Source organism: Alligator mississippiensis, chromosome 1 (genome assembly GCF_030867095.1).
Source record: "Alligator mississippiensis isolate rAllMis1 chromosome 1, rAllMis1, whole genome shotgun sequence".
Taxonomy (NCBI): domain Eukaryota; kingdom Metazoa; phylum Chordata; order Crocodylia; family Alligatoridae; genus Alligator; species Alligator mississippiensis.
The window spans coordinates 477,991,189-478,130,794 of NC_081824.1; the positions used below are offsets into that span (position 1 = coordinate 477,991,189).

At 58.5% G+C, this 139,606-nt stretch overlaps 1 protein-coding gene across 5 annotated transcripts; it reads left to right on the top strand.

Moving 5' to 3' along the window:
• Positions 1-440: 440 nt before the first annotated feature.
• On the top strand, positions 441-71,283 carry ARAP1 (ArfGAP with RhoGAP domain, ankyrin repeat and PH domain 1). Of its 5 annotated transcripts, none has more exons than XM_059723063.1 (35): positions 441-455; positions 22,257-23,044; positions 35,425-35,561; positions 37,105-37,172; positions 38,560-38,663; positions 40,641-40,808; positions 44,213-44,282; positions 44,752-44,872; positions 45,355-45,545; positions 46,040-46,146; positions 46,229-46,428; positions 46,894-46,979; positions 48,860-49,042; positions 51,378-51,552; positions 53,348-53,482; positions 53,650-53,785; positions 54,019-54,121; positions 54,424-54,619; positions 54,891-54,936; positions 55,543-55,706; positions 56,486-56,698; positions 57,008-57,113; positions 57,336-57,483; positions 57,748-57,834; positions 58,319-58,387; positions 58,759-58,876; positions 60,661-60,774; positions 61,975-62,117; positions 62,673-62,705; positions 65,481-65,563; positions 67,345-67,395; positions 68,232-68,295; positions 68,718-68,873; positions 69,895-69,933; positions 70,389-71,283. In XM_059723063.1, the coding sequence occupies exons 2-34, from the start codon at positions 22,338-22,340 to the stop codon at positions 69,910-69,912; spliced, it is 4,500 nt and encodes a 1,499-aa protein (XP_059579046.1). In that variant the 5' UTR covers positions 441-455; positions 22,257-22,337; the 3' UTR covers positions 69,913-69,933; positions 70,389-71,283. The 5 variants fall into 5 exon arrangements, with proteins under 5 accessions (XP_059579046.1, XP_019337431.1, XP_019337471.1 ...); XM_019481886.2 differs by lacking the exon at positions 441-455 and adding an exon at positions 3,065-3,292; XM_019481926.2 differs by lacking the exons at positions 441-455; positions 62,673-62,705 and adding an exon at positions 3,065-3,292.
• The last annotated feature ends 68,323 nt before the right edge of the window (positions 71,284-139,606 follow it).

Below are 139,606 nucleotides of genomic sequence, written 5' to 3' on the forward strand. Positions count from 1 at the left end.
CCTAGTGCAATGCATGCGCACGGGGAGGCGCGGAGGGCAGGGTCTTGCCACCCACCCTGAGCGCGTGCGGCTGGGGCTTTGCCATTCAGCTTCCCCTCTGTCTTTGCCGCCATCTCTTTCTCCAACCCCGACAGCTCTTGCAGACAGGATCGAGGTGCTTTTCCCACCCCCACCCTTCCCTCTCTAAAGCAATCTAGGTCTTGCTCATGGCGGAGGGCGCCTGCAGACGCCCGCCTGCTTCCGAGCGCAACGCATTGCAACACGCTGTCATCTGAATACCAGATATCAATTTTTTTTCCCCCCCCTGTAAGTTCTCAGTTGCTAAAGCAGCATTTGAGGAAGTTCTTGGGCAGGCAGAAACCCCCCCCCGGCAAACAGCAGATAATGCTACAGGAGGGGGATGGACGGTGAGGCTCCAGAACGCCACGCCGGATTCAGGCAGCCCAGCTGAAAAGGTACCGTATTTGTTGGCATTTACTTTGCCGCCCACCTGCCTCGGGTTCTTTGAAGCCCACTGGGTGGAGAAAGGGGCAGAGTTGGGGGGGTTGGTTGCTCGGTTTCGTGAGAGCCAGGGTGGTTGCCGGAGGCAGAGAGCAAAGATCGCTGCTTTATCAGCGGGAAGGAGCCCTGATGAGATGGGTGGATTGTGCGGGGACGGACTGTGACACCCCTGTGTAGCGCCTTTTCCCTCCCGGTCGTTTTCTGTAGCTCCCTTCGGCCCTGGAGAAGAATAAGAGCATGAGGCTCAGAGGTGGAAAGCAGGGGGTGGGGGTCACCCCAGGTTCCCATTTGAGAGATGCATTGTGGGTGGACAGCACCCTCGTTCGATAGAAGCAGCAAGGCCCCAGGGACAGACCCAATCCAGGCAGGTCGGAAAGACTCGGGGTCCGGATAGGGCCATGTCTGCCTTGAGCAGGGGGCTGGATGAGATGGGACAACCTGTGGGCCCTGCCCCTTTGAGGCTGTATGATTCTGCCACTGACTTTCCGAGTGATCTTGGTCGAGTCACTTTGCTTCGCTGCGTGCCTCAGTTTCCCTGCCTGAACCACGGGGATGGTACTGGTTTATGATCCAGGGCTGGCGCCACGAGGGTCCTGACTCTCACTTTCTTTGGGGGAGTGGCTGGAGGCCCCGGGGGGGAGAAAGCTGAGTCGCACCGCTCCCACGCGGAGGGGTGCTGGCTGTTTTCTGCTTCGCCTTTGCTTCTTTCAAAGCTGGAAATGGCACAAAGTTGGAAGAGTTCCTGTCTCACGGGGTTCTCCTTTCGTGCTGGTCTCCAGAGAGCTATCTTCAGGCACATTTCGGTTCCTGCTTTCTTTTTGTGGCTCACGCACGTGAGGGGAATTGGTGCATTTTTCCCAGGGGGGGCGGTGTCCAGTGCTTCCGTGGCCGGGTGACTGCTGACGGCCCGAGGATGCTTGAGTTAGATGGGCTGTGATTGGCACTGCACAGCGTGGCTCCTGTCCCTGCCTGCATCCATCTGGCTCCCCCTGAAGCCACATCGTTAGCAGAACATCGTTAGCAGAACCCCTGTCACTTCATCCTGGGTGGGGGAGAAGTGTCAGGCCAGGCGAGGGTTAATCCAGCTCCTTTAGGTCTTGTCTGTAGCAGCCCAGATGTTATCAGCTCATGGCAGCTGCCCACCTAGTAATTCTTGTTGGTTAACTAATTATAGGCACCCAGTTTGGCAGCCAGACAGTTGGTTTCCCTGGTGACGCGTGTGCGTGCGTGCGTGCGTGCGTGTGCACGTGTGGGTGTGAAGGGGCTATGAGTTACCCACAAGAAGTAAGTCTCAGTGCCAGTTCCTACTTAGCGGACCCATCTACATGTTCATTAATGCACGTTAGTTACTGCGCATTTGGTTTAGTACTTACTTAGTGAAGTACTAACTATAAATGCGCATATCTGGAGTTACTGTGCAGTAGTGCCGGCGCACGGTTATTTAGTGACGTTTACTGTGCATTAGCCTAATAACACTGGGCAATAGGCTATTAGCTTGGTTTTTAACTGCCACGCTACTGCGCAGTGTTATTAGGCTAATGCGCAGTAAGTGTCTCGTGTGGAAGCGCCCAAACTATAGCAACGTGAAGTGGTGTCACCAAAGGGATCCAATATAGGAGCTCTTTTGGACTGGCTCGTGGCTTGTCTAACCAGGCAAACCCAGCTCAAATAAATCGGGGCTGCATTTACAGAGGAACAGCTCCTCTAGATGAACTCCAGGAGGGAGCACTTTCAAGCCCGAAGCGTGCCCTTTCCTGGTTCAACTCAATCCACTTTTCGAAGTAGCAGCGGATGGCAAAGTGGAGTCAGTGGTGAATTAGTCTCTCAGCACACCCACACGGGGTGGTAACTCGGCTCCATCCACTTGCAGTCGGGTAAGGCAGGATCGCATTCAGCTCTGTCATGTCCTGCGGCCCGTGACAAAAGCCGGATGGGCTCTTACTGTGCAATCTGTCATGTGGGATTTGGAGAGCCCGTCATGCCCCCGCGTCCGGGGGAAAAGCACGCGGCTGTCTTTGGGAAGGGATGGCTTGAAGCAGGTCTCGGGGCTGACTGCCTTGAGGTCAGAGCAGGAAGGCAGCAGACTCGACGGTGCCAGGAACTGGTGACATCTTCTTCACTGGAAGGTTTGCCGAGGAGGCTGGATGAGCACCGGGCAGGGAGGGGTCTCATCCTACATGGTGCTGGCCACGGCCCCCGAGGAGACACAGCAAGGCAGAACCCCCAGCCGCCACGGGCGGCATCATGGAGCAGAAGCGAGCTCTGGTTGTCACCCAGCAAAGGGGATGACCGACCCAACACCAACCACGAGCCTGTTGCATGGCCAGAGTTGGACCTCTTGCCAGGTGCAAGGCAGGGGAGGGAACAGAAGTGTCGAGAAGCCCCGTAGAGCCTGCCCGAGGCCGCCGGGTGGGCTGGTGCAGAGCCCACGCCTCTCCCCAGACCACGCCAGGCCTGCAGTGCCTCACGTGGCTGACCGTGACTCAGGGCCCAAAGTCCTTCTCCGGCCCATGCATGCCTTGGGGGTGAAAGCAGGATGTCAGCACCCGGCTGGTGGGTCGTTTCCGCAGCTCGGCCTCTGCGGCAAGCTCCTTTCCTCCGGTTCACTGCCAAGGCGCTCTTGCTGCTTCTCTGAGTCGCTTACAAAACCCTCTGCTAGGGGTTGCTTAATCCGGGGGAAGAATGCGTGTGGCAAGCGAGGGCAGCAGGCCAGCGACCGATAGGGCACAGGGAGGACAGGCCTTTCCTCCCTGCTCAGTCGGAGCCCGGAAGTGGAGCAGAGCGGACTAAGGTGAAATAACCCTTTACTGCTGGGCAGTGGGAAGAGCTGCCCCGGGACGGGGAAGTCTCCGTGGGGCTGCAGGCAGAGGCTGGGCCACATCTGGCTGAGCCACATCTGGCTAAGCCGGACCGGGAGCCTCTTGAGATAACTCCTGGAGGGGTTTGGCTAAGGGGGTCTTGCCCCTTTGCTCAGGGTCAGACTGATGCTGCATTTGGGGTCAGGAAGGCATTTTCCACCCCTCCCCACCCCCAACCGGTCAGACTGGTGCAAACTGGGGGTGGTTTGCTTTCCTCTGTAGCAGGGCATGGTCTTTCCTGGGATCTCTTGAGTGTATGTGAATGACCATTGGCAGAAGCAGGGTGGTGCTATGCCTGCTTTGCTTTACCTGGGGCATTGGGCCTGTGTGGAAGGGAGGCTGGGGCACTTTTTAAGAGCAGGGTAGATAGACACCATAATGTGGAATTAATGCTATTGTCTCGCAGTCCCATGGTTGAGGCAGGGCTGGTCCTGCCCAGCTGAGACCTCCTGAGGTCAGCCTGACTTTTCTTTGATTGCATGGGGTCTCTTCTGAGCCAGAGGCTCTCTGCTTTTCATGCAAGCGGTGCCCTGAGATGTGCTCTTATCTCCCCTCTGGGGAGGGTGAATTCGTAAAATCGCCTTGCACTTCCACACTGCCATCCCAGGGCTTCCCAGACACGAATGGGTCAAACCTCACCGGGAGGTGGCCTCTGGGGAAACTGAGGCAGGGGTTAATACACATCTTTTCACATCTTGAGGCAGAGTTTACTCAGGAAATAACTTCCCCTTCCTCAACCCGACCTCTGTGGTTTCTGCCATTGGCAGAGGTTAGTGATGAAAAACCCCACTCAGCAGTTAAGATGGCCCCTGAGGATGGAAAACGCCTGTGCATGTATGGGGTGAGATGCCCTGGGCTGACTATACCCCTTGCTTCTTTATCACTTCGGTTACAAGTTTCTTCGGGTACAGCTTTACTTTCCAGACTTCCCTTTGGCTTTTCTAGGGTGATGGCTGCTAAGGGGTTAATGTTTTAAGAAAGAAACCGGCTGGACTCAGATTTTTTTTTTTCTCTTGTAAAAATTTAATTTTTTAATTTGTATCCGCGACCAAATTAGCCAAAACTAAATCCAAAGCCAAGAGTCCAGAGCCACAAGTGGCCCTACTACCGGCAAACATCCTCCACCTGCATCTGGGGCGTCAGATGTTTCCAAATCCTTTGGCGGGCATCCTACGTGCAGGCTGGATTCGGATAACTGATTTACGCCCCCAATGCCCTCTGTGTTTGGGGCTGGGAGCTCCTTCTCTCACCACCCATCTCTTACCAGGGTGAAGGACCCGGTCCCCAGGAGCCCGGGGAGGGGTTGCGTTGCATGTGTCCCAAAATGCTTTGCTCACCCCAGCTTGCCAGGCTGACAAGCAAGATGCCCCCAGACCCATTGCCGTGCCCATGGGACCCAGGTCCAAAGCGGAGCAGAGAGCTACGGGAGCCCAAGCAGCAAAGGAGCAGAGCAGTGTTTCTCCCAGGGCAGACAGCTGTTTACCTCAACCCCTGTTGGCCATAGAAGGGCTTATTAATGCTAATTAGAAATGCTCCTTGTTCAGGAACCACCGCCCGTCAGGAGGTGATTCGTGGGTATGGGCTCAGAAGTCTGGCCTGCTCGCCTTGGTTTTGGCAAACCACTTATAGATTCATAGATGTTAGGGTCGGAAAGGACCTCAATAGATCATCGAGTCCGACCCCTGCATAAGCAGGAAAGAGTGCTGGGTCTAGATGACCCCAGCTAGATACTTATCTAACCTCCTCTTGAAGACCCCCAGGGTAGGGGAGAGCACTACCTCCCTTGGGAGCCCGTTCCACTTGTCCCAGGCTAGGTTAGGTGGTCCAGCTGGCTTCTAGATGGATTCCTAGACAGAAAAAAAAGGCAGACAAAACTCTTTGGGTAGAGACAATATCTTTAATTAGACCCAATAGATGCAAAACAGTTTTTTTATTTGCAAGCTTTTGGGCCCAAATGCCCTTCGTCAGGCGAAGGAGCATTCAAAGATTGTAAAATTTCTCCCAGGTAGAAACAAAACTTCATATTGCAGGGAAGAGCACGCCGGGAATTCAGAAACCAAACCGTGCTTCTCTTGACAGCAAAACCGAGTAACCGATCCAACCCAGCGCTATATGCGAGTACGACGAGACCAGAACAAATCCTCGGTCCCTATGAAATAACTATCAAGGCATGTGTCTAACATGGCTAATAGGCAGACTAGGAGCAGAAACAGGTTATTTGAGGTTATCCTTGGAGGTTTTGAAGACCTCGGCTGGGATGATGTAGTTGGGGCTGGTCCTGCTTGGAGCAGGGGGTTGGACTAGATGTGAGGTCCCTTCCCACCCTCATTGTCTGTGATCCATGGTCAAAGGTATAGTGATGCTGTACCCAATCCAGCCTTGTTGGACTCACTTGATCCCTCCAAGGGTGTCTACAAATCCTCCACCTTTGCAGGCTGGGTTGAAGCTTGCACAGACTTAAAATTTCCATCCCTCTCTCTCTCAGGGACTGAGTCCCTCGGGACTCTTGCTCAGAGAGCCGGCTCCCGCCAAACTGAGCAGAACCACTTCCCACTCAGATGGCCTTATATAGGCCAGTATTGCCCATTATTGCTTAATCCGAACCCATTCACACCTCGCTCGCAACGGTCACCCCCTTGTTCTGCACCGCTTCTTTCACACCCGCCAACTGCCTGCACGTCGTTCACAAATCGAGACACTCTCTTTCCCCTCAAATAGCCACTTGCTCTACCAAGGTCCTGGCGGTTTCACTTTTGCAAGCCTGTGTGTATCTGCAACTCATGATGTCCTTGAGGGGTTGAAGAGTTCTCCCTTCCTCAACTTAGATTATTGTGCATGCCTTAAATGACGCACATGTGACATGACAAAGTTGGGATGATGCAGTTGGGGCTGGTCCTGCTTGGAGCAAGGGGTTGGATTAGACGTGACCTCGTGAGGTCCCTTCCACCCTCGTTGTTTGTGATTCTATGATTTTATGTCTTAAAAGCTGAATTAAACGCATGGAAATGGAATCAGTTCTGCATAACAAGTCTTCGCCGCCGCCGCCGGCAGCGGAGAGGCCCTGCTTGTTCTCCTGGAGGGACCCAATGGGCACCATGCCCCCATAGCTGGACTCAGACCTCTCTTCTTCTTGCTGCACAGCTCTGTCCAGCTCGGAAAGGGCAACTCGAACTGGCATGTGATTCTGGTCCCTCCGCCCACCCCATGATGTGCACGGGCTGGTTTCATATTCAAATGTTAAGGAAAAGGAAATGCTCCTTTGCAGGAAGCTAGCGGTCAAAGGTTCGCCCCCAAAGCCTCTTGATTTTGGGCAGGCTTGCCGTGATCACACCGGGCCCTTTACAGACAATATGGACCGGATGGTGTCAGGGTCCCATCTGCACGCAGTCCACCTGCTAGGCTTAGGGTGTGCCCCTATTGCACCCTGCAGAAGGCAGCTTACTCCTTGCTGCTTTAGTCTTAAAGCTCAGGTGATGGTGTGTTACAAAAGCAAGACCCACCTACACCAACTGGGGGGCCTAAGAGGTGGATTTGGCCCCTGGGGGGGGGATAGAAAGTGGCATGCAGAAAGGCTGGAAGGAAGTGGAAGGGCTGTTGCTCCATCTCTCACCCCAGAAGTGGCTGCATTTCAGCGAGGTTTGAAATGAACCCCGTCTAACCAGGATGTGACTCAGTAATGTGTGTGAACTGGGCCAGGCTGGAGGGCACCTCTCTCTTGACGGGGAATTAATGCAATTGTCTCCAGTCCCATTGTGGCCCTGGACTCTGCAGTGGTGAAGGGGGTCACGTGCAGACGGCTCTGGAGAAGGGGTGCTCAAGCCCCGGCCCAACAGCCAGATGCAGCTGTCGGAGCTGTGCCATCCAGCCCGCTGGGCTCCCCACGGGCCTGGAAATTTGGTGGTGGGGGGAGCAGGGGCAGCGCTCATTGCCGCTGCCCTGATGCCAAATTTCTGCCCCTGTAGGGACTGCTGCAGGCAGGATAATGTGGCCGTGTGTGCTAGATTGGGATCCAGCCCTCATACAACTTGTCTGGTCCACAGAGGATGGACACTGCTGTTCTAGAGTAGTGGCTGGCAACCTTTTTGGGTTGGGCACAGGCAGGAAAGACCCAGCTCCAGTCAGGGACAGGTGAGTGCCTGGATCTCCCCTCTGCAGCATGTGTCCGCAGACCAGATCCAATGGCTCCTTAGGTCAAGCCATCAGGTGCCACCCTCTATTCCTGAATAGCGCTAGGATGAAGGAAAAATTCCCGCATGTCCCGGCTTCCCCTTGGCTGGGGTCCCTCGGCGTAGGCGCAGCAAAGCAGCACGCGGGATGCATCAGTGAGAGCTGATGGACTGAGCCTTTTGCATGATGCCGTTTCACAGAATCACAGGCCATGAAGGTGGGAAGGGAGCTCAGGGGGTCACATCTAGTCCAACCCCCTGCTCCAAGCTGGACCAGCCCCAACTACATCATCCCAGCCAAGGCTTTGTCTAGCCAGGCCTTCAAAACCTCCAAGGATGGAGATCCCACCACCTCTCTGGGTAGTCCATTCCAGTGTTTCACCACTCTCCTAGTGAGAAAGTTTTTCCTAATATCCAGATATAGGTTTTTGTCCCTGTTCCTCTGTTCGGAGCCTGCTTGGCCCGAGAGTGACCCGGCTGTGGAGCCCCGAAGTGAGACAACACTCCTTCTCCTCTCCCAGCCCCTGTGCTCTGCCTACCCAATGCATCCAGTCTGAAGTTCACTTTTGTAATGCTATGTCCTAGGCCTGGCCTGCCTCCAGCTGATGCCTAGGGGCGGGGGTTGCAGAGGAGGTTGTTAACTTCTATATAATGTGCAAACTAGTCACCCCAAGTTCTTGTAGTGGGTCAAATTAATAAGCCTGTGTTTCCCACGGGCACAGGTCTAGGATCAGTCCAGACTCTGGGTGGTGGCGGTGTTACCCCTAGGCTTGTGGGTGTGCTCCAGGAAGGGGGTTGGCTGGACACGAGGAGCTCCCAGAGAGGCACTCGGAGCCTGGAAAGTGGTCGGGTGCAGTGAGCTGGGTGGCTCAACACAGGAGCACCCTCCCCGGCCCGCCACATGTGTCCCTTTGGGGGGAATTTTCTTCCCACCTGTAGGATGCCCTGTAGCACAAGGCAGAGTTGCCAGAGGCACCATAGCTCACCATTTATCCTCCATTGCATAGAGAGCTCATATTCTGTAGCTATGCCATGCAGGTATTTGCTTCTGATTGTTGCAGGAAGCTCTGCTAGTTAATCACCTAAAACCCTGCGGCTGTAAATTGGCTACCATCATCTCCTCGCAGTTGTCTTTTGGGTCCCAGTGAATAAAAGACCCCGGTGGCTGTAACTGTGGGAGGTCAGGTTGGGACGAAGATGGCACATTGCACCTTGGTGCCATCTGGGCTGGCCGGAGGGACGTTGGTGGAGAGCTTTGGACAAGAGAGGGCTCCCTGAAGGGGCTGCATGCTCTGGGGTCTGGGAGAGCAGAGCCTGCTTGTATGAAGAAAGAGGGAGAGCAGACATTGGGGGTAGGTGGAGGGACACCCATAGTTCATTTCAGAGCTGCCGTGACTGAAAAGAGGGCTGAACCGGGCTTCCAAAATGAAATAGGTACCTTATGTGTCTGCTGGTGTGCATGAGAGACGGAGCTGCCACACCTTGGTGTGTGTCCTATGGGGCATGCAGATATGTCAGCAGTGCTGCATCACGGCATGGTCCCCTTTGCAACTCGGGGGCCTGTGAACGGCTCTGGATAAAACAAAGGGTGGTCTGAGTCTCCTCACCATGGCTCCTTTCCAAGGAGGACTGGTTCATGGTCTTTTTCCTTTGGCCCACCACCCTGCTTGCGTCCCAGGAGAAGCGCCAGGGCAATGACGGTAGCTGTGGGGCTCCAACTTGGGGACACGTGTGGCATCACCTCGTCTTGGAGGTGGGCTGCCTTCTCAGTGGCCGCATCCACACGAGATGCTTACTGTGCAGTAACTTGTTACTATTGTGCAGTAGCTCATTGGGTACTGCGCAGTAGCCGTGCAGGGCACAAACCGTGATATGACACTACTGCACAGCAGTAACGGGCTAACGCTCAGTCAGCATCACCAGGAAGGCATGCGGGGACGCTGGTTACTGCGCAGTCATTTGGTACTCGGGTATGTACGTACTAAATGACTGCACAATAACGACTGTGCAGTCGGTGGCGCTGAGCTGTAAGACTGAAGCCTGGGGCACCTGTGGCTGGGAAAACTCTCCTGGTGCCGGGATCTTCACCTGGGACCTGACTCAACTCCCCCGGTGGTAGCAACTTCTCACGGACTCTGAAATTCAGACTGTGTTGCAACAGTGCTCATCACGGTAGGGATGGAGGTGAGGGCTGTGGGGCCTGCCGTCCGGTCGGATATAACGAAAGGCTGCTGCATCTCATCCCAGAGGCCGGCAAGCAGCTTCTTCTGGCCCGCGGGAAGCACTTTGGGATCTGAGATGGGAGAGGTGGGTGAGGCCTGTTGGACAGTCCAGGCCACATCTGGATGGCTCCCTGCCCCAATTGGGGTCTGCTCTTAGGAGAATGAGCCCTTTGCTTGCCCCTGAGTGTCTTGGAGAGGGTCTGAGCGCGGCCTCGGGACCCTTCCCGTGCCGTGTACTCTAGTGTGCCTGCGTGGGAACCGGCGTGTGCAGTGTACTCAGTCAGTAGTGATTATGAGGGTGGGGACACCAGCCCCTCGGCTCCCTCCCGGGGGCTGGCTGCCAATGGCCCCCTTCGAGACATCTTGTAACCTCATCCCAAAATGAGACAAACGGGTTGAACTTCCACCCATTCAGTGGGTCCAGGTGCAAGTGCCATCTGCCGCCTGCCAGTGTGATGGCCATGGAAATTGCTGACGATGGCTCCTTCCGTTCCCCAATCCAAGGGGCTGAAAAGCTGCCGATAAAAGACACTGCCGTAAAGCAAGCCCCCTGTCTAGCTCCGAGGCCAGGGGCTGACCCCCAGCATGGGTTTCCAAAACACATGGGCTGATGACAAAGGCATGAGTTGGGGCTTTTTGAGGAAGAAACTGGCTGGAAGAGTGCTGGTTCATGCAAAGGGCTCCAACGCATGAGTTCAATGTGAAGGTCAAGGGCATCCATTGGTTTGGGATGCCACGTGTGTGCAAGAGTCAGTGCCTGGGTTTTGCTTCTTACACCAAGTGGGAGTGGCTCTGGTTACTCAAGGGAGTTAGGAGCCAGGCCTCTTGGGCGCTGGTACTTGCTGGCGGTCTGACGTTGGCCCGGTTATGTAACCCTTATGATTTTTTCTCATGAAAGCACCTCTTGGGCAAACACGCCTCTGGCCACAGGGCCGGCAGTACTCAGGACATCTCGTCGCAGGCGCCTTCCCAGGAAAAAGCAATCTGTTGGTGTGTAAGACGTGAGCTCGGGGCGGCTCCCCGGCCACTTCTGCTTTTTGCAATTAGCAGCAGGGAGAGAAACCCCTCGGGGAGCTTTCATGCAAACTCGGACGGTGCTGACTCCTCTGGGCAAAATCTGCTTGCGTAAGGCGCCCGGCTTCCGGCCCGACCTTTTACCAAGTAGCCACGGCTGGGAAAGGGGCAGCGGGGTTTTCTTTTCCTTTTGTCAACTAAACTGGACATCCTGCAGAAGTAAGCAGATGAGGAGGGTGTTGTCCCAGGAGCTATTTTTATGTTTTGGTTTTTTTTGAAGTCCCAACATGAAGCGAGTGCATGTGCGTGTGGCTGTGCATGCAGGCAGAAGCTGCTAACTCCGCCGAACGCAGCTGTTTTTCATGTAGCTGCAGCAATGAACTGGAGGAAACCCCGGTGGTAGGTCAGGCATCGTCACTTTGATTTATCATTCGAACGCCCTCTCGCATGGTGGAGCCTAGTAAACTAACCGCTGACTTTCTTTGGGCTCTTTAAACCTCCTCCCCCACCCCATCTCTGTGCACTCTGTCTCTCTTTCCTTCCTCCCACGCGCCTTTGCATTCAAAGCTCGCTCTCTTCTGTGGTCAGGGGGCTGGACTAGCGTCCTTGCAGCGACGCTGGCAGCAAAGGGCCTGCACACACAGCGTGTTTACATGGGTGCAACCTGCTTCCAGGGTGTAGAAAAGGAGCCAGGGGGCCATGTGGAGCTGGACCACAGCAGAAATGATTAGGCTGTGCTATACGATCGCCCTTGGGAAAAATATCAGGGGTGAAACTACACTAGTGCAAGTCTCATGTGTCTGCTTCTATCCGGGGGTAGCTATTTCCTTAATGCAATGAGCTCTTACTGGCTCCCCTGCCACCAGGTTGGGGGGTGGTGGGACACTTACGTTACCTGCAGTGGCAGCGACCCTATGAGAGGTATTGTCTGTCCAGTCTGGACACCTGGGTTATCCAGGTATAAACCGGTGTAAGGTATGGTGGGGTTAGCATGTGTCCATGCCCAAATTAAGGTATCTGAGCAGCACATCCAGCCTGTGAGGACCGGGCAGAGCTGCAGATGGCAGATTTAAGGATGCAGCGATCATGACCTACCTGACTGCCTTCTAGGACAAGATGACTGGCTCTGTGGATGCGGGAAGAGCAGTGGACATGATATACTTTGAATTTAGCGGGGCTTTTGATACCGTCTCCCACAGCATTTTTGCAGGCAAGCTAAGGAAGTATGGGCTGGATGAATGGGCTGTAAGGTAGATAGAAAACTGGCTGAATCATCTGTTTTAAAGCGTAGTAATCAATGGCTCAATGTCTAGTTGGCAGCTGGAGTGCCCTGGGGGTCAGTCCTGGGGCCAGCTTTGTTCAGTGTCTTCATCAATGATAGAAGATGGGATGCAGTGCATCCTCAGCACGTCTGAAGATGACACCAAGCTGGGGGAGTAGTAGATACACTGGAGGGTAGGGCTAGGATTCAGAGTGACCTGGACAGATTGCAGGATTGGGTCAAAAGAAATCTCATGAGGTTCAACAAGGGCAAGTGCAAAGTCCTGCACTTAGGACAAAGCAATCCCCTGCACCAGAACAGGCTGGGGGTGATGGGCTGGGCAGCAGCTCTGCAGAAAAGCACCTGGGGGGACAGGGGACAAGAGGATGAACAGGAGCCAGCAATGTGCCCTTGGTGCCAAGAAGGCGAACGGCATCCTGGGCTGCATTGGTAGCGGTGCCGTACCTAGTCTCCTGGTGGCTCCGGGCAAACTTTTAGTACTGGGCCCCTTTTCACCAGAGATAGTGATAATAATAATCGGACAATGGGAAAAATTACCATGCTTATACATTTTAATAGACGATGAATAGAAAATGTAATGTAAAAAAAAAAAAAAAAGAAAATCAAATGTTCAAATCACGTTTTTATTATAAAATATTTGCATAAACTCCACTCTGCTGCATTTTTTGTTGCAAAAATCTTTATCACATCTGTGGTATCGATGTCTTTAAATAGTTCATTCTCAATTGATAACATTGCCAGTCCATTCAATCTCTCCCTACTTATGGAGGAACAAAAGTAATTTTTAATTATTCTTTTTTTTTGCAATTGTAATTTTTGTTTTCATTTTTGGGTCCCCTTTCTGGTGGCTGCCCGGTTCACCAGTCTGATTGGTAGAAGCGGTGCCAGCAGATGGAGGGCAGTGATTCTTCCCCTCTGTTCAGCACTGGGGAGGCCACATCTGGTGTCCTGTGTCCGGTTTTGGGCCCCCACTACAGAAAGGATGTGGACACAGTGGAGAGAGTCCAGTGGAGGGCAACGAAAATAGTTGTGGGGCTGGAGGACATGACTGGTGAGGAGAGGCTGAGGGAACTGGGTTTAGTTAATTTGGAGAAAAGAAGACCGAGGGGATTGAATAGCAGCCTTCACCTCCCTGCAGGGGGTTGCAAAGAGGATGGAGCTGGACTGTTCTCAGTGGGGGCAGATGACAGGACAAGGAGCAATGGGCTCAAGCTGCAGCAAGGGAAGTTGAGGTTGGATATAAGGAAAAACTTTCTCACTAGGAGGGTAAAGCACTGGAGCAGGCTACCCAGACAGGTGGTGGCATCTCCATCCTTGGAGGTTTTGAAGACCCGGCTAGACAAAGCCTTGGCTGGGATGATGTAGTTGGAGCTGGTTGTGCTTGGAGCAGGGGGTTGGACTAGATGTGACCTCCTGAGGTCCCTTCCACCCTCATTTTCTATGATTGGATGGCTGTGTTGCCCCTTACACTTGGGCAGCATTCACTGCGCTTAAAACACAAGTGCCTGCCCGTTCAAGCAGTAAAGCACATAGTAAGTGCAATGCTATCATCACAAAGTTAGGGCTGTTTGCGGGAAGAGTATCTCCAGATCATATTAAGTAGCACGTGTTCGGCTATCATCAGAGAGCAGAGCTCCTGCCTTTCTTTTCTATGATCCTATGACAAGTTTGCTGCCCAGAGGGACCATGGCATCATCGGCTACTCCGAGGTGGCCGTGTGGGGAAATCATCCTGTTTATTCCCACCTTGCCATTTTGGGCTTGGCCTGGAGGTGGTTCCCCTGGAAGCTTGTCTGCCCCAACATTTTTTGCACCTTTGGGTTGGACTTTTTGCAATGGGGCTCCTCTTAGATATCACTTGGAGACAGCGTTGACTTGAACCTAACACTGGGCCAGTGTGAACTGGTCCCGGGAATGGGACCGGCTCATGGAGAGACAAATAGGGCAAGGGTGAGTAGAAAGCATAGGAGCATCGCCTCTGGTCTGGCCCAAAGGCTTTCTTACCTCCGTGGCCTGCCACAACCGCAGCATGTAGCAGAAGTGTTAGAGGAGGGGTATTGCAGACAGGGTGTGAGAAATGACCCATCCCCGGTGAAGCCCTCCCAGGCACCAGCGCTCGCAGGATTGGGGATGTCCCGAGCCCGAGGCAACATCCTAGACTGGGACAGGGACTAGCCCTGTCCCTCCATCACTCCCTAATCCCTTAGATGAACCCAGCTTTGCTCTTGGGAGCCTGGGACGCCAGGTAACAGCGTGTAGGGCAGCCTCCCATTTGCTTTCCACCGGGTCTCTGCTGCTGGCAGTCTTGAACCAGTTCCAGTGCCATGCTGGGACCAACAAACAGCTGATTGTCCATCCTGGCCCCTGCACGGCGCTGCGGTCTTGGGCTCACGTGATCTCCGTGGAGCTCTCCAACGATACCTGAACACGTGTTTCCCCCAAAGAGTCCTAACTGTGCAATGATACCATTGCCCTGACCGCTTGGATGTGCAGGTGCTTGTGTTTTAAGCACAGGTAACGTGGCCGAAGTGTGAGGGGTAGCATAGCCCTGAGGTCGCAGGGCACAGGAAGCCGGAGGATGTGATTGCTGCTTTCCTGTCCTCCCAGGCTGGATGCACTGCTCAGATGCCTTGGTTTGGGCTTGGGCGCATGCTAACCCCAGCAGGGGATGCAGAAAAAGCCTGCTTGCATTCAGCACTTCATCCCATCGGGTGCCCCTTGCTCTTGCACTGGGGAATAATAGTTACCCCTTCATTTTTCCCCATGCCCTTCAGTGATGTTGTAGACCCTGCTCCTATCCTCCTTCGGTCAGCTCTTCTTCCGGCCCCCAACCGCTTGGTCCCCCTTCTCTGCTCCTTTCCTAGGGTTAAAGTCCTCCTCCCGGCGGGTTGGTGGGGGGCAGCCAGAACCACAGGCCGTGTCCAGGATGTGGGCGCGCTGTGCTGTGCTGTGACGATGTTTTCTGTTTTGCTTGCCATCCCCTTCCCTTAACTTTCTATGTGCCGGCCAGGGCCTGCATACTACCTCTCTGCAAGTGCTGGCCTCGAGGCCTGGAAATGCTTTTGCCTGCATGTGTCTGTCAGCAGGGGCTTGTGCCTCAGTTTCCCCTTCTCCTGCTTGGAGCTGTGCTGTACCTGGGCTCTCAGGGGTTCAGGGGGTCCTGAGCTGAACAGGTTCACGGGAGGTGAAGTGAGAGCCGATGGCTGGGCTGCTTTTACAGGACATTGTGCACCGAAGTGAAGCCCCACTTGCTGAGATAAGCGGAGGGGTCTTCCTCTATAATCCCTTGGACTTTACAGCATCCTGCTTTGGTCTTCACCCCAAGCTTCCTCCTTGCCCTGACGTGTCTGGAGACCCGCAGTCATCTCGGATCTGAGTTCAGTTTGAGGAGGTGGAAGGGGGACCTACAGATTCCCAAGCACCCGCTGCACAGATCCCTGGGCTTCTCCGTGCCTCAGTTTCCCTGTCTGTAAAAACCAGGCCTTGGTGTCATGGGAGCCAAGCGCAAGGTGCAGATTCTCTCCTGCTGGGTGCTTTCAATGGTGTTTCCTTGCACCCTCTGCTTGTGTGTGACCGGCAGCGTCTTGTCCACACAGCCCGTCAGCAAGGGCTGCAGGCAAACTGTAGCTGGGTCTGGCGGGCATGAGTCACAGAAATGTGATGGTGATTGGCAGGGGGCCTATTTATAGCAGCACAAACCTCCTCTGGCTTTTATTTTGGAGGCCTGTGCTGGGAGAGGGAGAGAAAAGAAAGGGGGGTGAGGGTCAGAGGCTTGGAAAGAGTGATCCAGGGGCTGGCTGGAAGCCCTGGCACTGCCCGGGGAGCGGGGAGGGAGTGAAGACAGGATTGGGAAGGGCTGTGGGGGGCTGCAGGGAGGAAGCACGGTCCATTTGATAGGGAAAGCCAGTCTCTTTTGGCTTTCATTTCTCAGGAAGAGCCGTGGTTCATCTGAAGGGGCTCAGACCAGGACCCGCCAGCAGAGCATGGCAGCGGGCAAGCCTCCACCATGGATGGGTGCCATGGAGAAATCACCCCGTGCACGGCCGGCTTTGCTGGACGTCCGGTCTGGCGAGGGGTCTGCCCCCGGCTTTGGCTGGCGTGCTCAACATTGCGGACCCTGGCCCTTGTCAGATAAGCCTGAGTATCACCACCCTTGGCTATGTGTGGCTCCTTGCGGTCACACAGCAAGTGCAGAAGCCACAGTGGTTTTTAACCCCGATGGCCTGGCATGGTTCCAGATCTTCCCCCTCGAGTGACCTGTATCACACGTGGCTCTGGGTCTCCTCTGGCCGTAGCATTCGGCTCTTGCATCGTACCCTGGCATGGTGGAGCCCCTGCCGTGGCCTGGCGTGGTCGGCACCCTTCGCTCCCTCTGGGTGCGTCTCACCTCTGGGACCATCCACGGTGCTTGCTCACAGTCCCGTTCCCTGCCCTGGGGTCTGGAGTATCAGCTCTTTGCACAGCATTGCCATCGTGGGGGGAGCATGAAGAGCTGGGGGGGTCTGTGAGGGGTCTCTGGTCCTCCTTGCACAGCCTGCCTCCATGCATGCAATGAAGCAGGCTTCCCCAGGCTCCCAGCATCCAGGTCCCAGGCCTGCCCATTCTCCCTTTATAGGTTTGGGTTTTGTTTGTGCCCCAGGGAGCCTGTTGCCTCCCTGAGCCCATCTTCTCCATATGGGGGGGGACTCTGGTCCCTTTAGAGGATGCTGGGACCAGCGTTCGAGGCAGTCAGGGGGGTGCCATGCACTGTGTGAGCGATGTGCATCCTAAAACCACCCTGTTAGCAAGCCTATAAGGAGTCGTGGGCCTGGGAGCCCACTTGCCACCTGGCCTGTGTGTGTATGTGTGTCCCTTCATCTCCCCGTGTCTCAGACCATGCACTTTCTGGGCTGGGTCTGCGTCTTGTTCTGCAGGTTGGGTCTGAAGGAGACTAAGCCAGTCTCGTTCCTGCATGACGTGGCCCGTGGCCAGCACGCTGCTTGCAAGACTTTCCAGGTTTGCTGGCAGCAGCTGGGGCTGCAGCTCTCTGCAGCCCTGTGATCCCTTAGCTTGGCATGGGGAGCGGAGGCAGATACTGCCGGTAGCATGGTGCTGGCTCAGGCAGGTTGGGGAGCCCCGGCTGGGCCTTGCAGCTGCCACCGATTGCATGCGGCACATCTGCCGAATGCCCCCTCTGCTCTGGGATGAGCCCCCATCTCCTCTCCTCTCCTCCCCACCTGGTCCCCCTTTGCAGGAGGACCTGGGCTGGCTGCAGCACACCTGAAGGAGGACCTGGGTTGGCTCAGCATCGCTGTCTGTGGGGCTGGGCTGCCCTTATACTGCTATTCTCCATGTAGGGAACTGGAAACCAGTTGAGCCTCCTGCAGTGAGTTGGGGACCAAGGGATCCTGTCTCTGAAGTCTGTGGCTTGCCTTCAGGGCAGGGCAGGAAGGTGATGCAGGTGAAAAGAGCCCCCCAAGGTCCTGGGATCTGGTAGCAGAAGGATCCCAGAACAGCTGCCTGGAGTTGGGTTGTTTCCAGGAATATCTGTAGGCTGGAGAGGACTCGGGCTGGGCCGTACTCTTCTGCTGCTGCCGGTCAGCTCGTGCTTTGCAGAGGGGGGTGAAGGTGCGGAAGGGGAAATGGTTTTTGTCTGCGATCACTACTGGCTTTGTTATCGCACTGCGATGGTGTCCGTGCAGCGTCGCTGCCATTGCAACATGCTGCCATGGCCCCCTCTCAGCAGGGCTTGCTCACCCTGGACTGCCTCTGTGACCCTGCAGGTCCTGGGAGGGGACACCCCCCTGCAGATGTTGGCATTGCTGTGGGAGGGGAGACCACAGAGGCTGCAGGCGATAGGGCAAGTGTGGACAAACCCCACGATCCAGTGGCGGGTGTCTGGGGTGTCGCCAAGTCAATGGAAGCAGGAAGATGCAGAGAGAAAGGATGTCGCTTCTCCAAGGGAGAGGAAAAAAGGATGTTGCATCTTGACGGGACTTTTCAAACTTTCCCAGAGGTGGGTTTCTTCATCCAACGTCAGCGGGTGCAGGAGCCTTTGATCCACAGATTTGCCCCCAGCGCGGGACTCGGGAAGGTGATTTCTTAGGAGAACTGGCAAGGTCACGCTGGACCTGAGGATGAGCAGGACCAGAGGCAGGAAAGCCCAGGTTGGTGCTCATGCTCCAGGCAGGAGGTTTTGCTCAGTCCCCGTCACAGACCAGAGGTTTAGATCTTGGTGTATCGGCATTCATCCCTTGGCAGCAGCCTTTTTGAGCCGGGGTGCTCCAGGGATGACTTGCTCATCCTGCCCCGAGTCCCGCTGGCTGTCTCGGTGCTTCCTGCCAGGGGCTGGGGCTTTGCCGGCAGGTTGGACAAATATGGGATGGGGATGACCAGCTCCACACCGCTGCATTTTCACATCTGGATCTATCCTTCTCCTCCCTCCTCCTTCTCTGTCTCCGCACAGCGGGAGGATTATTCTGTCTCCGGCCCCATCGCGTGGTAACACTCATACAAGCCGCTATCTGTGCAGGACGCCTCGAACACGGCTCATTGGCGTGTGGGACTGGCGAATTATCCCTGCCTGGAGAGCTCCTGTGATACCGTGATATCCCAACAAAGGGGACAGGTTGTCATTGCCTGTCCCAGGGCTGGGATGCTGCCCTTGAAGTCTTGGAGGCTGTGGCTTTGTTTGAGTTACATTTGAATCAGTAATTAGGCTGTAAAGACCAGAGGACCTCCCAGGGCTGCTCATCCCAACAGGCCAGTGACGTGTGGTCTGCTCAAGGCAGGGACCCCAGGGCCCTGCTATGGTTTGGATGCCGGGCACTAGCTACCTCTGCCTTTATCCTGCCAACACCCAATGAAACCCCCTTTTCCCTCAGTACGTTGGCCACTGCCACGTCTTGGCTTGCTCCATCCCTGCTGCAGGGTACGCCGGGGACACGAGCACCTGGGCTGCTTGCATCCCTATTCCCGTGCACCGGGTGTCAGCCCTCGGCACACATGCATGCAGGGAACCCGGGCGTATGTGCGTGCCCATGCGATAGTCTCCGAGACGCTGTGCAGCGTGGACCTAGGACCTGCGGTTTGTCTTGCCTGGATTGCTCCGTGCTCTGCTTGGCTTCCTGCCCCATCTACTGGCATGGCCTGATACAGCCTTTTGGCAGGGCACCCTGGGCTGTGCTCGGTGCCACCTTGTTTTAAGCCAGAGGCGAAAAACACTGAGCTGGAGCTGAGCCTGGAGGCTGGGGCTGATATCAAAGCAGCCTGGCTGGGATAAGAGACCCCCGGGGAGTCCAGACCCAGCCAGGGAAGAGCTGCTGGGCTGAAAGGGCTGGCCGAGGAAAGCCAGGGAGGGGTGGCAGGTGGCACGGGCCACGAGACAAGGCTGGCACCCAAGTGCCAGTGGATCCGTGCAGAATCCCATAAGCCCAGGTTCGAAGTTGTGCATGCCGTCTACATGCTAGCATGCGCCTGCTCTAATGCCATTGCAAGGGCACGGCATCTCTTGGCCCCGCAGCTCACAGTGCAACGTGGTTAAAGTGCCTGCAGCACCGCAGAGGGGATGCATGTGCCAGAGAGCTGCAGTTAGCAGGGTGGAGAACAATGGGAACTAGGCAGGGTGGTGCGGACAGTGCCGTGTGCTTGCTCGGGTTGCTTAGGTGATGTTTGCCTGCATGCATGTTCCAGCCAAGGGCACAGCTTCTTCCAGTCCCAAGGAAGGGCACCGAAGCAGGGTATTTCCAAGTGTTTCTTTGCCAACATCCTTCCCAGCAATGCTTCTCTGTTTTAAATACAAGCCGGACTTCTCCTCTCATCACATGGCTCGGGAACTGGGATCTGGAGGAAAACACCAATGGAGATGCATGATGCAATGGCAAGACTGAGGCTGCGAAAGCAGAGGCAAGTGCTGACAGCCCCTGTCCAGCCAGGCACGGCCGAGGGAAGCAGGCGAAACAGCAGAGATCAGCTCACCTGCTCCATGTCCCTGGACTTTTAATATGGAGCATGATTAAGCTTTGGGATGAGCTACCCAGAGCCAAGGGGCTTCTGCAGAGCTCAGGGTCTCTGAGGGAAGCACTTGGAGGATGTTTTAGCCAAACCCCAGATGCTGGCAGGGAAACTGAGGGAACACAAGGTCCCAAGATAGGATGGTTGAACGGTTCCTCCCGGCCTCCTGTGCAATGAGTTTCTGCACCAGCTGCTGGTAGATAAGTCACGCCTCTGGGAAGCAACTTGCCTGGAGCCGGTGGGACCGGAGAAGGAAACCCCAGCCCCTTCGGTGTCGGTGGATCCAGGATTTCTCCACCTTGGTCGGTGCCCCCGGTTCCTGCCGCCGCCTCTGCTGGGAGGAGAGCACACCCGAAGCCTTGCGTGACCCCAGATGTCACATAGATGCCAGCTCGTGGTTTTCTGCTTAGGGGAAGCGGCAGCTGTTAAGTCTCTTCACCCGTCCGTTGCCGCTTTCCGGTGTCGGGAGCAGGCGGGTTGACCCCGGCTACCTGGGTGGGCCTGCTGGCTAGCGTCTTAGCTACCTGCTCTGGCCACAGCTACCTGCACGGGCAAGTCCCAGGGACATCAGGGCTTTCGCTTCCCACTTGCTTCAGGTTTGCAAGGCCTGGCAGCGCGGTTCTTTCCCATGCTGGCTGGTGACGGCAGGGTCCGAGCTGCTCCATCCCCTCCCGCGTTCACTTGCATCCTCGTTCAGCCCGATGGAGGCTGTCTCTCAACCTCCCAGTTACCCCCCGGGGTGGTAATTGCATGCTCTGGGGAGCCAGGTGCAGGCCCGCAAGGGAGTCTCAGCAGAGCGGCTCTGTGCCACGCAGCTGGGTAGGGGCGCGTGGGCTCAGTGCCAGGCGTGCGTGGAGCAATGACCCCGCACGGGGTGGCAGACAGGCGGTCTCTTCCTCTTGCACCTCCTGCTGATTTCTCTCTGGATCATCTCTGCTGCCTGGCATGGGAGGGACTGGGCCAGATCCGGGAGCCTCTTCGCAGGGGGCTGGGAGGGGTGTCACTTTGCTCCGGGCTCTGTGCAATGCCGCGCTGGGTCCCCTCTCTAGGACCCCGTCTCTCAGCTCTTCGTGTGGCCCCTGCCTCTGAAACACCCCAGCTGCGTCTCACACCCCGCTGTCCCCATGGTGCAGGCAGGCACAGGGATGCTGGCACGCTTGGAAGGTGGTGACGCATCCGGGTCTGTTGTGCCAGGGGCTTTCTAGCTGGGACAGTCCCAGGGGCCAAGCAGGAGCAAGGAGCATCTGCACAGGGGCCTGTGGTGCTCACCCTCTGAACCCATCCAGCAAGGGCTCTGGACCAGCACAGTCCGCTCTTGCCTTCCCAGATGTAGGGGGTCGGTGTCTGCCGTGGGTGGAGAGGGCAGCTAGGGCATACCCCAGCCAGCCTGTCCTCTGCCCCCTCCTCCTTTCCTCCGCTACCCACATACCCCCCCCCGTCAGCGTGGAGGTGCCGTTTCACAACACGTTCTCTGCGCCGAGGTGAAGCATGATGAGGGGAAGTTCTTCCTTCCCTAATCTGCTCTGTGGCCTCTTGTGTGGCCTGGGGTCAATCAATTAATGCTTTTTGGAGGTTAAGGTTGGAGTGGCTTTATGGCCAAGGCTGAGGTTTGCTTGCCGTACACGCCGGTGTCTGCGTGCAGGTACCTAAACCCGCGTGGTTGGGGAGTATGGGGACGAGGGCAGCAGAAGAACCTGGGACCACAGGAACCTGGACCTTTTTGATCTAGGCTCATCTTGGCAATACTAGCCGTGAGCATGATACGGAGGGAGCAGAGAAGACAGAGGGCGTGAGCTCCTAAATCAGGGTAACTTTGCCCAAGCAGGGGGAGAAACCCTCAGAAAAATCAAGTGGAAAACTTCACCCATGCCAGTTACACCGGTTTAAGTGTAAAACCGGTGCACACCTGCTGTGCACACCTGCTGTGTGCACGACCCCGGGATAGCTGCCCATCTGTTCATCCTTGATCCCAGGGCGGTGCACACCAGTGCATAAAACCCACATGAAGCAGGCTGTGCTCCTCTGCCCGCGTTGTTGGTGTCGTTGTGCCTCAGTTTACCTGTCTGTAAAATGGGGGTCACCATCTCATGGGAGTTCAGTGGGACTAAGCATGGCCTCTTCCCGGTTTGGTGGCACCGTGCAGTGCTGGGGAGGGCAGGGATGCAGCAGGCTTCACCCCTGGCATGTGCTGACATGAGCTTTTGGGTCTCTCTCCCCTGCAGGCCCGGGAGCCGTTCTGAATCCAGCCCGGCCGAGGGGGAATGAACTGAGGTGGAGCAGGCCCCGGGCGGCCCCACGACACCATGGCAGACGGGGACTCGCTGCTGGTGGCCGAGTGGCTGATGGCCCTGCACCTGGAGCAGTACACGGACAACTTTGAGAAGAGCGAGCTCTGGAAGGTGTCCGACTGCCGGGGCCTGACGGACGCGGCGCTGACCCGCCTGGGCATCGTGCTGCCCGGACACCGCAAGCGCATCCTCTCTGGGCTGCACAAAGCCTTCGCCGAGGCGCCGCCGGCCGGGGAAGCCCCCGTGCTGCCCGCCCGGAGGCCGGTGCCCATGAAACGCCACATCTTCCGGGCCAGCGCGGGTCAGGCGGAGCAGGACGTCAAGGGGGACCCTACGGCACCAGCCTGCAGGAAGCCGGTGCCCATGGAGCCGGAGCTCCCCTCCGGTCCCGGCTTGGTGCCCCCACCCATCCCGCCCCGGGTGGGCTGTCGCCCTCCGGTCAAGTTCTCCCCTCCGGCACCGCCCGTCTTAGCTGAGGTCCACTCCGCGGTCCAAGCCGAGCCGCCCGACCTCAGCCCTCCGCCCCCGTCCCCCCTGCCCGCCATGGACAGCTCGATGCCGGCGCCAGCATTTGCTGAAGGGAAGGGAAAGCCGCCTTTGCCCCCTCTGCCAGTGAAGCGGCACCAGCTGGGGGCCAAGGCCATGTCCCAGAAGCTGCCTGAGTTGCTCAGCCGCCCGCCCGTGCTGCCTCCCCGGGCCGTGTCCCAGAAGGTGCCCTCCAGGTAAGGCTGTGCTTGAGGGGGTTGGTGTCTGGGTCCGAGGCCAGGGCTGAAGGGCGGCGTTGCTCAGAGCCAGGTGGTGAAGCCCCCTCGCCGTGATCATGGGCTATGAGGAGCCCTGGCATAGCCCCTTCCTCTCTGCGATGGAGAGCTTCTGTCTTTGAGCTGAGCTCAGGATCCCTAAGGTCCCTGCTGTGGGCAGCTCCTACATCCCCTGTGAGCTGGCATGGGGAGGAAATTAGCTTCCCTTGGGTACCACAGCATGGCACTGACTTGGGCATCCCAGCTGGAGCTGCTTGTGCTTCCCTCTCCATCCCAGTGCAAGCTTTGCCAGCCCTAGGACACCTGGCTTCTCTTCCTGATCCCTGCTCTGTCTGCTTGGCAAGGTGGGGGGATGCAGACCCCTGTTTGTCAAAAGCGTGCCCTACCTGAGACCCCTACGACCTGGTGTCCATGCCCCCGGCTGGCTGCTATCGGCCAGGGGGGCAAGTGCCTTCCCGTTCTGCAATGCAGGTGGCAGAAGGGCTCCAGCAAGGCACCCCCAGCCCAGAGGCTGCCCCAGCCCCTCTCCTCCTTCTCCCCCATTGCAGGTGGGATTAGCAGAAGCCTCCATGACCCTCAGCAGCAGAAGGTGACGTGTAGTGTAGCTCAGGTAGCAGAGAAAGGCTTGGCTTATGGGGCTGGTACGGTGCCTATTGCAGGAGAGGCTGGCACCCCTGCGGCCCTCCAGGAGGCAGGGTAGTTTTGCACCTTCTAGCCCAACTAGACCAACCCAAGGCACAGCTCTGATGCCTGGCTGCTGGGTTTTCTGTGGTGCGACAGGTCCCTCTAGTGCCGAATCAGGCAAGTGCAACCTGGAGGAAAGCCAGGAGCATGCGGCAGACATCCGCTTGCTTCATCTCACACCCTGGCTGAGAGCGGGTGCTGCAGGAGGGTGAGCAGGGCATGTCCAGGAGGACTCCCACCCCCCTGCTCCTCTCTGGCTGCAAAAGACCCCTTTGCTTGCAGGCAGTGTTGGCACCCAGCGGGATCTACTCTGAAACGCTGTGAGCTTTCCCTTGCTGTTACCCGGGGGAAAGGTCAAGCACGCTTAGCGTGGCACGCACCTCTGGAAACATGTGGCTGGGCACAGGCTGTCCGCTTGGGGCTGGCAGGGCACGGGGCACGCACGAGGCACTGCCGTGTGGAGTACTGGAGCCTCGTCAGTCACAGAGCACGGGGCACAGCCTGCAGTTGTGGGGCTAGGAGGGTGCTCAGGGCTCGTGCAGCATGCAGCTGGAATAGCCTGGAGCATGGGGTGGATAATAGGGCTCTGCAAAGCTTCGGATCATGATTTGGATTTGGAGATGATTCGGATGCCGAATCTACGAATCCAAATCGAATTGCAGGAAGCTTTAGGCTTTCTGTATCGATTCACAAAAGATTTGGAGATTTGGCCATAGGGTATAATTGGGGAATCAGTGAAATATCTATAACTTTGTTGTCTTTTGGCTGATTCAGAAGATAGTAGCCTCTGCTGAGAGCATGAAGCCTGCCAAGTTTCAAGGTGATAGGTGCAGGGGTTTCTGGGAAACTGCACCTCAAAGTCCTGAAAGCAAAACTCATGTTGTGTGTGTGTGTTAAGTCACAGTGGGGTGAAAACTGCAGGGGTGGTGGCCCTTGCAGAGGCCACAAAACCTGCCAAGTTTCAAGGAGATAAGTGCAGGGGTTTTGGGGGAAAGTCTTGAAAGCAAAAAACTCATGTCATGTGTGTTAAGCCACAGCGAGGTGACAGCTGCAGGGATGGTGGCCCCTGCTGAGGCCACGACACCTGCCAGGTGTCAAGGAGATGGGTGCAGGGCTTCTGGGTTCAGGGGCCTTGCACCTCTAGCTGCTGACAGGAAAAACTCGTGACATGGGTGCTTGTGCAACTATATCTGTGTTGGGGCATGTGGAGTTGGGGGGGGGGAGAACTACTGCAGGCCTGGCTGGTAGGCTACTGTGTTACCTACCAATCAATCATGATTCACTCAGGGACCAGCTCAATACACAGCAGCTAGCTACTAGATAACGAGTTAAGGAGCAAGGATTAACACCTACAAAACCACAGACTAAGGAGAGGAAAGAATCAATACAGAGCCGAACTGCTTCTGCCTCAAGACAGACACAGTTGCACGAGCACCCATGTCACGAGTTTTGCCTGTCGGCAGCTAGGGGTGCAAGGCCCCAGAGCCCAGAAGCCCTGCACCGATCTCCTCGACAGCTGGCAGGTGTCGTGGCTGCAGCAGGGGCCACCACCATCCCTGCAGCTGTCACCCCGCTGCGCCTTCACACACGCAGTGTCACCCATGTCACGAGTTTTGCTTGTCCGCAGCTTGAGGTGCAGTTTCCCCAAAACCTCTGCACCGATCTTGAAACTTGGCAGGCTTCGTTGCCTCAGCAGGGGCTAGCAGGCCTGCAGTTTTCATCCTGCTGTGGCTTAACACATACACGTGATGTGAGTTTTTTGCTTTCAAGACTTTGAGGTGCCGTTTCCCCCAAACCCCTGCACCGATCTCCTTGAAACATGGCAGGCTTTGTGGCCTCAGCAGGGGCCACCATCCCTGCTGTTTGACCCCGCTGTGGCTTAACATATACATGTGACATGAGTTTTGCTTTCAAGAATTTGGGGTGCAGTTTCCCCCAAACCCCTGCACCTACCTCCTTGAAACACGGCAGCAGCTATCTCCTTCATGCCTATCTCCTTCATGCTCTCAGCAGCAGCTACCACCCCTGCAAGTTTTACCTGAATCAGACAAAAAACAACAAAGTTATAGATATTTCATTGATTCCCCATTATACCCTATTGCCAAATCTCCGAATCGGCTCCAAGGCTTTGGAGCTGATTCAGCCGAATCAAAGCGGAAACCGATTCGGAGCTCAGAATCGAATCGCTGGCATCCAAATTGGCCGAATCTGAACCCGAATTGAATAGTTCCCTATTGGCATAGGCCTAGTGGATACTATTATAGCCCAGGAAATGCAGTGGGTGCTTGGTGCTCAAATGGCTGGGGGTGGCGTGGGGCCCGGGGCTGGCTGCATGCTGCAGGGGCATTACTTGCTCCTGCCTGGACATCGGGTGCAAGGGGCTGCCCAAGTCTGTGGGTCACGGGCACAGTCACCTCTGCTGGCTTGGGCAGAGGGGGCTTGCCCAGACCACGGCCCTGTAGGGCACTGATTGCAGGAGACTGATGGGTCTGGCTGGCAAGGAGGGAGCTGGGGTCAAAAGCCATGTGGCTTTTGGGAGTCCAAGGGCTGCGTTGCATGGGACACTTCAAATGCACTTAAAAGCACCGGTGCCCGCCTGTCCAAGCAGGATGGCATGTGCTACGTGTGCTCGCATCGTTGCAAAGCCATGCCTTGTTGGGTGAGGAGGATCGTGGAGCAATGTCAGACAGCTCCACAGAGATAACACCCTCACTGGCAGCCCCGGAGCTGGGACCTGCACCCCGCTGAGGGGGCCATGGCCCCAGCACCGCATGGGAGTCTCAAACCAATGCAAGTGGGGTTCATGGGGTGAGGCTGATAGCAGCTGATCTTCTGTCTCCTCCCTGAGGCCTCACTGGAGCCAGCTGGGGGCTCTGGTGCTCTCGGCTGATGGTCAGTCCCAGCTCCGGTTCTGGACTCCAGTGCGGAGACCAGTGATCCTCGACCGGAGCCAGCATTGCGGTGTGACCGCTTGGGCTGCGTTCGATCTCTTGGTACAGCACGGCGATGCTTGCTGTCAGCTCAGAGCCGGGCTTTACCCCAGCCCCATAGGAACTGGAAGCGCATGGGGACTTTCCTGGCCTGGCCCCCTGCGGGGTGGATGCAAAGACATGTTATCCATTAACAAGGCAGGGGGACCGGGGCTGGGTGACTCACCGCAGGTCCGACCAGGAGCACGGTGCAGGGCAGTGAGGGCTGAGGTCAGCGGCAGCTGCGGGCACTCAGCATCTCCCTCAATCTAGCCCCTTAACAGCTTGCAAAGCTGGGGCATTGGCTCATTCCCAGGGCTTTGTCCCCCAGACAGATGTTAGCATCTGGGCAGAGCTTTGTTGGGCAAATCACAGGGGGCTGCATCTGGGGAAGGTGTCCCCACCGCCGTGAGGCAGGAGCAAACAGGGCGCAGCACGTCCAGGGCCCTGGGCCAGAGCGGGGCAGAGCTCAGGGACCTGCGGGCTGGCTGCAGCACCTCACAGCAGCACTGGGGACCCAAGGCCTGGCTCCCAAGGTTATGATGGATTTAATGGAGCTTTTTGCTGACTTGAGGGTCAGTGGCAGTCTCCAGGTCCCCCCGCTCAGGGGATGGTGCTCTGTGTATGAGTCCCCTCCGGCAGTCTCGGATGAACCAGGTGCTCTTCTTCCTCTTCGTCCCAAACTGGGGCATGCCTTGCTATCCTGCAGCCCGTGCCCTAAGCGTGAAAATTCCCCGTGCTCACTCAACTATGGGTGCAAGGGAAATGCTCCCTGGGGCTGCGGTGGGCAGGGCCGAGCATTGCACCGTGCACCTCTGCAAGATCTTCCATCTCCTTTCCAGCCCAGCTTCGGTTCCTAGTCCCTATAGGCTTCCAGTCATAACAACGCCCCCGGGTACCGGTCCGGCTACCAGCCCTTTCAATGTCTTTATTTTTGTTCAGTGTCAGCCCCTTTTGGCTCTGCCCCTCGCTCTCCATGGTAGCTACCCTGTGTTGCCAGACAGCCGCTGAGCAGCTCGGGGCATGGGGCACGCAAAAGCCTGGGGACCGGGAAGGATGCCTCGGCCCCGGTGGATGCTGGGTGGCTTGGGGTTTTTTCTGTGCTATCGTGGGTCGGCTCTCGGAGGAAGTCTTTCTGCGCAGAACGAGCAGGAAGTCCTCGGAGAGAAAAACCAACAGAGAGGTTTGTGTGCGCTGAGGGGGACTTTCAGGACAGCCCATTCCTTGTGCGGTGTCGACTGCCGGGAGGGGGCAGGTTCCCATCCAGCCTCCCGAAGCCAAGCATAAAAGGCTTATTGTGCGAGGCCCTCAACTGAGCCGAGGCGCCAGGGCTGGAGATCACACCGCTGCTTTCCCAGGTAAGCCAGCAGCGCAGAGCCCCAGGTCTCCCAGGCCCTTTTCGCAGAGCTGGCAGGGACCCCCAAGGCTTCCCTTGCACCCCCTTTCCCACCCTAAATGCTCCCCCCTCTGCTTCCACTTGCCTTTGGGGTGCTCTGAGCCTCGGTGGCTTTGCCCATCTCCTCTGCAGCTGAGCCGCCGGACGGTAGAGCGAGGAGGTGGGCTGCTCCGGTCCCTCGGGGGCAGCCGGGCACGGCGGGTCCCCAGTGTGATTCTGCATTGGTCCCATATGGTGCAAGTTTTGCTCCCGCCTGTGGCAAGGTTTGATTCCTGATTGCGTCAAGCTGAGAGGGAGATCATTCGTGTTTATTGCCCCCCGTGGCGGTGGCCGTATCCTGGATGCTGCAAGGTCCCCGCTCGTGCCTGGGGGAAGCAGGACTGGTAGGACTGCGAGGCACCAGGGCTGACTTTCCTCCTGCCATGCAAAAGCTGCAGCTAACCCCCAAGCATCCTGGGGACGTGCAGCCGGTCCTTGGCTTGCCCGGGGTCTCTACTGAGACCCCCAGCCCTGTCCAGAAAGGGCCTCTGGGAGTGCTGGCGGCGTCCCACCCTGCTGCTCTGTGCACTCGCTCTCTTTGCAGACCGCCCCGGGGTGGCTTTCCTCCTTCCGGGTTCAGCCTGTTCCTTGTGTCCCCTGGCCCGTTGCGGGGGGCTGATGGTGAGCGGAGGGGGCTGAGCAATGGGTGTGAGAGCACAAAGGGAGCTCTGTTCAGGGCCGCATACCACAGACAGCGTCTCGTCAGGCGGCTCGCTCCGGCCCCCTGTGCTGTCTGCCTCTGTCTCGCTGCATCCCTCCAGGGCTCGGCTGAGCTGAAGCTTGCAGAGCAGGCAGGGGGGGTCTCCGATGGGCCAACAGACAACATTTCAGCTCCCTTTGCTCAGGCCTGCTAGAAATGACTCCAGCGCCCCATAGGCCAGCAGCAGCACCGAGCCCTGGCTCTTGCAGGGGTGCGATGTCCCAGGGATGCAAGGCCCAGGGAGCCCAGCGGGCAGCATATCCACTGCCTCCATCCTTGCCCTTGAGCCCCCTTCTGCAGCAGCCCTGGGGGACTGAGCTCAGCCCTCTGCTTCCTCCCCTCCACTCCCAGGTGCATCCTCCCACCCCATGCCAGGGACTGTGCTGCTGGCAGCTGTGACCAGCCCAGGACTTTTGGGTCAGGCCGGTCTTGGGGTCAGTCAAAGCTTTGACCGTCCGGGTAGCCAGGGAGTCGGGGTTTCTGTCCTCCCTCCCCGCCTTGTCCCCGCGGGGTGTTACAGCCAGCAGGATGCTTGCCTGTCTTCCCGAACCCGTGCGCCCCTTATACGTGGGAGATAGACAACCCCAGAGCAGCGTGTACATGGACCCAGAACCTCTGAGGGCAGGATCAGGCCCATCGTGTGCCCATCTCTGCCACAGACTCCCTCCAGCCTTGGTCAAGTCCCCCAACCCTGCACCCACCTCTGCAGCGGGTTGGATGGGCCTCTGACTTTGTTGCTAGCAGGGAAGCAGCTCTCCCAGGGCAGTGGCAATTGCTGTCCCGTCCACGGTGCAGATGGGGAGATGGAGGAGTGATGTGCCCAGGGTGAAGTAGGGAGCCTGTGGCAGAGCCCACTGTTAGCCACGGCCCCTGGGTAATGCTTCGAAAGGGAGAGGCCTGGCGGGAGAGGGTAGCTGGAAGCTTAATTTATTTGTGCTCTGAGGGGTTTGGCCAGGGGATGGCAAAGCACCCTGGGTTGTTCATGTGCAGCGAGACCGCACCACTCCCCCGGGGCCTGGCGTGGGAGCCGGTGTCACCAACATCTCCCATCCTCACTCACATCCTCCTCGTGACTCTCCGCCCCTCCGACTGCTGAGCCTTTCCTCTGGCAGCGAGGCAGATGGTTAGCAAGGGCTTCTGGCTGGCTGGGCTCTTCCCTGTTCGGGGGCTGGTCTGTCTCGTGTATCCGTGCTAAAAGGCAGAGGTGCTTAGTAGGGGGTGTAGCCCTGGCAGGGTGGGGAGACCCTCTCTCAGCACCTGCCCTGCAGATAACAAGAGTGAAGATGGTTTTTGGGGCTCCCCAGAGGCCTATGGGGCACGGTGCCTGCTGATCCGGAGGGTTGCAGTCCCAGCGACGGGGCTCCCGAAGCAAACCCCAGCAGCGTCTGCAAAGCCAGGGGGTGAAGGCAGCATGCAAGGAGGGGCTGCACCTGGGCTGCATCTTGGCCGCGGCTGTGGGTGACTGCCGCTGTCAGTCTGAGCCGTGTGGTCCCTCCAGAGGAAGCCCAGGCGCTCAGCTCGCAGGCGAGGATGTGCTCGCGCGAGGGGTTATGGGTGCTGCGGGGAAGCCGAGCTCTTTCCCCCTCCTCTGCAGCCACAAGCAGGGCTGTTGTGTGCCTCGACTGCCCTGCAGAGACCAGCAGGCTGCATCCTGAGCTCATCATGTGCTGGCCTGCCTGGAGAGCCCAAGGCTCACGGGGCTGATCCCGGGAGGTGGTATGAACACCTAAGCAAGGCACCGCACCCAGCACCGCGGCCAGCCTGGACAGGATGGGGCCGGGTGCTGGGCCTGCTGACCAAAGCATGCAGCAGCCTGTGTTCATGGCCCAGAGTGCTCTCCTGGTCGCCCCCTTCCCCCTGGACATGCAGCCCCGAGGCCTCCTGGCCATGCATGCACCACTTTTCTCTACCCACTGAGGTGACTGGGTCCAGTCCTGGGGCCACACTGGGGCTAGGATCCCTGCTGCTGTCCACGGTGCCTCTGGACAGCATCCTCTGGGGATGCTGAGGACAGCCCCAATGCAGCGGCTGCATCTCTAGCCCAGGACTTGGCCGGCTCCTGGAGATCCTTTCGGGTCTCTCTTTCTTTCCTGCTAATCTCAGTTCTCCTTCAGCTCTGCCCAGGGCCGGAAAAGGTGTTTCTTCTTTCCCCTTTTCTCCTTGTCACCCTATCCTAAGCGTGCCTCTGTCCCAGCTGACTGGCCCCAGGTGGATGTGAAACACCTGAGAGCTAGATGGGGCTGTGCACACCCATTACATTGCCTAGGGTTGGAGAAGGGGAAGGCTGGCATGGGGAACTGCTGTGCCCTGCGAAGCCTGGAGCCCGAAAGCTGCTTTAGAAATAGCCGCCTGTCCAGCCTGGCTTTGCTGGAGACTGTCGGCTTTCTCTGCCTAAGGGAAGGGCGGGTGGACCGAGGCTCTCACAAAGAGCTGCCTTCTCCCAAGGGCTTCAGGCGCCTGAGTTATGTGGAGCCAGTTGGAACAGCAAACAAAAAGCCTCAAGAGTTTTAAGTGACACTCCTCAACCCTCTCACTATGTACCCATGTCTCTGCCGTCAGCCCCCAGTCTCAGAGATGCCCATCCAGGATGCCTGGTGTGTGCATCCCCTGCCATCAGGATGCCCAGGGCTGCAGAATAGGCAGGGGAAAGTGATAGGAAAGAGCCCCTTTCCAGTAGAAAGAGGGCAGGAAACCCCACTTCTCCCCTGCGGCTTGCCGGTGCTTGAGGGCTGGATGGGAAGCGGTCTCTGTAGGTGGCAGGATGCTGGGCTGACCCTCCGCACATCATCACGTGCTGATGAAGCAGACACGTCATCTTGCCGAGCACGCCTGGGCCTCAAACACGTTTCCACCACTCATTTCTGGTGAGCTTCAGGCGCCTCCCTCACTCACGCCCAGGCCTGGGGAAGGACAGCTGCTGTGTGAGCATCTCTCTCCGGGGCAAACATGACTTTTGGTCCAGGCTGCGTTCCCAAGGTTGCGGGAACTACCCCAAGCCCCCTAGGACCTCTGAGCCACCCATGAGCTTGGGGGAGCCCCCGTCTGCATCTGAAATGCTGCCATCGTGCAGTGCCCGTGAGATGCTGTGGATCCGGATTCCTGCAGTGCCCCTCACCGTGGCATTCGGGCACGTCATGATGCCTGAGGGCAGTGCTGAGTAGGCTAAGGGGCTTGGCCAAGGCCACCCAGGGAGCATGTGGCAGAGCAAGAGAGGGAATCCATAGCTCCTGAGTCCCAGACTTGCACCCCGATGGGGCCAAGCTTCACCTGAGCCCGTGCCAGCTGTTGCAGACTCAGCCACCTCTGTCCGAGGCTGGGTGCCTGGTGGGGGGGGCACAACATGGCAGGACAGATGCACCCCCACCTAGCTCAGCTCTTCCCCCTGACACCAGGCCCAGGCTTGGCCCACAGCTGCAGGGAACTGGGTCCTGATGCTGGGATCTGGGACCGTTCTTGCTGGGCTCGGGCTGCAGGGGCAGGACAAGGCTGAGGCAACCCTGCCTGCGTGGGGCTAGCCAGCTGCTGTGTCAGCGCGCTCGTTCTCAAGGAATCGGATAGTTTCTGTTTTCCTTCCCCCGGTGCCACCTCCTCTTCTCCTTCCTCCTTTTCTTCTCTTCTTTACTTTCCTGGGTCCTTCCTGCCTGCCCTCTGGGCAATGGCAGGGCAATGGCCCAGTGGGTAGCATGCCAGCACGGTCCCCATGGATGCACCCGAGTAGGCAGAGTCGGAGCCAGGCTGGGTCTCTAGCAGTGCTGATGCCTCGTGCTGCCTTTCCCCCCTCCGGCCCCAAGTGAGCGTGGCTTTGTCTCTCTCTGGGGCCTGCTCCCACGAGCCACGGCTTCCTCTCTGCCTCTGCTAACGTGGCGCCAGCCGTCACAAGCCCGCAGCTCGGCCCCAGAAGCCACCGCTTCCTGGGCTCAGACGTGGACTTCGGGAAGCCGACGCGCTAGCAGCCATGATGTGTCACACGGGGGTTTGCACGGCCCCAGCGGTTTCCACGAACTGCTCTCCCCACCCCCGCCCGGCCAGCTCCTTCCCCCCTGCACCCCACAATGAGGAGGAGAGAGACCTGGGGCATGGGGCAGGGCAGGAAGCCCACTATAGGGTGCTGGTCCCCAAGCAGGGACCCAGGCAGGGCAAGGGCATCATGCCCAAGCTTGGTCTCAAAGGCCCCCAGCATCCTGCAGCCCAGGAGGCAGCATGGTCCAGTGGGAGCAATGAGACTTGGGGTACGTTCGGGGCTCAGGGGCTGCTTTGCCTTACGCTGTCTGGAGCTGGTCCGTCCTGGCCAGAGCTCCCTGCACCCTATGATGGAGGCACCAAAAGCATGTGGGCAGGGTGTTATGGTAGCCCAGCCAGCAGGGTGCCCTCTGGGTGCAGGGTGGGTGCTGGCTGCCCCTTGCTGCCCCCCCGGGGCAGGGTGGCTTGGGGTCTCGTTTTGGTGATGGCTGTAAAGGAACCAGCCCAGGGAGGGGAGCGGCTGCCGGGGCCAGCAGAGTCCCCCCTTGCCCCAGAGCCTGGATGCACCTTGTGCAGAGTTCAAGATGGGGACAGCAAATCCCCCTCCGCCCGGTCCCGCTGTACTCCAGCCCCCGGACCAGAGCCAGGAGCGGGCACTCGGCATGGGGGCAGCTGCAGCTGGCTTATGTGCTTCAGGCTCAGTGAAAAGCTCCTGATGCCCCTTCTCATGGCTGCTGTAGCAGACCCCCAGCTTCCCTCCACCCCCGGCCTCCCAGGAGCTCCTTATGTCCTGGCCCTTTGCAAATACCCTTGAGCAGCCAGCCCAGAGGCTGTGGTGAACCCCCTCCCTTCATGGAGGGGCTGGTGATTTGGGATCCCACCTTGGGCTTTTGATTCTTGCTCCATCCAAACTTTAAAACTGGCAGTGTTAGCAGCGTTTCTATCCAGGCAGCACATTGCCGTCTCGCTGATTCCTGCTAATCTCGCTCCACTCCACAGGTGTTAACTACCATCTCTCATCCTTTTTAATGGCCTTGATGTGCCACCATTCAAACTTCCTTTCCTTCTGCAGTGTTGCTCTCCTTTTGCCATTCCTGGCCACTTGTACAGGCCACGGCCTCAGTTTCCCCTATTGCAGGATGAAGCTGTTCCTGCTCCCTGCCGCCACAGAGAAAAGCCCGTCTCCATCCTCTGTGCCATCGCCCTTCAGGGATTTGAAGACTGTGATCAAATCCCTCCCCGCTCTTCTCTTCTCCAGACCCAATTACCCAAGTGCTTTCAGCCTTTCCTCCTCAATCTTGTCTCCCAGGGCCCTGATCATTGTTGTTGCTTTGTATTGGGCTCTTTCCAACCTGCCCACCTCCCCCTTGAAGCGCAGGGCCCAAAACCGGATGCAGGACTCTGGGGGAGGCCTCCCGGGTACCGAACAGAGAAGAAGAATAGCTGCCTTGATTTGCTAGTGAAGGGTGACAAGGGTTTTCATGGCAGCCGCCCAAATCTGAGCCCATGAGTACAAAGATCTTGGCAGCCAGGTCCTTCAATGGCTCCAGTTGCACCAAGCATGCTCCAGCTGCAGGGATAGGACTGGGGCAGCGACATCTTTACACATCCTGCGTCTTTGAGGCTGCGAGAGCTTTGCCTTGCACCCGGGCAGAGGGGGTGGAAGGAGGGAACAGTCGGGCTGGCGTAGGAGGGTGAATGGGGAGAGGTGGAGGGCCCAGGAATAGGGGCATTTGTGTCTCCTCGGGGCCAGGTTTCTAGACGGCTGAGAACCCATGGCTCTGCTCTCCGCTCCTTCCTGGCAGAGAAGAGGATCGAGTCATGCAGGGTTTTAAGGCCGGATGTCTCCTTCCAGGCCCTCGATATGGGTGAGCTGTTGTTCAGGGGTGCTGAGCACCCGCATCCTATTGCATCACATTTTGGAGAGACTGGCCCTTGCTGCAGCACCGAGATAGATGTAGACACCTGCCGGAGGATGGAAACGCAAGCTTTGGTGGCTTCTCCTGTGTCCCGCCATCAGGGACAGGACCCATGAGTCCTGATGCAGCCCCTGCCTCTGTGTGTGCACCAAACAGGTCACCGAAAGGCACGGCGAGGGTCCCTTTGATCCTGTGCCATGGTGGGCTGGCCAGGCCATGCAGGGCTCTCTGTAGTTTCATAGTCTGTAGGGTCGGAAGGGACCTGAGCAGATCTTCACGTCCAACCCCCCGCCGTGGCAGGAAAGAGTACTGGGGTCAAACGACTACAGGGTTTCTTCTGCTGGGCTTATGCCAGGGGAGGGGGACTTGCCTGTCCCAGTAAAGGACTGTGGGAGGTGAAACCAAGGCTGGACCGGCTGGTGACAACAAGTCATAGCGGAAGAGGCAGGGGTCGATCCCTGGTCCTGGCAGCTCATTCCCATCCGTGCCGTGGCATGTGCATGGAGCCTGATGCTCAGATTCAGGGTCCTGCCCTCTGGGTGCAAGCCTGCACTCCTTTCTTTTCACTCTGGCGGTCTGGGTAGACACAGCTCCCAGCCCTGGGTTTTTAAGGGAGGGAAAGGAGGGGGATGCATGGGGCCAGTGTGACATGGGCTTGGTTTTTCTCCATGCAGCTTTCTGGCAATAGAAGAGCCAGCATCCCCCAAGACGGTGCCCAGTGCCCCACCTGCCCTGCTGCCCCGGGTGAAACCACCGCAGCTCCCACCCGAGCTGCCTGCCAAGCCGCCCTTGCTCTTTCTGCCCGAGTTCGGTGAGTGTGCGCGCACCTGGCTTTACCCTGCCCCAGGTAATGGGGTTCTCTAACATGACCCTCCAAGGCCTCTTCCCCCTTTGCAGAGGTGCTGCAGTCACATCTGGGCGATAGGCTGGGGGTTTTCCCTGCACGGCAGAGAGGATGACTGTGGTGTGGGACATGGCAATGGCTCTTGCTCTCTGCAGTGAGGGCCTGGGCATTCCTGCCCCACGTGGTGATGTAGCACATCTGCCCCACGCGGTGATGTAGCACATCTGCATGCAGCAGCATCCTTTCCTTAGCAGAGCATCCCGGGGAGGGTCTCAGCCAAGACATTGCCCAGGCCAGGGGATGGGAACCAGTGCCAAGAGGGGGCTGTATTATTCACGGACAGGTTGGAAGCCAGGACGCCTGGGGTCTGGTCATAGTGAGGCCACTGCCTGGCTTTCTGCACTTCCTTCTCTGAGGCCCCTCATTGAAATGCAGCTGAAGGGGCCTCATTAATGAACCTCCTCCTAGAAGCCCAAAGACGACATGGAGAAGCAAATGGGTCTAGTTCCCTCCCAAAAGGCAGCTGTCAAACAAGCTCCTTCCCCCTTCCCACGAGCGTCCAGCCAGCCCTTTGTGCACGGAGGGAAGGAGAGCGCTCCCCATCCGCAGCACCTTTCCTCCCAGCCCGCTCCTCTCCTCCCTCCGTGTCTCTCACCTGGTGCTGAAATGCAGCCACCTCTGGGGTGGGAAGCGCTGGCTGCTCTGCGGTAGCTGAGCTGTCCCGTGGCTTACAGAAGGCAGTGCCAAACTGGCCGCGGGATGTGTTGGGGTGGCAGGTGGCCGGGGCCTTGATTTTGCCTTGGGGATGGCTTGGTCAGGGCAGATCAGGGGGCTAGCTAGGGGTAGATTGGGTTCAGTACCCCAAGATAGTGCCTGAAGGGGCAGCTCTGACACGGAGAGTGGTTCCCCTTGGCTGGATGTGCCTTGGGCTTCGTGCCCAGGAGCCAGTGAACATCCTGCTTTGCTCTCTCTGGACTCTCCTCTCCCTGGGGTTTCTGAATGCAGCCTTTGAAGAAGGAGCTTGCAGGGGGTTGGAGACACCTGATCCTTCTCCCTCTCTTATCAAGCATCAGCTCAGGCCCTGAACAAAGGAGAAACTTCCTTAAACTTCTCTGTAAACTCAGGAGAACAATGGCCTTCCTCTTTGCCTCTCCCTGCCAGTCCCTCCCAGCCCCTGCAGAGCCTGATTTTAATGCTAATGGGGCTGGAGAGTGGAAAAGGCACCCAGGAAGGGCAGGCCAAGGCAGCATTAGCATTCAGTGGTGCTCGGCTAGGCTGGGAGATCGGTGCCAAGACCCCAGGGTGAAGCTGGCAGCTGGCACCAAGGTCAGGGGAAGCTGGGAGAAGGCTCAGCCCCTCCCAAGCATTGCGGAGCCACCTCTAAGGGAAGGGACATGGGCAGGGTCATACAGACAGCAAGTGGCAGAGCCACGTCCCACGAGGTGTGTGGCCAGCTCAGGTCTTCCCGAGCCAGCGGCATTCCTCATGCTCCCTTTGCCTCTCCTTGCAGACGACTCGGACTATGAGGAGCCATGGGAGGACGAAGTAGTGGCTCCGGTTGGAGACATGGCTGACAAGGTGAGTCTGCCCTTCTGACTCGGGCTGGGGGTTTGGGCCGGCTTGCAGTCCTTTCCTGCTTCAGTTCCTTCCAGGAAGGGAGAGAGATCAGCCCCTGGGCTGGGTAGGGGTTGTAGGAGGTGATCCCACTGCAAGCATCTCCTGTGCAGTGAAGCTTTCCTTGGAGACATCCTTGAGGTCCCGGCCTCCGGTCCCTGCTGGAATACCCTCTGTTTCTATCTCTCTCTGGTCCTGGGGTGAAAGCACAAACAGGGGTTTCCCTTTCAGTCCAAATCTGGCTAGAAAAAGCCCTAGGGAGCCCTCACGGGACAGGAATGGAGCTCTCCGGGCAGCCTTAGTGGTGCCATCGCCTTTCCAAAGAAAGGGTGGCAGGGGCTGGTTGTCCCCACAGAAATGCAGCCACCTCTGGGTCCACAGCACCAAGGCAGGGCAGGAAATGGGGGTGTACATAGCAGCAGGATGAAACCACAGGCCACGGGGCATCGTGCGCCAGCTTCTCTCTGTGGGCCTGGCGTGGGGGCAGTGGTGGGTGGCAGCAAGTAGTGCATAGAAGAGCCGGCTTTCCGTGGGCTGCCAATAGCTTCGGCCATGGCAGGGCACCGGTTGCCCCAAGCTGCATGGGCCACAGCTAGCTCCCCTGCTTCCCACTGCAGGCCCACAGGCCGGGGCATGTGGGACCTGTTTGGCTACATGCGGTTGGCGCCGGGCTGCCAGCGGAGGGGAAGTGCAGCACTTCTTGGCAAACCCCAGCACAGCGATGGTGTGGCTATAAATAAATGTGTCCGTCCCGGCTCGGCCCCGCCTCGGCCCGAGCTTCCTCATGCTCCGAGCTCTGTGCATCCTGTGGCTGGTTTGGGCAGAAGGACTGGGACATGCCCTCCGCCCTCGGTGCCATATACTGGCCCTGTTTGCCGGGGCCTGGCTGCTAAGGGTGAGGACCATGTGTGGCAAGCTGGCTCTCAGCCCTGCCCCAGGGCTTCCTGGACCTGCAAGGTGGGCACAGCTGGCACCCTCTGTCAAAGCAATGCCCGGGGCTGGCTGGGAGGAGTGGGGTGCATGGCAGGGTGGGTGAGTAAGGGGCAGGTGAAGGGTGGGGGGGCACTAGCAAAGCAGCGGGCATGGGCCTGGGACCAGGTTGGTGTGGGCTGCAGGCCAGAGGTGAGGGGCACCATTGTGAGCCCCTTTTCCTGCTGCCTGTCCTGCTTCCAGAGCCCTGCCCATCCAGGTGCCCCTGGTGCTCTCTTGCACCCTTATCCAGGCAGAGCTCCCCCTTGTCCAGGCAGGCCAGGTGGGTCCCTGTGATGCACGGACCCTGCAGTGCCCGCTCCATGCCCTGGGGGAACGGGGCCAGCCCTGAGCACCTCACTCCTTGCGGCTCTCTCCACAGGGGGAGGCTGAGACCATGAGGGAGTTGCCGCGCACTGAGAGACCCAGCAGCCTCTTCAGCGATGATGAGTTCATCGAGGAACACTACGAGCCTCCTCCTGCCAAGTACGGACCTCCCTGCACACCTGTGTGCATGCATGCGTGTGCTGGCGGGGGACGAGTGCGTGTGTGAGCATGTGTGCACAGGGGATACAAGCGTGTGTGTGCGCAGGCAGGGAATACATGTGTGTGTGAGTGTGTGTGTGTGTGTGCAGGTGGGGGACAAATGCATGTGTGAGCATGTGCACAAAGTGGATACAAGCATGTGTGAGCATGTGTGTGCAGGCAGGGAATGCATGTATGTGCGTATGTGTGCAGGCAGGGGACGAGTGCCTGTGTGAGCACGTGTGTGATGTGGATACAAGCCGAAGTGGATGCAAGCATGCGTGAGTGTATGTGTGCAGGCAGGGACAAGTGCATGTATGATCATATGTGCAAAGGGGATACAAACGTGTGTGAATGTGTGTGTGCAGACAGGGAATACATGTGTGAATGTGTGTGTGTGTGCAGACAGGGGATACATCTGTGGGTGTGGGTGCAGGTGTGTGTGCTCAGGAGCTAGACGTGTTTGTGTGCATGTGTGTTGATGTGTGTGGGCAGGGGATATAAGTGGACATGTGGACACTCAGGGGCTATTTGTGTGTGTGTTCCTGTGTGTGTGGGCAGGGGGTGCAAGCATGTGTGAGCGGGCGGAGAATATGTGTATGTGTGCATGTGCACACAGTCAGGGGCTAGAAGTGTTTGCTTGCATGTGTGTCCACGTGTGTGGGCAGGGGGTACAAGTGTGCATGCATGTGTGCATGTTCCCGGGTGTGTGGGCAGGGGATACAAGTGTGCGTGAGTACATTCAGGGACTATTTGTGTGTGTACGTTCCTACATGTGTGGGCAGTGTGTGCAAGTCTGTATGTGTGTGACCTGTGCCCATGTGCGCAGGCAGGGGATGCGTGTGTGTGTCTGAGTGTGCACACACATCTGCCCCCCAGGCTGCCTGCGGCCCCAGGGTGGTAAGCTGAGCTGGCACAGGCCCATCCTGGCGCGGCGAGGCCTGACTGGGCCCCAGCGTCTTGCATGAGCTCGTTCCCGACACACGCCCTCCGGGCTAGGCACCACTCAGAGCAACCCTGGCTTTGCCCCGAGAGTAGGATTTGGCCCTTTCCCCACCAGCCCCAGCCCCGCTGTGGCTCTGAGCTGTGCCCATCATGGCAGCCAAGTGTCAGGCATTTCCTCTCAGCCGCTCTGCCCAAAGGGGAAGCGGAGAACAGCGTGGCTTTGAGGGAGCCCGCAGGTGGCATCCCCAGGCTCTAGCAGCCTGATCCCATTCTTGCCCCTGTGCCAGGGCTATCCTGGGCACCCAGAAGCTCCCATTCACTTCCCAGTCAGCATCATTGTCCCTTGGTGACAGATGGGGAAACTGAGGCAGCCGGCTGGGGAAGCACTTGTCTCCCCCGAGTCCTTTAGGGGTTTAGTCCTGTAATAAACCTGGCATGTGCTGAGCCCCCTGAGAGCCACAGCTGCTGCCCTCCGCCTGCCCGGGCTCCCATTTCATGAATGTACAGTGCCTTGCACCGCAGGAGGCCCACCTGGCTGCCTGAGCTGCCGTCAGACAAGTGAGAAATAAGCAGCATCCCTACGTGTTGCAAGGCAGTGCAGCGGGGCGCTTTACCCCAGAGGCCGCTGGTGCCCAGAGCTTCTGGCATCCTGCCTCTGTTTGGGTTTTTTAGGCTGGGTCCTTGGCAGAGGCAAGGAGGTCGATGCCAGGTGCTGCCCTTCCCGCTGTCACCTTGCCCGCTCCCTCCCCCAGATTTAGAAATGGCCTCCTGTCTCCTGGTCAAACATTACCCCAACGAGCAGGACCTCGGGCAAAGTCTGTGCCGGATAGCAGGCATTTGCATTTCTGCGAAGGGCTCTGTGTGTGTGCACGCAGTGTTAGCCCACTGGGGAGGAAGGGGCTGCCCTGGGCCCGGGGATGGGGGGTAAATGCAAGCTGGGGACCCCTTTTGTGAGCCCACCGGCTGGCTGACCCCGTCCGCGTCTCCCCGCAGTGGAGGCAGCTGTTGGAGTGACTACGGTCTGAGCACCCTCCAGCCCAGTCCCCGCCTGTCCTTGGGCAGCTCCAGCTGGAACAGCGGCAGCATGGACGTCTCGGACCCCCTGGCCCAGCTCACGCCCATCATCAAAGCTGGCTGGCTGGACAAGAACCCTCCCCAGGGGTGAGTAGGGGTCCCCAGGGCCCAGGCGGGCTGGGCTGGGGGGCGATCCTCCCTCTGGAGCTGGGGGGGAGGTTGGCATAAACCCCCCAACCCGTGACTCCATCCTACCCAGTGCCCTGGGGCTCTGGGCTGGCTGTGACTGGCGTCTCGGCTTCCACCACTTCCTCCTCCCTGGGCTTAATTTTTGCTTCCAAAGAAGCTGCTGTTACCCAACCTAGCTGGTTTGCATATTAACTCTGCACCCCCTGCTGGGAAATAGCCTGGAGACTGTAAATCAGCTGTTCCCAGCAGTGCAGGGAAGGGAGGGCTGAGCCAGCTGCTGATTAAAGGGGCCATTGCTTCAAAACGGCTGGATCCAGAGCGGATCTTGTCTGAGCCGGCCTATTTTTTGGCTGGCTTCCTATTGCATTTCCTCAGTAGCCAGGCAGGGGGGGATCGGTCTTTCCCCGAGGAAAGACCTGTCTGGGAATGTGTCTGTAGGAATTTCCAGGCCTGATCAGCCGGCCCCGGAGTTGGTTACATATCGGATATATTAGGAGGGAAAACCCAGCGTGGCTGATATTTGGCAGCACGTCAAGGACTCAGGGGTGCTGGGTTGGATCAGGGCCCATCTGGCCGTGGCACTTATCTTGGACGCTAGCAGCTGCTTTGGAGGAAGGTGCAGCCCCCGCCAGAGAGTCTGGTCCTGGCAGAAAGGCTCGGATGGCTTGGACAGATGCTACTAGGGTCCCTGAAATTTTGACTTGAATGCTCTGAAATCCTGAGGCTCATTAGGGAGCCCAGCAGTGTGCATGAGTGTGAGTTATCCCTGCGGTGAGTGGTACCTGGACTCGATGCTTTCAAGCAGCCCAAGTCCCTCAACCCCCCTCAGCTGCAAGATGAAAATGGAAACCGTCATGCAAGGCAGAATGGGGAATTGCTTAAGTCCAGATACCCGCAACCCCTCCACCTCTTGTGACGGACAGACATAGCTAGGGAAGGAGGCTGGTGGTAGCAGAAGTGAAAGCACTAATTCAAAAAAGGGGAGAGTTGATGGCAAAAAATCCAAGTGAGAAGATGGGGCCTGCGGGAAGCGTATCAGGGGATCCAAAAGAGGACTCGGTGCCCAGAGAAGTTGAGGATAGCAAGAAGGCTGTTTAAGGATGTGGGGGAAAAAAGGAATCGGAGCAATGGCTTTATCCAAATGGTAGAAACATCGACGATATTGCAGAAAAGGCAGAACCGCTCCAGAAATGCACGGAGTTTGCATTTCGGATAAAGACAGATGGTTAAGTCCCATCCTATGACGGGGAGGAAATACTGTCCATTCCCAAGTTAGCTGAAGAGGATGTGAAACAACACCAACTGGAAGTCAGCCAGTTGTAAATCCATGGGTCCGGGTAGCAAGAGTTTCAAAAGAACCGGCTGAGGAGCCCTGGGGCTCTTTGCAGAGCTGCAGGACACAGGGGATGCTACAAACGACTCAAGAAAAACCAGTAGTGCAGTGGGGTTTAATAAGGATGAGTGGGCTGATCTAGGTCGTATTCAGAGCCTGACAGCGATCCCATGCAACATAAAGGAGCAGCTGACACCGGATGCTCCTCATAAAGAATTGCACATGGATAGCATCATTAAAGATGGTCCTGGTGACTGGAAAACAGACCTTAGCAGCATACTGGGGTGTCTTGTTTGGATGATGGTGATAGGGCTAGAGGCAGTAACAGACTCTCAAAGGCCCTTGACCTAGTAGCGTGTGGCATTTGGGTTGAACTAGACTGATACAAATCAAAGTGGCACCGGTCAAACTGGTCCAACAGCTGGATGTGAAGTGGAGTGTGGAGGAGCAGCCTGTCTGCTCTTGGCTCCAGGCCTTTTAATTGCTAATCAACAAGCTGGAAACATGCACCCCGTCCTCACGGAGAAAGCCTGCTAGTGACATGGGGCTTGGGGGAGCAGGGGGCTCCAATGGGAGCTATGCAAACCAGCTGCAAGGCAGGCCACTAGCAGGGGGAAAGGAGCCCCGGGAGTGGGTAGATGTCCTGGCATTTCACCGGCTGCACGTGACCTCCCCGAGGGCCAGAAGGGCTGAGCCGTGCCTGCCCCAGACCCAGAGGGCTGTGAAATAAGAGGAAGGGGTGTACATCACCAAGGCACCTGCTCCTGAAGTGCTGCTCAGATGTCAGGGAAAGATGTGAGACCCTGCGGCAGGGGTCAAAAAAACGCCAGGACACGCAGCTGACCCAGGGCTGAGGGGCAATGTCGGTCTGGTGGCCGAGCAGTCTTCAGTCCAGCAGACACTGGCACAGCGGGGCCTGGTAGCTGGGCGCTGGCGTGGGTTCGGTCCCCGTGGCCCCTTGCTCACAGCACAGGTTTGACCAGTGAGGGCATTTGTGCAACGGAGTTTGTCCAGGCCTGGATGGACTCTCCATCCCTGAGGATCTTTAAAACAAGGTCCGGTGTTTGTCTGCAGGAGATGCTCCTGGAGGAAGCAGGCATGGTTTCCCATGCCCTGGATTAGCCTGCAGGTGAGCTGGGTGCTTTGGTCCCAGCTTTATGGCCCAGGGTCCTTCCAGGGGGATTTATGATCCCCAGCATGGGGATCTGTTGCATCTAGGCCGTCTCCTGGCTGAGCTCTTTGTAGGAAACCACTGTTGATTGTGCTGTGTTGTGCTTGAGCCCTGCAAATGCCACGGAGCAGCAAGGCACCGGGGCGTCAGACCAGCTTGGAGCTCCAGGCCTTAAGGGCTGAGATACAGCCAGGCAGAGCCAAGCCACGAGCTGGCCGTGCTGATATGACACAGCTGGGCTAGCCACAGGGGAAGGGGCATTTCTATGGGCACGTGGTCGAGATAGGACCTCCTTTCCTGGCCTGGGATGGGGCAGGGGTGGGCACGGGAGCTCTGCAGGTGGCACTGATGGGCAGTACATGGATTCTGGCTGAGCCAGCAGGAAGCACTGGTTAATCAAAGCAATAAAAGGGAGATAAAGGGATGGGGAGGGATGGTGGGAACATGCCTTGCCTGTCTGCCAGCCTTTCCCATGCTTGCCTGCCTCCAGGGGAACCCCCACCCTGGCTATTGGGGCTTCTGCTCTGCTCATCGCTCCTCCCATCCCTTCCCTGTGCACCCGATGCTGGTGGAAAACCAGTCCCATTGGATCAGCTGGGCTGGGGGAGAGGGCCCTAGCACGCTAGCAGCAAGGAGCAGCGGTGCAGGGGTCTGCTTGCCTGGGCAGAAGCACGGAGATCTCCTCCATCGCCTCGTGCTGCCGAGTCTGCCCGGATCTGCTTCTGCTTCTCGCCCCCTCCTCGCACCCGCTGCTGACACTGCAAGCTCTTTGGCACAGAGAGCCCCAGGCACGCTGTCCTTCCTCTTCTCGGTGTGGCTGCGGGGAGCTGCTCACAAGCCTCTCTGACCCTTTTGTAGGTCCTACATCTACCAGAAGCGCTGGGTGAAGCTGGAAGCCGACTACCTCCGCTATTTTGACAGCGAAAAGGTGAGGGTTTGAGGCAGCTCCAGGGGCTGGGGCACACAGTGAGAGCTGGGAGACTCCAATTCAAGCCCCTGCTCTGCCACATATGCCCCGTGTGGCCACGGGCAAGTCACTTAGCTGCTCCCTGCCTCAGTTTCCCATCTACACAGTGGTTGGAGCACTCTGAGGCCAGGAGATAAGTTCTCTTGGAAGTTGCCCCTGGAAAGATGGGGTCCTCAGCATGAAGGCTGTGCCAAGCTGTCTCCGGTCCTGACCTTGCTCTGCTTTCCGTGGCGAGGACAGGAGGGGCTGAGGCCAGCAGAAAAGATGTCTCTGGGGTTGGCGGGGCTGCTCCTTGGAGCTACGGTGGGCTGTGATCTCTCCAGGAGCAGCAGGGCTTGCTGGTGCTCCCCTCCCAGAAATGCCAGCCCCGAGTACCGCTGCGGGCCCAGGCTGCCCTGGGCTGCCATGACCTGCTCCGTTCTGCCCCCAGGATGCCTACTCCAAGCGCTTCATCCCGGTGACCTCCATCACCCGCGTGACCGCCATCGGGGACCAGAAGTTCGAGGTGATCACGACCAACAGGAACTTTGCCTTCCGGGCGGAGAGCGACGGTGAGCCGGGGCCCCGATCCTGGCGCGAGGGGGGAGGGAAACTGCTCCCCAGCACCCTGCTGGGGGCTGTGCCCTTCCCTTGATAAAGGAGCCAGTTGCAGGTGGCACTGGGGGCTTGGTGCTATGGCTTGCAAGGTGGTGACTGGGTTGGGGAGCCCCATCCCTGGAGCACTCCCAGCCCACGGATCTTACTGCCAGGCTCCATACTCACTGCCATCCCCGCTGTCCTGGTCCTGCCTGCTCCTGAGAGCAGATCCCTCCCACCCCCTCGCCGGGGTAATGACAGGTTTTCCCTTTTCCCCCCCAACCCCATGCTCTGGGGACCCCTGGAGATGCTCCCCCTGCCCTTAGGAGGTTGCATTGACCCGAGAAGCAAAGGACCAGCCTCAACGCCCTGCTCCAGCCTGGATCCGTGGGCTCTGTCCCCAGCCTTTTCTGCCCTGGGGCAAGGCCCGGCTCTGAGCCTTCTCCTTGCCTTGCAGGGGAGAGGAGCGAGTGGATAAGGACCCTGCAACAGATAGTGGACGAGCGCAAGGTGAAGGGCACGGAGAAGATGTCCACGTTGCAGCTGGACGCCGCGGACAAGTTCGGCTTCCTGGAGCTGCGGGGCTTTAAAAACAAGCTCTTCGTGGTGGTGGTGGGAGACAAGGTCTTTCTCTACAAGAACATGGAGGTGAGGCTCCGTGGCATCGTCCCCTCCTGGCTTTCTTCCCTCTTCCAGCTCCCACCCTCTGGCCTGGTGCTTACCCCGCAGGCAGGGTCACAGCTAGCCCTAGGGGCCTCCAAGCCGAGGCCTGGTCCCTGGAGTGCACGGTGCTGCACATGCACGCAGAGGGAAAGGCAGCCTGTGACCAGGCAGGGCATGCAAAGACTCGGGGGTAATCTAAGTGGCCCCTGACCTTACATGGGGAGCCTGTGGAAGAGCCTGGATGAACCCGGGTGTCTGGAGTCTGGTGCAGCAGCGTAACCTTGAGCCCTGCCAGCCACGCTGGGTGGTCTGGGATCGGCACACAGGGACCATGGAGGCCACGGGTTGGCATGCCCATGTGTCCCTGCCTGCTCTTTTCTCCATCGTCCACCCCGCCGCCCCAATAACCAGCCCCTGGCTGCTTTCCTCCCCACCCCAATCCTTCCTTCACCTCTCCCTGGCCGCTCTCACCCCGCCAGGATTGCCGGCTGGGGATCGGGATCACTTACATCGAGATGAACGTGGGGAATGTGAAGGACGTGGACCGGAGGGGCTTCGATCTGACAACCCCCTACAGGGTCTTTAGGTGAGTTGGGGGGTGGGGGCTGCATGCAGCATCCCGGAGGCGCTGGGCCCTGCAAGCAGAGCTCAGCATCCTCCCTCCCCAGCTTCTCGGCGGACTCGGACCAGGAGAAGGAGGAGTGGGTGGAGGCCATGCAGCATGCCATTGCCGAGGCCCTCTCCAACTCGGAGGTGGCCGAGAGGATCTGGGCCACGGAGTCGAACCGGTTCTGTGCCGACTGTGAGGCGCCGCAGCCCGACTGGGCCTCCATCAACCTCTGCGTCGTCATCTGCAAGAGATGTGCAGGTAGCACTTGCCGTTCGGGGATGGGGACTGGCACGGGTAGGGGAAGGGGGTCCCCTGGATGCCCGCTGCGGGGCTGGGATCCCCCCAGGGCAGCTGAGATCCCGCTCACCCTCTGTGCAACCTGTTGGCCTAGGTGAGGGGTCATTTGGGTGGGTGGTACATGAGGGTACCGTTGCGGCTGGCTCAGTGAGTGGCTTTGACCCTGATCCTGGTGGAGAGGACCAGCCTCTCGGCAGCACTGAAATGTGTCACAGCATCAGCTGCATTTGCAGTCTTGGGGAGAAGCACCCAGGCTGCAGGCTGATATCAACAGATGGGGAAACTGAGGCAGGGAAGCAAAGGAACTAGCCAGATGCCCCGGGGGCGAGGTGGGAGCAGGGTTACCCAGCCTTCCTGGCTCCTAGGATGATGCCCAATGCCTTGCGCCATGAACACCCACTTACAGACCTCTTGCGTGACCCACAGGAGAGCACCGGGCGCTGGGCCCCGGCATTACCAAAGTGCGGAGCCTGAAGATGGACAGAAAGGTGTGGACGGAGGAGCTGATCGAGGTAGGGGGCAGATTCCCACTGCAGGGCCGGCTTTGGCGGGAGTGGGTTCGCCAGCCCTGGCAGCTTCCCCACCACCTCTCGGGTAAAACCCTGCCGCGGGCAGGAGACACGGCTTACGGCTCTGGAAGGACTTAGGCCTGGGCATGTAGCTGCTTCGTCTGCTCGCTCTTACTCCAGCAGCAGTGGGGCCAAACCCATGTGAAAGTGCTGCCTGCTGCTGCAGGGATCTGCAAATAAACCCGTCCCGACGTCTCCTTTCGGTGCCTCTTGGAGAAGCAGATAACAGCTGTCTGGGAGCGAGGGGGGCCTGAGGCTGGAGCAGGGGGGCCCTGCCGGGAAAGAAAGCATCGGCAGCCCCACCTTCCCCCTGATTATATTTGGAAGGAGGAAGATGGTGTCCTTAGCCTTGCTGAGCTTTCTGGGTGGGGAGCAGCTACACCCGGAGTACGGCACAGCGCTGCTGTGCATCCAGATGTTGCAGCAGGCACAGGAGGGACCCGGGGTGCTGGGCTGGGCTTTGTGGATGCAGGGAGTGGGGAGGGTATGAAGGAAGGAAAGCCAGGCCTCGCGGGGAGAGTGGTGCGCGCGTGCCTCTCCGCCCGTGGTCTGTGTGGAGCCGGACGCCGCGAGGCCGAGGGCAGGGAGAGCTGCAGAGGGGCGGCGGGGAGAGGTCAGGCATGAATCAGGCATGTGCTCCCTGCAGCAATGACCCCAAAGCAGGGACCCCAAGCCCCCACCCCAGGCGGGCTGCATGGAGTCCAGCTCTGGACCCCGTGCCAAGCAGCAAGACCCCCCCCCCCCCCCCCTGCATCCCAAAACCAGGCTGCTGGAAGCCAGCGCCCAGGGTGGCCCGAGCTGTGTCCGGCCTCTGCATTCCAGCCGCCGCGGCCCCACCCCGGAGCCGGCTCCCACCTCCCGGCACCGCCTGCTCCCCGGGGCGCCCGAAAGCGCTTCCAGCTGCTTTCTCTGGCTGCACGTTGCACTCCCTTCTTCTTCCACCTCCTCCTCCTCCTTCCCCTTTCCTGTCAGGCTGCACCAAAACCCACTTAACCCCTGCGGGGTCGTGGCAGGCGAGTGGGGGGGGTTGGCAGTGCTGCTACTCTGTCATAACAAGTCAGCGACTGTAGCCCAGCGTGCAACCCTGCATGGGCACCGAGGAGGGGGCAGAAAGGAGTGCCGGGTGGATGCAGATCGCTTTAAGGTGACGTGAGGGCCTGGTGTCCTCTCTGTAACCTGCAGCTGGAGCCGGGGCTGCTCTCCAGATGTTTTTCTGTGGCAGGAAGGGTGGGGGGGTGCGGCGTTGGCTCTGGTGGCCAAATAATAGGAACGGAGGCCAGAAGCGAGAGTGGTGCAAGGAGCGCCGTGCTGCCCTGGGTGTGGGGTGGGGAAGGCTGCACACCTCAAAAGGCTATCAGTCCAGAGAAGGGCAGCAAGGATGATCCGTGGCCTAGAGGAGAGACTGAAGAGGCCAAGCCTGGGCAGCCTAGAAAAGGGTTGACACCCCGTGCCCTGCCTCCATGCAACACGCAAGATGGACCTAGGGTTCGATCCAGCCCATGGCAGTCGTTATCTGTGTGATGCCCATGTGCCCCTTTGCCTGCATCCTGGATGGTGCCACCCTGGTCACTGCCAGAGCACCCAGAGACCCGATCTCTCTCCCCTTGCCCTGGGGAGCCCATCCCCGTAGCGTCTGATCTCCATGCACACACTCCTGTCTCTGCTCAGCCCTGCTTGCCCTGCTCAGCCCAGCCCTTGGGGGCAGCTGCAATGAATCTGGAGGCCTGGAAAGGGGGAGCACGGGGTGGCAGGAAGGGCCACGGCAGGGCGTGGGGAGGCCACGCCGCACCCTGCTCAGTGCCCCTGCCCTTGTGTCTCTGCAGCTCTTCCAGCAGATCAGCAACGCCGTGTCCAACCAGTTCTGGGCAGCCAATGTGCCCCCCAGCGAGGCCATCAATGCCACCAGCGGGACCCACGAGAGGCGGCACTTCCTTAACGCCAAGTACCGGGAGGGCAAGTACCGGCGCTACCACCCGCTCTTCGGGAACCAAGAGGAGCTCAACAAGGTGGGTGGCCCCTGGAGACTCCCCCACCCTTGCCTGAGCTTGGCGATGCCACGGGTTCGCCGCCACGTGATCACAGCCCGGGCTGGGTGCTTGGGGTAGGCTTCCTGGCTTGCAGCCATAGGCTCCTCCACGTGCGGGGCTCCAGGCAGCAGCCTAGGATCCCCGTGTTGGCTTTGAACCTGCAGCCCAGAGCTGCAGAGCCCAACGGAGGAACCGGGAAAATGCCCCTGCTCTGGAGCTCTGCAAGCTAGTCCTGTCCTCTGCCCCCTCATTCACTGGGTAACCTGGTCTCTGTGCGTGGTTAATTGCTGGCTGTTAAGAAGCAGGAGCTGAGCTCAGTCTGGGCTGCTCTTAGGATTAACGAGCTCACAGCACTTTTCTGGCTAAACTTTGGCTGCAAAATGGCATTCCTGCCCCCTGCAATCCCCTGCCCAGAGTGTCAGGGGCTGTCCCATGCACCAGCGTCACGTTGGTAGCTGCTGCGTTCCACCCCAGAGGTGGCTGCATTGCCTTGGCCTCATACCCCGTCTGCAAACATCTAGGAGGCAGCGGGGGTCTGCGTAGCCAGCGCCTTGCAGTGTGCACCCAGCTCTTGAGCCCAACGTGCTGGGGTACAGGAGTGTTTACGGCCTCGTGTTGCGGGGCCTGGACTGCATGGCATGTCAAGAAAGATGTGGATGCATTGGTAAAAATCCAGGGGAGACAAATAATTTGGGGCTTGGGAAATGGGGCAATCCAGCAAAGACTGGAAGAACTGTGGGGGAATGGATAACAGCTGTCAAGTCCCCGATGGGTGGTTGCCCGAAGGATGGAGATCGGCTCTTCTGTGGCCGTAAGGGACAGGACGAGGAGCCGTAGACTCAAGCTGCAGCAGGGGCAATAGGAAGGATGTCCTGGTGCTGCAGATGGGTCTGCACGGGGAGGCGGTGGAGCCTCTCTCCTTGGGAGTTTTCAGGTGCAGGCAAGATGCACACTTGTCCAGGCCGGTCCAGACAGAGCCGACCCTGCCTCGGGCAGGGGGCTGGACTGGATGGGAGTGCCGGAGGGCCCTGCCAGGCTAATGGGGGCAGGGCGCTCAAGCCCGGAGGAGGCAGCAGTAGTTGGCTGGTTATTGCCAGTGAGCCAGCTGGTGGATGATGCTGGGACTCCCGGTGCCCCGGGATTGCAGCTGACTGCAATTTAAGTCCCTGCTCCCGGAGCACAAGTTTGGCTGTGTTTTGAGGAAGCGATGTCTTCTGAGCCAGCAGGGAGCCGCCGGGTTATCCCAGCGCTCTCCCTGTGCACCGCGCCAATCCCTGCCCCGCTGTCCAATTGCCTGCTCTGCTTTCTGCTCCCTGCTCTCTTTCCCCTGGGTGATCTGCTGCTCTGCCGCCTGTTCCCTGCCCCGTGCTCCCTGCCTGCTCTGCTTTCCACTCCCTGCCGCGGTGCTGCCTGGCCCCCTCTCTGATCTGCCGGGTGCCACGTGCACCAGCTTCCCGTGCCACTCGTGGCACGCGTGCCACGGGCTGCCCCTCACCCCATTCGAACCTGTTGCAGTAGTTAGGCTGTTATCCTCCCCAAAGAAGCAGCCTGCAGCTGGGGGCATCACGCGTGCTTTGCCAGTGCCATGCACAAGTGTTTCCCACCGACGTGAGCCGCCCAGGCCTCAGCAGGGTGCATGCAGCCCTTGCACCATTGAGATCACGGTGCAAATGGGGGGCTCCGAATAAGTCACTTCCACCCCGGTCCCCATAGCCAGGCCTGCTTCAGCGCTGCAAGAAATGGGCTCGTTTCCCTGCACCCAGGGGAGTGGGCAACACCACTCTCCCTGGAGGGCTTTTATTGCACCCCCTTGCCTTTTGCATTGGGGATTATCCATGGAGCCAGGCATTAGCCAGGGCAGGGGCTGGACCGAGGCCTGGCACCAGCCCAGCCGGCCGGATCAGATTGCCGCAGCTCTGGGGTTTGGCTGGCGGAGAGAGCCCAGACCCCGCCCCGGCTGGGGCCGCCGGGGGGAGAGGAGCGCAGGAATGCCACATGTGGGCTTGTTTGCTTTCTGGCTGCAAAGCCGCACCGTCCCACCCTGCGGCTGCATGACTTCATCCCGGGCTCCTTCGGGGAAAGCTGCACGCCGCGGCTGCTCCAAGCCGTCTTCCGCCCCGCAAGTCCCAGCCTCTTCTTGTGCTTGCCCGGGAAGGCGGCGAGCCCTGCTGCTCACCGGGGTCCCCCCCCGCCCCTTGCTCTCGGCTGTGCTGGCTCCCTGGCGAAGGGCGAGGGGGCTAGCTCCTCGGAGGAGGCTGCTTGCAGAGTCCGTCCAGGCTCGGGCTCACCCCTTGCCCTCGCCCCCTCGCCGCAGGCCCTGTGCACGACGGTGACAACCAGCGACCTGGCGGAGACCCAGTCCCTGGTGTTCTGCGGGGCCGAGGTGACCTGCTTCACCGGGGACCCCGACTTCCCGACCCCCATCGCCTTGGCTGAACAGGCTGAGCAGAGGCTGCAGGTGGAGTTTCTGCTCCATAACAAAACTTCAGGTAAGAGGAGCTTGGTGGGGGGCAGTGCCTTAGCTGTTGGGGGTGGACGAGCTGAGCCAAGCCTGGGGCAGGAGACCTGGGGCTCTTCCTGGCTCTGCTACCGATGTGCCGCGAGACCTTGGGCAAATCACCGCGCCTCGGTTTCTCCTGTCTGGGCAGCTCCTTATCCCACTCCCCCCACAGCCCTATGCTGTGCAAAACCCTCTCCCCTCCACTGCTGGGGCTTACCCACAACTGACCCCTCCAGCTGCCAGCCCTGGGGGCTGCCTGCTCCTCGGCCTCGATGCCGAGCCTCCTGGAAATGAGTCCCCCGCCTCTCCCCAGGTGTCGCGAGGGCATCCTGAGACCAGTGAGTGCTGCATGCTTGGAGCTGGGCTGGGAAGCCCAAGCTGGACGCCCAGGGCTCTGCTCCCAGGACCCTGCCATCCGCATCCTTCACCGTTGCACCCAGACAGCTCGTGCCCGGCTCAGCCCCTGCCTGGAGCCCAAGGGGAAGAGATTCCCCTGTCTCCGGGCAGCTCATCCCCATGCCCTGCTGCTCTGGCCATTGGGATGGTCTTCCCAAGCCCAGTTGCACTCAGAGTCGTGGCCGCCCCTCTCCATTGCTCTTCCTCCAGGTATTGGGGGTCTCGTGGCCCGGACAACGGGCCAGTCAGCCTGCCCCCAGCTGCTGCCTCTGCTTGGCTCGTTGCCTGTTGCTGCGGCTGTGTTTGCACCGGGGAGGGGGATCAGGGCTGGGTGTTTTTGGAAGCATCAGCACAAGCGGTTAAGAGCAGCTCCAGCTGCAGCCTTGGCCCGCGAATCAGGGGTCATCCCGGCCAGCGCGGCTTGGCTCCCAGCTGCACTGTCTGCAGCGAGCGTCCGGCGAGATCTGAGCGGAGCAGGGGGGAGCCTGCACAGGGGCATGGTGGACAGGCCTGGCCCGGGGGGGCTCCAGCCTGGTCTGATGCCACGTGCAGAGGTGCCATGGCAGGTCTCGTGGCAGCTTGGCCATCAAGGGCAAGGCCAACAGACCGTGCCAGGCCTATAGAGTCAGAGACCCCTGCCCCAGTCCGCTGCATACTGCATCCCGCTCCCTCCCTGTTCCTATCTGCTTTGCACTGGGGAAACTGAGGCACAGAGCCATGAGCTCACCCCCATGGCGTGGCCTCCAGACCTGGGAGCCACACAGCCTGCCATGGTGCTAGTTGTCAGGAGACCCTGGGGGGACGGGTGAAAGCTGTGCAGTGCCGAGCGCAGGACGCCGTTTGCAGGCAGGGCCACCTCACCTCGCCACCATCGGTGCGTCCTACAGTCACCGATGAGATCAGCCTGTTATCAAAGCTCTGGGTGGAAATGGAAGTCCCTTAGCTCCATTGTGCAGATGGGCAAACCGAGGCCCAAAGAGACCTGCCTCAGGCTGTGCAGGGCAGAGCCCCCAAGCTGTTTAGGAGCTGTCCTCCCCCCCTCCGACCACCTGATCCATGAGCAGGGAATTTAGTAGCGAGGGTGGTCGCGCTCGGGCCCTGGGCTGGGCTCCAGGGGTTGAGGAAGCGGATCCTGGCTCCGCACCAGCCCCGGGGGCGGCTGGCGCCGGATCAGCCGGGCCCAGAGCTCCCCTCCCCGCCGTGGAGGCAACACAATAGAGCCATGGGCCGGCTTAGCGGAGCGAGAGAAGGGGCTGTGACAGCCGTGCCGTGCTCGGAGCCAGGGGCTTTGTCCCAGGGCTTTCTCCTGGCCCCGGGGCAGCTCAGACTGGAGCCTCACCCCGGCCCCTGGCATGGCCCAGCCTCACCCGGCTTCTCCTTCCCTGCAGAGATCCCCCGGCTGGAGATGCTGAACAGCGAGGACAAGCACTACTCGGTGGTCCTGCCGACCGTCACCCACAACGGCTTCCTCTACAAGACGCCCTCCATGGCCAAGCCCGTGCACGAGCGCAAGGCTCGGGAAGGTGGGTGCTGCCGCGGTCCTTGGTGCTGCGCAGGGTGGAGAGGGCCCAGCCCTTCTCCGCGTCTGCAGCGCGGCTGCCACCCTGGCCACGATGATGGGGAGGCAGTGGACGTGGCTGCGAGCCCTGCCTTTTCTGAGCCCCGCTGTGTGTCTTCCTGCTCCACGCAGAGTTCAGCCGCCGGTGGTGCGCCCTCAACGACAGCGTCCTCAGCTACTACGAGAACGACCGCAACGCCGTGCCCAACGGCGAGATCCGGATGAGCGAGATTGTGTGCCTGGCCACCCACCCACCCGACACCCACGGGTAAAGCGCTGGGCAGCAAGTCTTGCTTCTCCCCCTGGGCACGATGCGGGCACTGTCCTGCCCTGTCGAAGCCCCCCATGCAGCATGAACTCCATCACTGCTTGGCTCTCCGGGGGCGCATTTCAGCGGTCATGGGGGGAGCTGGGGGAGGGCAATGCTACCTCCTGGGTTGGGAGCCCGACCTGGTGAGGCATCAGCTGCAAACCCCTGCCCCCATTCTCCGCCCCGGGCAGGTTCGAGAGCACGTTCGAGGTCTTCATCGAGTCAGAGAGGCTCTACCTGTTTGGGCTGGAGAGCGCCGAGGCCGCGCGGGACTGGGTGAAGTCCATTGCCAAGGTCAGGAGCCTCTGGAGCTGGGGCGGGTAGGGGGGAACCAGACATGGGACCCCTTGGGGTGTGTGGAGCTGCACATGGGAGAAGTAAGCAGGTGTCTCTCCAATCTGCCGGCTCCTTGGCCTGTGCTTTGCTCTGTTTTTGTCCCCCACTGACCCCGGGATTGCAGCTTCAGGGTGTAAATGGAGGGTGCATTGCTCCTCCACCTTGGAGCCTCTCCCGGAGCTGGCAGTGCGTGGCAGGGGCAGGTTGCATGGCTGCATGGGGTCCGACCACCTCTCTTCTCCCCCCGCCGCCTCCTCCAGTCCTTCCTGCCGCTGGTGGCCGAGCCGCTGCTGAACCACGACTTTGAGCGCATCGGGCGGCTGCACTACAAGGGCGGGCTCAGCCTGCAGCGGGCCAAGGAGGGCTGGTTCGCGCTGGCCCAGTCCACCCTGTACACCTGCTTCGAGGACAGCGAGAAGGAGGAGGCCGTCCAGCTCAGGAAGCTGCAGGAGCTGTGTAAGGCTCTTTCCTTCCCGCCGGCCCCGGGGTCACGCCGTGCCCCTCTTGCCTTGCCCCCACCCAAATCCAGCTGCTCCGGCAGACCCCGGAGCGCTCCATCTGCATTGCTGTGCAGCCAGCTCTGGGGAGGAACCCCCAGCACTTCCCAACCCATGGGGCTCTCCTGCTTGCCCCTCTTGCCCAGCAGGGCTTTCCCGTGGCACAGATGGGCGCTGGGGCAGGGAGGCAAGGGACAGGTGTTGACGGGCCTCTGTTTTCCCATCCGCAGCCATCCAAGGAGACAACGAGGTGTTGGTGCTGGTGGAGAGGCGCAGGTAAGGCAAGGCCTAGCTTGGTGGGGTGGGATTGAGGCAGGGACACCCCAGCCCATCGCCAGCCCAGCCTTGCTGCCCCCTCCCCCTGGGACCAGGCCCTACCCAAGCAAAAGCAGCAGCAGCCCCGAGATGCTTCTGGTCTCCTCTGGGACCCTGCAGACATAGTCCAGGCAGCATCACTGCAAGGAGGGGATGACTTTCGGCAGGGGGAAGGGGACGATGTTTGGGTCTGGACCTGGATGCAACCAGGTGGGGCTACAGGCCTGCGAATCGTAGCGGTAATGTCTCAAAGAGCAGCGGGGCTGGAGGGGAGCTGCCGAGGTCACGTCTAGTCCAACCCCTGCTGGAGGCAGGATCAGCCCTGTCCAAACCAGCTTGGACAAACCCAGTGTCCGACCTCTGAGCAACACGACACAGTCACCCCTGACACAGCAGTCGGCATCACACCCAACCCTGGGGCTGACCGGGCAGCACCCTGACCCCCAGCCAGCGCCCACACCCAGGGAAGCCCTGATGCATCTGGCTTGGGATGCTGAAGCCCAGAGGCATCTACCCTGCTGGCTGCCCCCTCCTGAGCTAGTGTCCTCCCATCCCCTCTCCCTGCAGGACGCTGTACATCCAGGGGGAGCGGAAACTGGACTTCCTGGGATGGGTCACTGCCATCCAGAAGGCAGCCGGGAGCTCAGGTGACACGCTGTCTGAGCAGCAGCTCACTGAAGCCGACGTGCCCCTCATTGTGGACCGGTGCATCGACTACATCACGCAGTACGGTATGTGTGGGCACGGGCTCTGCTCTCGTGTGCCAGCCGGCCGTGATTCGTACCAGCCTGCATGCCCAGACCCCCAGGCCAAGGGGAGACAGCGTGGAAGAGCAGGGGCTAGTCAGTGGGGCAAACCAGGAAGACGGGATATTTAACATACTCATATATGATCGGGAGAAGGGGGTGAGTAGCGAGGTGGCCAGATTTGCGGGCAACACAAAATTATCCCAAGTGCCAAAGGCCAAGGCAAGCAGTTACAGGAGGATTCGGCATGACTGAGCGAACGGGCAACTCAACGGCAGATGAAATTCGGTGGAAATAAGTGGAAAGTGATGCACCGGGCAGAAATAATCCAGACTAGACCTACGCTACAATGGGCTCCGCATGAACTGTTACCACACGCAGGAAAGGGATCTGGGAGTCGTTGTGGGCAGGTCTCTAAAAACATCAGCTCTGTGCTCAGCAGCCGTCAAAAAGGCAGACGACGTGTTGGGGATGATTAAGGAGGGAATTGTGAACAAGATGGAAAGTATCACAATGCCCCTTTATAAATCCACAGGGCATCCACGCCTTGAAAAATGCACCCATTTCTGGGCCCCGCACCTCCAAAAGGAGATAGAAGAGCTAGAGATGGTGCAGAGAAGGGCAGGTTTATAACAAGTGCACCAAGGGTGCAGATGCAGGGGCTGGCTGGGGGTAGCCAAGTGGGTTGGGGTTGTGGGGGTAGGGAAGCCGTGGCAGCTGGGGGGTCTCTCTGCCGTGCTGACCCCGCCGTCCTCCCGGCCCAGGGCTGACGTCGGAGGGCATCTACCGCAAGAGCGGGCAGAACTCCAAGACAACGGGGCTGCTGGAGATGCTGCGGCGGGACGCACGCAGCGTGCGGCTCAAGGAGGGCGAGCACCAGGTGGATGACGTCTCCAACACGCTCAAGCGCTTCTTCCGCGACCTGGGCGATGGGCTCTTCACCCGGGACGGCTGCCAGGGCTGGCTGAGGGCCACAGGTAGGTGTGTGCTGGATCCCTGCCTCTCTGGTCCCACCGTCTGGTGGAGTCCCTGGCTCTGCTTTAGTGGGTAGCGCTCAAGGGGCCTCTGCCACCTTGCTCTCCTGTGCCTCAGTTTCCCTGTCTGGGAGGAAAAATGTCCAGCAAATCTACAGCCTAGGAAATGACCTGCTGGGTGGCACGGAAGTGGAAAGGGATCTTGTGGAAGGGAGTGGGGAAATGGATGGAGTCTGGTGAAGGTCCTGCTGAGCCTGGCGGTGGGTGCTAGGTGCCAAGCCACCCCTTCTCATGCTGTGCTCCCTCTGCCAGCCCTTGAGAGGGAGGAGGAGCGGATCAGCGAGTACCGCCGGCTCCTGAATGGGCTCCCCACTGTGAACAGAGCCACCGTGAAGGCCCTCATCAACCACCTGTACCGGTAAGGACAGCCTGGCACGGCCTCTGGGCAGGGGCTTTTGCAGGGTGCAGGGCACCCTGGGCCTGGGTAGGCGGTGGTGCCCTGGGAGTCTCAGCAGAATCATCCCACCTCTGCCACCATCCCCCGAGGAGGTAGGCCAGGCCATCCTGAGCAGGACCAAGCCCCTGCTGGCGTCATGCGTGGGGATGGGCTCAGCAGGGCTCAGACACTGGCTCTTCGCAGGGTGCAGTGCTTCTCCGACGAGAACCAGATGACTACGCACAACCTGGCCATCGTCTTCGGGCCCACGCTCTTCCAGACAGATGGGCAGGACTACAAAGCGGGTCGCGTGGTAGAGGACCTCATCAGCCACTATGTGGTCATCTTCAGCGTATGTACAACACTGCTGACCTCCAGGAGGGGGATGTCCACAGTGTGGGACTGCCGGGGGGGATGCCTGGGATGTGGGACTGTCCTGGAGACGTGCACCCCACTGAAACCCTGCCCAGGGGTGAGGGGGGAGCTGGTGGGGAGCAGCCGTGGTGCATATTTGGGGCACCTGGCATTTGCTCAGGGATAGGGCAAGCAGGTGGAGGGGCTGCTGTACCCGGTCTGTGGAGGGTTTGACCTCTCTGGGCTCCTCTCTCCTCGGCAGGTGAATGAGCAAGAGATGAGGCGGCAGCAAGACGAGATCACGGCCATCTTCAAGATGCGGGTCGCGGGCTCCTCCAGCGGCACCCAGGTAGGGGCACATTGGCGGTCTCCGATCGGAGGCTTCAGGTGGGAGATGGGCCTCCGGTGCTCAGCCAGCTGCCCTCGGTCTCCTCCTGGGGGTCTCTGTAGAAAGCCCTCCAGTTCCAGTCCCAGACATTTCACAGCGCTGTGTGTGCCAGCGCTGCCCACCTGCTGCCTGGGGTATGAACCCCTCCTAGAAGTGATGGAGCTGGCTAGCCCAGTCCTCTCCTGACCCTGGAGGAAAGCGCTTTCTCAGCCTTTCCCTCCCCACAAACGGCACAGGGGCCTGCCCCTGTCATAGCAGCTTTTTGACTGCAGAGACCCGTCAGCAGCAGCGTGTCTGTCCCCTCCAGATCTCAGGGTAATTGAGGTCGGTGGGTACCAGATGCACCGGGGTGAATGCATGGTGTGTCCATGCCCAGAGATGGGGCATGGGGTTGGAGGGGAGATTTGCCCTGTGAGTCAGAACCGCTTCGGACCTTCCCTTGCAGCATGCCGGGGACTTCATCTGCACCATCTACCTGGAGGAGAAGAAGACGGAGGCAGAGCAGCACGTCAAGGTGAGGAGCTGGAGGCGGGTAGGGCCCTCAACGTGTGGGTTTTGGAGCCCGCAGGGCCCTGAGGAAGGAGACCCACGCTGCTCGGGCACACAGCACGGTGCAGGGGAGGCCGTGGCTAGACACTGAGGGAAGTGTGGGGACTCTCCATCACTGGAGGGGTTCAAGGAGGGGTTGGTTGCCCAGCCCCTGGTGGGGGATGATCTAGGATTTGACAAGGCCACCATGCTGCTGATCCAGGGGCTGGGATGTAGCTACATGGTAGGGGCGCATCTTCTCCAGACAACTGGAGGTGGTTGAGTGCTTGCTGCAGCGGGCCTGGGCAGGAAGGCATCGCCTGGGGATGGACGTGACGGAGCCTTCCCCCCGCACAGGTCCCGGTCTCTATGACGGCGGAGGAGCTGACTTTCGAGATCCTGGACCGGCGGAAGATTGTCACGAAGGAGAAGGATTACTGGAGCTGCTTTGAGGTCAACGAGCGGGAGGAGGCAGGTCAGTGGCCAGGCTGGCACCGCTGGGGGGTGATTCCTACAGCCAGGAGCACAAAGGGATGGAGAGCCCCAGAGACGCACACAGCCACGGACCATCCCACAGGGCTTCTGCCTATCTTCCCGCTCCTAAATACCTTTGCAGGCTCGGCTTCAGGGTCCCTTGGGATCCCACGTTCAAGGCCCCTGGCATCAGCAGTCGTGTTTGATGGACTGGGTCGTCCCCTCTGTCCCAGCCCAGCCAGACTCTCAGACCGGCTCCTGGGTCCAGCAGCCAGGCCCTGCTACCTGTGATTGCTCAGGGCCCTTGCAAAATGCTCCTGCCGGGGCTCCGTGACGGGACCCTTCTCATTGCCCCTGCACAACTCTGTATCTTGCCACCCATTGATCCCAGCCCTTTCTAGGGCCCCCAGGGCTCATCTAGTCCCGTCTCCCTCCCTGACTACAGCTGCACACACGCGGGTGCTTTGCACATGTTGGAAGCACATGGGCTTCCCCTGCTACAGTATCTGCCTCTATCCCTCCACTTCCCATGGGCTTCCCTGGCGCCGTGGCACTCAGCCCTGCCAGCACGTGGGGGCCCTCGTTAGGCAAGAGAACAATTAATCCCGCATGGAAACAGCTTCTGAACTGATAGCACACTCCCATTCCAGCTGCGTTACGCTGCCCACTGCTTTCCCCTCGTTATAACAGTGTCTTTTCCTAGTCTATACCCTTTTCTTTTTGGTATGGCCTATTAGGCCAGTTTCCAGTTTGGCTTGTCCAGTATCTGGATGAGAGGCCAGTGCAATGCAAGTATCATGACACCCCTTTATAAGTCCCTGGTGCATCCGCACCTCGAATGCTGCACCCAGGTCTGGTCCCTGCACCTCCAAAAAGAGATAGAAGAGCTAGAGGAGATGCAGAGAAGAGCAGCGAGGATGATGGGTGCTGTGGAGGGGCTGTCACAGGAGAGACTGAAGAGGCCAGTCTAGAAAAGAGATGCTTGAGGGGGGACAGGAGAAGGGTTTGCACAACACTAAATGGCAAAGAGAAAGTCAGTAGGGATTTATGAGTGGCTCTCTCTCACCAGGCAAGAACTGGGGGTCACCACGTGGAGCAACTAGGTAGTGAATTTTAACACCCACAAAAGGAAGTTGTGTTTCACCCAAGCTGTTATGAAAGGGTGGAGCGCATTGCCACCGGATGTGGGGGAAGCTGAGAGTTTAGCCCCATTCACCAAGAAACTGGACACAGGCTTGGAGGAAAGGGGCATCCGTTGCTATTGAGCAGGGGGTGAGGGGCACGGCCTCTGCAACAGAACAGGCTGGCCCCTAAATGCTGGAGGCTGCAGGGGGGAGAGGAGCAGGGGAGAAAACCCTGGTGGGACCCCGTTCACTCTCCCTTCTGGGGGTTCAAGTCTCCCTGGGGGTCCCTGGCTGGAGCAGACACATCCTCCCCCGTGGTCTTGCCAGACTGCAACCTGAATAATCACGTGCTGCCCTCCGCCACCATCCCGTCCCAGCCGGAGAGGGCTCTGTTCACTGCCTCCCTCAGCTGTCAGCGTTATATGCTGGCACCCAGCCACCCCCATTCCCCCCCAGAGGTGGCTGCATTCTGGTGGAGGGTGGAGAGCTGGTCTGGGGCAGAGCAGAGCACGTGTGAGGTCCAGCGGTCGGGGGCAGGCAGGGCTCGTTCCTTCCCCCGTCCATCCTCTGCAGCCTGGTTTTTCCTAGCCATTGCCTGGTCCTGGGTGGGCCAAGCCGGCTGGGGATGCACTCACGGGCCCGTTCCTCCCATCCCGTGCAGAGCGCCCATTGCACTACTCGGAGAAAGTCCTGCCCATCCTGCACTGCCTGGGGACGGACAGCTACCTGGTGGTGAAGAGGCAGGTCTCCATGGAGAGCATGCTCCTCTACTTGGGTAAGGGGGTGCGTGGGTAGGGTGGAGAGGGAAGGGGGCAAGGATTGGAGAGGCAACCCCCAGCCCCGGGAGGGAGCATGCTCAGCCCCGCACAGAGCCACAGGCCTCCTTGCAAACGTCCCTCCCCGTGATAGCCTCCAGCTGGGCAGACCCGGCCTGGCTCTTGGCAAGCTGGCTCTGGTCCATATGCCAGGAGTGCCAGGGATAATTGATTTCCTGCTTTCAGTGGCTCTGAGAGAGAAACCCAGACCTCGAGCAGCTTCTCTGCATGCTCTGGGCCAAAGAGACATCCTTGATGAATAAACGTCTGTCCGGGAAGCAAAGCAGCCCTAGCTGGACGTTGTCGCGGGGCCATGCCAGCCTGGAGCATCAGCAGGCGGTGCTCTCCAGGGCGGTGCTGGGAGCACACCGCAATGCCCAGGATAGCATGGCAGTGCCAGGCACAGGTTAGGGGAGCTGAGAACCAGAGGCAGGGGTATCAGGGCTTTCCCAGCCGCCTCTATCACTCCTTCTCACCCTGCAGCCCTTCTGTGAGTCCTCCGGGCCGGTCACCCCGTGTGCCCTCCCGCTTGGGCACTGGGGATGGATCTGGCAGCTCCCAGCCTGCATGGGGAAGGCGGGTGGGACAGAGCCCTGCAGTCCCCCCCTTGCTGACACCTCCCGGCACAAGGAGCCAGCAAAGAATTGAATGGCTTTGCTGAAAACCCCAGAGAGAGTGTGTGCGGGCATGTGTGCATGTGTGTGTGCGTGCATGTGTGTGCATTATATGTGGGGTGTGTTGTGTACATATGTGTGTGTGGGGGTGTGTGGATGTGTACATGCAAGGTGGGTGTGTGCATGTCGGGGGTGTGGTGGGTATGTGTGTGGTATGTGTGCATGCACGTGGTGTGTGAGATGTGGGGGGGTGCATGGTGTGCATGTGGGTGTGTGTGTGCTTGTGCACGTGTGTGCACGCATGCGTGTGAGGTGTGTGTGTGTGAGTGGTGTGTGCATGGATGTGCATGCACACATGCCTGTGTTGTGTATGCATGTATGTGTGTGCATGTGCTGCACCACTCACACGGGCAGCAGGTCTGTCTGGCTGCACCCGGCACTGCGGGAGCTCAGCAGTCGCGGGCCTGGCTGGTCTGTGCCTGGGAGATGGAGAGGGCAAGAGCAGGGCCCCACGTGCCCGCGGCTCAGCACCCTGTTGCCCCGCAGCCAGCCGCGTGGGCGACAGCAAGCACGGCATGATGAAGTTCAGGGAGGAGCGCAACCTGCTGGGGCTGGGGCTCAGCACCGGCTTTCACGACCGCTACTTCATCCTCAACCACAGCTGCCTGCGGCTCTACAAGGAAGTGCGGGTGAGTCCGGCTCTCCCCCGCGCCCTGGTGCAGCACCCACTCCTTTCCCGCCTCCGCTGCCCTCCTATTGCTAACGCTGCCTCTACTTTCCAGCAGCTGAATGGGGGGTGGTGGTGGGGATGTGTCCCTGAAGGATGCTCGTGTGCTGCTGCCCTCTTCTGGACCGTATTGTGGTCCTTTTGGCTGTGTGTCATGGGCCCCGTAGTGCCAGCAGCAGGTGGGGAGTCTCCTTTGGGTCCTGGGTGGAGAAAAGGGGGCCTCTGCTGTTGGATTGTCCTGCCTCACTGGCATCTGATCTGTGCCTGGTCCTCCGAGTCAGGGAGAAGTCAAGCTGCAAAGGACCTTCAGGATTTGAACTCAGGCCCCTCGCTCAGCCCTTTGCTGCTGGTGCTGCAGTTTGTTCGGGCCCCTCCATGCCCAGCAGCCTGGATCTCAGGGCCCCACTGCCCACTTTCATGGCCCCTGTCACCTCCATCCCTGCAGGCTCTCCTTGCCCCCTATCCCTCCGTGGCTTGTCTTCTCTGTCTGGTTTAACCCCGCTCCTTTATTGAACAGAGCCTGAAGCAGCGGATCCTCATGGTGGAAGATGTAAGTAGGGGCGTGTGTGCTGGGCTGCATCTGCCCTGCTGCCTTACAAGCCAGCCCCGGATCAGACCCGGCACCCATTCAGTCCTTCGTGCCGGGGGCACGCGGGCTCTTTGTGTCGCTTGTTCCAAGGGGAACGGATTGGCAGAGCCGCAAGCGGCTAAAATCACAGAGCAGAGTTGTCTGGCAATGGCACGGCACAGACCGCCACCACCTTTCTGCTGTCGTGGCCTGTTCCTGTGGAAGACCACGGGGTGTTTCCTGGGTATGATCCGGCCTCCAACGAGCGTTGGAGTGGGCTCTTGTAAGCGCCAGAGTTTGCTGTGTATGGGCACACGTGTGTGCATCACAGAGCGAGCTTTTCCCAGGCTCCCTACCCTGTCCCCGGCTGCTGCCATGAATCCTGGACTCATAGAAAATGAGGGCTGGAAGGGACCTTGGGAGGTCACATCTAGTGCAACCCCCTGCTCCAAGCAGGACCAGCCCCAACTACATCATCCCAGCCAGGGCTTTGTCTAGACTGGGCTTAAAAACTCCCAAGGATGGAGAGTCCAGCACCTCTCTGGGTAGCCTGCTCCAGTGCTTCACCAGCCTCTGAGTGAGAAAGTTTTTCCTAATATCCAACCTCAACTTCCCTTGCTGCAACCTGAGCCCATTGCTCCTTGTCCTGTCATCTTCCCCCACTGAGAACAGCCCAGCTCCATCCTCTTTGCACCCCCTGCAGGGAGGTGACGGCTGCTATTCAATCCCCCTCGGTCTTCTCTTCTGCAGACTCAATCAGCCCAGTTTCTAGTCATGTGCCCGAGCCCCCTAACCATTTTCCTTGTCCTCCACTGGACATGCATCTGGCCTGTGTTGCCAGGCAAAGGTGGTGACACCAGCAGCATCCAGGGACAGAGGAAGGCACCGGGCAATGGAAATGCTCCCAGAGCAAAGTGCACAGCCCCTGCTCCCTGCACCTCACAGCTCCCTGCTGGGATGCAGCCAGGTCCCACACATATAGGGTTAGAGCCGAGGCCGCCATCCGACACGCAACCAGGTATTGCCCGAGAGCACGAGCTGGCCTGACCCTGTTGCAGACGTGTCGCTATCTCGACGCCCCGTCTGCCTTTGCTGGGCTTCTGGATGTTCCCCCCAAGTAACATCAAGGGGGTGACAGTGGGACCTATTCCCACGATACTTTGAGGTTTGCAAATGCCTCCTAAACCCTCAGCCCCCCACAACCACTCACAGGGAAGTAGTGATGCTTTCCGGGCAGGGAAGGGGTGCACAGAGCGCCGGGTCAGATTGCACTGCGGGGCTGTGGGAGCAAACCCCAGCCCCAAAAGGAGTGGGAATGCAAGAGAGCAACGCCTGGTTTGTGGCTGGTGCTGAGCAGCATTGGAGGAGCATGGCATGCTTGGAGTTGGAGGATAAAAGGGGTGAGAAGGCACCTCGTGGGCCTGGCTCAGCCTGATGCCACCCATCCCTGGGGAGCTCGTGCCACTGCCCTGTGACCCCAAATGAGCCCTGTTCTCCTGCTCCTCTACTTGAGGGTCCGCTCATTGTCTCAGGCCCTGTGGGGGCTGCAGGGTGGGCTCCGACCCCTCCGTATCACAGCCGTGCATAGCTACGCTCCATCAAGCAGCAGCTTTGCCCTGAGCTGTCCTCTCTAGGCATGGGGCCCTAAAGCATTGACGTGGCCTCACTGGGACCCCGATGGCTGACTATTGGGGGCTGCATTCATGGGTGCTGCTTGCTTGGATCTGACGCAGACCCCGGTGTGAGGCAGAGGGGCAGGAGCAGGGGTGACACAGGCCGGTGGCACAGCACGGATCCCTCTCCCATGTATCTTGGCCATGGGGCACCTGCAGCTCTGGTGAGGGGTTTGGCGTTTCTGTTGGAGCCGTGGCAGATGTGGATCCGGCCCGGTTGGCATGGGATGTGCCATGCTTGGCTGCATTTGCTGCGAGCATGGGAGGGTGGAGCAGGGGAGCTTCACCTCCAGGCTGGAGGGATCACTCCCTTAGCAGCTGGCACCAGGACTGGCTGGTAGTGGGAGCCTGATGGCACCAGACGGTCCTTGCTGAGTGAAGGGGTCTTGCAATGGGCTGCTCACCCTTGGAGTCTGCCCTTCCCTCCATCGCTCTGTCTGTAGTGCAGCAGGGTCTTTGGGGCACTGGGGTGAGGGAGGCAGCAGGAGCAGAGATGCCTGCCCCGCCTGGCCACAGAACAAGCTGTTTCTCCCCTCGCTGGCTTAGGGAGAGTTCCCTGCAGCCACGCTGCACTGCTGCTGGTTTGATGCTGGCATGAGCCATGGCAAGGGCAGTGCACACATCCCCTGGGTCTCTGCAACACTTATCTCAGGCTCTTTGCATGGGTCTCCGTACCAGCCCTGAGTCCCAAGTGCAGGGTGCGTGTGCAGGGCAGGACTGCGAGGGCGGTGGCATGGGGGACCGTGTTAGCAAGACCCGTCTGTGACCTGCTGGCACCGCCGAGGGCAAAGCCTGGCTCAGGAGGGTACAGAAGAGGCCATCCCCTGCTCCATGCACATGCACATCACAGGGGGGAGTCACGACTCTGATTGGGGATCTCAGACTCTTCCTCTGCATGGCAGGACCCCTTCCTCTCCTTGCATGGCTTTGACTGCAGGCAGAGCCTTGCTGGCTGATGCCCTCCTCTTTGCAAGCGGAGGGGTCTTTGCAGAGCTGGACGATGCATCTGGCTTCTGAGCACCGGAGCAGGGTGCGAGGGCGAATCCTGCCTGGTTTCTCATCCCTCTTTCTCTCCTCTGTCCAGAGCCACAGGCCGGAGAAGGAGTGGCCGGTGAGGAACCTCAGAGTCTACCTGGGAATCAAGAAGAAGCTTCGCCCGCCTACCTGGTGAGCGGGGTCTGTCGTGGTGTTAAATCATAGAGGAGTCGGGCTGGAAGGGACCTCCATAGAGTCACGCCTGGTCCTACGCAGGCAGCATCCACCCTATCCAAACCAGCCCAGACAAACCCATTGCCCAATCTCTGAGCAAAACCAGTCACCCTGGCACAGCACCAGGCATCACAGCCCACCCTGCTGCACGGAAAGCAGGGGGGCTGCAGCAGCCAACGTCCTGTTGCTGCAAAGGTTGTTAATAGATGCTCGAGAGATCCCAGGCAGAGGCCGTTCCCCCGCCGCCGAGCAAGGCAAAACCCCCCAGTCTGTACCAGTTTGACCAGGGGAGAAATTCCTTCCTGGCCCCAAATGCAGTGTCGGTCTGACCCTGAGTGCAGGGGCAAGACCCTCTAGCCAGGACCCTCTAGGTTTGGTCCCAGCAGGAGCATTATCACAGCCCAGTCCCCATCCCCAGGTGGGCTGCAGCCAGCACCCTCGTGGCTGCCCCTCCCTGCCCACAGGATACCACTCAGGCACCACGGGCCAGTATAGCACCCCCTCTCCTAGGTGCATGACCCAGGGGACATGTTTGGGACACACGGTCCTGGCTGGGGGAAGGCAGGTGTCCTGGGTGCTGGAGAGGGAAGAGGGAGCTTGGTGCTTCAGGTGTCATGCCAGTCTCTGCCAGCGGTGCTCCCTGCAGCCTTGGGCACCTCCCTTCCCCTCCTAGTTCCCTTCGAGCTCACTGCCCAGCTCCTGATGGAGGTGCTAATTCCTGCACTCTCAAAGCCCTTCAAAGCTGCATTAAAGCTGCACTTAACCCTTCAGTGGCTGCTGCCTCCCTGCAGGGCAAAGCCAGCCCAGTTCAGTGTTACTCCCCGGGGGTGGACCTGGGCTGCAAGCTCCCTGCTCCCATCCCCACTGCCTGGCTCTGCCGAGAGGGGCTGTTTTCTGGGAGCCACCCCCCCACCAACAGCACCCCGACAGGGCCAAGAGCTCTCAGCTGGTGCCTTGCTGCAGGCAGACTTCTGTGGTAGGGACTGGTGTAGATCGGGGAGACCCCTCAGTACTAGACCTATCCCTTTGGGGTCAAGGACATTAGCCTGGCTGGCTGCTTTCATCCCCTGCTGCTCTGTGCCGTGCCTTGGCTAGGAACTGATGAGTGCTGGCCGGGAGCACGGTGCTGGTAGCCCATCGGGACTGCCAGCCACAAGCAGCGCTGGGTCTTTGTGCCATCACTTCTGGCCGCCAGATGTCAGAGTAGCTTAAGGAAACCATGGAGCCGGCTGCGGCAAGGGACTAGGACCCTGGACACAGCAGTCGGGGGAGCTCGGGTTGGCCTGGGGTGCATGAGAAAGAAGCCAAGATAGGTGCAGGGGGGATGGTCTTTGTGCCCTGCCAGCCCAGCAGGACCTGGGTAACCCCCAGAGAGGCTTGCTGCCGGGGCAGCATCTGACAGCTGGCTCCGCTGGCCCGGCTCTTCCCCACCCCAGAGGCAGCCGCATTTCACGGCCAGGCTTGTGCCCCACCCAGACGTGAGCAAGCATCTGTGCATGTATCTGGGAACCCTCCAGCCTCTTGAAACTCCAGGACCTCTTGGCAAAGAGCTGACATGTCCACAGCCTCCCCAAGCAGCCAAGAGCTTGGAGGAGAGGCGGTGAAACCCCTTGGTGCTCGCCCCAGTGAGGCAGCGAGGTTTGCATACCGGCTTTGCTGCATTGGCGAACGGATTAGTCCGCCGTGCCAGGAGCCAGGGCTGGGCATTCACCACCCTGCGCTCTTCTGTCTCCTTCCAGCTGGGGCCTCACGGTGTTTTACGAGAACGAGAAGCACGAGAAGCAGCAGTGGTAAGACGCTGGCCCTCCCCGTCTCCCCCGTTCCCTGCGCGGAGTGAGAGTGGCTTGGGTCTCCGGCCTCGCCATGCACTAGAATGACTTGGGACCCCCCTGCATCAGTGTCAGACCCTCCTGACAGTGCACAGACCCCATCACAGGAGGATCTTCCCGACCTGTTAGCAGTACGAGGTCTATGACACCAGAGGCAGTGTTTGGCCCTGTGAGCCAGGCTCGCTGAAAGGGGCCCCGATCCCTTTCGTGGCCCATTCATCTCCAGAATCCCTCCCCCGGCCCCTGCAGACGGACTGTCCAGGGCTGCGTGTGTCTGCAGAGGCTGATCACTGATGGAAAGTCAGCGACGTGTCCCTCCGTGCACTGCCGTGACCGTCGTGACACCCGTGCATGCCCCCAGCCAGAGCTCCCGCAGCTTCCTAGTGCCACGCTCAGCCATGCCCTGATGTTGAGTGGTGCTGGGGGCCTGGTCCTGAATGCCTCGGCCGATGCTTTTCAAGCCGGCGCGCTGCCCGCGTGCTGCTGCGCAGCCCGGGGCCAGGATCTGCCCTGCAGGAGCTGAGCTCCCGACTGCGGAGGTGGAAGGAAATTGGGAGTGACAGCCGCCTGCCGGGGAAGGGGTCACGGAGGAGTGCTCCTGGGGCAGGCAGCGCCATGCCTCCGTCCTCATGAGTCCCCCCTGCCATGGCACGGCAGGAGGCGGGCAGCTGGGCCTGGTGTCCAGCTGCTGCAGCTGATGGGTGCAGGGGTGACAGGGGCGGGGGCTGCTGTACTGGGGAAGGGGCATGGGACCAGGCCTGACCCCAGCCCTGACCACCGCCGTGTCCCCCCTGCAGGTACCTGTGCTGCGACACCCAGATGGAGATGCGGGAATGGTTTGCCACCTTCCTCTTCGTGAAGGTATCGTGGGGCCGGGTCCCTCCAGGGCAGGGGGAAGGGACAGCGGGGGGACAGAGAGGGGACCTGCCTCCTTGCTTGGAGTCAGACACACAGACACCTGCGAAGCAGGGGGGTCGGACCCCAGCCCTAGATGGATCGACAAGCTCAGCGCGAGGGTCCCTGCTCTGGACTGAGCCAGGTGGCACTTGTCGTTCGGCTCCCACGGCTCGTCCGGCACCCCCGGGACCCGGTTGTCTGTCCTAGGAGGCCTCGACTCCCTGCTCCGAGCTGGCTGCGCTCAGCAGCAGCTGCAAGCATTCGAAGTCTTGCATGACACGAGTTGTCAGGACTCTCCAAACCGTCTCGGGGGGCTCTTACTGTGGCCCCATGGCTGTATAGGCCCCTCTCCCCACCCTCATCGTGAGCCCTCCCCATCTCCGCAGAACGGCGGGAACGTGTGGCCGTCAGAGCCCTCCAGGGCACGAGCGTTGCGGGCGCCGCCGGACTCCAGGTTGGGTAACATCTCGCTCATCCCACTGCGGGGCAATGAGAACGAGATGAGGAACAGTGTGGCTGCTTTCGCTACTGATCCACTAACCGTGAGTGACGGCCGATTACCTGGGGGGGGAAGCCCCGGCGCGGGGTACGGCATCCCATCCGCAGCTGCATCACATCTGCTCCGGCACGGGGGTGATGCCTTGAGAGCCTGGTGCCTTGCCGGAGCCCTCTCCGGGGGCCAGGATCAGTGAGGCTGCCACGAATTAAGCCCCTTGCCCTATCCGGTGGCCGGGGCAGGGTTAGGCGGGTTCTCCGGTTTGGTGCCCGTGGCTGCCGGACGTGGGGTGGAGGGACAGTCACCCTGGGCACGGAGGCTCTCGCAGGCGTGATGCAGCCCCGGAGGATGCCGGGATGATTCCCGGTTCCAAATCGGCCTCTCTCCCGTCCCTGTGTCTTGCCTCAGCAGCAGGGCCGGGGAGACGTGCCCGATGCCCATGTGGCATGAGCAACGAGGACCCCGGAGGCCCAGATCCTGGCCATTCATTGCAGGATGCGGATGGCCGGATGCCAGGGTCTTGTTTGCTGTTATAAACCCGGGGGGCATCTCTCTCCCTGGAGGCAGGGCTGAGGGCACCAACAAACGGGGAGCACCAAGGACTGGCAGCTCTGCCTGGCCAGCCCAGGAGAATTTGGATGGGCCAAGGGCCCCGGCTCTGCTCTCCAGGCCCCCTCGGGTTTCTACCCGCTGCATTGCTGGGGCAGCTCTGCCCAAGGGGGCATCGGGCTTCCCGCTTGGGGATGGGCTGCTTGTGTGGCTGCTTTCCCCTCCTGCTCTTGCCCAGGCTGAGAGCAGGGCTGAGGGTGTCTGGTTCAGGCAGTGGGGAGCGGGGCAGCCCCGCGGGTCTCTGTGCAGAGCCAGGATGGGGGAGCCTGGGATCTCTGTCTGCCACCCCCGGGAGAGAGTTTCCCCTCCTGGCTTGTCCCGTAACCCCGAGCTGCTATATCCCCTCCACAAGGGGACGCCGCCAGAGTTAACCCCTTCCTCCCCTGGCACCCTCCTGCTGCGCAGTGCATCCTGGGGGGAGGACGACTAACGCGCCTCTGCTGGCTTTCTCTCTCCAGCTCCTTCGGGACGTGTGAGCTGGACGCCTGACACTCCAGGTGAGCGGGACGGCTCGGTCTCCTCAGCCCAGCCACGTCCCCGGGGCTGCCCCAGCACAGCCCTGCCATCCCGGGAATGTGGGGCAGCTCAGCGGACCTGTTATGCCCAGAGATGTGGCTCCCAGTGCAGCCCAGTGGGGCTGTGCATGGGGTCGCTGGCCCCAGCAGCAGTGAGAAACCCTTGGACGGCTGCTGTCAGGGCTCAAGGGTGTGAGCGAAGGGACCCATGGGGCCTGGCTGCCCCGGGGAAGGGGGGAACGAAGCTGCCCTGTGCTCCCAGGGCAAGGCCAGCTCAGGGTCCAGGGCTCCCAGCCCCCTGGCAATGAATGTCCTGGGCCCATGTCCGTGGCCACGGCTGTGTCTCCCTCCTCTGGACCCTGGGTGAGCCCACACAGACTGGGTAGGGGATCTCTGTCCTGGCACTCAAGCTGGTCTGTCTCCCTCCTTGTCCCCAGGTTCGTTTCCAGTGAGGGACCCGGCAGAGAGTTTGGGCACTCGCAGAGCCCATCGCAGGGTCCACACCGGCACTGGGGGGCTCTCAGGACGTGCCCACCGGCTCCATCTCCTTCCTCCCACCCCTTCTCAAGGTGCCGCCACCTGCCGCGATGAGCAGAGCCCTTTGGAGGGAAAACACCGGGGAACAGACCCCGGAGCCGTCAGCGCCTCCCCGACCCAGACCCAGGGTCCCCCAGTGCCAGCTGCCGCTTGCTTCCTCCTGTGCCCTAGACCAACACTAGATGGGCATGGGCTGGAACGGCGCTGCCAGCCCCCGTGGGGCTCAGGGCACCTCTGGGTCTGCAGGAGGTTTCCGCTGCCTCGATCCTAAATTCCCCCCTCGGTTTCAATGGAGAGGCCCTGGGGATGCTGCGGACAGCCTGGGGGAGCCCTGCCCATGGGCCTTGCCAGTGTGCCAGGGGCCAGTGGAAGCATTAAGGACGTTTTTGGGGCCGAGCTGTTGGTCACTACTTCAGAGGAGAAGCCACCGAAGGATGAGGCCGAGGCCTCCCACGGACACAGTGGCCTCGTTGGTGCTTGGTGCCCACTTCTCTCCATCTCCTGCTCTCTCTGGGCAAGCATTGCAGGTGGGGCACCGAGGCCATCGGCTCACACCCAGCTGGGGGGAGCTGCAGTAGCAGCGCCCCTCTGAAGAGACTGTGCAGGGGATGCTGGCTTGAGCTGGGCATGGGGGGCTCAGCCCTGGGTTTCCAGTGTGTCCGGCCTCCCCCCCCCGACCCTCCCTGGTGCCGGGGAACTGCAAACTGTGGGTGGAGTGGCTGAGAGCCGGGGACGGGGCAGGCCCCTGCCCAGCAGTACCTCTTGTGGGTCATATTAAATATGTTGGGAAGCTGGTGTGCTGGTGTCCCCGTGAGTCTGAAGCCACGCAGAGCGGGGTGTGCATGAAGGGGCATCCCCTTCCTCCTCAGCATCCCCACCAGAGGAGTTCAGTGCAGAAAACGCCCTGGAAGGAGCCTTATACCTGTAGCAGCCAGCACTGAGAGGCCAGGAAATGCTGGAGTCAAGCTTGCCTGGCTAACCTTAACTCTGCTCACGCAATTGCACTGCGTTACACTGTGGTACCATATTGTCTGGACTACCATGCCCCCAAATAAGACACATAACTTGTTTCTGGGAAGGCAGAACAAAGCAGCAATGGTTTCCCCTGTGTTATGGCAGCTGCAAATGACCTGCAGGGGGGTGCAAAGAGGATGGAGCTGGACTGTTCTCAGTGGGGGCAGACGACAGAGCAAGGAGCAATGGGCTCAAGCTGCAGCAAGGGAAGTTGAGGTTGGATATTAGGAAATACTTTCTCCCTAGGAGGGTGGTGAAGCACTGGAGCAGGTCACCTAGAGAGACGGTGGAGTCTTCATCCTTGGAGGTTTTGAAGCCCTGGGTAGACAAAGCCGTGGCTGGGATGATGCAGTTGGGCTGGTCCTGCTTGGAGCAGGGGGTTGGACTAGATGTGATCTCCTGAAGTTTCTGCCAACCCTTGTTCTCTATGGTTTTGTGGCCTGATAGAACAGAAGCAGAGCTGGAATTTCATTTCACTCCCTGTCCCTGTCTTGTTCAAGCAAAAACCGACAGTGAAAACCCTTTCTCAGCTGAACTGTCAGCAGCTCTTGGCTGTTGTGCCAAAAGCTGAAACTGCAGCTGCTGCTGAATACTGGGCTCCATGGGCCGATCTAGGATTTTGTAAAGGGCTATCAGCAGTCTGCGGGGCTGTGACATAGGAGAAGAGAGACTGGGAGCAGCTACTGTGCAAAGTTTTCAGCATAATTGCTGAAGAAAGGATAGCTCTGTTAGGGGAACATCAAGACCATTAAAAAGGATAGTGGATCATTAACACTGGTGGAGTGGATAACAGTTAGGAACCAAGCAGATGCTAATGAGCCAGGAGCTCAATTGACTCCTTCAGGGCTGCCTGAATAGAAATGCCACTGCTGCTATTCTGAGCAGAAAATCAGCTTCTATGATTAGGACACCCCAATTTTGGATGGTTAAGGTGTGTGGCATGCAAGTCCAGTCTCTCCAGTTCCTTTCATATATCATATCATATATCATATCATCCATTTTCTTGCATGCCACACTCTTTAGCCATCCAAAGTTGGGGCGTCACAGAAGCTGATTTTCTGCCCAGAACAGCAGCAGTGGCATTTCTATTCAGGCAGCCCTGATGGAGTCAACTGAGCTCCTGGCTCATTAGCATCTGCTTGGTTGCTGCTAATTGTTCACACAGCCCTTGTGAAAACCTTGGCCTGGCCGGGGCCTCAAGTATGGGCCCCTTCCATCCTCGGGGGCTGGGGTGAGACAGAAACCAGCCCATGAAGAGGCCAGAAGACCCACCCCTGGGGGCCGCGGGTGCCAGCATCTGTGATTTTTAGCCAATCTCATCCAGCTACCTACTCCTGCTTTCAACCAATCCCGTTCTGCCACCTTGTGATCTGGTTTTGGGCCAATCCCCTGCAATCACGTGTTGGCTGCGGAGGGTATATAAAGCCTCCGTGGGGGTCTGTGGCCATTGCTCCATGCTATCAGGCCCTTGCGTGGTCTGCTCTGGGCTTTGCTTGCCTTCTCCAGCCCTGTCTCCCTTGGCACATCCTGATGGTTGGTTTGCCCCCGGGGCCTGGCTCTGCAGTGCCAGTAGTGCTGGGGGAAGGAGGATAGATGATGAAGGAGAGCTCGCCTGGGAGGAAGCCGCAGCTGCTGAGCCATTTGCTGCCCTGTCCCCCGGGGCAAGGAGAGTGGCGAGAGTCCCCCATGGCACAGAGAGCGGTGCAGGTGCTAGGACTGGTTGCTGAACCTCGTCCACTCCAGAGGGAACATCAGGCCCTGGGAAATCCCAGACAAACCCGTTGTCCAACCCCTGACAGCAGCAGGCGTCACACCTGAACCTGCCCCAGGGCAAGCAGGGGGTGCAGCCAGCACCTAGCCCTGCTGAAGAAGGTCAGAAAACCCCTGAGACCGGTAGCAGCAGGAGGGGGAAAATATCCCTTCCCAGTGGTGCCCAGCAAAGCCCAGATGCCTGGGAAACACCAGACACCCTCCGCTCTGCCGCCTGGACTCTCCCCATCACACCCCGCACTGGGCACCCAGACACCCCGGTTTGCATCCCCGCCATACACTTGTGGCAGCTGCTTGAATCTTCATTCATCACTAAGCAGGCAGTCACGTCCCCCCCGGAGCAATACTGATCTCTTCATCCCACCCGGCCCAGGCTGGAGCCCAGACGCCAGCTCCCACAGCCAGCAAGGCCTGCCCAGCTCTGTGCATGCCCAGCTCTGGCGCTGCATCACCGATAGCATTTCCCCCAGGTGCATTATAGCTGGAAGCCAGCTGAGGACCCGGTCTTTTTCTGGCCCCTGGCAGCTGCCGAGGACCAGGGCTTGCAAGAAAGCCAGCCCCTCTCCTATCCCCAGACTGTCCTAAATGACTCAGTTTCTCTGAGCCTGCTGCAAGCTGAAACATTCCCCGCTGCCCTTTCCATGCTGCTATTTATAGGGCCGCGGTAAAGGTGAGCAGCCTGGGATGCAGGCATCGTTGCCAGAGCTGGAGGTGAGGAGATGTCAGCTGCGGAGGCGGTGGCTAGAAACACTGATGCAGCAGCTGTTCCTGGTCATCCTTGGGTAGCGGGGCTGTAGCACGGATGGCCAAGTCTGCAGCCACAGAATCGTGGAGGGGCAGGGGGAACCCGAGGCAGGGTCATCCTTGTCCAAACCATCCTCCGCGAGTCCCTGTCGAACCCATTCCTGAAATGACAGTTGTCCCTGACGCGGCACCGGACTTTGCACCCAAACTGGCCGCAGGGAAAACAGGCGGGGGCTGCAATGGCCAACATCCAGCTGTTGCAAAGGTTGTTCATAGACGCTGGAGAGATCCCAGACAGAGGCCGTGCAGAGGAAAGTTTGTACCAGTGTGATCATGGAGGAAATCCCCTCCCGACTCCAAATGCAGTGTCGGTCTGACCCTTAGTGCTGGGGCAAGACCCTGGTCCCAGCAGGAGCATTGGCACAGCCCAGTCCCCATCCCCAGCCGGGGCTGCAGCAGCACCCAGTGCCTCTGGGGAAGGTGAACCACCTTGGTCCCCTGCTCCACCATGTGTAGCAACAGGATGGGAAAAAAATCCCCCCCAGCCCCATGCAGCAACGAGCGGAGCCCAGAAACCTGGGAAACCCCCAAAGCAGCACACGGGCATTGCTGCAGGTAGATCATCCCTGACCAGGGACTGTACAACCTCCCCTTGAGCCCCTCCAGTGATGGAGAATCCCCCCCCTTCCCTAGACATCAATCCCACTGCCTCCCTGAAGAAGTTTTCCTGAGATCCAACCTAAACCTGCTTTGCTGCAACTTCGAGCCATTGGTCTGTGTCCTCCTCTGCAGTGAGAGAGAAAAGGTGTCTCCCTCTAGGGCAGCTCTCCATGTACTTGAAGACTGCTGTCATGTCCCCCCTCTTAAGCGTCTTTTCTGCAGGCTGAACATGCCCAGCTCCTTCATCCTCTCCTCTATGACTTGCCTTCCCAGCCCTTGTTCATCTTTGTCCCGCCGCTGGACCCTCTCTAGCTTCTCCATGTCCTTTTTTAAAATGCGGAGCCCAGAATGACATGCCGTATCCGGATGAGGCCTGGCCAGTGCTGTGCAGTGTGTCACGGTCAACTCCTGCATCTTGCACCTCCATGCACCTCGCACCCCAGACAGGAGAGCACCTAGGTGGGACGGACAACCCGGACACCTGGGTTCTGCTCCCAGCTCTGCCACAGACTTGCCACATAACCTTGGGTGAGTCACTTGGCCTCTGCCTCTGGTCTTCTCCAGAGTCAGCTCGCAGAGTCAAGGGCTTTGCTGTGCTTGCGTTGCATCTTGCACGGTGGGGTCTTGTCCAGCGTGGCCTGGCACTGCCAGAGAACAAAGCCCCTGCATTTAATCTCCCTTCTTTGGCCCCACTGGTTGGAGATGGAGCCTTATAAAGTGGCCAGGGCTGGGAAAGAGGGCTTTTTCTGGTCAGCTGCAAGAGGAAGCATTGTGTGACTGTGTCCAGGGCCATTGGCAGGAAAAGATGCTCCTCTGCTGCATGCAGATATTCACCCTGGGGCACTTGCAAACCATCAAGGCCCCTGCGAGCACCTCATCCCTCAGGCTAGGCTCGGATGGTGGTCCCAGGGCATGGCTCATGCCTCATGTTGAAAAGCCCCCGAGAGGACCCCCTGGCTGCTCGGTGCTAGGTAAATGCCACACTGCCGGCGCTCCAGCTGAGCAAATGCCAGGGAGACGTCCTGTCCGAGGCCTGCTGCATCACTGTGCTCCTTTGGCTCTGGCTGTGAGTGGTGGCGTCCTCCCCCAGCCCCGTCGGGGGGCTGCTGCCAGCTCTGCGAAGGCTTACAGCAGCAAGGATGGGGAGACATGTTGGGGAGGGTAGAAGGTAAATCAGCCTCAAGCTTAGCACTGGTCTTGCCTGTCCCCCCAGTCTTGGATGCATCGGTTCCCTGCCCCGTGCCTCAGTTTCCCCATGTGTGTGATGTTGCTCCAGGCAGGGCAGGATCGGGCCCCTCCTCTTGCCAGGTGCATGGGTATCTTGTGGGGGGTGATCTGCTGTCCAGGCGGGGAGACAGGCACCACCTCAAGGCCGTGGGGGTAGCCAGGTGCACCCCGTACTCCCAGCTCAGCTTTGTCCCCCCCTTCCTAGATCCCACAGACCCCCGAACACAGGCTCCTGTGCACTTTTCCTCATCATCACCCGCTGCCACCCCTGTGGAGCCTGCTTCCAAGCAGGTGATAATTGCCCACATGATGCCTGCCAGTAGGTTGCTGCACTTTGCAGCAGAGAGGGCACCTGGCCCTGGCAAGCTGTCTGCCCCCATCTCCCCAGTGCAGGCAGGGTTTGTCTGCATCACGCCCAGCCCTCAGGTTGGGAAACACAGCGCGGAGCCTACCCTGGAGGGAGAAGCAGGGGCAGCTGGTAGCGACCCTCTGTGCTAGGTGCTGTACATCTCCCTAGCCCCCTGCCTGAAAGCATTCATGGTTAAACAGAGTCCAGGAGGCCTGCACGCAAGGGTCCTTGCTCTGTGCTCTACCCACTAGCCTCTGCCTTGGGTGGGGCACCGGGGCATTGCCGGATGGCTGGACGCCAGGTCCTGGGGCAGGGAGAGATGCTGGATGCATGGAGAAGGGGACTGTGCGGATGGCGGCCGCGACCCGCGTTGGCCTGGGGGTGAGAATAGACACCCCCCTGGGCCAAGCTGCTACTCCCTTTGCCACAGGGTGGTGCCAGCTGCAGCAGAGGAGCAGCTCCCGCTTCGGTAGACGGGAAAACAGTCATTATCTCATCAGCAGCCCTGTGACGCTGTCATCGAGCGCTGCGCGCGGCCCCGCCAAGAAGGCACGGGGCTGACTCCATGGCACAGGGCTAACTCTAGGCCCACCAGCTCCTTGCCTCAGTTTCCCCATAGGCTGACCCCCGCTCCCGCAACCTGCAAGCTCTGAGCCTCGTGGCAGATGCCTAATTGCTACCAGGGACCAAATGGACCTGCCAGGGGCAGGAGCGGAGTAGCCCCTGGCAAGGAGGGTGAATAGCAGCACAGGGGCCAGGACACATGGCTCCTATCCCGTCTAGCAAGGGGCAGTAACGCAGGGGTCCCCTGGTGTCACCCATACTAGACATTGTCCATAATGTGGCAGTGCTCGGGCCAGCGCTGCGCCCTCAGGCCATGACAGATCAGCCGGGCCCCGAAACCTTGGCCAGGTCCTGGCAGCCTTGGTGGGGCGCAGCGTCGAACCCAGGGCCCGGTTCTAGCCAGCGCTCAGCTCGGGCTGTCTCTGCTGCTGATGCCGGGGGAGCTGAGCTCTCATCTGTGCCAGATGTTGGCAACTGGGGATGGTGATGTTGTAGGACAGGAGCTCGCAGGTGAGGGAGGAGGCACCGGTGGGTGCTGGCGGCTCCAGGGGTGCTGGACACAGTGCCCTGCTGACAGCCACTGCCCGGACACGACTGCTGCCACGACTCTTTGTCACTAGGTGTCACCGGCGACCTGCACCAGCCCCGCAATGGGTGCAAGCCACGAGGATGCTGATTTCCTCCCATGTCCCGGTACCCCGGGAGCCACGTGGGGCCCTGTCATGCTGGGCGCTGCACCCATGCAGAACGCAGAGACCCCCCGACCCCAGGGAGCCGAGCTGGCAGGCCGTGACCGGACGTCTAGCCATCGAGGCTGGGGGGTGTATGAATGATATGCATGATTATTAGCACTGCAGGCTCCAAGCAGCTGCAAAACCGTGCTGTGCTAGGTGCTGTACGGCCTCAATAGACAATGGGATGTGGAGGGGAGGGGACGCAGCAGGGAAGGGACTCGCCCAAGGTGAAACAGCAAGAGCTGGGCATGCAGGGGGACACGGAGCTGCAGAGAGCGCCCAGCCTCTCCTTAGTGGGCAACCGCAGGAGAGAGGCCGGCAGGGCCTTCGAGACCGAACATTGCTGTCCTGGGAAGCACGGCAATGGCCCCTGCCTAGCTGGCAGCATGGGGGTGGCTTGTCCTGACCCAGCCGGGGTGGCACTGGAGCCCTCCCCGCCCTGCCCCATCTCCAGAGAGCACGGGGTCCTGCAAGCGCCAGCCGGTCGGCCTCCGGGCCCCATGCCGCTGATGCCGCCAGGCTTGCTGGAGCAGAGGGCTCAGCACAAGACAGGGGGCTGAGACCTCATTGCAAGCCCCATTAGAGCGGCGGAGGTGGGGTTGACGCTCCCTGATTGCAGGAAAGAAAAGCTCCTTGGAAGCTTTTAAGAGCAGAAAGCGAAGCGAAGCAAAGCGGAGCCCATTAAAACGCACAGGCAGGAGCCTTCCCCCGGCCCCCCTTCTTCTCTCCCCTCCCCCTTTCTTTCTCCCTTTCCATTAGCCGCCCACACGCTGTCTTTCTTCTTTCCAAAAGAAATGGCAGGTGAATGCCGTGCTGGGGAGGGGGGCCGGAGTGACAGCTCTGCATTGCCACGGTGGGGAGAACGGGGAGGCGTCCCACGCCCATCCTGGCCAGCACAGCCTGCCGTGACCCCCTCGGTGGGATATGCAGCCCTGTTGAGGTGGTCGGTCACGGGTGATGGTGCAAGTGGGGTTTGGGGGCTTCATAGGCACCCCTCAGCTCATAGGAGGGGCAGGGCTGGAAGGGACCTGGGGAGGTCATATCCAGTCCAACCCCATCAGCCCTGTCCAAACCAGCCCAGACAATCCCAGTGTCCAACCTCTGAGCAAAACCATAGTCACCCCTGATGCAGCACCCGGCATCACACCCGACCCTGCTGCAGGGAGAGCAGGGGGACCACGGCCAACATCTTGCTGCTGTAAAAGGTTATTAATAGACACTGGAGCAATCCTAATTCTGCTGCAGAGGAAAGCAGAAACCCCCATGCCGCACCCCACTGTCCCGTGGTGCAAGGGATGCAGAACGGGCAGCGGTGGGCTGGGGGAGCCCTGGCGCACTCATGTATGCGCCAGAGCTTGGTACCTATTCCCAAGAAGCTGAGCTTCCTCAGGAAGGGGCAGGCTGAGCCTCTTCGGGGGCCCGGCTGTGCGTGAACACCCACGCGGAGGGGCCTATGGGTTCTGGACACCCCGACCGGCAGCAAAGCAACATGCCCAAGGCCAGGGGGTTGCTTGGTGGCAGAGATCTCCATGGCTCTCCAGTGCCCCAGCCCATCCTGCAAGCTCGTGGGGGTGGAAGGCTGTGCCCTAGGTACCCCGATACCAGGGTGGTGGGTGCAGCGTACAACCCTGCAGAGCGCGGCTGCAGTGCCCAGCCCGTCTCCTCCTGCCGGCTAGCGCCAGGGTGGGGCTGACGTGTCTTTCTCCTCTTCCCACCCTATGCCGGGATGATGGGCAAAGCAAACGTTGCTTCAAACCAGCTGCCACTGCTGAAGTTCAGGCTGTCTGCAAAGGCCCCAATTGCCCATCCATCAGGAAGATGAACGGCATCTCTCCCTTTCCAGGCAAATTCCCAAATGCCACCTTGCCGGGTTTGATGGAGCCACTGCGCCTGAGCTAACAACTCCCCTGGGAGCCCAGCTCCTAGTGAATCAACCTCCTCCTCTCCCCTGTGCTAGCCCAGGCTGCTGTCCCCTGCAAAGATGCTGCTGGAGCATCCTGGACTCCAGGGCCCACGGCTTATTAGTATCAAGCTGATCCTCGAAGGGCACCCCAGACAGGTATGGACAGGGGGCCTCTACTCCAACCTCCCCCTGCAGACACAGGCCATGTTGCTCCTAAAGCACAGTCTCAGACCCCCTCCCCTACCCCACCTACTAATCAGGTGCTGCAAATTGGGGGGTGCGTGTTATAAGCAAGGAAATATGGTGTTAGGAGGTTTGGCAGCATACGCCTAAAGAGCCAAAGCAAAGACGCAGGCTCTTTGCAAGCCGCGAGCAGGCTGGGCTCTCTCGCGGCTGCTACTCGGTTGCTCACGGAGTCACGACTCAGGCCCTCGCTGCTGCCGGCCAGGATTTTCAAGGAAAGATCCTTTGCTCTTCGTTCTGCCTTTCCCAAACAAGCCGAGTGTCTTATACGGGGGCGTGTGGTATACAAGAACATATGGGCTACATGCATTCCCCCAACTTGGCTTCGCTGGCCATTGATGAACCCGGGCTACCCACTCCAGGGGGCGGGGGGGGGGACCCGATCCTGGCTCTTGTGCTCAGTTACCTGCCTCTACCTCCACCGGAGTGACCTCACTGAGAGGAACCGGGCGACTCCTGATGTAACCAGGGGCCAATTACCAGTTGTAAAGAAGCTCCAGCAGGTTGGGCTGCTCTTCTGATGAACCCTGTCGCAGGTGGGGGCTGTGGGCTGGGCTCCAAGGCGGAGGAAGGAAGAAAGGAAGGAAGGAAGAAAGAGCAGGGCTTGCTGCGAAGAGGAAACTCCTTGGGCTTTTGATGTGCCGGCGGCTGCTGCTTCTCGTGTCTTTGCCGTTCTCAGACCCCGCGGTGCCAGGCGTGGTATAAATGGCTCTAACAGCCCAGCCGAGACGGAGTCTCTCAGGCAGCTTGCAAAAGCAAGACCTTTCTCTCATCCCCCTTGTCGGCTCTGACCTACTCCTGAATCGGTCTCCAGGCTCCTCATTGACAGATGCTCCGGGCTCGAAAGGCACAGATCTGACTTCATTAGCTCTCGGCTTTGGGCAGTACCACGCTGCGCAGCCGGTTGTGCCTTGGCCCGTACGGAAGTGTATCAAGAGCCTGCTTGCTGCTGCTACTGCTACCGTGATCTGCGTGGGGGGTGCCGTGTGCTTCGCTGCAGGCCTGTCGGGAGCAACGTGCCAGCCTCTACCCTGCCTTCCCCAGGCAGCCTGCCACGCGACACGTTATAATTTGGAGACGCTTCCTTACGTAGAAGACTGCAGAGGTTAGGAATAGGCAGACAGTCCCTGAGTCAGGTTAGTATGAGAGAGACAGACAAAGGGTCTGCCAAGGTTGCCTGCCGCTCCACAATAAAGTTTATTGTTTCGTTCTTCTCATTCCTATATGCCTGTATCCATTGATCCCAGTCCATATTACATTCTCCACTCACAGGCACTGGGCTGAGGACTTTGAGAGCACGCACATGACACCTTGGAGTTTACTCCAGGGCAAATTTACTCTGGGGTAGGGAGTGGCTACGCAACTGGCTGTCCTAAGCTGCCCGCCTGCAGGAGGTGCTGCCCTGGGATGAAACAGCCTAGGCCAGGAGGAACAAACAGGCTAGGAACAGATGTTGCATTTGTCCCTGGATAAGTAGTGCCTTGTTTGTCCTGGGACAGACATCTCCCAGGATTGGCATGGACACACATCGCCCTGCTGATCAGTGACTGACTGAATATGTGGCCACTTTTCTGTGATTGCAATGACGCAATCCTGGGATAACCAACCAAGTGCACTTTGAAATGTCCCGGGATAAATATTAGCGCTTCTTATCTCATGAACCATTTCAGGATTTATCCTGGGACAACAGATATGGATGCCTGAATGACTGTACTTTGTCCTGGGATAGCATGGTTTATCCCAGGTTAAATGCACCATCTGTTGGTATCCCCAGGGAGATAGCCCCAGGGTAACTGAGATTTCACGAGCCTAGAGGTAGCTGTACTGTGAGTGTAGTGACTTGCATGTGTGTCCACCCCCTAGCAAAGCCAGTTTATTCTGGGGTAAAGGTGTTGCCGTGTGCCCGCATCCTTTCCTTTCCAAGCTGTGACATAACCACAGACTTCCTGCCAGTCTCAGCTGTAGAGAGCCCCAGTTTCCATGCCTGCACCCCCCTAGCCTGCACCCCCTTTTTAGGTGTTAACCCTGCTTAGACATTCCCTGTGGAGCTGAGACTGGCCCCCGTGCAAGCATGAGACCCCTGCTCCAGCAAGCTCCCCTCTGCCTCTGCAGCGAAGGGTCATATCCACCCCAGAGCTCAAAGCCACCTGCCCAAGCAGGAGGTGTAGGAGGTTATTATCCATTAGCGGGGTGCCCAGGAGAAGGAGTCTGGTTTTGGTTGATACTCCAATGGGTTCATTCCCTGCAGGAGACCGGAAAGAGAGTCCTGGGGGGAGCCTGGCCTGGCCCAGCAAATGTACCTTGCCCTGGGGATGCCTGGGTATGTTGGAAGAGAGCTAGCCGGGCTGGCATTGCTGGAGGGAGCTGTCTCGTTGCTGAAGCCATGTTGTCTGGAGAGGGGTCTAGCAAGGGGTTTATCGATCAGGAAAGGCAGGCGTTGCATTCGATGCAGGTCAGCATAAGCCATGCGGCACGGGGAGGGTCTCTCGGGATACCTTCTCCTATGCGGCCGAGGGGGGCTGTTCCCTGCATGGGCTGGGGAAGGGGAAACCATTCCTTGGCTAAGGACTGTGTCTGCAAAGCGGGCAGTGGGGAGGGTTGGTGGTGTGCATGGCTGGCTCTTGCAGCACTAGCAAAGCCCCAGGGTGCAAGAGGCTGTACATAGACCCAATGTGATACAGGCCCTGCCCTATAGCCTCTCTGTAGGCAGGAAGCCTGACTCTCCTCCTTTGATAGAGGCAGAGCTGAGGCCTGGAGGCATGATGTGACATCCCTGAGTCACTGGGCTTTGTCCTGATGGGGTCACGATTACCCTGGTATGTTTTCAGGCCCTTGCTGAGGCCTGCGCTAGGGTCCCTGCTGTGTCTCCATCATATCTGGGCGGTGGGATCACCTCCCCTAGAGCACTCCAGTGCTAGAGGCGGACTAGCTCAGCTCCGGACACCTAGCAACTCCAGGCCCACATGGACCCTGGCTGCTGACTCCTGGACCGCTACCTGGCCTGCCGCGGCTTCATTACCCCAGTGCCTGGGCTACAGCTGGCCTGAGAATATCATATTTTCTCACTTACAGCACTTCCTGGCATATCAAACACTTGGGTTTTCAGGGCCAAATGAAGAAAATAAGATTTTTTTCTACAGTGATGGCTGCATAGAGCAGAGACAGAGCCTAATCTTCAGTTGACCCCTTCCTTTCCTGCTTAACTAAAGCTGAAACCCTAGCAGCTGCTGAAAAGAGCTAAAGAGCCTCCAGGGCTGTGAAATAGGAAGGGAAGGGCCAGGAGCAGGTAGCAGACAGCAAAACTGCCTGAAGAAAGGTAAGTTTGATCAGCAGAACATCAATGCCATCAAAAGAAGACGTGATCGGTAACCTCTATGGAGTAAAAATCAATGAGCTGTGAAGTCAATTGACTCCCTCAGCTGCCTGAATAGTAGTGCCACAGCTGCTGCACCTTGGAGCAGGAATCAGAGCATGTCGGTAGAGCGGAGATGTGTGAAGCCACAGCCAGTCAGGGTTAAGATGCTCACCTAGTTCAGCGGTTGGCAACCTGGGGCCCGTAGGCCGGATCTGTCCTGCAAAGAGCTTGGATCCGGCCCATGATATTCGGATCCAGCCTGCAGGGGCAGGGAGCCAGGGAGCCAGGTGTGTGCAATATCCTCCTCAAGGGGCGGCCTTCTCAAGCTGCCCGCTGCCACCCTGTGCAGGGCTGAGGTCCTGTGCCCCGCTCCCCACCAAACCAGCTGGCAAAGGCCACACTTTCCATCGGTGCTTGGTACATGGAGGCTGCTTTAGAGGGGGTACGGGAAACCGGGCGCTACAGAGGGGCAGCGGGGTCCAAGCATCAGCCCCCTGCTCTAATAAGTTGGCAGCTCCTGATCTAGTTATTGGCATTGATTTGGCTGCGAGATCTCTGTCTTTGCCCATGGGCAGCGTGGTCCTGAGAGATGCTGCGAGTCATCTCAGGTTTTGGGACCCGGTGGCTTTCCCCGGAGGAAGCATGTCTGCTGTGAGGCATGACGGGCTAATGAACTCGTGGCACTCGGGAAACACCCGGACAGCTTGATATGGATGTCTTCTTTCCCGGGAAGCCGGTTGAGCGGCACTGTATATTAAGCGGCATCTGTGGAGAGCGGCAGAGCTATTAACAGGATTTAGAGGCCGTGCACAGGAGCGCAGCTGAGATACAGGGATGAACGCACCGCCCGGCGAGGAGAAGTGCTCTCGGAAATAACTAATAAAAGGCTTTGTCCTGACAAGCGGACGCGAGGAACAATAACGGAGAAGGACGGTTGAGATGAATCTTCCTGCCTGGCTCTTGACACCGGCATTGCTTTGCAGAGCCGCAGCGAGCCCACCCCTGCTGCCAAAGGATGCCGGGGATGTGGTTGCCTCCCATACACGGGAGCGGGGGCTCTTGGTGGCAAGGTCCCGGGTTCAGATGCTGCACTGGACAGTTGTATGATTTGTAGCTCAGGGCTTGTTTTACAGCATAGGGCTAAAGGAATGTGCAGATCGTCGGAGGCTGGTGCTTTCCCCACACCCCCTTTCTCCAGGCTCAGCTGTGGCTCCAGGTTTTGTGGCTGAAATGCCTGGGCAGCTTTCCGAGGCCGCGAGCAAGAAATGCACCATTGGAAAGTCCCCCCTTGGGATGGGGCCATATATGCCGTCAAGGGGTGGAGGGGGTTGGAAAATAAGTATACTTCCCCATGCACAAACGGGGACTTTCCAACCCAATGTGGGACTCAAAGGTTTCCACCCAAGCCTGGGGACGCGGTGTGGGGGTGCTGCTCCGGTGCCTCCCGGGAGTCGTCGGGCTGAGATGCCCGCATTTTTCTGTATGACCCTGGCTGCCTAGCTGGACCGTATCTCTGTCCCTCTGCCTGGGCCAGCGCATCACGGTTATCCCAGGTCAGGGGAGAGGCAGGCTAGCTGGGGCTCTGGGCCCATAGCAGGGGACTAGGCAGGAGAGAGCCATTTTGGGAACCTGCTTTTTGACAAGACGTTGACATTTCCAGTAGGAATCAGATGGTTTTTATCTACCATATGTTCTCACGTCCAACCCCCCCCCCCCCCCCCCCCCAAACGAGATACGTGCCTCGTTTGAGAAAGGCAGGATGGAGGGAAGATACTTGGAGATGCTGCCAAGTAGCAGTAAGTCACTGAGCAGCAGCAGTTAGGGGGGCCGCGTTCTCATCACATTACCCCCCATGGACATATCCCTTTCCTTCTGCCTTCTCCCTATAGAGGCTTATGCTACAGAAACTGCCGTTACCAGATTTCCTTGCTTATAATGCACCCCTCCACCCCCAATTCCCAGCAGCTGATTTGTGGGGGGGGGGGGGGGGGGGGGAAACTGCGTGCTGCATGTGAGAAAATGCAATCTTTGACTGTAGTTGGAAACCCAGTTTTTTTCCAAGGACCCGTCCTTAATGGAGCCCTGGCCAAATGGGAAGGGGAGTTCCTGGACTCAGGTTGCCTTGAATGATGTGGATGGGGGAACGGCGAGCCCCATAGCAGGTCTCCAGGGCAGATGCCAGGTAGCAAGCACTGGTGGGAGAACAAGGTCGAAGCTTGCAGTGGAGACGGTGACCTGTGGGAAAGGTGTTTGAAAACCAGTGAGAGGCAATGAACAGGCAGGTGCAAGGTGCTGCACATCACATCAGAAAGGGGCAGTCAAACGTGCCGCTGCAAGCTGAGAGGTGTCCGGCTCGGCAGCAGGGCAGCGGAAAAGGATTGGGGCGGGGGCCGGAGGGGATCAGAAAGTAAGAGGCAGCAATGGGACACAGGGGCCCAAAAAGGCCAGTCTCCTTGTGGGCTGTATTGAGGGGGGTGTTGGATGCCAGACACAGGAGACAGGCAATGGGCTGTGCCCAGGGCTGGCCAGGCCTGAGCTGGTGCACTGGGATCCGCGCCGGGCACTGCATGGTAGGGATGACATGGCCAAACCATGGCCCAGAGGCGATCCACACGGGATTTATCCAAAGCTCAGGCCAAGCAGAGAGATGACAGGGCCCTTTCACTGCATAAAACGCTGTTATAGGGCGCTTGTACACAGGACGAAAATTGCCCTTTTTTGCAATGTAACTGCAGGGTCTCCCTCGCCTCTGGGGACGGGGCAAGGGCACCTCAGTGGAGTTTGCAAGACTGAAGTGCTGGCTCGGGACTGGGCTCGCCAGCGCTGGCAAGGCCTCCGCCGCTGGACACAGACGTGCCTGGGCTGGTTTGGACAGGGCTGATCCTGCCTCAGGCAGGGATGGGACTAATTGTGCTCTAGGATTGCCAGGACCACCATTTTCTGGAGTTTCCCAGTCGATGAGCAGGCCAATATAGGATCCTCATCTCCCTGCAGAGATGGCAGCTGCAGTGTTTTCAAGGCACAACACCTAAAGAAGCATGTTTTCAAGGCACACCACTTCCTCCTGCAAGAACTAGTCCCCCCACCACCCATTGCTTTAATCCCAATGCCAGGGGGGTGGCAGAGAAAGGCGATCAATAAGGCACTAAAAAGCAGAGGGAAGGGAGGGCTGTGCCGAACCTCGCCACGTAAATCATGCCCCCTTTCCCCGACAGCTCTTGAGCGCAGCGCATTATCCAGGGGCTTTGTCAGACACCTGTTTCCCGGCGCCTGACAGCGGCGCCGACGCCTCCGAGGGCTCTCAGAAACGCCTCGTAACTGTCTCGATTTTGATTCCTTAATTCGCAAAGCGCTGGGAGGAAAAACAATAACGGAGAGGCGGCAAGTAGGGGCTGGCTGCAAACCGGGGGCTTTCATCTGCCGTTACCCGGGGAGCAAGCACGCCCGTGCCGCGTGCAGCAGAGAGGAGCCCTGGGCCGGCTATTCAGCTGCATGCTTCAGGGCTCCAGCTGGCTGGGAGCTAATAGGGGTCAGGAGGAATCTCTCCATAGGAGTAGATCAGCTCACACGTGGATACGAGGCTGCAGAGATGCCGCCTGGGAAGCCTCTTGCTTTTGGCAATCACCTGCCAGTCACCTGCTGTGTCTCCCCACGGCCTTGGTCTCATTCAGAATAGGGGGGCAAGTCCCAGAGCACCCGGGAGCACTACGGGGGGATGAACCCAGTGTCCCAAATGGCTTGACCCCTGCTCCTGCCTACACGGCTGGGAGCAAAGGGAGAGATGCCGCTTCGAAGTCCCAGGGAGTGCAAGGGATGCATGGTAGCAGGGCACACAGGGCACCCTGGGTGGGAAGAGCACCCAGAGCAGTATGCCAGAGCAGTACGCCAGAGCAGACAGAGCACCTGGAGGAAGTGGCCTGTCCTGGATGCTGTTGCAGGGCCTTGCTACTAGGGGATGGGAGAGCTGGTGAGCAGTTACCCCGGGGTAAATGGACTCCAGCTGCAGACACACACATCCCGGATGCCATGCATCTTAACCCTGGGGCAGCTTGGGGGGATTTTGGAGGGCCACAGACTGCACTGGGGTGGGGCTCAAGGCACAGCAGAGGTCCCGGGGTGGCTTTATGGTGCATCTGCCCCCATAGGCACACCCATGGGAGTCCTGCTCCATGCATAGCACGTTGCAGGGGGGTCAGGGGGGACCTCCTGGTGCATGGAGCTGCTGGACATGGCCATGGGGCCAGGAGCACGATCGGATCCATTCTCAGCCCCCTCAGTCCACTGCTTCACAGATCTCTTTGGTGCCACTTCCACGTGGGTCCAGCTTTGTAGGCAATGCCAAAGCGCGTGTGTGTATTGGCAGGGGGGAAAGGGGGGGCATTGTGCACAAATGCTCAGCGGGAGGGAGAGATGCCGTGGGTGCTGCAATGAGCAGAGAAGCAAGAGGCTGTTTGTGGTGTGAAGGATGGGAGCAGGGGTCCCCAGAGGGTCTCTGTTTGCCCACACTGACTCCCAGGGCTTTCCATGGAGGGGCAGGGGGCTGGTGTGCAGGGCAATGCAGCAAGTGCCACCACTGACTCATCCAGTGACCCCCTGCTTCCCCCCATCCTTTGACTGTAAGCATTTTGGGGCAGGGAGTGTCTGGCTTTATGTGTTTGTGCAGCGCCAAGCACAACGGGACACCCATTTGTTCAGATACAGAGAATGGGGTGCTGCAGGGCGCTGTTGCTAACCCCACCGACGCCCACGACTGAGCTCCCATGGGCCAGCCCCCTGCATCCCCCGTGGTGCCAGCATCTCACCAGCAGCAGAGAGGGATCAAAGACCCCCACCCCAGACTGGAAAGGCCTGCGGTTTCCCATTGCACAAACATGTGCAAAGTTTTGCTTGCACGTACACACACTCACATGAGCACATCCCACTCAGAGACACACACATGCACACATGCACTAACCTCTGTACGTGCACACAGGCACCCTCCCCACCCAGAAACACACATATATGCACAAAGTTTTGCGCATGCGTGCACACACTGACACACACCCACATGGGCATACCCTCCCTCAGAGACACACATGCACGCACACATACTTGCACAAAGTCTTGTGCACACAGGCACTCCTTCCCCCCAAGAGACACATACATACACATGCAAAGTTCTGTGCACACTCACACACATACATGCATAAAGATCTGTGCACACACACATACAACCCTCCAGAGAGACACGTACATGTGAAAAGTTCTGTGTGCATGTACATCCACGTGTGCGCATGCCCCGAGGCACATACACATGCGCAAAGTTCTGTGCACCCACACATACACGCACAAAGTGTTAGGCACACACACACACGCACACATGGGCACCCCCCCAGAGAGATACGCACATGCACAAAAGTCTGTGCACGCACGCACACAGGCACAGCCCCCAGAGACACCCATACAAGTGCACAGCTCTGTGCGCACACCCACCCACACACCCCCACACACACGCACGCACTTTTGGAGCCTCCAGAACCCACTCAGCGCAGCCCTTTCCAACGCGCTCCCTCCCCTTTTGTTCGCAGAGCGGCTCCTCGTTACACAACGTGTTCCAGGCCTTGGATTCAAACCCCGCCCGGCCTCGCCGCGCTGGGGGATGTCATCAGGATTTAAGGAAAAAATAAAAACCCAGCCCTTTTAAAAGCAGCACTTCAGATGGGCTATTTATCTGCGCCGCATCCTGCCGGGAGGTTTCCATGGCTACCTGCGAGACCTCGGCAACCGCAACCTGGCGCAGAGAGGGGAGCGAGGACGCCAAGAGCCCCGCACGTGGCAAGCGTTTCATAACAGCCACCGGCACCGGGCTTAATGAGGGTGGCTGGGGCTCCTTTCCCCTCCTGGAGGGTGTGGGACAGGCCGTTACCCCCAGGGAAACTGAGGCACGGCGAGGGAAAGTGAGGTGCCCAAGGCTAGGCTGTGAATCGGTGGCAGAGCCAAGCTTGGCCTGTTGCAAACCTCATAGGCCAGTGAGGGGACAAGGCAGGGAGCCCAGCTGGGGGGCATGAGCAAGCTCCAGGGGCACGGCACGCTGCAGGGATGCCCACGTACTGCGTTGGCACTGCCCGCCTGTGCCCCGTGGCTCTGGTGTCTGCTGTAGGCCCACCTCGTGGCTTGGCCTGCTGTCTGTGAAGCCAAGCAGCACTGGGTCAGACATCAGGGATGTGCCGGTGCCTCCGGAGACCGTGGCCAGCCGTGGGACCCAGGGAACGTCCTAGCAGGGCTCTGCCCTCTCTGCTTGGCCTCTCCCCTAGCGGCAGAGCCCGGCAGTCCCTTGCCTCTGGGAAAAAGCTCTGACAACAACCCCAGCCCCTTGTCTGCCCTGCAGGGCTGTTCCTGAGGGGCATCAGACTTGCACCCTGCACCCCAGCGCCCTCTGCACCCAGCCCACCCGGCCCCTTCTTGCAGCCTGAGCTGGGTGAGCAGAGGCAGCCGGCTGCAGCTGCACAAGCTGGATAGGTGCACCGTCCACCCCAGCGTCCAAGCTCCCGAATCCCCACCCCGAGACACCAGGCACTGCGGTGGGAGCCCTGCTGAGCTCTTGGCAGCTGGAGGCAGCTCTTGACATGATTTCCATTAGGATGCAAAATGAGGAGGACAAACAGCAGAGCAGCAGGGGCCCGGGCACAGGGCTGCTCTGGCCCTTGCTACCACGAGGGGCCTGGCTCAAGCCCGTCTCTTCTGCATGCCCTGGCCATAGCGGAGGGGTCGAATCCACAGGGTCGAATCCACATCTGTGCTTCTCCTGGGACCCTGGGCTGCTCCCTTGTTGACTTCCCTGCTGCTTACCTGTTGGTCCCTGATCCCAGGGATCTGTTGATCATCTGAGGTGTGCAGGTGTGGATGCATCGATGTATGCGGCAGCAGTGGAATAGGCAACAGGGATGGGATGGAGTCTCTATCACTGGAGGGGTTCAAGGAGAGGCTGGACACCCCCTGATCGGGGATAATGTAGGTGTAGCAATGCCTATGTTTAGCTATGGTTTTTTCCCCCAGGCTTCTGGGTTGTCCCGTTCCACCCCCCTGCTGCTACCTATGCCAGGGGGGTTGCCCCAGAGGTGCTGGTGCCAGGCTGGGGCTGGGCTGTGCCAATGCTCCTGCTGGGCCCAAACCCAAAGGGTCGCAGCTAGGTGTCTTGCTTCTCTGCTCAAGCTCCGACTGACGCTGCCGTTGAGGTCAGGAAGGGGTTTCCCTCCTGGTCAGATTGGTACGAGCTGGGGGGTTTTGCCTTCCTCTGTAGCAGGGGCACGGCCTCTGCCTTGGGTCTCTCCAGCATCTATTAACAACATTTGCACCGCGACCCCCTGCTTTCCCTGAGGCAGGGTGGGATGTGATGCCCTGTGCTGTCAGGGGTGATTTGTGTGGTTTTGCTCAGAGGTTGGACACTGGGTTTGTCCCGGCTGGTTGCACAGGGCTGATGTGCTCTCAGGCAGGGGTTGGACTAGATGTGACCTCGGCAGGTTTCTTCCAGCCCCACCCGTCCAATCTCTGTTAAGTCACAAAAAAAGGGCAATTTTCGTCACACGTACAAGCTCTCTGTGATTCCATGATTCATTCCTATTCCTGCCAGATGTGTGCAGCTATGCTGGCTGTCCCCAGGCTGCAGGGCAGAGCGGAGGGCGTCTGGTGCTTCCCAGGCTTCTGGGCATTGCTGGTCGCCGCATGGGGTTGGGAAGGAATTTTTTCCCCCTCCTGTTGCTCCATGTGTCGGGGGGTTTAAGCCTCCCCCAGAGGTGCTGGGTGCTGCTGCAGCCCAGGCTGGGGATGGGGACCGGGCTGTGCCAATGCTCCTGTCTTGCTCCTCTGCTCAGGGTCAGACCAACGCTGCATTTGGGGTCAGGAAGGCATTTCTCTCATGGTCAGACTGGTAGGACTGGGGTGGGGGGTTGTCTTCTTCTGTAGCTGGGGGCATGGCTCCTTTCCCTTGGATCTCTCGAGCATCTATTAATTGTTTTCAGCAGCTGTTGCTGGCCGCGGTCCCTCTGCTTTACCTGTGGCAGTGTCCGGTGTGATGTCTGGTGTTGTGTCAGGGGTGACTGTGTGTGTGTGTGAGAAAGAGAGAGAGAGATGACTGTGTGTGTGTGTGTGTGTGTGTGTGTGTGTGTGAGTGAGGCGTGATTGCATGTTTGTGCATGCATGCTTGTGTGTGTATGCGTGAGGAATGAGTGTGCATGAGAGAGTTGACTGTGTGTATGTGTGCGAGTGAGGCGTGATTGCATGTTTGTGCATGCATGCGTGTGTGTGAGGAATGAGTGTGTGTGAGAGAGTTGACTGTGTGTATGTGTGCGAGTGAGGCGTGATTGCATGTTTGTGCATGCATGCTTGTGTGTGTATGCGTGAGGAATGAGTGTGCGTGAGAGAGTTGACTGTGTGTATGTGTGCGAGTGAGGCGTGATTGCATGTTTGTGCATGCATGCGTGTGTGTGAGGAATGAGTGTGTGTGAGAGAGTTGACTGCGTGTATGTGTGCGAGTGAGGCGTGATTGCATGTTTGTGCATGCATGCTTGTGTGTGTATGCGTGAGGAATGAGTGTGCGTGAGAGTTGACTGTGTGTATGTATGCGAGTGAGGCGTGATTGCATGTTTGTGCATGCATGCGTGTGTGTGAGGAATGAGTGTGTGTGAGAGAGTTGACTGTGTGTATGTGTGCGAGTGAGGCGTGATTGCATGTTTGTGCATGCATGTGTGTGTGTGAGGAATGAGTGTGTGTGAGAGAGTTGACTGCGTGTATGTGTACGAGTGAGGCATGATTGCATGGTTGTGCATGCATGCGTGTGTGTGTATATGTGAGGAATGAGTGTGTGTATGTGTGTGTGCATGCACGCGCACGGGAAGGAGGGAGGGAAGGGAGGTGGAGTGCTGTTTACTTCCCATGAAAAACAACCTCAAAATTAGCCTCGAAAGGTCTCCTGGGACTTTTCAGCTCTTCTCTCCAAAAACACCACCAGCCCTCTAAACATCTCCTTCCCTTTGACTGCCTGACCCCAGAGCGCTTTGGGCCCAATTGGACTTTTTCTTGCAGGGAAAAAATATTAAACCCCCCTGCAAGCCCCCTAATTAATGTAATCCCAAAGACGACTCCCCGTAGCTAGAATTGTTTCAGCCCCTTTCCGAGACGAGGCCCCAGCGGCGGCTGTGCCAAGTGGGGGCCGGCGGCTGCCGGGCACAAGACTCGGGCAGGTGTCTAAACCCCCTCGGCGGTTCTCAGCAGCTCAGCCCATCTTTTTGCCTTTGTCACTTTGGAAGGACCGGGCCGTCGTCACGGCAACGCACTGCCACTATTTGGGACTTCTCGGCGCCGGCAGGTTTGAGCCCGCGTTCGCCATTCAAAGGCCTTTGATTCAAAGGCACCTCCTGGCTGGGGTCTAACGAGACATCGCTCTTCTAATGAGCGCTGAGGCCGGAGCACGGTCTTCATCTGAATATCTTTGCTGGATGCCATTTGGCTACTTTTCAAATGACATAAAGGAAGGATTGGGTGGTTTTTTTGTATTTTTTTTGTGTGCAAAAGCAAGGCGTTCTTCCTGGGGTTTCTACCCCCCCCCACCTTTAAAAATGCTCCACGAAAAGAAAAAGCCTTTAGTTTTCCTCTTAATGGTTTGCTGCTTCGGCGGGTCTCACAGGGGCCAGGTTGAATTGGGCACCTGTGAGGCTGGAGGGCGGGGGGGTTGAAGCGTCGGGGCACTGCTTTTCCTTCAGAGCGGCACAAAAACAACGCGGCCAAAGGCAACGGGGGTGGTGCAAATGCCGGCGTGAACGGGGATGGAAAAAATGCCAAAGGAAACCCCCTCTGCCTTGCAAATGTCCTTGCATTTGTGACCTGTTCGGATGAACAGTACGGGGCTGTTGACACATGGTGGGGAGAGGCCGGGCTCTGCAACGAAGGGGCCGCTGGCATCGCTCAGCTTGAAAAGATCCTGGCCTTTTATGACCAGCTTGTTTCTGTGCCGCTGCTTAGCGCAGGGGGTGGGGAAGGAGAAAGCAGAGCCCTGTGGCCTGCCAGGGATGGAGCAAGAAAACCCTGACACCTGTAGCAATAGGAAAGGGTGGGAAAAAACCTTCCCCGCTCCACATGGCAATGCCTGGGAAACACCAGCCAGCTTCTGCTCTGCAGCTGGCAGCACCCCATGCGTCCCGCCCCGCAGCGGGCACGCAGACGCCCTGTCTGCCTCTCTCCCGAGCGCCTGGCATCGATCCCTGCCAGCCACCCCGGCCCCGCGTGCGCATAATGGACCGCGGCTCCTAGCACTAGGAGGAGAGGAAAGAAGCTCCTCAGCCCGGCTGCTGCCGTCGGAGCCTCGGTGTCTGGCTCCGGGGGCTTGGGGTGGGGGTCTTCCTGGGCTTGCTAATGGCAAGCATCCCCCTGGACAGGTCTCCAGAGGCCGAGATGTTGCTCCGTGCAGAGCGCGGAGCTGTGTGCAGTGCCAAAGCCAAGCAGGGGGAGAGGTTGGGGTGTGCAGTGACTCCACGATTGTTGTCCCGGGTTGTCCCCCCAGCCTTGGCCCTCCTTTGGCCAGCGAGTCTGGGGCTGGTTTCTGGGCTGGCCCTAAAACCCCAGCTCCTTTCTGCGGTAGCCTTGGTCCTCTGCACTCATGCCTGGGTTATGCACTGCATCCGGGGGCGGTGCACAGGTGTACCAGGGTGAGAGGGTCTGACACTGCCCTGGGAGCCCTGCTACACCTCTGGGGTGCAAAGCTCCCAGCAACAGCCCCTCTGCTTCTCCAGGCCTCTGGTGCAGGTGATCTCTGCCCAGCTGCACGGTCTCCCTTCTCCCCTGCACCCATCTGTGCCCTGCAGGAGCCCGAGGCAGGGGCTGCCTCCCTCCTGCCAAGCCTTGAGTCAGAGAAAGAGTGAGGCACGGCTTGCCCACCTCCTCCAGATCCCGGGGAAGCAGGGGGCATAGTGCTAGGAGTTGCAATTTAAAGATGATCCCTAACTAAGGAGACTGACATTGGGACACCGTTCCTTAGTTAAGCATCTAGGTAGGGAGGGAGACCAAGGGAGGGCAGAGGTTGCCTGCTGCTCCACAAGAAAGTGCATTGTTGTTAATTCTTCTCCTTCAGCGTGGGCCTGGATTTAGTGAATTCTTTCACTCCTGGGAAGCCGTTAGGTGGTCTCCGCACCCACGAGAGCTTGGATTCCCCTTTTTAAATGAGGGAAATCTTCACATGCATCCAGGGCAGGGAGCTTTGAGAAATGCTCCAGGGGTGGTTAGCAATGCTGCCATCAGGGGCGTGGGTCTGACCCTCACAGCAGATGTGGGTTGTGCGTGCATGCGCACGCTCACACCCACACCACTCATAGCAGTCCTATGCGGTGTGCACGTAACACACACATGACCCCTTCAGCTCATGGTGTGCATACACACAGAGCTCAGGGGAGTCTTACATGGTGTGCACGTGACACACAAGCCAGCCCTCAGCTCATGGTGCGCACGTGCACACACACACACACACACAACTCATTTGTGTGGAGTGTATGTAACACACACCACCTTGAAGCTGTGGCATTCTTTTGCAGGGTGGCACACACACATACAGAGCTCATGGCACTCCTATGTGGTGTACGCACATTGCCCTCCAGCTCATGGCGTTCATTCACACAGAGCTTATGGCAGTCCTATGTGGTGTGCATGTAACACACACACCAGCCCTCAGCTCATGGCATGCATGCGCGTGCACACACATCCATACACACACCCACACACATACCACTTATGTCACTCCTGTGTGGAGTGCATGTAACACACACCACCTTGAAGCTCATGGTATTCTTTTGCAAAGTGTCACACACACACACACACACACACAGCTCATGGCAGTCCTATGTAGTGTGCATGTAACACGCAGCCCCTCAGCTCATGGTGCACACGCACTCACACACAACTCACGCCAATCCTACGTGGAGTGCATATATCACACACCACCTCGAAGCTCATGGTAATCTTTTGCAGTGACACACACACACACCTGCCTCAGCTCCTGGTGTCCCTGTGCGGTGTGTGTGTACCACACACACAGACATGCACTTTATCCATGCCCTCATTAACCTCTTCCCTGCCTGAGCCAAGCGCTGGGGGTGGGAAGCCCTGAACCGGAGCAATAGTCTCAGGGGCTGCATCGGACTCCAACGGGGCCGCGCGGTGCTGGCGCTGCAATGAGCACCGTGCTTTGCAGAGGCTGCGGCCCCAGCCAGAGCCCCAAGGGCTGTTCCTTGCCCCATGGCCGCTGGCAGGTGCTGATTCCCCACTGTTTGGGCACCAGAGAGCAGCCGGTTTGTGGGGGGTAGTGAAATCAGGTCACTTCCCAGTCTCCTTCCCTCTGCGACACATCTCGGCAGAGTCCCCAGCGGGAGACACTGAGGAATATGCCAGCTCGCTAATGAGGGAGCCCAATTTAATCTGTAGAACATCGATTAGCGGGAGGCCGGATGGCCCCGGAGCAGGCCTGGCTTGTACAATCAGGGGTCTTTCACAGGCATGTCCTGTGCAACGGAGAACATGCGCGCACACACATACAAGCATACAGGCACACACACACATGCACACATACAAGCACACATGCACACATCTGGACACATAGGCACACACTCTTGTATGTACACAAACACACGCATGCACACAGAGGCATGCATGCACACATACACAAATGCACACAGACACACACCTGCATACACCCCCCCACATACAGTCACACACACATATGCACACAGGAACACACGCATGCAGGCACACACATGTATGCACACAGACACATGATACATACAGGCATACGCAGGAACACATACATATGCACACAGGCACATGTACACGCACACATGCACATACATACATGCACACAGACACATTTGCATACAGGCACAGTCACACACACATGCACACAGGAACACTCACACATACAGGCACACACACACCTGTGGTCACACACATGTATGCACACAGGCACTTGCATACATACAGGCACACATGGGCAGGCACATACATGCACACAGGCACACAAACATATGCACATACACAGACACACAGGCACACACAGGCACATGCATATGCACATACATTCACACATAGGTACACACATGCACACACACCCACCGGAGAGTCTTTACTGGGGAAGTTTTCTCTTGCTCCCGAACTGACAGCGGGTTTGGAGCGTGACCCCTTCCTCCCCGTATAAACAAGGAGCAAACAGAGGACAGAGCCCCCAGTGACTATCTGAATCGGGCACTGAGTTATACCAGGAAAAACCGGGGTAAAACACCCCCAGGATCACACATGACAGGTGATTTCCTGCTCCCCCAGTGCCTACTGTGAGCAGCCACCCCAGAATAGCTGATCATCTGTCCACTAGGGCTCCCACAAGTGCTCCTGGGCTGTCTGCCTCGTGCCTGAGTCCTAGTGAAGTGCCTAAATCCCACTGGCACCCATAGGCATTAGATGCCTGCATTCCACGATGGCTCAGGGCCTTAAGCCTAAATAGCTGAGACAAGCAAAGGGGATAGAGTGAATGCCACCAGACACACAAAGTCCATTCAAGCTTAGCCTTCACTTGTTGTCGGGCCAGGTGGAGAGCGCTCACGCCCCACGGCCCCCAGGCTACGGGCTGGAATCCCCTCCCCTGGGACTCTGGGCAGGGGTTGGACTGGACACCCCTACCAGCCCTGTGATAGCAGCATGGGGCTGTGGGCATCCAACCCAGCAGCATCCAGGCTGGGAACGCCCAGCCCCTGCACGACCAGCTGCTCCTGAGTCCACCTGGGTGCAAGGAGCAGACAGCTGCTGTAAGCTGGGCAAGATGGGCAACCCCACTGGGTCCAGCCCTGTCTCCTGCATGTTCCTGCCTGCCACGGCAAGCCACGGGAGCACAAGCACCTCTGCATCTACTGGCCCCATCCCAAACTGGTGCAGCAGGGCAGGTGGGCATCAGCTCAGGATGCGGTCGCTCACTTCCCCGTGGACCAGACTGGTTTGCTGGCAGGCTGGGCAGGGGGCCAGTGATCCCAAGCAGATGCCTCTCTCCTATGCAGGTGCAGGGTCTAAGACGTGGCCTCTGGCACAGGCTGCAGAGCACGCGGCTCCACCGTACGTCTCGGGCAGCAATCGGTGACAAGCGCTGGGGTGAAATGCTCAGCAGATTCCCAGCCTGAGCTCAAGGAAGGTGGGTGACGGCTGCTTTCCGGCCATGTGTCTTGGAGGAGCTGGGAGTGGTGGCTGGGACACTGCAGATGGAAAATGTTCCTGGTTAATTAAGCTTCTTCCCTTGGTGCCAGAGAAGTGTGTGTATGTGTAGGGGGGGCTTGGTCTTGTAGTCACCTCACAGGCACAACTCCCACTCCAAGCAGGAGACACCAGCTTGTTCGCGGGCCCCTGGCTGACCCCCCACCCCTGCTTTACTCAACCCTGGGGGGCGTCTGCCTGCCTACAAAGAGGCCAGAGCCACAGAGGCCGGAGCATGTGGGAGCCTAGGTTTGGGCAGTGACGCATGTGGCCAGGAAGCCACATGGTTTTCTACCAGCTGGCAGCTACGTGCTGCTGGAACGATGGACCGAGGCTGGCAGGGAGGCCCGAGATTTGCCGAGCCCGATCCCTCGGTCCCTCCTGGCAGGCGGCAGGGCCATAAGATAAATGCAATTGGGGCGCGATGCTGTTAGAAGGGGGTGAAGCTGGAAGACGCTCTGTGCTCCTACCAACAGCCTAGCACGCCGCCAGGGCTCTGCCAGATACACTGCTTTGTCCACAACAGGCCCTGGATGGTTCTGGACTGGAAGCAGCGCCTCATGCCATTGCAGCCAGGTGCTACTGCCCACCTGTGGGGTGGTGTATACCGGGCCCCTGCCACACATTACATAATTTACGCACTTTACAGATGAAGCATGCAATAAAGATAGACCGACCACCCATGCACGGTAGCGATCAAGCTATAAAAGTGTCCATCCAGCTAGAGAAAGAGCCAAGCAGCTACTGAGTTAGTGCTTGGAAATAGGCAACAACTTTATAGCTGGTTTCTATCTGGTTTTAATTTGAACGTGGCATAGGGTATCATGGTGAGGGCGCTGGGTTGGGTGAGCAGTGATGCAAGCCTGGCCAGCACCTTGCTGTGCAGACCCGCAGCCTCCAGTGACCTGCCTGGGCTCCCAGGAGAGGCACTGATTTGAAGCGCAGAAGGGGCGACAGCAATCGTCAGGTCTGGTTTCCTGCAGACCCCGGTCCTAGCATTTTGTTCCTGTCTCCCAGGGTCTCTGATCGGCCTGGAACGGCAGCTACAGCTCTGCCACCTCCCGGGTTCATAAGAAACGGTTTCATGTGACTCCGGGGGCTGAGGCCAGGTCCCGAGACATAGTGACCCTGAGTCCTGGCTTGTTTTCCAGGCTCAGCTCCATTCAGAAGTCAGCACAGCCCAAGGCAGCCGTCCCCACACGTAGGCCCCTGTCCTCACGTGTGCAACCCTTGCTTCTAGCTGGCACGTGTCTCTTTTCTGCTGCTGGCCTTTGGACCACGTCTGCTGGGATAATGCACCCTCCCGTCTGCCCGAGAGGCCCCTTCCTGTCCTGTCTCCAGTCCAGGTACATTCAGGGTCTCACCCCGTCCCCCCTTCGCCAGCTCTGGGGTCATCTACATAGACCAGGCTCCCATCACCTCTCAGGATAAGGTCCCTGCCAGCCCTTGCAGCCATTTCCTCACTCTCCGTGCAAAGTGGAGACCCCGGGGCCAGACATGTTCTCATACCCGTAGTGTCCCAGAGCTGTGGGCAGGGGCAATGCCCCCTTTCTGCCCTGCCAGGCTGCCCCCCAGGGTCACATGTTCCCTTTCCCTGCCATGGCCAAGCACTGGGATCTCATGCTCACCTGGTTTCCACTGGGACCCCCACCCCATTCCCAGCATCCCTGCTCGCTGGTGTAGTGATCACCAGGTTCAACAAATGCAGGTGTACAAGGAAGAAGGAGAACTAGACAGACTTTACTGCAGAGCCATGGGCAACCTCTGCAGACCCTTTGTCTAGCTCTAACTTCTTCACTTAATGGGGGAGGCTTCTCCCATCTCCCTCAGTTTCCTGTTAGGGAGCCCTTTTAAATTATAACTTCTTTCACTGCATCCGGAGCAGACCACCCAGTCCTCTGAGTGCCGCCTCCCTCCTTGGTCCCATATTCATGTCCTGGAGACCCTCCTGCCCCATCCCTGTGTCCCATTCCCTGCTCCCCAGATGCAGGCTGGGTTGCCTAATTCCTCCTGGTCACAGACCAGGAGGGCACGAGAGCCTCTCTTGGGACACCTCTGCACTCAGCTCCCCTTGAAGACCTTGACGTGTTGGAGGATTGGGCCAAAAGAGAGGTTCAACAAGGACAAGTGCAAAGTCCTGCACTTTGGACAGAGCAATCCCATGCACCGGTGCAGGCTGGGGGCCAACTGACTGGGCAGCGGCTCTGCAGAAAAGGACCTGGGGGTGACGGGACAAGAAGATGAGTATGAACTAGCAGTGTGCCCTTGTCACCAAGAAGGCTAATGGCATCCTGGGCTGCATCGGTAGGAGTGTTGCCAGCAGATCAAAGGCAGTGATCCTTCCCTGCTATTCTGCACTGGGGAGGCCACATCTGGAGTCCTGTGTCCAGTTTTTGGGCCCCTTGTGGCAGAAATGCCACCCGTCGGTGCCCCTCTGCAGAGATCTGTCTCCACCAGCCTGGGAGGCTGCTGTTGAATCCCTCAGGGTGGGGATCTCCCCACCTTGTCTGCATGACAAAAGCCTGGTGCCTGGATACTCTGGTCACCTGGTCAGAGGGGGGGAAAGGCCGGGCCCTGCGCACGGGCCCGGGTAGCCAGGGATGCTGGGGAGATTGGTCAGCTTCTGGCCAGTATTGGCAGCTTCGATTGGACCGGGCTGCTGAGGTCAGAGAGGTTATTTAAGGGCCCGGGCCAGGAAGAAGGCAGCCATTAGCCATGCGGTCATCCAGGTGAATCTGAACCTGGCTCTCTCCTCATCACCGCATGCTCCAAGAGTGCCCTGCCTCCAGAGGAAACTCCAACCACCTCTGGATGATGCGAGTGAGTAAACTACTAGAGATCCGATTAGATATTTAGCTTCAGTAACTCAGATGCGCGTTTAAACGGCTACCTCAGCCACCCTGGTTTGCTCTATGGGATTCCTTGATATTCCTGTAAGATTTCTATGATACTGCTCTACCTTTTACCCTGTTTCCGCCCTACCCCCTGTCATCAATAAAGTTCTCCTTTGTGACCGGTGTGGGAGACTTATTGAGGGGTGGGTCTAAATTACACTGAGGAGGCCCCTTAGGTCGGTGGACTAAGGGAGGCTTCCTAATAAGCCCCTGACTTGGGGAAGTGCCCCAAGTGCTTGTACTGGGTCTAGCACCCATTGGACGATCAGGCCTGCGTTCTCCAAGGTGCGCAGAGCCAGAAGTGAGTCCAGAGCCTTGGATAGTGGCAGCGGGAACCCCAGGCTAGCGGGTGTGCTCCAGGGAAGGGGTCGGCCGGACGGGAGGCACCCCAGGGAGGCACTCAGAGCCTGGAAGGTGGTCGGGCGCAGGGAGGTGGGCGGCTCAACGCAGGAGCGCCCCCTACTGGCCCGTCACACGTGGTGTCAGTAGTGGGATACAAATACCCTGCTGTATTGGAGGCATAATTTGGGGAAAGGAATAGAGTCCCTGGAATCCCTTGAGCAAACAATTTCTAATTTGGCATCGGGTCGACTGGATAGTGTAGAGAGTCAGGATGGCGGACGAGTATGTCCGGATGACTGTGCCCGAACTGAAAGAACTGGCAAAAGAGAGAGGCTTTCACGTGAAGAAAGGGCTAAAGAAGGAAGAGCTGGTTAAACACTTGTGTACCAGCGAGTCAGGAGCAACGTCAGCTTCACCCTCATCAAGTCCTGGGCCTGACTCAGGACCACCCTCCCGCTCGTCAAGCCTGGAGGCTGCTGGGAGATCACTCTCTGAGGGCGAGCAACAGAGACTCCATGAGAGAGAGCTGGAAAGGATGGAGCTGGAAGAGAGGAAGATGGAGTGGGAAGAAAAGAAGGAACAACGACGGCTGGAGGAGAAACAGCTGGAGGCCCAGCGCAAGAAGGAGCAGCTGGCATCCCGTGGGAACTCCCTGACCCGACACGCCCGGACCCACAGCCCTGAGAGGCCCCATGTCCAAGCTTTTAAAGGGGGGGGGGGGAAGTGTGGCAGAAATGCCACCGTCGGTGCCCCTCTGCAGAGATCTGTCTCCACCAGCCTGGGAGGCTGCTGTTGAATCCCTCAGGGCGGGGATCTCCCACCTTGTCTGCATGACAAAAGCCTGGTGCCTGAATACTCTGGTCACCTGGGTAGGGCGGGGGAAAGGCCCGGCCCTGAGGGTTTCAACAGCAGCCTCCCAAACTGGTGGAGACAGATCTCTGCAGAGGGGCACCGATGGTGGCATTTCTGCCACACTCCTCACTACAGAAAGGATGCAGACACATTGGAGAGAGTCCAGCGGAGGATAATGAAAGTGGTTCGGGAGCTGGGGCACATGCAACCCAAGCCCTGGGCAGCCGGGTGGGTACCGGGGCAGGCGGCAGCAAACGCAGCCACTATCCTGCCAAGCTCATGCTCTGACTGCTGCTGCTGGGGGTGGGAGCAAGGCCTTGTGGCAGCCGAGGTGTCACGCTCATCACGCCGTTGCTGAGAGCAAACCTGGGTGGCTCTGTGCCATCGGGGAGCAGGGAGTGCGGGGGCCTATCCGCAGCAACCCGCCCTCCCCGGCGGGTGCGCATCCTCGGAGTCAGCGAGCAGCTCCTGATTTGGGTTTAATTTTCTCCTGACTATCTGGCTCGAGCATCTTTTCATTAGCAGCTTCCTCCCAGGGCTGCCAAGCAGCAAGGCTCTTGTGTCTCCAGGTCCCTGATGTGTTAATTAGATCCCGGGGCGGGGGGTGGAGGAAGAGGGGCGGGGGACCCCTGGGCTTCAGAGCACAAACACAGGCCACCTGATGTGAGCCTGGCTCCCTGCAGCCGGTCTGGATCCAGGATGCCCGGGCCATGCTCTTTCTCACCGGCACCTACTCCTGGGAGGACCAAGTTCAAGTCCAGCCTCTGCTACGGGCATTTGTGCCATGGGGAAGTCATGCCATCTGCCTCGTGTTGCGGGCCTGATCCAGCTGATGGGGCTGAGAGGCTGCCTTGAATGACTGAGGCATCCTGGGGATAGATGCGTGAATGACTCCGTTTGAGCAGCTTGCTCTGTCCTCATCTATCAAGTATCTGCACCTGTCTCCTTCGCTCGGATAGACCATATTTTCTCATATAATGCCCACCCCCTTCCTGAAATATAATACGCACCTGATTTCTGCAAAGCAGAATGAAGTTGTGGTTGCACAGAGCAGGGCCAGAGCCTAACCATCAGCGGATCCACCCTCCCCTTGTAGACTAACTCAAGCTGAATCCCTACTTGCTGCTGAAGCCCGATACGCGGACATGATTCTGAGATGAGCTAAAGGGCTGAGCTACAGAGGCTGTGAAGTAGAGAGACCCAGAGCAGGTAGCAGCCGGTGAAACTCCCCTAAGAAAGGCTAGTGCTAGCTCAATTAGTGGAACCTCAAGACCATTAAAAAAGAGAGGCAATCATTAACACCCAAAGAGTGAAGAGTAATGAACCGGATAGTCTATTGAAGCGAATGGGTGTCCCTCCAACCTTCACTGGATGGATAAGGATGCGGTACATGGACGTGAGCAGCGAGGTGCTGGTCAATGGGTTCTTGAGCCCATGGATGGCAATAGAGTCGGGGGGGCTGCCAGGGCTGTCCGCTCTCCCCGATCCTTTTCATCTGTGCCCTTGAACCCCTGGCCCAGCACATCGGGTAGGGCCCCGGGATGCATGGAGTCCTGATTCCCGGAGGAAGCAAGGAAAAGACCAAGGTCCTGGCTTACATGGATGACCTGAATGTCTTGTGCCAGAATACGTGTGCGGTGGCACACACGGCAGCAGGGGCCAAACTCAACGTGAGCAAAAACATCTGCTTGGCCTTGGGCGAGCTCAGGGACGTGGAGTCCCTGGGGGTCTCAGTCCCCCGTGAGGGGGTCAAGATCCTCAATGTGGAGCTGAGCAGAAAGAGGGCCTGGGACAAGAAGGAGGCCAAAGTGAAGCAGAGGTTGAGTCTGCGGCATGCGTGCCGTCTCTCTATGCCGGGGCACGTGGCACTCACGAAGGCGGTGTTGCTACCAGTGCTGCTGTACACCGCACTGGTCTTCCCCCCATCCAAGCGTGTCACCCGCAGGATCCGAAGAGCCATGTGCATCTTCTTCTGGGGATCCCGAATGGAGAAGGTGGCAAGGAAGACCCTGGACAAGAAGAAATGGGTTGGGGTCAGGGAGATGCCAGACATTCACCCGTCCCTGCGGGCACGGTACACGAGCCAGATCTGCAAGCTGGTGACTGGGCCAGCAACCAAAACAGCCTGTCTTGACACGTATTTTACAGGCCACCTCTTGAGACCGTGGCAGGTGCATGCACCTGCCAAAGGGAGACCGTGCGCCACGGAGCGCCCCTTCCACAGCGCGCTGAACGAGCGCTGGAGCGAGTACGGGCTACAGAAGAGACCACGTCCAACCACAGGAAGATACAGAAGGCAGTCAGAGACAGAGACGGACTATCGACCATGGAGCTGCTCCCTGACGGCGACTGCCAGGCCGTCTGGGACCGGATCTTCCACACACATCTAAGAAAAGATCACAGAGACTTGACCTGGCTCATAGCTCCCGGCGCGCTCCCAGGGAAGGCGTGGATGCACAGAGCGAGATGAGAGTCTAGACCCGGCTGCCCCGGGGGAAGCTGCCAACGTGTGAATGAGACCATCGACCGCCTCCTACAGCACTGCCCCTATGCCAAAGGAGCGTGGGAATATCTATAGATATAGATATATTTTCATTAAAAAAAAAAAAATTCCCTTGCTAAATGCAAAGCACTGCAGGAGCTGTGGGTGTCCCTCACCAGAAAGCAGGTTGGATCTGCTCATGCTACATTTCAAATCAGTCTTGTTGGGTATTTCAGTGCCCTGCCCCGATTCAGGTGCCTACCCCGTAGTCAGTGCCCGGCACTTGTGCCCTCACCCACCCCGTCCCCTGGCTGCTCCCTGCTGATCCTGCCTGCCTTCTGAGACGAACTCCTGTACTAAGTGCATGAAGCTCGGGCGCTTTCATGCCTGAGACAACCAGGCAACATTTCTATTCCCACGAGACGCCGCAACAAAAGAGAACAGCGGTTTCTATCATGTTTTTTTCTCCTTGCTAAGTTTCCCTTTTAGGCAAGGCCCTGATGCTTTGATTTGTTTCTTCTCCTTCCCGGTTGTCAGCAAAGAAAAAAAAAAATCCCCCGCAAAAGGCTGTTGCAGCTGGATGGATCTTGCAGCTATTCCCCTTTGGCCCCATTTCATGGGTGGAAGTTTTTTTTTGGTGACAGAAAATGCCCTGCTGACAAATGCTGTTCAGCTTGCTGCCCAGAAAAGGACGGTTTCCGGGGCGGAAAGGCTGCCGTTGCTGCTCCAGTTTCACCCGCACACGCATTTGGCAGTGGAGCTGGCAGGGCCGTGGCATCTAGTCCAACCCCCTGCCTGAGGCAGGATCAGACCCCTTCAAACCACCCCAGGCAGGTCCTTGTCTCGATTAGACAAGGACTTGTATTTATCAAACCTTGTCTTTAGTCAATCCTGTTGCACTAAATACAAAGGCTCGTTGCTCAGAGACACCCAGAGCCCCCAACCCAGCACAGGTAAAGCAGGGGGTCGGCTATCCGCTCACTGCAAGGGGTGTTAAAATGCACCGGAGAGATGCACGGGCCATGCCCCCGCTGCAGAGAACAGCACAGAGCGGGCCAAATTGCTGCTGCACAGAGACCCCGACTGCTGCACGGCCGCCCAGGGGGATCTCCCCCGCCAGGTTGGGCACCGCTCATCTCAAAAGCAGGCCCTGGCAAGCACAGTGGATCTCCAGCTGGACTGCAGCGAGTTGGCTGGTGCTTTTGGGCTGTCACCGTCCTCGGGTGGGTGCCCTCGGAGCTGCTCTGTTGCATGTCCTGAGCCCCATACCGCTGACTAGTTGCTTGCAATATCAATGCTACCTGGGATACTCGAGCACTGAGTGGTCCCTGATGGCGTCGTGATGGACGAGACGTTGAGTGTTTCGAGCAAACTTGCTTCACTAGAAAGGTGGATAGATGAGAGAGCCCAAGGGAAAGAGCTGTGATCTGATGTGGCCAGGATCTGCTGCTTCTTCTCTGAACTATCTGTCATGTCTGCAGCCAAACGTGGATCTGGTACGTTTGGCTGGGATGATGTAGCTGGGGCTGATCCTGCTTTGAGCAGGGAGTTGGACTATGCTTGACCTCTTGAGGTCCCTTCCCACCCTCCTTTTCTATGATTTAATCTCCGCAGTCATCTCTGGACTCACCAAGGACTCGGTGGAGGGCTGCCGCCCTTGGATCGAGGGTCTGCCACTGGCGATAGCTGGCTTTTACACAGGGACTGGGACAAATGAAATTGGGGCAGTAGGGTGCTGCATTGACCGTCTCATGGAAGCACTCCAGGGTCATGTCTATTCGCACAGAGGATGACGCAGAGGACATCCGTGTATCTGGGATGGGAGCAGTCCTAGCATCATCGAATCCTAGAGCAGTGAGGCTGGCAGGGACTTCATGTCAAGTCCAACCCCCTGCCAGTGGCAGGATCAGCCCCGTCCAATCCACCCCCCACAAACCCATCGTGCAACCTCTGAGCATAACTACAGTCGAGCGTGACACCACACAAGACATCGCACCCAAACCTGCCACAGGGAAAGCAGGGGGACAGCGGCCCGCTGCTATACAAGGTTGTTAATATATGCTCGGGAGAGCCCAATCCAGACCAGGTGACTTGCTCTGGAGGCAGTGGCACAGGTCAGGAGCCTTGACCCATGGGGCTGTCTTTCCTCCCGTGCCCTCCTCCCCGCTGGGGCAGGGGTCTTAGATTATTTTATTGGATGAGACTTTAATCTGGGCCCAATCTGTGATGGCTTCCAGCATGTGGCATTGATAGATGGGCACTAGTGACCACTAATAACCTGCCCAGGGTTGGCTGGTTAGCCTGGCTACCTTTGTCAGGCATTGTCTTTTGGAGCTGGCCACACTGGCATGGAGACCTCAGCACAGGACAGAGTGGGGCTACTCCCAGGCTGCTTCCCAGTCAGCGGTGAGAGCCACTCAGCAGCCTATTGGGGTACAACGGTGCCCAGACCGGTGCCCACATCCTGCAGGGGCTGAGTGTTGCATGGATTGAGGAGGGGGGAGTGGGCTATTTGCTTTGGACATGGGGTACCAGAACCTGGAAACGCTCCTACAGGGCACATCCACACGTGCACATTTACTGTGCAGTAACCAAAAATTACAGGCACATGTCTACATGTGCATGCCCATATTGTGCAGTACCTATGGTGACTTGCACCAGCTTGGGTGTAAATTTGATACCTGCATGGTGCAAGTAGCAAATTTACACCCGATTAGTTACTGGGTAGTAACACACGTGTAGATGCCTTGCTGCGCGGTGACCCTGTGTGTGTGAACTGACTTGAGACTAATTTTAGTCCCAAGTCAGACCACACATAGCATTAATGAGCTTTAATGCCTGCACATGTAGATGCCGGACCATTCCTGCTTACTGCGCAGCAAATTTAATGTGCAGTAAATGCACATGTAGATGCACCTGCAGAAAAGAAAACTACTGCCCCTTGCAATAATGAAGGGCTCTGTGGCTTCAAAGGGTCTTCTCCTGACTGCATGTGCCTATGGCTGGGGAGAACAAATAGCTTGCTCTCTCCGCTCACCGCTACCTCCTAGGACTCGGTATCCTCCATCTAATTCCCCCCCACAGCACTTTCAAGGGGGAAATCTGGAATCTCTCTTATGGAGGCAAACACCCCTTGCATCCACCATGGGTCCACCTCTTGCACACGGGCTGAACTAACTGCACAGATACATTCAGGAGCACACGTCAGACATCCCTGCTTGAGTCTCTCCAGCACAACACACATGCGGAGCAGCGCGGGTGTGCATAATGGGAGCAGAAACCTGGAAACCGATTGCAAACACGAGGGGAGTTTGTTTAAAGCAACTGTTGCCTTTCTCTCTCCTAATCAAATACACAACACCATCTGAAACTGCCACGGAAAGCGAGGAAATTTGTATAATGGGGCATCTGCCTCTGGTGGCTTCCTAATTAGCAGAGCTTTAGCGTGAGAGGCACCGGCCCAGTTTATCATGGAACCGATCTGAAAAGCTTTGTAAGAGCGGCCAAAGAAAGAGCAGAGTCCGAGCCTGAAGGGGGAATAAATGACGACTGGCCTCCGCTCTTGCTAGGGCCAGGAGGCAGATCCAGCCCCTCTCATGAGCAGAGCAGCGCATTGCTGGAAAGGAGGATTAAAATTGCTCCAACGGCACTGCAGAAAGCTGCTCCCCAAAACCCTCAGCGGTCGTGGCAAGGGGGAAAAGCCTCCCACGAGCACTAGATGCATTGATTTCTGATGGCAGGACAGGGATGCGGGGCACTGAGCCTTGTGGACATGGTTCCTAAGGTTTATTGTGGAATAAACCGACCCCTGAGATGCATTCATAGGCAGAGCTATTCCCAGGAAACTCTCCAGGAACGTGCTTCATTTAAAATATTCCCGTGTACACAAGACCTGAGTGTTAAGCGAGCTCTCCGGCACCAGAACAGGTGTTTTCCAGGCAGTTAGGCTGCCGGCATCTGGGTTGCTGGATATTTTAAAGCAGGGGCGGGCAATTATTTCGGGTGGAGGGCCGCTTACCAAGTTTTGGCAAGCTGTCAAGGGCTGCATTTCCCTCATCGGTGCAGGGAAGCAGGAACAGGCCCACAATCCCAGGGGCTAGGCAGGGGTTTCTGGTTGTGGTGGGGGGGGTGGAGGGTTGGGCAGGCCTTGCTGCTGGGTCCTGCCGCCAGCTTCACCTGGGTACTACTGCTCCAGGCTCCTGTCATCTTTGACAGGCAGCCAGGAGCAAATAAATATTAATTTTCTACATTTTTTATTGTCCCCGCAGGCCGGACACAATGGCCTGGTGGGCTGGATCTAGCCCCCGGGCCGTATTTTGTCCACCCCTGTTTTAAAGGGACCATTTTCAAAATATGCCCCAGTAGAAGGGGCTAAAAAGTTCCCTCGACAGGTTTCATCTTCAAGACTTGAGTGACTGCAGATAGCAGGATTGGTTGAATATCAAAGGCCCGGAGGGGGACACATCCAGGGGCTCAACTGGTTTCATTTAGCAAATGGTGACCAAAGAAAACCTATTGAAGGAGGCCATACTGGGTGCTCTCAGGTTAATTTGGCAGAGATGGTGCATCCAGTGGCTTGGAGTGGAAGGTGGGTGGTTTCTAATGAGAAATGAGGCACGGGTTTGTTCCCACAAGGGTGGCTTAAACCCTGGAGCTGCTCACTGGGGGACTCTCCAGTTTGCGGTGTCTGTCCTGTAATAACCGGTGGGTTTTCTGTAGGTCTGAACAAGAGCTGCCACAGCTCCTGGCACACAGCACACCACGCACCTCTGAATACAGAGCACCTAAAATAAAGATCCTCGCTGACCTGGTCCCCATGCAGTCTCTGCATCACTGGCCCAAGCTCTGTGCATGAGACGTGGGGGTCTGGGCCGGCTGCCTTTCCAGGATGCAAAGGGGCGATAGGCTGGGATTTTTTTGCCCAGTCCTTGACTGGATGATGTAGTTGTCCTGTTTGGGCTTAGAAACTAGATTTGTTGGAAGTCAAAGGAGCAGGACACTTTCGGTGGGTGCTGGTGGCTCCCGGTCACCTCTCTCTGAGAGCCCCTGAGCTGGACGACCCGACAGTCCCTGCCCCGGGGACGAGCTCACACAAGAGGCCAGCACCAAACACCGCTGGGGATCTGGCCCATGTTTAGAGAACGGCTGCTTCCCCGCCACAGGCGCTGCTGGGCAATTAAATAAAGGATTCGATTCTCCCCAGGACACAGCAACTGCAGCAACGCACGTGGAGTCTGAGCCCGGCAATATCGACGGCCTGTTTCCTTGGACACTGTTTCCTTGCCTGTATCGATCTGTCATCTGTCGGGAACCTGGAGCTGGGACCCTTTTGTTCCGGCTTTGTAGGGCTCCGGCTGTTAAGGAGAAGAGAAACCATAAGCATAACAGGTGATGATGAGCGGTGGGAGCACTCACCCCACATTTACTGTGTAGCAAACAGCTTTTTCCAGGGAAATAGGAGCAGAGCTGATGGAGCACGTGGCCCTGCAGCAACTTCACATCATGGGAAAGTCACTACCTAGAGCCGTGATTCTCAACCGGGCGTTGCTGCGAGGTCCTTTTAAGAGGACTGCACCATATGAGCATGGTTAGGGGTGCAAATGCAAGACAAACCCAGGGATTGCAAAGATAAATCCAGAGGATGCAAACCCTTCTGTGCTGCCATGGGTTTGCTGAATCCTAGACTCATAGAAAATGAGGTTGAAGGGACCTCAGGAGGTCACATCTAGTCCAACCCCCTGCTCCAAGCACGACCAGCCCCAGCTACATCATCCTAGCTGGCTCTTCAAAACCTCCAAGGATGGAGAATCTACGACATCTTTAGGTAACCTGTTCCAGTGCTTCACCACCCTCCTAGTGAGACAATTTTTCCTAATATCTAACCTCAACTTCCCTTGCTGCAGCTTGAGCCCATTGCTCCTTGTTCAGTCATCCGCCCCCACTGAGAACAACCCAGGTCCATCCTCTTTGCAATCCCCTGAAGGGAGTTGAAGGCTGCTATCCAATGCATGCTTCACCACTGAAGAATCACACCCTTATTTTTCTATAGTCAAGGAACAAGTGAAAGCAAAGAGCTGGGATTCTCTGGGAAAGGGGGATGAAGTCTAATGAGGGGGTCTGGAGTCTAACGAGGGTGTTTGGGGTCTAATGAGGGGGTCTGAAGTCTAACAAGGGGGTTTTAATGAGGGGGTCTGGAGTCTAATGAAGGAGTCTGGGGAGTCTAACAAGGGGAATGGCATCTAATGTGAGAGGCTGGAGTCCAAAAAAATTGCAAAACCACTCATTTAGAGCAAATTTTTATCCCAGGGTGCAACTTTGCTCCATCTCCTCACCTTTGGGAAGCCACGTAATAGCACCTGGTGTGGCCAGCCGGTTTGGGTTGAGCACATGGTGTCTCCGCTCTGTACCACGGCAGATCTCTTTTTCACCCGCTAAGAGCTGCAGAGCAATGGCATCCTGCAATGGCATCCAGGCATCCTGTCCCCCTGCAGCTCTGGGAAAAACACTGGGGGAGAAACCATCAAGATGCACCTGATCCCCAGGGATGGAAGGATGATTTTGTCCTACGAAGCCGTTGTATCGGCCCTGGTGGGATCATTGTGTGCCAGGCTGCCAAAGGCACAACTGTCGCACACAACAGCATTGCCAGCTTTGCCGGAGCTGAGCGGCAGCTGGTGAAAGCTGCGACAGGCGCAGTCTGGCGTGAGTCACGGGGGCCGCTGCCTGCTGGAGGATTCAGGTGGATGCACGCCGAGCGAGCACCCAGCGCGTGTGATGGATCTGGAGCTTGTCTACGCTGAGCCCTGGCGCTTGTCTGGCTCTTAGCTTTGACCCCTTACTGCCCACAGGAAAGGGGCATGGATGTGCTTTAAGTCCAGCTGGTTTACCATGATGCAGGGTGAAAAGGAGCCTGTAATGTAAATTGGGCCTGGATCCCACCTGCTTTGCAGTGAGCAGGCAGCCTAGATCCCTGAAACACTGGCTGTCCTCCAAAGCCTTCCCATAATTCCCCCAAAAGCTGACACGTTGTCTTTCAATTGACCCTACTAAATGGGGAGAGAGCCAAGGAGCAGTGGACCTGCCCCAGGTGCACGTACGCAGCGAAGACACCGTGATGCCTGGCACAGCTTGGCAATGAGACGGGTCACACCCAAACCAGACCCACGGGGTGGAGGGTCTGATAAGGACCTGGGTGCTGATCTTCCCCAGTAATTGTGTGGCGTAGATGTGGCTGGAGAGGTTAATCAGATTGTGGATGAATGGATGGATGGATGGATGGATGGATGGATAGATAGGTGACCGTGCAGATGAATGAATGAATGGATGGGTGACTGCAGACAAACGGATGGATGGATGGATGGATGGATGGACAGGTGTCTAGGCAGATAGAAGGAAGGACAGACAGGTGGCTATGTAGATGGATGGATGGATGGATGGATGGATGGATGGATGGATGGATGGGTGACTGTGCAGATGAATGGATGGATGGATGAATGGACAGGTGTCTAGGCAGACAAAAGGAAGGACAGACAGGTGGCTATGTAGATGGATGGATGGATAGATAAGTGGCAATGCACAATTCCCTGCAAAATGGGGATGCCAGCACTGCCCTGCTTGGGACGGGGGGCACATGAGGTGGGCAGCTCAGATAGCAGGGCTGGCCCTGCTGGGGTTGCCATGCCCTAAGGCAGGCAGCTCCTCGAGGACCAGAAGCCAGTGCCACCCCCTGCCTACCCCTCACTGAGTGGGACCGGTGCCCCTGGACGTGTGAGCGGGGTTGGTGGCTTGCAGCGGGGTCCATGGCTTGAAGGTTGGGAACATGGCAGGGGGTAGTATGCTACATCTCCCCCATCTCCCAGCATCAGAACAGCCCCCTGCTTCCAGTCAGGATTAGACCCTTTGGCCCCTTATGCCAGTCTCCTGAGCAGCCCTGGCTGGCTGAGCCGGGCAAGGGGACCTCTGAGTCCTCACTCACATAGCAGCAGCGACCTGGGCCAGGATAAAGTCTGTCCCCAGGCCCTGCAGGCAGCAAGGGCAAGATGCTGGCATGAGATTATCCCACCTCTTGCATGCTGCAGGGCCCTGAGGTGGGCAGGGCAGGGCCCCCCACGGTGCAGTACATGGGTAAGACAGGCCCTAAAGGCTGGAGGCTGCAAGAGGAACGGATAAAAATCCCTGGTCAGACCCAGTTTGCTGTCCCTGTAAGCAAGGTGAACCCACAGTCTGACCTGGTCCACGGCAGCTCTGTGAGCCAGGGAGTGGGGCAGGAGGCCTGGGGCATCTCCATCCACCCTTGGAAACCATCAGGGATGCATCAGGGATGGAGAAATCTGGCCCAGGGGGGGTTTTAAGCTGCTGGCAGGAGACCTGCTAGACCTGCCGGCGCGTGGGCTGGTGCCAGGCCGGTGCCCCCAGCCCTGAGGGCCTGGCAGGGATGGCTTGCCGCAGCCGGGAACAAGGCAGCCCGGCGTACGGCACCGCACGAATTCAATTACAAACGTGCACCCGGCTAATAATAGCTGGAGCGGTTTCAGCAGCCAGTGAGCGGCACCCGTATCGACTGGCTTGCCGCTTCCCGGCAGTGCCAGCCGCCGGTGAGGCCTGGGGCCAGAGCAGCTGGGAGAGCAAGGAAACAGGGATGGGTGGGAGAGGAGCAAAGGGTGAGGGGGGAGCAGGTGGGGAAAGAAAGGGTGAAGGGAGATGGGAGCAGGAGCTCATGCATGCAGCAGACCAGGCAGGGTGCATGGGCAGCCTGTGGGCCAAGCACTCCACTAGCGTAAAGCAGCGTAGCTCTGGAGTTAAGTGGGGGGTGGAGCTGGGTGATGCCCACAGCAGATCTTGCCCGCTGGGGGCACCTATGTGTGCATGTGCATATGGATGTGTATGTGTGCATCTCTACGCCTGCGCATGCACGTGGGTACACACGCACACACACATGCACGCACCCATACCCATGAACCTGTGCACATGCACACGTGCGCTGGCTGTATATGTGTGCGTGCACATGCGTGTGGGCATGCAGGTGCCCACGGTTGTACGCATGTGTGTGCCACCTGGGTCCACACCAGGACCCAGTCTCCTCTCCTGGTTTGGCGTATGCAGCCCTGGAGTACCCTCCCGGAGCCCAGGGCAATCCCCCCAGCTGCCTCTGCACGGGAGAGGGGGAGCACCTCACTGCCTTCCTCCTGCCCCTTCCCTGCCCCACACTTGCCCCCGGCCCCTGCCCTTTGCAGCTGGAGCAGCATCAGGCGTGGGGTGCTGAGCGGGTTAGCCCATGAGGGCTCCTCTCTGGCTCACTGGTGCTCGCACACACACACACACACACACACACATAGACACACATAGACACATGCTCGCTGGCTCCCCCCCCATCCTACCCGCATGCTTCAGCAAGCTGCATTAGGATCCGTTACAGCATCGGGCATCCAACAGTCTCCCCGAGCCTGGGGAGAGACAGGCGGCTCCTCGCAGCTCCATTATCCTTGAGAGCTAGGCAAGGAGCATCTCCGGACACCGGGACAGCGACAGCTCACCGGGGCCTCTGCAGCGGCTTCCCCAGCCTGCGGCTCCTCCTGGCAGGGCTGGGGAAAAGGATGAGGAGAGATGGGCCAGGCTTGCGGACACTCCATCCTCTGCCGGAGCCAGCCGTACCAGCCGGCCAGGTCTGACATGTGAGTGCCCCGAGCCCCCCGGGACAGCGGGGAGCGGGGCTGGAGTTGGCAGGGGTGGTGACGGGGGGAGCCGGGCGGATGGCAGGGGGGAGCGTGGAAAGAGTGATGGGAGCAGCCGGCGAGAGGGGCGCGTGGAGGAGAGTGGGGCGCCCAGGGGCACGCGGACAAAAAGTTCTCCCAGCCCCTGAGCCGGGAGCGCGGCCGGGCTGGAGAGGTGGGCGCTGGGGTGGGTGGGGGTCTCGCTGCCACGCTATGCAGCTGTGGGGCCTTTCCTGCCGGCTGCCAGGTCCCCATGTGCTGAAAGAATTGGGGGGCTTGACTGATGCACCCGCTGGGGGCTGCAGCATCGGGGCAGGAGGGACCCCCCCCTCCCCATGCCCTGCTGCAGGCAACAGGTCGGGGCACGGCGGCCTGCAGGTGCCTCTGGTTGCTTGCCAGTCATGAAGGAGGTCGGGAAATGTCCCATCCTGGCACTGAGCCCGAGCTCGGGGTGGCACGGGGCACACGGGCAGACGTGGGCAGCGCGGGGGCTCGGCCTTGCGTGGCACAGGGTGGGCTGGCGTGCGTGTGCGTGTGCATGTGTGTGCACACGGGAAGGGCGCAGGAGCTCCACTGTGCACCGTGCCATGGCAACGGGGAGCTCCGCCGGGATCAGAGGTGCCCGGGTCTGTGCGTGGCTGCACACCTCGGGGTCACGCTCCCGCCCCGGGGCAGATGGAGGGGGGGCAGCAGGGGTTGTGTGGAGCTGCTGGATGCGCAAGATCTGCCGGGGGAAGGCAGCGCCTGCCTGGCATGGTCACGCGGGGCTGGGCTGAGTAGGGGCATTGTTGGGCACCTGTTGTGGGCTGTCGTCCCCGCGCAGCCCTGGATCTTGCCCTTCGGTGTCCAGAGCCCGGCGCTGGCAGGCCCTTCCTCCTCTGCATGTGTCCAACATCCCAGTGGGGCTGTGTACAAGGGTGGCTCCCCTACCCATGCCTCAGCGAATGCTGCCCACACCCCGGGGAGCTTGCGGGTAGCTCCCTATTTCCAGGGGCCCCATCCTGCAGCCTGTCCCTAGAGCCATCCCTGCTCTGTGTGGGTTGGGCCCAGCTCCCTGCAGGGTCCTGGGCTCCCTGTGACTATCCCTGGCAGCATTCACTGCTGCTCCCAAAGGTTTTCCCTTTGCATAGGGACACGGTGGGTAGCAAGGGTGGGCCCAGCTTCCCCATCTGGCTCCTGTCCGAGATCTATCAGCTAGCCAGTTGTGGATCGGTCCCACGCGTGCTGGGTCTATCCTGCCCCCACCGTGCTGCCTTTCCAAACCGCGAGCCAGAGACCAGTCCACGCCATCCACGCCACGCCTTCGCCCATCTCCCTCTTATCACACTGGCGGGTTTCCTTGCTCCCCTGCTGCCTTGATCCATACTTGCTTTGTGCACATATGCACACACGTGTGTATGCACATGCACTGGCAGTGCCTATCAATGCCTCTTGCTGGGGTTGCAAGCCTTGGGAACCAAGGTGTGTGTGTGTGTGTGTGTAGGAGGGGGGCACTGGGAGCACAGCCGAAAGCCAGGCTCTGGAGGAGGCGTGCATGCCATGGCCATGGGAATACGAGGAGGTGTGCGCTCAGCACCTTGACCCTCTTGCCACCTGCTCTGGCTCTGCAGGTGGTCTCTTGGCCAGGGCAGCCAGCTCTGGGGCTGCATGTGCCAGGCAGGGGCGGCTAGGCTGGTGGAGGGCAGGGTGGGGAAGTAGACAACTGCACAGCTGCGGGAGCGGCTGGAAGATCCTAGCATGGCAGGGGCCGGCCATGCACGCCGCACAGGGCCTGGCTCACCTCCCTCCAGGACCAGGGGTGCATCACTGGCTGCTCGTGGGCTTCCTGGTACCATGTGGGGAGAGAGGCCCCATTGGCGAGCTGTCCTGGTGCAGAGGGGATGGAGGGGCCTGGCTGGTGTGTGTGTCCCCTGCTTGGGGCTCTTCTTGCTCCTGGAGTATTCCCGGACACGAGCAAGGGGCTGCACTTGCTGTGTACCACCAAGCACATGCTATAGTCCCATCCCAGCCCCCTTAGCTTTCCCTCCCACTCCCTGCAAGCCCAAGGCTTCGTCCTTGGGGGTCTTTCAGCTTTGAGGTGCTCCGGAGAGACAGTCGAGGCCCAGCCTCTTCCAGCTCCCAGCTTAGAAGGGGACTCAGCTTCTCCTCCCACCACCTTGCGGCCAGGTGCTGCAAGAGCCCCCCTCCTGCCATGCGTCCGCTCTTGACCCCAGAGCAAATTTACCACGGGGCAAATCAGCTCTGAGTGATTGAGCCTGACTTTGAAGATATTAGCCATCATCGTGGCAAAGCAGTGGGTCCTGGCATAGGCCCGGTGGGCAGGTGCAGCCAGGGCATGGCATCCTTCCTGGCTGCGGAAGATGAACCAGCCTTGCCTGACTGGCCTCTGTGCTCTCCAGGCTGAGAGAGCAGGACCAGGGGCCCCAGCAACTTAACAGCATCAGTGCCGACAGGGAGAGGCATGAGATGAGTTGCCCAAGGCCATGCAGGGAGGCAGTGGCAGAGGCCAGGTGAAAACTCCTGTTCTCTGCTTCTGTCCCCATGTTCGTGCTGCCTTTGGTGGAGGGCTGCATCGTGGCACACTGCCTGCATTGACCCCCACCCAGGAAGAGCAACCCCTTGCCCCTGCCTGCAGCCTGGGGCTGGCCAGTGCTTTCAGACCCATGGCTTGTCGTGATACAAAGCTTCTCATGGGGCCGTGCCAGGGGTTGGGGGTATCTCCCACATTGGGGAACATGTTGAGGTCACCTTCCTGAGCCCAGCTTGCACTCGGAGCTGGAGCAGACCCCGAAATTTCAGCTCAAGGAGGACAGCTCAATCTGGCTGATGCTGGGGGTGCCTGAGCTGGATGCCCTGGCGTCAGTGGCAGGTGCTACTGATGGCTTGGGGGTGGCTGTACCTAACTCAGGCTGTGGTTTGAACTGTTCCACCCATCTCTGTCAGGAAAACCTCTGAGTTCTCCGCACACCATGGTGCATACGTGTCTCTCTGCGGGGAAACAGAGGCACTGGTGGATAAGTGACTTGACCAAGGTCACCTGGGAAGACAGTGGCAGAGAGTAGCGCTCAACTCTCTCCCATGCCCTCCTTCCCCTTAGGAGAGCAAGGCCCACCTGTGAGATTCATGCCCAGACAGTGCAGGTGATTGCTGCCTCTGCTTCCAATGGGACCCAGTTGGATGACTCCATCCAGCCCTGGACCAGCAAAGCTGCATTAGACCCCTGGTGTCCCGAGCTATGGTAGAAACCCACATAGCTCATTGGGGTGCTCTAGAGAGGCCTCTTGAATCAAGGCACTCCAGACATACCCAGGCCGGGGTGCACCTTGCTCAGGCAAGCCACCGATCTGTGAGTTCAAATCAGCAACACCTGGGATATTTAAAGTGCCATGTAGTCAGTTGAGCCCATCTCACTCCAGCGAGGCAGCTTGCGTGTAGTCCAGGGGAGGAAACAGGCAGCGAGAGAGGCAAAGTGACATGACCAAGGCCATATAAACAGCCAGTGGCAGAGCTGGGATTAGTTTCCCCTACCCCGGTGCTGCCTGTGCCCATGTATTGGTGCAATTGGAGGTGTGATAGTGCTGTGCAAATATGCCAAGGCCAGTGGGGGAGTCTGGAGCCCTCCCGGGAACTACTCTGCCCAGGCCTTTCCGCTGTCTCCCACACCGGCTCTGCGGCATTGCTATTCGGCCAGTCCTCCAGCCCAGGGCAAATCAAGGCTGGGCTAGCTGCTGACAATGCCAGTCTGATGGTCCCACCCGGCTTAGCAAGGAGGCATGGGACCTTGCCCATCCAACGCCTGCTCGGTGCCCACCTGGCCCGGGGCTCGGAGCCGACCCCCAGGCTAGCCCGAACTGAGCTCCGTGCTGCATGAACGGGGAGACCCTTTCCCTTTGCAGAGGCCTCTGCCTGCCATGGGGCTGTCTGGGCCTGCCCTGTTGTTATGACTCTGTGCTATTTAGAGCACCAGAAAGATGGCATTTGTCCAGCCGGGAACAGCTTCTCAGCTAGCCCGGAGCTCCAGTGCTCATCAGTGCCCGCCCCAGGCTGCAGAGGCACAGGCTGGCTCTTGGCACGAGCTGGAGCAGCCCCAGGGGGGCTGTAAGGGCTGTGATATCCCACCCCCACCGTGGGACGAAGCATGAGAACAGCTCCCACTGCAAAGGCAAAGCGCCTGGCTTCCCAGCACTGCTTTCTTCCAGGTCTGGGTGTCTCTTGTGGTGAGCTCCCATGCATCTCTGGTGCAGCTCCTGGCTGGAAGCTTGCAAATCATGGGGATAATCACAGGAAGGCAGCCTCGCAGGGAGGAATCGATCCCCTCGCGCCTGCCGGCTGCGGCCCAGATGCTAGACAGATGCAGGCAATGAGGACGGTCCCCGCTACAGGCTCGCCGCACGCTCGTGCTAACTTTGCCGGCACAGCCATAAAGGAGCCTGTCCTGGGCTGAGCTGGTGGAAGGACCCAGGCTGTCCCCTCTCCCAGCATAGAGCAGCCTGGGCTGGGTGGGGATAACAGCCTACTACTGCTGGCAGCTAGAGGAGCAGCACGGACAGCCCGGGACGGGACTCTGCTGGGAACTCATCGCTATGTGCAGGGCTGGGGCCGCCTGCCAGGCAGAGCACAGCTTTCCCGGGAAGCACAGACCCGCTTCCCGCAAACCCCACGTCTCTCCTGGGCGCCCTCCCTCGCTCTTCTTGCTCAGCTTTGCCTCACTCTTTTCTGGCTCCCACGTGGCCTGTTGAGAGCTGCGCTGGGCCGAAGCCAGGAACCGGGGTAGCCCTGGGGCAGGCTGTCCTGGGACTCCCCAGCCTTGCTGCTTAATGGATGGGGCTGTGCGATGCTGGGGTGAGGGCGGGGGCTCTGACGGCTAATGCAGCTGGGGAGAGGCAGGGGAAGCTTAGCGTTCCCATGTCTTGGGCCCTGCACCGCTGTTGCAGACAGCCCTGCAACGAGAAGCAGCTTTGGAAGCAGAGGGACGTTGCTCCGGCTTGGACCCTACCCTGACGCACGGCCCTGGGTGAAGCACTTTGCTCCGTGCCTCAGTTTCCCCTGACTGGGAGAGGTCCAGAAAGCATCCCTCCAATGCACGCTCCTTCCCTGCTGCGTGGTATGGGTTTCACGGTCCTGGGGGGCGGGTGGCGGTGCATGGACCTGCCACGTGGCAGGCTGCACCCAGCCCGAACTGGAACAGAGATACTGGGACCCACTTCCTCCCCCCGCCCCAAAGTGATGATTCAGCAGGGAAGAGCTCAGCTGCCTGCTATCCGTACCCCGAGCCAGCCAGGCTCTTAACAGTTCGTTATTAGCTTGCACGTTTCGGCTGGGTGACTCAGAAGACACTGAGGAGCTATTTATAAGGAATGCTTGACAGGCTGAGGGTGCTGAAGGGTTTTTTTCCCCTTCCCGGTGCTGCTTTAAGCGACAGGCCGTATGCAGAGCGGCCTTTCCTTTCACGGCTCCATTCCCCACGCGAGGGGCAGCTGCGAGCTGCGGATACCGGGCTCCGAGGTCACGCGTTTTAGTCATCGACTCCCGCAGTGCTTTGCCAAGGAGGTCGGTGTCGCTGTCACGGGGAGTGGGGGGCGGATGTGCGAGGGACAGGGACAAGGTCACACAGGCAGGCAGTAGCAGAGGCACCGGCAACACCCAGATCTCCTGATTTCCAACCCAGTGCACAGTCCAGAGCACCTCCTGGCACTCCCTTCTCACAGATCTCCCCATCGGGAAAGGCTGAAAGGTCGATCGCAAGCAGCCAGCCTGGATTTACTAACAAGTTGTGTCAAACAAAATTGATCTCCGGCTTTGAAAAAGTAACTCCTGGGGTAGGTGAAGGGAACTCTTTGGATACCGTATATCTGGACTTCAGCAAGGCTTTTGACAAGGTCCTGTATGACCTTCTCATTAATGAAGTGGGGCAATATGGGCTGGACAGAACTGCTATTAGATGCATAGACAGCCGGCCCAATACTGGCAAGCAAAGGGTAATTATTAAGAGACCCATGTCGGGTTGGCACGAGGTTTTGAGTGGAGTCCCGCAGGGGGTCCGTCCTAGGCCTGGTGCTGATTAATGCGTTTAACAATTTGGATGTGGCCATGGGAAGCTTCCTGAGCAAGTTTGCAGATGAGATGAAACTGGGAAAGATTGCAAACGCATCGGAGGATGGGAGAGCGATTCAGAAGGATCTCACCAGATTGGAAAGCTGGGCCAGAGCTAGCAGGAGGAAGCTCAGTGCAGACAAATGCAAGGTGCTGAGAAAAATCCAAAACACCTCCCGGGTGACCCCAGGCTGGATGGCAGCACTGCGGGGAGGAGAACTGGGAGTCTTGGTAGATCACAGACTCAATAGGAGTCGATGCAGATGCACAAAAGGCAAGGGTTAGGGGATGCATCAGTAGAAGCAGCAGGTGCAAGACACAGGAGGCGATCCTGCCTCTCCGCTCAGCACTGGCCAGGCCTCATCTGGATTCTGTGTGCAGTCGGGCAGGTGTGGAGTTAGAGCACTTTAGCTCACTTATCCCAGGACAGAGGCAGACAGATGTCACGGTGACATCGGAGCAGCTGATGCATGTCCTTGGGGACGAGCCTCTCCTCCCTTTAAAGCAGGTGAAAGGCACGGCTGTCTGCAGCTGGGGTTTCCATCCCCAAGCGCTCAGGCTGCTTGTACGGTGAGCCGCGGCTCCAATGAATGTCTCCGCTGCCTGCTGTCATTCTGACCTAATTCCCCGCACCCCGAGCCATGCCTCTGCTCCTAGGTGTCGGCTTCTTTCAAGCCCTTGTTGATGCTTATCGGGAGCGGAGGGTGCCTGGAGCTGGACACGTCCATGGTGTCTTTGCTTGCTCCTGGCTCAGGCGTGAGGGTCAGGAGGAGGAAAGCAAGGGAAGGACGCTGGCTGCCAGCGAGCTGCTGGCATGGGTTAGTTATGGGGCTGTCACAGCAGGCACAAGAGCACGGGGAAAGGCTCAGGTCGGAGATGCATGCAGAGCTTTGGGGGTGGATTTGAGGACGGGACAGCTGCTGGCAAGGATGGTGGGTCTGGTGCTAGGAGAGCCTGGTTTCATTGGCGGGGCTGCCCCAAGGATCATACTGAGCTGGGATTTGGGGTAAAGGGTGCATCTTCCCAGCTGCTTCTGATCATTACCATGATCAGAGCCACCACGGGCACATCTTCCCAGCATGGCTTGGAGTGGTGGGAGAAAGACGGCCAACATTTGCCCACTGGCACAATGCTGGCACCACTCCCAGGTTCAAATGAGTCCAGCTCCCAGCCCTGCACCCCCAGACTCTGAGCAAGTGGCTCCATGCCTCCTGTAAGTCGGGGCCAGGAGCACTCGTCTGCCCGATGGCAGCATTATACAGCTCCTTTCGCTGCCTGATGTGCATCCTATTACCCCAGGAAGGAGTCTCCCAAGTGCTTCAGATAGTCAGAGGTGCGGGGTGGTATATTGACATCTATAGAGAACCCAATAGTTGCATCTTGTGCAAGGAGATACATCCGGGGCCGTGCATGAGTCCTTTAAATAGGAAACTGCAGCATGCGAGGTGCATTTGGCATGTAAGGGAGGTGTGGACAGGAGCAAAGGCTTTCAGCTCCTCATTGCAGCTGGTGCTGACAGGTCACTTCATTAGCACAGCCCCCAGCATTAGGTCTTATCTGGGCCCTGTCACCACCTGCAAGGTGCCAGCTTGGTGGCAGCAGCTGAGCCTGGCTCAGCAGACCAGGGCCCCTTCCTGGGCCAGTGGGGTGTGGACTGGAGCCTCCATCACAGCCGCGGCAGGATGCATTATCGGATCCGATGCTACAACAGCCTGAGGACCTCCTGAGGGCACTTAGCTCCTCTTCACGCCCACCCACCCTCCGTACTTCTCTCCCGCGAGTGCTGGCAGGTCATGGTGTGATGTTGCGGGAGATGTCAGGGTCCCCAGCTGCAGGATGAGGAAGCAGAAGGGGCTGCCAGGCCGGGATATGGACAAGGCAGGGCAGTTCACGTGGCTTGGACGGGCCGAGGGCAGCCCCGAGTGTTCCCCGCAGTGTGTGGGGACCTGGCTGGCAGATGCCCCATGGTTTGGATCTGGACCGCAGGACCTGGGGGTGAATGTAGCATGCATCCCTGCATGGCTCCGTACCCCGGTTTTTGGTGGCTGGCCCTGCCCCTGCTCACACCATCCCCGATCACCAGACAACGCAGCTCCGTGGCCTGCACCCGGCCGGCTGGCCCCATGTTTGACTCCCCTGCACCGGCGGAAAAGCAGGCAGGATCAGCGGGGCCGTGGCCGCTCCAAGCAGATCCTGGATTGAACCGGGCCACGGAGGCGCTGCACTAATCAGCTCCCAATTATCCCAGCCTCCGCTTCCTCAGGCTCTGGTGCATTCATTACACCCTCTCTCCGGGATCATTTGCACCCATTGTCTTCTTGGATTATGCTAGCGGCATTTCCTTCCCCAGCCCCCCCTTCTCCCCAGCCCTCCTCCACCCTCCCCCATGCTGGCAATGCAGTGGAGCTGAGCCAGGCTGGGCCGTCAGTGCAGAGCTGCAGGTCCACTTCATTACCAGTGGCACTAATTAATACTGGGCCTGCAGGCTGCCCCAGGAAAATGAGCTGTGCTCAGCCTGGAGTGTGCAGAAATGCAATGCCCCAATTCTCTGGCTGGGGGAGGAAGCCATGGGGCTGGCATCTGGGATAGACCTGGGGTCTGTGTCCAGTAGCAGCCAGACCTCGCTGGGCAAGGCTGGATGCAGGAGCAGGTCTGCCTCTCCCATGAGCTGTTGCTGGCTCAGGGAGCTGGCAGAGCAAGGGATGAACTTGCTGTAGGGGACCCCATCCAGAGTCACTGGTGCAGCGTAGGGGTGTGCATCTGGCATGACTCAGGGAGCACCCCTTCCTCTCCTGTGTCTGGAGGTGCAGAGAGGCAGTGCATTTTGGGGTGTCTGTGGAGGGGTGGCTCATCTGTGCAGCCAGGGCTGGACCACGCCAGCTCAGGGCACATGGATGGCATGAACCTCAGGGAGCAAGAAACCGTGGACAGGGCTGGCGAGGAGACGTCAGGCTGGGCCTGGCAATGGGGTGCTGCATTTGAATGGCATGTGCAGAGACAGGAGAGGCGCTGGAGGGAAGGGATGAAGATGTTGCTGGGGGTAGAGGGGGGGATGCAGAGAGCCAGGCAGGAGGTGGAGTTGCGGGGAGCACACAGCAGCAGGGTTCAGAGGCTGCCGGACATCGGTGGTCGGCCTGAGCTGATGGCAACGGGTCTGCATGCTCTTTGAGACACCTCTGTGCCAGGACTGACCTGTGTGGTAGAAAGAAACAAGTTACAGTAAGAAAAGCCCTTGATCCTGCTGCTTCGATGAAAAACCAGCACACGAAAACCCCCAGATCTGCTACCCTGCGGCAGAGGGGCACCAAACCCATTCATTTAGTAGTTAGGGTGGAGAACTGGGACTCAGATGCCCTGGGTTTGATTCCTGTATCTGCCGTTGATCAGGTCTCAGGAAAGTTTGTGCTTTGGTTTCATCCATCAAGTGAGACTTGAGCAGAGATTCTCAGCCGGGGCTCTGTGGTCCCCTGGGGTGCTAGCAGATCCTTTGAAGGGTGATGCCACACAACTTTAACACCCTTAGGTGTGCAAACACCTATACATGGTTTATAAGATAGACTCAGGAGGAATCCACAATGTCAAACCCCTTTTGCCCTGCTGTGGGCTTGCTAAGCTCTTTGCAACAGAAGACTTGCTCCTAAGATTTTTCTGTAGCCAAAAAAATACCCCCCATGAAAGCTCAAAGCTGGCCTTTTCCGAGGGGCCTTTGAGTCTAACAAAGGAGTCTAAAAAAAGCTGAGAACCACGGAGCAAGAAGACACAAGTGGCCAAGTGCTAAGCCAACGATCCCCGTCAGAGGCCCCGTGCTGAGCCTGTTGCAATATCGCAGGTCCCCAACCATGCAGGGGCCCAAAAGATGTGGAAGTTGCAGCAGAAACGGTCCTTTGCTTGCTCAGTTTGATGCTTCAGGCAGGAAGCAATGCCGTATGACTCGGGTGACCCTCTGCCTACCCGGAGCCATCAGCAAGCATCTCTGAGATCTTCCCGGACCCCCCTGGAAACCATTTCTACCAACGCTTTGTGCACAGACTCCCAGCGAACAGAGAGAGGCAAAGCCGGTGATGATCAGTGAGGGAGCAATTTGCTAACCAGAAAAATGGTTAAGTCCATAAAAATACGATTCCTAATTAATAGTCTGACCAGCCCGGAGGCTTTTCTCAGTAATAAGGATGAGTGTGAGCCTCGCAGGGGGGTGAGCAGGGGAGATTAATTAAAGCTTGCTGCTGCGGTGCCAGGCTGGTACAAAGCCAAGGTGCCGTGCTAGGAAGGAGGGATCCCCCGGCAGTCCCTGCAAGCCCCAGGAGGTTGGCCTCCACATCCCAACAATATTCTCATTTAGGTATCTTTTGTTCTCATTTAGGTATCCTAGTTTGGTGACCAAGGGCCTGGCATGGAGGTCTGTTGCTTTCATGACATGTTCATCCCCAAGTGCCCTCGTGCCCAGGTGGTGCATCACACCATGGGAGGCAGCGGAGTCAGGCCTCGTGTCCCCCTGCCCTACCTGGAGGAAGGGGATTCAGTGCCCGGACGTAGCTGCAGGGTGGGTTTTGCAGCCGCCGCTTGCTCGGAGGAATAGGGTGAAAGTCCTCATGCTGGGTTAGGCAGGAGACCAGGCTTGGAGGCCATCCAGGGTGATGGGGATGGGGTCAAGGGCAGAGCAAGGCTGAAAAGAGCCCTGAAGTATTTACCTGGCTGCTTCCGGTCTTAACTAGGGGAAGTTTTTGGGCACGTGTTGCAGATAGCAAGGAGAGGGCAGAGCTTCTCATGCTCACGCAGGGTTTGGGTCTGGGTGAGCTACTGCCCTGGGAAGGATGAGGTCCCGGGTTTGAGGCTGCAGTCCTGCCAGGTGCTTATCCCAAAGCCTGGCTCACAAGTCCTGCAGCAGTGAGCTTTGCCGGGTACCACCCCATGCCAAGGGGTGCATCCTTTCCTGCTTGGCAGCACATGGCGAAGCAAAAGCAGTAGCTTCTGAATCAGGGAAGCAGAGATTTGCATGCAGGTAGAGTCCCCAAGCTCCCTAGCAGCGCTGTGCTGGGGGAGACCCGGGAATCCCCGCAGCTAGGAGCGTGCACTGGGGAGAGCAGCAGCGAGCCGCGGCGGGGACAGACCATCACTCCCTGTGCATGGGTTCAAAGCTGCTCTGGATCTAAGGGTGACCCCCAAAGACACAGTGCTGTAGTAAGCTCAGGTGCTGAAAAGCAGCCTGGGAGAAAGGCGGCCTCTTGAGATAGCTGTGCCTACGGACTGTATTAGATGACCTATGGGAGTCCCTTCCAGCCTGACTTCCTATGGATAACCTGCCAAGAAAGAAAACGATAAGAACACATTAATGAGCAAAAAGCCACTGATCCCAAGATGGGCGTAAGCAAACAGGATGATGTACAAAGCAGGACCTTGCTAACGAGGCAGGGATCACTAGCCCCGAAGTGCAGGTGTGCAACCTCTGCAAGGGAACAAGTGGAGATAAGGATGGGCTCCAGACGGGGATGAGGGTCCCTCGAGTGTGAATGCAGGTGTTCAGAGCAACCCGGGGGTCTCTGCAGACCCCTGTGAGCTTTGACTTGAAGGAGATGGAGGCTTTTGTATTGGGATGGCACCGGACCCCTCGGTGCTGTCATCCTCGCGGGTGCCCAAGACGAAGGGGTGGCATAGGAACAGGCTTTCTCTTGGACCTGGGCTGGGGACCTGGGCAAAGCAAAGCAAGGTGGGGAAGAAGTTCTTGCACCCTACATGAGCTGCCCGTTCTGTATTGCAATGGGCCAGTGCCCCCAGCAAGGGGGCTGCAGCCATTTCCTTTCATGCATGATGCACGCAGCTCTGTATCGAGTGCCGGCTGCTTTGCAAGCAGAGGTGTCACGCTGGGCAAGTGACTCATGCTTGCATCTCCCGTGCCTGGTCCGGGGACTGCCTAGATGGTGCTTTCTGTTTCACACACGGCCGGCCCCTCTGGAGAGGTCCTGGGCAGGCATTACGGGGGGGGACATACTGCCCCCTCTCCCCATCCATGCTGGTCTGGGAAGCAGCTCCATGGCTGCCTTCCTCTTGTGTGTGCAGCAAGCAACCACATGCTTTGAGGTCTGCAGAGGGAGGAAAATAAGGGCGGGCAGGAGCAAAGCCCCCCTGGAGAGAGCATTGCATGTGCTAGTCCTCTCCATGCCGTGCTGCATGCTCTCGGAGAACAAGATGGCTGCACGCTGCAAGCGGCTGGGCCTACGTTAGCATCAGGGCACGCTAATGGAGAGCACTGGTGGTCTCAGAAGAGACAGCTCTGTGCATCGAGCACGATCCTTTGACAGGGCTTTGACTTTCCAGGCTTTGTAGAGCTGCTGGTCTGGTCCACTCCTATGGGCTGGGCCTAGCAGGACACCTGAGAGGGGGCTCAGGAGGCACTGACTTCTCTGCCACTGACTCCCTGAATGTCCTTGGTCTGCAGGGACTCCGGGTAGTAGGCTGTAGGGTCCTCAAGTTCAGCTCCCCACCGTGCCCGGCAGCCACCTCATCTCACTCAGCGAAGGGGTGTCATCCAAGAGCAGTCATCCGGCGCGTGCTCCCCGCACCCTCGCTCCGCGCCCGGCTCTGACACTTTTGATGCGTCAGCTTCACATCTGGGAAACGAAGGCTGCTCATCGGAGCAGCGGGAAGGAGCCGCGTGGCGGGGTCAGGACGGGTGCGCAGTCAGCAGCTGCAGCGCCGTCTGTTCTTGCCGTGCTGCAGGAGCACCGAGAGGGCACGGCTGAGCTCAGGGCCTGCTGTGCTGGTGCTATGCACGCGCACATGTAGGTGCATGCACATGCACACGCGTGCATGCAGTGAGACAAGCTGGCGGACACCCGTGGAGTGCGTTGAATGGCGAAGAGAAGAGGATCCAGTCTAGAGGGGCAAGGCAGACAGAAGGAGTATATTACCCTGTTGACAGCTAAGGCCAAGTGTGACTGGACCAAGGACATAGAGGGAGTCAGTGGCAGAGAGAAGCCATTCCCTCCTGAGCCCCCTCTCAGGTGTCCTGGCACCCCTGGCTGTCACACTGCTGGGTAGCTTCCTACCCGCTCTAGGCAGACACTCATCTCCCCCTGCTCTATAATGGCTCAACACTGCCGGGAGAGAAAGGGGAGCTGGCTGTTGTGCAACACTGCTGGGTGTGTGTGTGTATACGTGTGGGTGTGTGCATGTGCATCTGCGAGGCCCTGTCCTGCTCCAGGGGCTGGAGGAAGAAGCGGGTGTGAGGGTCTGTTGGATTGTCTGGGAGGCGAGGGTGCCTCCGCTCAATGGCAACACCCTGCTCGGTCCTGGTCCCTGCATTTCCAGGACATGGAGACATGAGAGAGGGTCCAAAGGCAGGGCTGGTCCTGCCGTGAGCAGGGGGTTGGACCAGTTGTGACCTCCAGTGATCCCTTCCCACCCTCATTCTCCATGAATCGAAGCCCAAGACCCCTTTCAACACACACACGCACACCTCCGAGACACCCGTCCCCCCGGCCCATGCCACAATCAAGGGAAGACCTCTGCAGCCCAGAGCAGGCGGATGACTTGCCCCTGCTCTCAGGGTCAGACCAATGTCACATTTGGGGTCAGCAAGGGATTTCCCCCACTGCTCAGATTGGTTCGGATGGGGTGGGGAGTTGCCTTCCTCTGCAGCAGGGCAGCAAAGCCCTCTTCCTTGCATGCTTTGTGCATACTTTTAGCCAACTCCTTCCTGTGCTTGCAGTGGCCGGACATTGGCAGGGTCCCCATCTCCCTGCTGTACCAAGGGGACCTTAGGGCATTTCAGGAGTTTTGGGCACTGGCGGTCATGTGTGTGCTTGGACACACACGTGTCTGGGCTGGTCCTGGCAGGGCTGATCCTGCCTCGAGCAGGGGGCTGGACTGGATACGAGCTCTGCAGGGCCCTTGCCAGCACCCCACATCCATCTGCCCTCCCCTCCCCTGTGAAGTGCCCCCAGCGTGCTGCGGGTAAGGTCAAAGCGCCGCGCTCCCGCTTCATCATTCGGCCTTCGCTGTGACATTACAGAGCCACTGACATGCGGGGCTGCGACCTTATCAAGTGGACACCCTTCGGCAAGGTTGTCTTGCTATTTGCCAAGCTCCTCTCTTTCTTTTTCTGTTTCTAGGCATTTCAAAATCTCCCCTTTCTCGGCAGGCGGGGCTGGCAGGGGAGCTCTGAGCAGAGGTTGTTGCCTGGCTTTGCCGCCACGGCCCGGGCTGGCTCCGGTCCTTGTCCCTGGACGGGGTTGCAGCATGGGCTGTGCAGCCATGGCCTCTCAGGCTCCTCCCCGGCTCGGCTCTGTGCTTGCAGCCAGCCTCCTTCCCTCCTTGTGCCTCAGCTTCTGCTCCTGGCCCACATTTCCCAACAGAAGCCAGCTCGCGTTTTACATAAATTTGCATCTCTGTGCATATGTTAAGAGACACGCCGCGCCTCCTCGTGCCTGCTCCCTGCACGCTTCTCCCCACGCTCGGCCTGTACCCTGTATGCCACCCTGCCATGCACGCGGCTTTGCTCAGTGTGCCCATCGCTGCAGCCCCCGTGCCAAAGCACCGCTGAAGACCCTCTCCTCCATGGGCCAGTCCCAGTGTGAGGGACCACGGGCCCAGTCCCTTCCTTCCTGGGCATCCCCAGCCCCCTGCTCCCCACTATGCCCCTAGCAAGGAGGCAGTGCAGCCTGGTGCCCCCACACCCTATTTCCACTCTGGCCCAGCTCCTGCAGGCAATGCCTCCTGGTCCAACCCAATCGGACAGCCTTGGACTCAGCCAGCGGGGTCCATGCCATGGTCCCCCACTCCTGATCTATTTGCCCCCTCCCCTGATAATACCCCCATGTCCCCTGTGCCTATGAGGCTATGAGGACAAGGGCCTCAGCTCTTCCCTGGGGGTGGGAAGTAGAGGCTTGCTACAGGGCTGATGGACTGAGCCCTCCATCCTCCCTCTGATTGGGTCTTCTACCCCAAGGGGTGGGCGGATGGGGCAAGGCAGCCAATGAAAAGGAATGACTTGGTATAGGAGGGATGCTTCTTTTGGAAGGGCTGTAAAATGGGTCTATTGCTATTGCTTTCCCTTCCAGACCTGAGGGGCCGGGCACGGGCTGGGCCCTGCAGGTTGCTCCCAGCAGGGAAGGAAACCAGCGGTGCAGGTGCAAGGTCCTGCTCCCCGGAGTGCTAGAGGGATCTGGTAGAGGCCGGGTCTGCTTGCAGCGCCAGGTGCCTTTCCAAGGGCGCTCAGCTCCAGCACTCGCTCTCCTGTCTCAAGCTTCCCTCAGCTCCTTCCATGCTCCTTCAGGCTGCATCTGGGGCTGGCATTGCATGTTTGCACACCTGTCAGGGCTGGCATTGTGTAACACCCATGTTTGCACACCTATCGGGGCTGGTATTGTGTAGCACCCTGTGGCAGCCTGAAAGGATCTCAAGGCACCGCCGAATATCACAGCACCCTGGCTGAGGATCACTGCTACGGTGGGAGGATGGGCTGGGAGTAGAAGCTCCCTGGCTCTATCAAGGCAGCGGCCTCTTGCAGTTGCAGTTCAGGGCAGGAGAGGGCTGCCATCTCCCTGGTTGCCAAGGGGTTTAACACAAGCCCCCACCTGCCTGCATAAACCTGCTGTGTTTGTAGGCTAGGTGGGGTTTACAGCAGCCCTTATATTGTGCTGGAAGGTGGCATGCTTTTATTGCAGCGCTGCAAGGAACAATAGCTCGGTGTCTAGAAGTAGGCTTGGAAGGGGATTGCAGTGTGGGTAGAAGGCGTATTATACATGAGGAATACATGCACATACATATGCACATAGGTGTGTGAGTGCGTGTGCACACACACACACACACACGCTGCCACGGGACTGCTGGGACGCTTGCCTTGTGATCTGTGCATGTCTGTCACTGATTGAGCTGCAGCTGGGGGCCCAGTTTGGTCCTAGGGCATGTGGCTGGAGTGGCTTTGAGAGTCCCACACTGTGATGTGCCAGTAGGGACACTTGGGGGGTCTCTGCAGAGCCTTGATCCATGAGAGGGTGGGCACGTTGCCCCGTGGCTACTGATAGCCTACACGCGCTTGCCCCAGTTTGCTGCGTAGAAGCAACTGTATTTCTGTCTTGAGCACAGAGCAGAGGGCACCAGGGGATGGCAGGGATGTTTGCTGAGTGGCATGTGTGCATGCATGTGGGCCTGGGATTGCACGTGTGTGCGCATGCATGTGTGACTATAGGTCCATGCCTGTGTGTGTGCATGTCCATGTGTGCATTCATGCATGTGACTGAGCATGCATGTGTGTGACTGCGCGTGGCTATGTGTGTGCACATGCCTGTGTGTGACTGTGTGCATGACTGTGCGCAGTGTGACTGTGCACATGCAAGCATGTGTGACTGTGTGCAACTGGGTGTGTGCATGCATGTGTGTGTGATGGAGCATGTGTGTATGTGTGTGTGACTGCATACATATGTGTGTGTATGTGCACGCATGAGTCGGTGACTGCATGCATGCATGCGTGACTGTGTGACTGGGTTTATGATTGTGACTGGGTATGTGCATACGTGTGTAACTGCATGCATGCATGTGTGACTGTGCACACATGCATGTGTGACTGCATGCATGCATGCGTGACTGTGACTGGGTTTATGATTGTGACTGGGTATGTGCATATGTGTGTAACTGCATGCATGCATGTGTGACTGTGCACGCATGCGTGACTGGGTTTGTGCATGCGTGTATGTGTGGGCACGTGACTGTGCGTGCATGCATGCGTGTGCCTACAGGAGCTATAGGCAGAGAGGCTGGAAAGGCACTGGGTCACTGCACCCAGACCCTGCATGCAAGGCGCCGGTCCTCTCCATATTAAACCCATGCCCCCCCTGCTCCCATGGGGCTGCTGACTCAAAACCTCCAGGCCCTGATGCGTAGACCCCCTCAGCTTCTTTCTACCCTGCCTGTGCTCCTCTGCTGCTTCCTGCTCCAGCCTGGTCCTTCTCCCAGCCTCCAGGATAGATGTAGGGTGCTCTGAAGCCAGGGGCTATCTCTGGGGCTGGAGCTGCTGCCCCCTTCCTGCCCTTCCCCAAGGGAAGGTGACTTAGTGCGTGGAGAACCCCAGGCTGCAGACAGCTGGATGGTGCCTTGAGTGTCTGTGTATCACTCCTTAGATGAACAAGACCGTGTCCTTTCTCTGGCCTGCAGAAGGCCAGGCTCGGCTCTGCTTGTACGAATAGTCATATAGCGCCTGTCCCTTTGAGGGGGGTCGCAAAGCATTGATGCCAGTGCCGCAGGGATGCAGCCACTTCTGGGGTGGAGGCGGCACCTGAAGGTGACCTTCATTGTATGGTAACACCTGAAGGGTCCAGCCAGGATGCTGGGGGCTGTCAGTACCCCGGGGATGGGCAGGTCCTTGCTGCAGGCAGAGCAGAGGCATGAAGGATGGGAGAGAGAAGGGATCAGCCCCCTGGTGCAGGCAGGAACGGAGGGCGGAGGATGGGGGAGCGTGAAACACTCAATTCGGGCCAGAACATCCTCTATGTCCGCGCCGGAGCCTGCGTCACTGCTTCAGACAGATGCAGCCGCCCTCCTGCCGGGCACAGACGGGGGCAGGAGGGACTCAGTGCCATTCAGCGACTCTGGGGTCACTTCTCACCTGTCCACGCTCTCCTGCACTAAGCAGAGGATACACTGCCATCACTTACCCCATTTAATAGGGGGCCAAATCACTGCTACGTGGCTCCACTTCCAGTGGGAACAGGAGATTTGACAGGCCCAGAAGTCATGGGGTGACCCTGTCTGTCCACGCCCGGCCTGATCGTATCCACTGAAGCTGAAGCCATGTGTTGCTCTGATGGCATCTACAAAGGCTTCATTTCCACCCCCTCCTTGACCCATAAATTATCCCGGTTGCTGTAAGCTAGTGAGAGTGTTAACTTGCTGCTGGGGCTGGAGACCTGTGAGAAACAGATGTACAGGAAGCCAGCGCTCATTGGTACATGGTGGCTGAGTAATGAAAGAGCGGGGAGGGGGACAGGGAGAAAAAAAAAAGGAGGAAAAAAAAAACCCCCAAGGAAGATAAAGAAAGAGCAGATAACCAAATGCCGCTTGCTTCTCTTCCCCTTGTTAGAGAACAAATCTGCTAATTGAAAGATGAGCTGGCAAAATGGTTAATGTTGTATTTATTAAACCACAATGCACGCAGCAGGGAGAATTAAAGATAATCATGTGTGTGCATTATCCCTTGACGAGCCCTTCATTATTGCTGCTGGCTGCGTGGGGCTTGCTTCTTTTTCTTTCCCCCCTCCCTTCCTAGTGCAAAGAGCCACCTCTTTTGTGTCTTTCTCCATGCCCCTGCACCCCTCTTTGCTGTGGCCTTTATGAATTTATTTAGCTGGGCCTCATTAAAAGGAATCCAAAGTAACGAGGTTTCACTCGCACACGCGCGTGTGGACACGCACACACATGCTGCTTCATTCCCCATGCCCTGCTCCTTCCCTTTGAAGCAGCCTTCTGGGGAAAGCTATATGGAGCCGGGATGGCCCAAGACCAGAGCTCAGGCTGAACTTGGCAGCGAGTTTGCCGAGCGGGTGGGTTTTGCTTGGGCTGTCTGCTGCGCTCGGGGCCTTGCAGAAGGAAGCGTGCCTTTTTGGGAGCGCGTTATCTAGTTTGCATGTTTCTCTCTACCAGCCTGCAGGATAACAGCCTGCTACTGGCGCCGGCTAGCGGTGCTCCCCCTGCTAGCTGTGGAGGTGCGGGGAAGGGAGCTGTCGGTGTACCCAGCAAAGGCATCCCAGACACATCCTTCTTGCCTTCTTGGCGGGCATTTGGTTGCTTCAGGGTGGGTGAAGTCTTTCCTCCTGCTCCCCGAGAAATAGGGCAGCACCCGCGGCAAGGGCAGCCCCTCCGGGGTGACCTGGATTTGGTTCCCAAAGTGCCATCGCGAAGTAGAGCAGCTGCAGCGTGGCAGGCTGGGACGGGCGCCAAACCCATCACCTGCTGCTAGCCGCTTCCAAGCTAAGCGGGCCCCGTGGCGCGTGGATGGGAGATGCAGGTGGTCCCAGCCGGATGGAGGCTGGGAGGCGAAGGCCCTGACTTGCATCCGACTCTCTGCTGCGAAGGAAAGGAAGGCAAGGTGCAGCTGTCCCTTGCATCGTGGCAGCATGCCAGGGGCCTGCCGTGTGCTCTGGGGTGCAAGACGCTGTACAAACCCATAGAGCAAACTCACCTGCTTGCTTCCATAGGGAGCTGGGAGCCGTGGCCCCATCTCCTAGGTCTGTGGCTGCTTTGGGGTGGAGTTCCTGGGTCCGGCAGTCATCCGGAGCAGACGGTCCGGGTCTCCTCTGGGATGTCCGGCCCAGTTTCTCAGCTCCCTTGGCGGCTGCTGGGCCTCCAGGGAAACTGTCTGAGCATGGAGGGGAATGATCTGGGCCATACATTGCGGGGTACCAGGCGGGGATTTTGCTCAGGGATGGAGTCAGAGGCTGCAGGGCCGAATCCTGCTGGCAGGAAGCCGCCGGCTTCAGTGGAGCCCTCCCAGGGGGCAGGGTCCTTGCGCCTTGTTCTCGGGCGCGTTCTAGTCCTCCAGCTGCCCACAGCTGGCCCACATCTGCCTCTTGTGCCTTGTTCTCCTGTGTGCGGGTGAGCCTGCCGCAGGCCACTCCTGGCCCCATTGCATGGGACTCGGGCAGATGCTCTGGAGAGGACAGAGGGTGCAGGGAGGAAGGGGCCAGTTTGGTTGCGGGTGCAGGGCCTTGTGCCCTTCCTAGGCTTGTCATATAGTCCCCGGTCCACTGATGCCAACCTCTTGTGCCTCGGTTTCCCCTCTGAGCACCCGAGGAGCTGTCTCCTGCTCTTCTCTGCCAAGCTTTTCCCTCCCGAGCATCCTGCTCCAGGATGCCCCCAAAGCAAAGGCTTTCTCTTGGCAGCCCAAGACAGCCGGACACGCCACCCACGAGCACGCGCCTTTTGCTGCTTGGCTTTGGGCCCGGTCGTTCCAGTAAACAGGCGATGTTTTCGCCCTGCTCGGGGTGGGATGGAGCCGGACAGAGCTGGCTGGCATAAGGCGGCTTTGCTTCCCGTATGCATGTTAAACCCACCCCCCGTGTTACCAGGAAAGCAGAGGTCCTCTGTTTGATCCGGAGGAGATGCTTTTCTCCATCTGGGGAGGGGGGACCTGTCCGTCCGCTTGCCATCTATTTGGGGTGTCAAGCTGACCCCACAGTCAGGGCCGGATCCAGACCATGGGGCTGGTGGCACTGGGTCAAGCAGCCGTGATGGCACCAGTGTGTCAGCAACCACCGTGCCCAGTGGCACCGTCGCCCTGCTTTCTGTAGCAGGCCCCTGCCCTCCAGCTGCTGCGAGGAGCCCTGCAGAAGGAGAGCCCCCTGTCCCCGGGCACCTCGTCCCAGTGTCCTGCCGCTCTGACCATTGGGCGATTCTTCCCTGCTCTCCCTCTGCCCGGCTGCAGCGTCAGCCCATCTTCTGCTTTCCGTTTGCCCTCCCTTCTGCTTTCCAGCAGACTTTCAGCTCTTTGAAAGCTGCCGTAAGAAGATCCCCCTTAATCTCTCCTTCTCCAGACTAAGCACCTGGCTCTCTCAGCCTTCCCTGCTTGAGCTGCCGTCCAGCCCTGTCAGCATCTTCCTCAGTCGCCTCTGGATTTCCCTACATCCTTCTTCAAATCCGGGGTGCAGAACTGCACACGGTGACCTGCACCTAGCAGAGAGGGGCTATCCTTGCCCTTGTCTTATACTGCTCTTCATGCAAACGGTGCCGGCTTTTTTACCTGGTAGGGGAAATGCCGTGACCACGATGGTGGCAGGGGAAGCACCCTGACCGAGGTAATGCAATTAAAACGGCACTGCGTGGTCTGCTTGCAGACAGGACTCCTTATGAGAGCCTTATACTTAGCTTCCCAAGCTGATTTCCACTGGGAAGATCTCGGCTACATGCCGACTTGATGGAAAGGGGAGACTTCTCCCTAACTTGTGGACATATAGCTGAGTGCAAGCAAAGCTCAGGGGCATCCGAACCCCAAGCCTCTGGGCTTGGGCTGGTGCACAGGATGCCAGCCAAAGGATTTGGTAACATCTGAAGCCCCAGGTGGGGGTGGAGGATACTTGCCGGTATCAGGGCCACATGTGGTTCTTGAATGATTTCCATTCATTTGGAATCGATTTGACTCAGGACTCAAAAAAAATTCCTTAAAAACAAATCATGGCATTGCTGACACGCGCTGCAATGGTGGTGCCCCAGAGACCCGGGTCTGTCTCAGCGGTGCGGCTGCCCCACCAGTGATTCCCCGCCTCTGCATCTGTGCATCTGATGGCATCGGTCTGTTGTCGAATTTCCTGTTGCCGTCGATGCAGCGAGACCTCTTTGCACTTAAGGCCAAGTTCTTCCGGCCCTGGGTCATCTTCGAGCTGGATGGTGTCCACCCAGTCATCCATCAGGAGGGCAGACAGCACCGGATCCTGCACATGTGAAACCTTGCTCCAGCCCCTCTGCCTGTCTGCCATTGATTTGTTAATAGCTACTCTGTGCTTGCGGTTACTCAGCGGAGCATGGATCCACCTCCTGGTAATTGTAGCCAGCCCCATCGCACCAGCTCACTTATGAGAATAGCGTGGAGGACTGTGTCAATAGCAGCACTAAAGTGCAGCTCTATTCAATCCCCGACACTCTTCACATCCATCATGCAGGGCTTTTATGCCGTGTCCGTCACTGCAGAACCTGCGTCTCTTCCACGTCCGATCGATTTGCAATGGCAAAACCTCTATTAGATTTTCCCCATCGCCGGCTCTTTGTTCCTCTCTCTACCTGGGCTGGTTTAATTTGGGCCCTGCTGTTGCAGTGGCCTCTGGAGTGAGCTTCTGACTCTGCCGTAGGCGTCCTAAATGCCACATTCCTTCAAATAGAAGATGCACCTTTCAAAACCAAATGCTTTTTCTAAAAACGGCTCGTGGCAAAATTTGAATGCAAAAAAAAAAGAAGCTCAATAGGCGTGCCCCAAGTGTCACGGGCAGCTGCTGTGGGCGGTGTGTGGGGCATGGGCTGGGAAGTGAAAGGCAGGGCAGGATGCGGAAAGCAGAGCAGCAGATTAGGCAGAGAGCCTGGAGCTGGGAGCAGAAAGCAGAACGGCAGATTGGACAGGGGAAGGGGATTGGAGTGGCCCTCGGGGAGGGCAGAGGGCTTACCCTGGGGCACGCCTGCCGACACGGTCACCCTGCACTGATCGAATCCCCCGTGGGTGCCCGCTTGCAGGCTGGACGCCCAGAAAACCCTTCCTGCGAAATCCAAGTTCATCGCGACTCTCGAATCCGGGGCCCTGGCACCTGCACCACGCATTGCGAGACACCCCCTCCAGTCGCAGGAGCCACGATCTTCCTCCCATGAGACGAGGGCATCCTCCTGGGGGGGAGGTCGCTGGGGGACCACAACCCCAGAGCCCTTCAAATGCTGTGCAAAGGAGTGAAGAACAAGGAGGGGAAACAGAGAGCAAAAGAAGAGCCAGCTGGCCAGGCTGTCGTGGCCCATCGTGCCCGGGCTTCTTCCACACCGAGCGGCATGTTCCTGAGACTGCGCAAGCTTCATCGGACCACCAGCGAGGTTTTGGGGCCCTGTTCATCTTCACGGGGAGACATCCCCGCTCTGCCGGTGAGACGACACTTCTGGCTTGCAGCTCGGCCTCTTGATACTCATTTCTTGCTGTGCTACTCTTGTCCATCTCACTTCCCTTGGAGGGAGGTACAGGCAGCAATCAGCCCCTCGGCGCCTGGCTCGGCTGAACAGGCCAAGTTCTGGTAGTCTCGTCTCCTCGTGGGCCCCCGTGGCCCTTCCCTGCTCCTACTCCAACCTGAGCTTGCCTTTTGAGCATGGATGGCAGAGCTAAAATGCACCCCCCTGTCAAAGCGCCTGGCATGGTTGCATTACTTCGTCCTTATCTTTGCTGCAGATACCTCGACCGGCACACCCTAGGGTTGCATTTACCTTTTGCAGGCCGGGATTTCATTGCCAACCGATCGTCATTTTATGACTGATGAATATACCCGGTCCTCACCCTCAGTCTCCCCCCGCTGTACATCTCTCCAGGTGATAGCAGGAATTGTTGGTGATTAGGCCTTAAGCCCATTGCTATGCATAGTACTAAGTCTATAAATGCCATCCTTTGCCCATCACTCCAGGCCTAAAGGTCACCCACTTCTTCCTGTGTGATATTCCGATCTTCCTTTCTATTGCCAATGCCTCCCAACTTTGTATCTGTATTTGTATCTTCTGTGGTGGCAGAAACTTTCATTAGCTCTCTCCTATGTTTTGTGCTGGGGTCCTTAGTGAATGTACTAACCAAGACAAGCCCCAAGGCCAGTCCTTGAGGACCTCCACCAAAAATCTCCGGCTCAAAACTCCTCTTTTCATATAACCCATCGCCCTCTCCCTTCTAGCTCGTTTCTTCTGCGAATCCCCACTTTCTCTACGCAAACTAAACTCCAGCGAAGGCTGTACTCAAATCCAGCTAGATTCCATCTAATGCATTTCCTTTGTCTCGAAAACGAGTTAGCTTATCAAAGGGAGCTATCGGGGGAGTCTGGCAGTACCTACCTCTGGTATACCCACGTGGCACTCTCCCGTTTTCCATTTATCTCCATATCTTTAATTATCCTGTCATTCAACATTTGTTCTAAAGCCTCGTAGGTCAGCCTCAGCAGCTCGACCACTGTTTCCCTGCTTCTTAAAGACAGCGGCTACTTTGCCTGTTCCCCATTCACGTGGCACCGCCACTGGCTCCACAACTACATTAACCGTCCTTGCAACTGGCTCCACGATTTCATGTGCCAGCTCCTTCTGCTTTCCAGGGTGGAGATTATCCAGACCCCTAGGCTCGAAGGCATTAAGCTCTTGGTGTTGTGCTTCCCCCTCGGTGAAGGTCATTTCCATTTCCCATTAGCCCTGCTGCCTCGGCTGCCATGTTCAGCATCATCTGCCTAATTGAAAATTGAAGTGAAGGATTTGTTGGGATTTGGGCCTCACCTAGGTGACCTTTCCTCACCGTGTAGCAGCTCCACTTCTTCTTCCCTTGCTCTCTTATGCCTGGCAAAGCAGAGCTGGCAGGGCTCTCAAGGCAAGAGCAGCCCAGTCTGAGCCAGCCTAGTCAAGGGTTTCTGCTCCTAAAATCCCCCAGGGATGGAGATGGGATTGACGTGGCTGAAGACCCTGTTGCCCTTCGCTGTCGTGCCCTTTGCCAGGTCTGACCTGGCTTGCTCTGAGCCCCTTTCCAGCTCAGTCCTTCCTCCCGTTCTTTGCCTTTCTTCCTAATATCCTTCCAAATGGCCCCTCTTGACCCCCTGATGGCTGATGTAGCCAACCCTCCCCTATGGGGACCTTAAAGCAGGGCTGACCAACTGGCAGCCCGTGGGCCACATGCAGCTCGTGAAGGGTTAAACTGCAGCCTTGGTGCGGCTGCTGGAGCCGTGGCATTGGTGCAGCTTTAGAAACCGGGGGGTGAATATTGCCAGGATCTGGCCCCCTTCCTTGTCACCTGTTGCAATAAGAGCAATAAGCTCTTCTTCTCCTATGTGCAGAGGGATGGAAGAAATCCCACCGGGTGTGCGGGCTCTGCTGATATCAGTAGGCCGCTCTGGGCATCCAGAACTAGGGTCCGACATCTGCCCAGCCCTGCTCCCGTGAAAGGCATCAGTCCTCTGGCAAAGAGGAGTCCCTTCCCGACTCAGCACCGCGGGCTCAGGCCTCTGCTGTTGCAACAGAGGGGGCTCAGCGAGTGCTTGTTTCCTGATTGCCGTAAGTCACCGGAGCATGTGCACTTGTGGGCCACTAAGTGCTGTAATTACAGCTCAGCTTTAATTAACATAATTACATTTCCACACAAATAAAGCAGGCGGCAGAGCAATTCCTCCTCTGCATACTCACGCTGGCGCCTTCTCCTCCTGCAGCTCCCAGCACCGCTGCGCAAAGCCAACAGGCTGCAGCTGCAGGAGTCGTGGCACGGCCGGCAGGTCTGGGTCTCGCTCCCGTCTCGTGGAGGGAGTTGAGTGGTTCAGCTGGGTGGCAAAAGCCTTCTACTGCTGGATGCTTGTGGCAATTCAGCATCTGATAGGCAAAGGATGACATTTGATGGTATGGACTTAGTAGTAGGATCATACGATGGATAGCAAAGCAATGGATCTAGCTAGACAAAGCCTTGTCTGGCAAAAGCAATGGATATGTCAATGGATATCCATACGGCTTTGCTGTCATATGGATAGCAAAGCAATGGACCTGGGCAAAGCCTTGGCTGGGATGATGTACTTGGGGCTGATCCTGCTTGGAGCAGGGGGCTGGATTAGATGTGGCCCTGTGAGGTCCCTTCCACCCCTCATTTTTCTATGATTTCTATGATGAAGTGAGCTTCGGTGCGTGAAAGCTTGTGCAATATGTATATATGCATGCTGTAGTTAGTCCATAAGGTGTAGATCTACCCTAACTTCTTGACTTCAGACTAACATGGCTAACTACATCCCTTGAGTCTCCCTTTAGCAGCACATAAGGCATGTGCTTTCCATCTACAGCACTCGTGTAGACTCCACCACCGCAGCAACCAAATGTGGCTTGACCTCACTATCTCCCCAGGTGGCAGGGCAATGCTGTTCTTTCTCCTGGCTGTACAGATGAGGGAAACTGAGGCACGGGTGACTTTGCCAAGGCAGTCCCTGGGGAGCCCCCTTGGCAACCCGAGTCAGGGCATCCAAGAGCAGCAGGCAGTGAAGGTGGAAGAGACTTCCCAAGCAGGCGCCAGGTCCAGTTTTCCTGGCCGTGGGCTCCGGGGAGGTTCAGACTGGCACTATTAGTGCCTGTGCAGGGCAGGATGCTGCAGGGGTCCATGCCAGGCGGGCACTGGAGAGCTCCGGGCTCCATCACTGCATCCTATTTGCTTCTTTGGGAGCCTTGTGCAGGCACGACCCCGTCCTTTAGCAAAGCCCTTCTAGGATCCGGTAC

Excerpts from the sequence above, each read along its gene's own strand:
- ARAP1 (XM_059723063.1), top strand. The coding sequence starts at position 22,338 with ATGGCAGACGGGGACTCGCTGCTGGTGGCCGAGTGGCTGATGGCCCTG. Across the intron at positions 37,173-38,559 it reads TTGGAGACATGGCTGACAAG|GGGGAGGCTGAGACCATGAG; the intron begins GTGAGTCTGCCC and ends CTCTCTCCACAG. Across the intron at positions 67,396-68,231 it reads AAGCACGAGAAGCAGCAGTG|GTACCTGTGCTGCGACACCC; the intron begins GTAAGACGCTGG and ends TCCCCCCTGCAG.